The 121911-nt window shown below is 47.3% G+C and overlaps 3 protein-coding genes and 1 pseudogene across 8 annotated transcripts in view; 1 reads left to right on the top strand and 3 right to left on the bottom strand.

Annotated features, from left to right (window-relative positions):
* Positions 1-9978: 9978 nt before the first annotated feature.
* Positions 9979-61916, bottom strand: XYLB (xylulokinase). The gene is made up of 19 exons (XM_035724376.1): positions 61801-61916; positions 60423-60505; positions 49269-49338; positions 47562-47642; positions 44981-45067; positions 44272-44400; positions 43408-43485; positions 41871-41931; positions 39691-39809; positions 36354-36435; positions 33289-33329; positions 32596-32711; positions 31698-31813; positions 31029-31102; positions 29469-29565; positions 21874-21932; positions 20677-20764; positions 17969-18054; positions 9979-13025 (listed from the first exon to the last, which is right to left on the bottom strand). Exons 1-19 carry the CDS (start codon positions 61855-61857, stop codon positions 12948-12950), a joined length of 1602 nt encoding a protein of 533 aa, XP_035580269.1. The 5' UTR covers positions 61858-61916; the 3' UTR covers positions 9979-12947.
* A 22088-nt stretch (positions 61917-84004) lies between these two features.
* Positions 84005-111455, bottom strand: SLC22A14 (solute carrier family 22 member 14). 6 transcript variants are annotated; one of them, XM_027585771.2, is made up of 12 exons: positions 111323-111455; positions 111115-111202; positions 97022-97540; positions 96195-96298; positions 95837-95991; positions 94622-94790; positions 89299-89419; positions 88934-89031; positions 88461-88675; positions 86757-86865; positions 85941-86144; positions 84005-84369 (listed from the first exon to the last, which is right to left on the bottom strand). In XM_027585771.2, the coding sequence occupies exons 2-12, from the start codon at positions 111166-111168 to the stop codon at positions 84177-84179; spliced, it is 1941 nt and encodes a 646-aa protein (XP_027441572.2). In that variant the 5' UTR covers positions 111169-111202; positions 111323-111455; the 3' UTR covers positions 84005-84176. The 6 variants fall into 6 exon arrangements, with proteins under 6 accessions (XP_027441572.2, XP_027441573.2, XP_027441571.2 ...); XM_027585772.2 differs by having other exon boundaries at positions 111127-111202; XM_027585770.2 differs by lacking the exon at positions 111323-111455 and having other exon boundaries at positions 111115-111263.
* Positions 106810-108550, top strand: LOC113917522 (annotated as a pseudogene).
* An 8060-nt stretch (positions 111456-119515) lies between the features above and the next one.
* SLC22A13 (solute carrier family 22 member 13) overlaps positions 119516-121911 on the bottom strand; it is an 8339-nt gene continuing 5943 nt past the window's right edge. Inside the window, exons 4-10 of the mRNA XM_027587072.1 lie at positions 121774-121911; positions 121490-121610; positions 121307-121401; positions 120853-121067; positions 120551-120659; positions 119814-120029; positions 119516-119620 (exon numbers count right to left, since the gene is read on the bottom strand). The exon at positions 121774-121911 is cut by the window's right edge and continues 31 nt beyond it. Of these exons, the coding sequence (XP_027442873.1) occupies positions 119527-119620; positions 119814-120029; positions 120551-120659; positions 120853-121067; positions 121307-121401; positions 121490-121610; positions 121774-121911 (988 nt within the window). The 3' untranslated portion in view covers positions 119516-119526. The remainder of the gene's footprint in view (positions 119621-119813; positions 120030-120550; positions 120660-120852; positions 121068-121306; positions 121402-121489; positions 121611-121773) is intronic.

Here is a 121911-nt window from a genome sequence, read left to right as displayed (position 1 = left end):
GGGTACTATTCACCATATATAATGGGGGTGGATGCATAGTTTATTTGGGAATACAATTCCCCTCCAAACTTGGTAAGCTATCTATTTATTTCCAATCTATTCTGTGTACCATCGATGTTAAAAGTTATTTCCTAGACAATTCTCAAACTGTTTTATTTCTTTTCCTCCAGTCCTCATACTTCTCTTAACGCGCTCTCTCTTAACTTATGGTGGCCACCTTGAGGTCAACTAAATTAATTGGACTGGGTAGAAAGGTCTTTCAGATAGATTCGATTATGCTGTGGTAATGGGAAATCCTCAGATCTCAATGGCTTAAAACAACCAAATTTATTTTTCACTCATGCTACCTGTTCATTGTGAGTCACCAAGCAAGTTATACTCATTGTAATAACTCAGGGACACAAGCTAATGGAGGCTACATTTTGATACATTCTTCTACTATTACAGTGAAAGAGGGAAAGTAAATTATATTCAGGCTTTTAAAACTTCAACCAGATTCCAGGAAAGTGGTAGCTCGGTTGGTGGCTGCACAGTTTTTGAATTCTCCCAAAATCCTCACAGAGCAACTACATGAAAACAAAAACAAAAAACAGAAAATCCATGTACATTTACAAGAAAACTAGGTGACAAGATTTCGCCCAAAACACCAAAAATACAAGCAAATGGAGACAAACTACAAACTACCAACAGCAATAAAATTTACATGACCAGCATCTGTGCAAGGGGAACCTGAAGAACACAACAAGGTAGATAAGGTTCCTGAGAACAACAGAATCCCCAAACAGCTAAGAGACATTCACTGGAAAGCATGGCTCAATAACTTAAGAACAGTAGGTGAAACTGGGAGGGGCTTCCCCAATCCGACCACAAGTGAATACAAGGAGACTCTTGTAAGCATAGAAAGAGTTGGAACAGTTTGTCCCTGTGAACTTTTAGTGATTACGCCTGGGTGGCTCAGTTGGTTAAGCGACTGCCTTCGGCTCAGGTCGTGATCCTGGAGTCCCGGGATCGAGTCCCACATCGGGCTCCCTGCTCGGCGGGGAGTCTGCTTCTCCCTCTGACCCCCTTCCCTCTCATGCTTTCTATCTCTCATTCTCTCTCTCTCTCAAATAAATAAATAAAATCTTTAAAAAAAAAGTGATTAGCCAGGGATACCTAGGGTGGTTCAGTCAGTTAAGCATCTGTCTTCAGCTCAGGTCATGGTCCCAGAGTCCTGGGATCAAGTTCTGCATCAGGCTCCTTGTTCAGCAGGAAGCCTGATTCTCCCTCTGCCTGTTGCTCTCCCTGCTTATGCTCTGTCTCTCTCTCTCTCTCTCTCTGACAAACAAATAAGATCTTTAAAAAAAAAAAAAAAACCTGATTAGCCCGGCCTGTGTTTTAGATCAGATTCCTACATTGAGGAGAAACTGCTAGAGGTGGAATCAAAATTGAGCTGGATAAGTTTTTTTCTTCCAGCCATCACACAGGAACCGGAATCACATTTGCCCTCCTACCATAACAAGAAAAATGGACAAGCTATAGGAGGCAACTATTTTTGGACATTACACAAGCTGTAATCCCGGAGAGAGAGAGAAAAAAAAAAATGAAGGGAGCCTTATGATTGCCCCTGCTTTCTGCCTGGAGACAAATTCCAGTCCACAATGCAGGAAGCATATCCCAAGCAGAGCCTGGCAACCTTGCAGAGTTGAGAACAGAGAGTGAGACTGAAGATGGAGAAGGCTACAGCAAATTTAAGAGCAAATTTTACTCTGGCAGAGTACCAGAGAGGAGGGAATTACATAATGAAAGCTGGGCATCTGCAGAGGAGTCTCCTTGGGTCTTTTCCTGAATTCTGAATTGTACATACATACAATGAAACTCCATGGGGTGAGAGAAAGAAAGACAGAGGAGCTATAAGCTGAATAGTGCCAAGAACTCACACAGGAAAGGTAAGTTTTTATAGTTCTAGCCATCCAGAGTGGAAAGTCCTGATTAAACACCTAGGACCCTCACCTTTGGAAACACAAAGGGTCACTCCATAGTAGTGGAGGTAAACTAACCAAGAATAAAGGCTCCCCCTGTGAGCCCACAATATCAAGGCTTGAACTAATCCAGCTGATACATAAGTAACTTAAGTATTTACTAGACAAAAGTTTAACACTTTTAAAAGGAATTCAACAAATTCTGACACTGCAATAAAACATGAACAATGCCCAACATCTAATAACAATTTAATAGACATGAGAAAAAAAACAGGAAAATGTGACCCATTAGCAGGAGAAAAATCAGCCAATAGAAAAAGAAAAGAGAGATGATGGAATTATCAGTCAAGGATTTTTTTTTAAAGGCTGTTATAAATATACTGAAAGATTTAAGGGAAATATAAACATAATGAAGAGAGAATGAAAATATTTCAAAAATGGACTTCTAGAAATAAAAGAAATGTAGTATCTTTTTTAAAAAAGATTAACTGGATGAAATTGGCAGCAGATTAGACACTACAGAAAAGTAAGATCTATGAATTTGAAGACATAGCAATACGAACTAGTCAAATTAAGTATGGGGGAGAAAAAAAGACTGGAAAAAAAATTAACAGAAACTCTATGCCCTGTGGAACAATATCAAATTGTCTAACATGTCTAACTGAAATCCCAGAGAATACAGCAAAAATATTTGAAGAAATAATGGCTAAACTTTTTTCCAATTTTATGAAAACTAGAATCCCACAGATCCAAAAAGCTTAGTAAACCCCAAGGAGGATAAACACACACACACACACATACACACACACACACCCCACATCCTGCAGCAAACATGCAGTTTATCATAAAAAAAGAAAAGAAAAGAATATCATCTCTTAAGATCAGGAATAAGGCAAGGATGATTGCTCTTCCCACCTCTATTCAACATTATACTGGATGTTCTAGCCATTGGAACAAGGCAAGAAAAAGAAATAAATATTGAAATGGAAGAAGTAAGACAGTTTTTTTTTCACAAATGACATGACATATGTAGAAAATCCTACATATTCTACTAGTGCAAAATACTACCAGAACTAATAAGTGAATTTAGTAAGGTAGAAAATACAAGATCAAACAAAAATCCACTTCTATATGCTAGCAATTATACCACAGAGCATTTCTATAAGCCAGTAATAAACAATTAAAAAATGAAAAATCCTTACACTGGCCTCAGAAAATATTAAGTATATATGAATGGCCAATAAGAACATAAAGGTGCTTGACATCACTAGTCATTGGGGAAACACAAATCAAAACAATGAGATACCACTTCACACCCATTAAGATGGCTATTATCAAAACCAAAAACCAAAACAAAACAAAAACAGAAAAAACAAATGCTGACAAGGATGTGGAGAAATTGGAATCCTTGCGCATTGTTGGTGTGAATGTAAAATAGTGCAGCTGCTGTGGAAAACAGTATGGCAGTTCTTCAAACATTAAACACATGGGCCGCCTGGGTGGCTCAATGTCTTAAGCGTCTGCCTTCAGCTCAGGTCATGATCCCAGGGTCCTGGGATCGAGTCCTGCATCAGACTCCCTGCTCAGCAGGAAGTCTGCTTCTCCCTCTCCCACTCCCCCTGCTTGTGCTCTCACTCTCTCTCAAATAAATAAAATCTTTAAAAAAAAAAAAAAACACAGAATTACCATTTAATCCAACAATTCCACTTGCAAGTACATGCCCCAAAGAAATGAAAGCAGGGACTTAAACAGAAATTTGTACATCAACATTCACAGCAGCATTATTTACAATATCCAAAAGACAGAAACAACTCAAACATTGAGCAACCAATGAATGGATAAATGAAATGTGGAGTACACATAAAATTATTCAGCCTCGTTACATGAATGAACCTTGAAAACACTTTGCTAAGTGAAACAAACAAGACACATGATTGTTGTTGTCTGATTCTTGTTGTGGATTGTTGTATGTTTCCACTTACATGAGGTACCTAAAATAGGTAAATTCAGAGAAGCAGAAAGTAGAATAGTGGCTATCAAGAGCTGGGGGAAAGGGAATGGGAGTTGTAGTCTAATGCTAAAGAGTTTCAGTTTGGGATGATAAAAAAAGTTCTGGAGATGGACAGTGGTGATGGTGGCACAACACTGTGAATGTATTTAAGGGCCTTGAATTATATACATAAAAATAGTAAGTTGTATGTATATTTTAGCACAATTTGAAAAGCACTTAAATAACGATGAATTTAACAAAATACATATAAGACATGTACACTAAAAATTAGAAAACTTGGGGATGCCTGGGTGGCTTCGTCAGTTAGGCATCTAACTCTTGATTTCAGCTCAGGTCATGATCTCAGGGTGCTGAGACTGAGCCCCATGTTGGGCTCTGCATGGGGCGTGGATCCTCCTTAACATTCTCTGTCTCTCCTCCCTCTGCCACCTCTCATTTTCTCTCTCTCTCAAAAAAAAAAAGAATTAGAAAACTTCGCTGAGGGGAATTAAAGAAATAAATAGAAGGAAAGAAGTAAATAAAAATGCCCCATGTCTGTGGAACCAGTACATACAGATCTTCCTTATTCTTTTTTCTTGTGTACCATAATCCATTCAACTGGTCCTATGTTAATCAATATTTGCTTTTTTCCAAATATTTTGCTTTATTAATACTTTCACGCAGATTCTTACTGAAACTGTTAGATCACATTCATATTTGGTTTTGTTAATTGTACTGATACCAGCCTCACAGCCTTGGTAACGGAGAATTTTATCAAACCCTTGGATGTTTGTCAATTTTGTAGATGAGAAATGATATTATGGAGGAGGTTGAGCATTTAAAAAAAATGCTTAAAAAGTATTTGTATTTTTTCTGTCCATAGTTTGTTATTTGTTGCTGACCATTTTCTTTTTTCTTTTTTTTAAAGATTTTATTTTTTATTTGTCAGAAACAGAGAGAGCGAGAGCACAAGCAGAGGGAGAAGCAGACTCCCTGCTAAGCAGGGAGCCCGATGTGGGACTCAATCCCAGGACCCTGGGATCATAACCTGAGCTGAAGACAAACGCTTAACTGACAGAGCCACCCAGGCGTGCCTTGCTCATCTATTTTTACACCTATTTTATACCAGCTATTTTTATACCTCTATTTTAAGTATTTTAACTTTTTTTCTGCTGTTGTAAATGGGCTCTTGTCCTTCACGACATATAATTTTTATTGATTACATATGTAAACACTGCTTTTTTATATTAAAATTTTATGTTCTGCTACTTTACTGAATTTTCTTATTTGCATTCTTTTTAGCATTGATTCTCTTAAGTTTTATCTCTTCCTTTCCTATTCTTATGCCTTGGTTTTCTCTGGTCTAATTGCACCGGCTGCTACCTTTAATACACTATTAAATAGTAATGACGATGGTGGACTTCCTTGACTCATTCCTGATTCTAGGAGGAATGACTCTAGTGATTCCTCATTAAGTAGATGCTGGCTTTTACCAAGTTTTTTTTTTTTTTTTCTAATCAGAAATGAGTGTTAAGGGACACCTGAGTGGCTCAGTTGCTTAAGCGTCTGCCTTCAGCTCAGGTCATGATCCCAGGGTCCTGGGATGGAGTCCTGCATCAGGCTCCTTGCTCAGCAGGAAGCCTGCTTCTCCCTCTCCCACTCCCCCTGCTTGTGTTTCCTCTCTCACTCTCTTTGTCAAATAAATAAATAAAATCTTTTTTAAAAAAATCTGGAAGTGTTTCTTCTTTTCCAATGTTCTGGAATACATTATATAGCAAAGGGATTAACTGAACAATGAAGGTTTGGTAGAATCCTCCTGTGAAACCATCTGAACTAGAGCCTTTTTCATATTATAGCTCTTTGATAATATTTTCTATTTCCCTTATGAAAATTAGTCTGCTTAAACTTTCTCTATTGGAGTCATTTTATTTTTTTTAAAGATTTTGTTTATTTATTTATTTGATGGAGGGAGACACAGTGAGAGAGGGAACACAAGCAGGGGGAGTGTGGGAGAGGGAGAAGCAGGCTTCCCATGGAGCAGGGAGCCTGACGTGGGGCTCGATCCCAGGATCCTGGGATTATGACCTGAGCTAAAGGCAGATGCTTAACAACTGAGCCACCCAGGTGCCCCTACTGGAGTCATTTTAGTTCATTAGGTCATTACCATTTCATCTAGGTTTCCAAATTATTTGCAGAGTTGTACAAAATAGTCCTTAAAACTAAAAATTATTGTTTTAATCTTAATTTTCCACTATCATTTTTATTTTTAATATTTCTACTTCCTCCCCCTTTTACTTAAGTTAGCTAGTGGTTTGTCTCTTTTGTTTTTCTTTTTTAAGATTTTTTAAATTTATTTAAGAGAGAGAGAGAGTGTGACCAGGGGGAGGGGCAGAGGGAGAGGGATAAGCAGACTCAGTGCTGAGCACAGAGCCTCATGTGGGGCTCTATCTCACGACCTGAGATCATGACCTGAGCCAAAATCAGTGGGACACTTAACCGACTGAGCCACACAGGTGCCCCAATTGTTTTCAAATAATAAAAATATTCTTCATTAATTTTATTTTTTCCTGTTTTCCTAATGTGTGATTTTATCATTTCTTACACCCCTTCTTTTGTTCATTTTGTCCTTTTTCTTTGCTTTTGAGTTGTATTTTTATTTAAGTTTTATTCTTTCATCAATGTTACAGTATTTTAAAATTTTTATTTGAGTATAGTTGACATGTGTTATAGTATTTTAAAGCTGTATTTCACCTATCAATGCTTTAATTATTTCTCACAGATTTAATTTTCAATCTTTTTTTAAAAGCTCTGAAATTTTGGTTTATATTTCCCCTTTGCCCCAAGAGTAATTCATAGAAAGTCTTTCTCCAGGTGAAACTTAAAAAAATGTATTTTATTAATTCCTCATTTTATTGCATTGTGATTAAAGAAGATTGTATTATCTCTATTTTGTGGAAAGTATACGTTTTCTTTGTGAAATAATAAATGGCCAATTTCTGTGAGTGAGAATAATAGGTATATCCTCAATTATGTATTATTATTCCTTATTATAAGATGCAAAGTTCAATATATATTCAGAAGATATATAGATTCTGTTGGAATCTATAGGTGATATCAAAGAAAATAATTTAAAGTTGAAAAATGAAATAATTGAGGCTGTAACATTTGTACTAGTATACCTTCATTGTGAATTGTGACTTTTAGCATTACAGTGTCCTTCTTTGATTTGTCTAGTTGTCTCTTGAATTCTATCTTTGTCATATATCAATATTGTAATCTTGCTTTTTATGATTTGTATTTGACTGGTATATTTTTGCCCACCTAATTTTTAGCTTTTATGGGTCAATTATTTTATTTTTTTTTAAGATTTGTTTATTCATGAGAGACAGAGAGAGAGAGAGAAGCAAAGGCAGAGAGAGAAGCAGGCTCCCCATGGAGCAGGGAGCCCAATGAGGGACTTGATCACAGGACCCTGGGATCATGACCTGAGCCAAAGGCAGATGCTCAACCGACTGAGCCACCCAGGTGCCCAGATCATTTTGAATATGTCTCCCGTAAATAACAGATAGTAAGATGCTGGTTTGTGAGCCAATCTGAACTTTTTTAAAGTTTTTATTTAAATCCCATTTAAATAAAACATACATATAACATATGTGTGATTTAAATAAAACATACATATAACATACATATATGTATGTTAACTTATACATAACTAATATTAGTTTCAGGTGTACAATATAGTGACTCAACACTTCCATACATCACCCTGTGCTCATCACAAGTGTACTCCTTAATCCCTGTCACCTTTTTTCACTCATCCTCCCACCCACCTCCCCTCTGATAACCTCCAGTTTGTTCTCTATAGTTAAAGAGTCTGTTTCTTGAGGCACCTGGGTGGCTCAGTCAGTTAAGCATTCAACTTTTGATCTCAGCTCAGGTCTTGATCTCAGGGCTGTGAGTTCAAGCCCTGCATTGAGCTCCATGCTGGGTATGGAGCCTACTTTTAAAAAAAGAGAGAGAGGGCGCCTGGGTGGCTCAGTAGGTTAAGCGACTGCCTTCGGCTCAGGTCGTGATTCTGGAGTCCCGGGATCGAGTCCCACGTTGGGCTCCCTGCTCAGCAGGGAGTCTGCTTCTCCCTCTGACCCTCTTCCCTCTCGTGCTCTTTCTCTCTCTCTCAAATGAATAAATAAAATCTTTAAAAAAATAAAATAAAAAAATAAAAAAGAGAGAGAGAGTCCATTTCTTGGTTTGCCTTTCTTTTTTTTCCCCTTTGTTCATTTTTGAACTTTTTTTTAATAGATGAGTTGAGCCTTTTAGTTTATTAATTTGATTCTATGCTTTTTATTATATATTTACTGTGTATGATGCTACATTCACTGCATTTTTCACTGTGATTTATTGCTTTTATTATTGTTTCTTTGAGCATTGAGGGAGATTTCTATCTTCTAGTGATTATCGTTGTACCTTTATATAATTCTTTGTCTCTTTTTTTCCTTACTTAAGCCCCAACTATTTGGTTTGTCAACTTTAAATGATGCCCTTTGGGCGCCTGGGTGGATCAGTTGGTTGAGCGACTGCCTTCCACTCAGGTCATGATCCTGGAGTCCTAGGATCGAGTCCCGCATCGGGTTCCCTGCTCAGTGGGGAGTCTGCTTCTCCCTCTGACCCTCCCCCGCCATGTGCTTTCTCTCTCTCTCAAAAATAAATAAATAAATCTTTAAAAAAAAAGGAATGAGAACTTTCTCTAAAAAAAAATAAATGATGCCCTTTGCCTTGTAATACTGCCTTTGCAACAAAGCCCACTTTGTACTGTCCTCCCCCTCTCCCTCCTTTTTCACTTATTTCATTGTTACTTCTACCTTGTCAAAGAATATCATTTGATACTATTCTTTCACCCCAGCTCCTCTTTCATTTTGGTTTTAAATCTGAAACTAAAGATACTCAATGCTCACCACCAGTCCTTTTGCTGAAGTTCCCCAATTATCTCCTAGTTGGTTGAAGCTTTTTAGTAAGATCCTCAGGGATTATGAGTACAATATTTCCTGAGCTCTCACATGATTAAAACTTACATGTATCCTTGATAGTTAAAGGACAGCTTAGCTTGATACAAACACTTAGCTGAGTTCCTATTTTTTTTCTTTATACTTCTTGAAAATGTTGCTCCACCATTACTTGCTTTTTGAGAAGTCTGATGCCGACCTGACCTTTCCTTTGTAAGAGACTAGCTCTTTTGGTCTAGTCTTTTCCTCACCTTCAAAATTTAATAGTTTGCCAGGATATATCTCAGTTGATCATTCTGGGTCAACTTTTCTATGTAAGAAAGGGGCCCTTTCAAGATAAAGATTTAGGTCTTCTTTTTGCTTTTTCAGAAATTTCTCCTGGGGCAGTTTTGTTTTTTAAAGATTTTATTTATTTATTTGTCAGAGAGAGAGAGCACAAGGAGGGGGAGTGGCAGGCAGAGGGAGAAGCAGGCTCCCCGCTGAGCAGGAAGCCTGATACAGGACTTGATCTCAGGACCCTGGGATCATGACCTGAGCCAAAGGCAGACGCTTCACTGACTGAGTCACCCAGGTGTTCCTCTCCTGGAGCAGTTTTAAGTATTAAGCAATTCCACTGCCTTCTTTTTTGGTAGCTTCTGGGAGCTCCAATTTTGCCTGTGTTACTTCTTCTTTACCTATCATTTTCGTTCTGGACCTTTTCAGCTCTTCCTCTGTATTTTTTGCTGTCTTAGCTTTTGTCATTCCCAACTTCTATAATGCTTTACTGTACTTGTAGTCATCTCTATTTTTATTTGAATATGTTGTGATTTTGTCTTCATATCTATGATGATTTTAATTTTTTGTTCAAATTGTTTCCCAAACTTGGTCATTTCTCTTTTCACATATCCCTGTTGCTTTTTCATTTTTTTTTTAAGATTTTATTTATTTACTTGACACAGAGAGAAAGATAGCGAGAGAGGGAACACAAGCAAGGGGAGTGTGAGAGGGAGAAGCAGGCTTCCTGCAGAGCAGGGAGCCCGATGCAGGGCTCAATCCCAGGACCCCGGGATCATGACCTGAGCCGAAGGCAGATGCTTAACAACTGAGCCACCCAGGTGCCTCGCTTTTTCATTTTTATTCTGAGTTTTAAATTTTCTGAACTGTGGTATCTTTCATATCCACAATTGTTTCAAAATTTATTTTAGAGTTCATGTTGGAGGATTGTTACAGTTTACTCTCTTTTGTTCTCTTTATTTTGGAGTATTTCATCAGCTTGAAAAGTTATGATTCTCACTTTGTTTTCTTCCTGTATTTGTATACACAGTGAATTCCTTGTTCTATTTATGTTGACATGCTTGCAATAACAGGCAACCCTATGGGGGCAGAGGTAAAATGGGAAATGGATTGATTGAGTGGCTTTCACTGTTTCTTGGTCCAAGAGAATCTTTTTCTGTTGGTCGATGTTGTAAAATTTCTTTAATGAGTAATATCTAGGTAGTAGGGGTGGGAAAGTTGTCCATTTTCTTCTGAATCTTTGACTTGCCATTAATAAAATAGGCTGTTATCTTCAGCTTTCTGCTTTCTTTCTCTCCTTCAACCACCAAACCTGCTAGGGACACCACTTCCTTTCAAGATGACTTCATCTCTCTCAGAAGTGATGCTGCTGGTCCCACTCATTTTCTAAACCTCTTCCTTTGACGTCCCCCTCTCCACTGCCTTGATCGACCAGGTCCCAGACCTGGTTTGCAGCATTCTTCCACTCTGGATGGAAACCACAAGTAGTCTGGTTTAACTGAAGTTCCAATTTAGGCAAGGGCTTGCAGCAGAGGTAAAATTTGAGGGATTCTCAATTTGAGGGAAGCAGATCACGCAGGACTTTATCTGTAGGCTTTTGTGATACGTTGAGCAAGGAATAAAGGGATCCAAAGTAAAACGGGAGGGAAGGAGAGAAAGGAACTGCTTTAGGAGTTAGCAAAGGAATAACCAAACTCACTTGGTGACTGATCTGACATGGCAAAGGGGGAGGACATCTGAATTTGAGGTTTGGGTTCTTCAATGAATGGATGGATGAACAGTGGTGCCAGTTCACTGAAACAGGAACACGAGAGGAGGAGGTTTGGGGAAGGGCAAGGGAAGATAAGTGGAGTCTGAAGCACCCCCCTGAGACTTCTAATAGACTCCAAGGAAAGTTCTGGATGGAAGCATAGGTCTGGGTGTTCCTGGCACAGAAGCAGTGGTTGAAACCCAAGAAAAGACGAAATCATCCAACAAGAGAGGACAGAATGGGAGAGAAAGAGAGATGAGGATAAAAATTTGGGGACCAGCAATAATTAAGGACCACACAGAGCATTACTATCAGTAAAGAAGAAGGAAGGAAAGCTCAGGAAAGCAGGAGAAAAGTTGGAAAGAGTGACTATCAAAAAAGAAGACAAGGGCAGAAATAATTACTGTAATGGATTAAAATACATAAAATATATTAAATGTATGGTATTGACACTAAAAATAAAAACCTACTTGCTGTTAGAGGATGCTTGGGAATCAACCCATTATTTTGAAAACTGGTGAACAGAGGAAAGTATTTATCCAGCCTCTCCTAGCCCCTTTGGGTAATTGGACAGGGAATGTCTCTCACACAGAAGAATTCTGGGTAATAAATGAAGAGGAATAACAAAATTGTACCCCTAGTGAACTAATGGAGCTAGGCTTGAACATCCCCCAAATGAGATAAAACCAGACATATGTGCCTCCCAATGGAAGAACACAACACCATTTTATGAAATTGTCTGACATAAAAAGGGAAATCATCACACGTGCATCGGATCAAGACTCTAGGTCAGTGGTTATGAACCAGGGGCAATTTTGCCTTCCCATCCCCACCAGGAGATAATGTGGCAATGCCTGGAGACATTTTGGATTGTCATGACTTGGGGAGGGCGTGCTACTGGCATCTGGTGGGTCGAGGCCAGCGACCCTGCTGCCCCCCCACAACCAAAACTTACCCAGCCCCAAATGTCAATAGTACTGCAGTTGAGGAGCTCTGTATTAGATCCAATCACCAATTTATAGGAAATACAGAGGATAGAGAATATGTTAAATGACACCCCGGAAAAAGAATCAACAAAATCCAGAATTAGAGAAATGCTCCCTGAAGGAAGGGATGGAGGGAGGGAGGTGCTGCCCTGTACTACCTGGGAGAGGGCCCCTGCAAGTGGTCTGGTGTGCCAGGGAGTCAGGCAGCCTGTGGGCAGAGCTGATGGGAGGGGACAGGAAGCTTGGTCATCAGCCCTGTCAAGCTTCTTGGGTGGGAGGTAATGAGTTACAAAAGGTGGGCATGGGGAGGGAGGAGAGATCACGGAAGATGAGGGGACAGAAACTGGGAGGTGAGAAGGGCAAAAACTTGACGGAGGGGTTAGCACGGGGAAGACAAGAAAGGAAGACACTAGGAAGCCCTTCAGACACTGAAATGAGGAGGGAGGAAGCAGCTGAGGAGGTCATCGTTGGAGGAGGGAGGATGGACCACAGGGTCACAGTAGCGGGGGGGGTGGCAGGTGGCTGTGGGTTACAGTTTGAGGAGAAGTAGCCAAAGAGTCAGAGTTGGGGAAGAGGCTGCTAGGGTGGGGGTATGGGGGATAGCTTTGTCTCCCCTGTTCTGCTGATTAGGTCCCTATATTAGCTTTACTTCTGCATTTGAAAGGGGAAAAGTCACCAATTTTTACTGGACATATCCCAGACTCACAGTTTTATCTTGCCTCCCAAGATAAAGGACAGGAAAAGACAGATGCTTTCCTGCCCTGGGCACAAGGGCACAGAATCAGCCCATTTATGTTCAGGAAGATGTGCTAAGGTGGGCTTCAGGTGGTCCCGGGCAGGGCTGGAGCACCGCAAGGAGTCAGGTGGGCAGGCAGAGTCACTCAGGACAGGGAAGAGGGTCCCTGCTGTCCAGGAGGAGCACGGCGTCAAGTGGGACCAGTGAGCCTAGGCAGCCAGGGCTAATAGGGGTACCTGGGCCTGAGGAATTCACTCTGGAGGCCCCCGGGTCTGGGACAGGATTCTCTGCTCAAGCTTGGCATATTGCGGGAGAAGGGCCTCGTAGACCTGGAGGGGCAGAAAGAGCAGTTTAAGAATGGGGAGGCATCTCTTAGCAACTTGCAATTTTTAAAATATTAGCATCCCATTTACTTGCAATTTAAGTGTCTGTGCTGAGCAAAGGAAAGGAAGCATCAAGTCTCAAAAGAGGAAAAGCTAGTAGTTCTCAAACCTACAGTTTAAGATTTTTTAAAAATGCAAATTAGGACCAAAAAATTTGTTATCAAATCTACAAAATTTTTAAAAATTCTGGTGAAGGTACCTGGAAATGCTGGCTTATCGCACAGCTGGTGAAGTTGGTGGTACAACCCTTCTGGAAATCAACTTGACTGTACGTTGGTATTAAAGGGCTTGAAAATGCCCATAGCCTTCGACCCATTTATTCTACTTCTGCAAAGCTCTCCTAAGGAAACCATCCTAAATGTAGGGTGCCGCACCTGACTAACCGTCCAGTCTCCTAAGACTACCATGCGCCACACCCTGGCCCTCAACAGGACACACTGGAGAAACATACCTGTTGGCACAGTGGCTGCAGGTGCTTCTCTTCAATGAAAGACCGCATAGCGGTCCTTATAGCAGTTTGCACAAGTGTCCAGGAAACGGTCTCCCTGCGCCCCATGTTACAGCTCAGGTGCAAGGAGGTGAAATCCACATCATACAGATGCAAGAACCACCCTGGCTTTGAAACCTCATGCCCCACAGGAGTATCTCTTTTAACAACTCCATGAGACGTCACTGGACTCAGGGAAGCCCTAAGTATGACTTCCCATCAGGTATATATGGTTTTCCCACTCCAGATGCAGTGCCCTAATTAAAGGCCATTTTTACATAAGCAATGCTGTGTACCCATACTGTGACATTCCAAAGGAAACAGAGCTAGAAGTAACCGAAGTTCAAATTCTCATGCAGAACAGGAAATGGTTTTGTTAACCTTTTACCCACATAATTTTCAGTGCAGTAATTAAAAGAGTAGAGGGGCACCTGGGTGGCTCAGTTGGTTAAGTGTCTGCCTTCGGCTTAGGTCGTGGTCCCAGGGTCCTGGGATAGAGCCCTGCATCGGGCTCCCTGCTCAGTGGGGAGTCTGTTTCTCCCTCTGCTCCTCACATCTAGAGCGGCTCCTCACCCCGCTTGTGCTCTCTCTCTCTCTCTCAAGTAAATGGGTAAAATCTTTAAAAAAAAAAAATAATAAACTAGAAGCAACTGCTCTAAGACATATAAAACGCACAAGTAAATTATGGTTCATTAGCCAGAGAGAATATTATGCAGTCATTAAAAATAATATGCTCATTTTTAAGAATATAAATACTCATGTTGTACTGTAGTGTTTTTTTTTTTTTGAGTGGGCTACAAAATTATATATACAGTGTGCTGGGTAATCAACCAAAACCAAAAACCAATAAGGGAAAAAGGTTTTTAAAAAGATTTTATTTTTGAATAATCTCTACACCCAACGTGGGGCTCAAACTCAGAACTCCTAGATCAAGAGTCCCACGCTCCACCAACTGAGCCAGCCAGGCACCCTTCACAACCCCACATTCTTAAACTTCCTTCCCCACTCCTTTAAAAAAAACAAAACAAAACAAAACAAAACCTGTTTTCACTTGTGACTCTATAAGCCTTGCCTGAGAAATGTGGACACTTCAGGTGAGCACATGGTGTCTTGTAGACAAGGGACCCAGATGTCCTTGCGACTCACAAACACCACTACTAGTTCATTCCAATCCCACTCCTTCCTTTGGCTTAATTAGCTCCAAAGTCAAGTACTCTAGTAACTGATTTTGCACCCAGGGCCCACTCTTGGCGCATCTGGGGCCACTCGGTGAAGGTGACAGAGAACAGAGAACTCATGGGGAGCTTGGATCTTGTCTGTCAAGAGGAAACTGCAATATTCAGCTGAGCCGAGAGAAAACACTGGTACAGTTTTGAGTTTCTACTTGAGCACAACCACTACTGTACATGCCATAGAGAGAACACAGAGGATGCTCCCCTGCTCCCAAGTTTACAAACCAGTCCTCCAATAGCTCATTACACCAACAGTCATAGACTGTTGCTGCTTGCAACCTGGTGTTACGAAGGATTCTGAGGTTGCACTTGGGTTGACGGGTAGAGAGTTCCAGGAGCCTTTAGTGACTTTGGTCATGGGCGAGCCAGGGAAGGTGGGGGACACACACAGAGTGTTTGCTGCCTATAAGGAGACAGGTGCAGCTGCCCTAAAGCTTTCCCCAGCTACCTTCTCCCTCGTGGGCCTCCTTCTAGAGGACAAAGGAGCCAGAAACTACCCTAGCCTTTCTTACAACCAAGGGTGACCATATGACCAAGTAGCCGTCTGGTGGGGGAGTTGAGAGAAATAGACCAGGATTCTCTCCCTGATGAGCAAGAAGTGCGTGAGGAGGGGCTGCCCAACGCCACGCCCTCACTCCTGCCTATGGCTACAGTGGTGGGGGAGCGGGATGTTTGGAGAAGCGGCAGACATCCTGTGATCATCAGGAGCACATCTAGAGCGGCGCCACCCAACACCATAGCCATAAGTCATTCAAGCCTGGGGGCACTTGAACTGGGACTCGCGCTACAAGCCCAAAATGCACCTCGGATTTCAAAAGCTTCATACAAAACAGAGGAATGTAAAATAGCACATTGGCAATTTTTCTTTTCTTTTTTTTTTTAGATTTTTCTTTATTTATTTGAGAGAGAGAGAGAGCACATGAGAAGGGGGAGGGTCAGAGGGAGAAGCAGCCTCCCCACCCAGCAGGGAGCCCGACATTGGCAATTGTTCTTATTGATTACCTGTTGAAATAGCAATATTTCAGACATACTAGATTAGATAAAAAATGTCTTTAAAGTTAGTCATTTCTTTATTTTTACTTTTTTTTCTTTTTTAATGAGACTACTAGAAAATTGGAAATGACATAGGTGGTTCTCATGGTGCCATTGTCTGTTGCTGATCTGTAGAACTGCAGGGACTATGACCCAGAGCCCTGACATTGTGGAACCATGGAACCAGCGCCACAACTACCTTCAGACTTCTTGTTACATAATGAAGCCATTCTAGTCAGGGAGTCTTTTCAAACTTCACAAAGAGTGGGTTAAAAGTAGGCAGGACCAGATGTTGTCCCCACTTCACTGATGCAGAAACAGGCTCAGAGATGAGAAATGCTGTTCAAGGTCATATGACGGTCATATGCTGAAGGAAAGGCTGGATAAGAATGAAAACCCAAAGGCCCTTTCTATCAGTTTAGGGTCTTCCTACTGCATTGAGCTGGCTCTTAAAGGTAAGGACACATGACATAAGGACAAAGTAATAAAAGTTTGGGCACACCTACACGTGTGGGTTACGTAGTCACCTGGAAACTGGGAGCTTCTGCTCCCAGATATGTTGGGAGATAATTCTCCATGGTGTTTCTATGTGACTGGTGACAGCCTTTGTTGCAGACTATCTTCTCAATGTTTGTATGACAAATAGCATTGGAAGATAGAGATAGAGTCGTCCTCTGGGGCAGAAGGAAAATTTATTTGCTGATCAGGCTAGTACAGATAATGTCTCCCTCGAGGGCAAAGGTTGGGAAGATCTGCTTGCAGCTCCTTTATAAGTTGGGAGTTTCCTAAGCTTGGGTTCACTCAGTTTTGATGCAGACACAGCGTGTGCACAGTTATCCTCCTGGGCCCACTCCACATCATCCAATGGCACTTCAGGGCCAAGGAAATCTGGTGCAAGCATGAAGTTCATGCTGCCTGCTACATCAGTAATAATGCCCTCTGTCTGCGCAGCCCTGCCGCTGGGCTGCAAGAATCTTCTGGGAACAGGAACAGAGGTACGGTGGATGCTATGGCATACCACCCAGATTGCCCTTCAAGAATGAAGACCTTATTCTCCCAGCCCTCAGCTGACGGCCCCCTTTGGGGATGGCTTTGGCTAGAGAGTGCTGCCTTACCCCATCCTGGGGTGGCCTGCATATAGACACCGGCTGACATAAGGTATAACGGCCCGGCCCCCTTACCCCAGCTAGGTTAAAGTCCAAAGAGTCAGCCCAGCTTCAGGACTCCCTCTAGGACTGGCTGAGGGCTCCAGGGAGATTGCCCTGGGTTTCACCTCCTCCCTCTGCCCCATCCTGCCTCCTCATTTCCCCCTCCACAGATATAGATCCCAAGAGCACCCCCAATAAATGTCCTACACCCTAATTGGCATCTCAGGGTCTGCTTTCCAGAGAACCCAAGCTGTAACAAGCGGGGTCTGCCTTCCCAGGGATTTCCTGGCCTGGGGAACCGCACACCTGTCTTGGATCCAGAATTCAGATCTGAGAGCTAGAAACGTAGCACTTCTTACGCTTAAGTGACAGAATCTTTCTGTGGCTTCTGTAACCCGTGAAATGTAAGGGCCCATCCTGAAGGCATATGGAACACTGAAGATACACCCAGCAATCGAGCTGACCCCTGGGGCTATAAAATCAGCAGGATCTATAAATCTCAGTTGACAACCTGGCTCCCCTTTGCTCTGTTTCCTTGACAATTAAAAAACCAAAAAGTAGGATTTCCCCATTAGCTGAACACATCAACTTTAAGTGACAGAGCAAAACTTACCTTTTGGAAAAAAGAACCTACAGTTGACCTTGAACATCATGGGTTTGAACTGTGCAGGTCCAAGTACAGGTGGATTTTTTTCGATAGAGTAGATGGTAAATGCATTTTGCTTATTATTTTCTTTTCTCTAGTTTATTTCATTTTAATAATACAGTATATAACACATACAATATATAAAATATGTAGTAATTGACTATGTTATCAGTAAGGCTTCTGGTCAGCAGTGGGCTATTAGCAGTTTTGGGGGGAGTCAAAAGTTATACGTACATTTTCGTGTCTGCAAGGGGATTGGCACCCGTCACCCATGTTGTTCAAGAGTTAACTGTGGTTGGTTTTCACAATGCAAAGGCTATGACCAAATTCTGATGGTCTCTCACCTGAGCAGCTCCTGGGGTTGGGGTAGCAGCTAATCTGGGATTTGGGGCTAACTTCACAACCTCTGAAAAGGGCACGTCTGTTCCAGCTGCAAGGCCAAGCAGAGAAAGCTCATTTCACATCAGTGCATGTTGCAAATGAAGACATTAACTGAAAATAGCATCTTATCTCTGGGGTGATAAAATATTCTAAAACAGGATTATGGTGATGGTTGCACAACTCAGTAAATTTACTAAAAAAAAATCACTGAATTGTACACTTAAAATTGGGTGACGTTTATGCCATATAAATTGTGTCTCGGTAAAACTGTTCGAGAAAAAGAGAGAGAGAGAAGAGAGAAATTTGATGTGTAGACCTCTCCCCAGCAAGGCCTAGTTTGTCTTGCTCAGCGGGACAGCACCTGTCACAGCAGGGCAGCTAGCCCCTGGCACCTGACAGGAGAACTTACCTGCCTCTCGTCCCTCACCTGGCCCCACTCCCCATGGCTCAGTGCACCGAAGCCACCCCAGGCTTCTTACGATTCCTTCTACCTCAGCCTTTTCACTGTGTCGAGTGTCCCGGTCTCCTCTCTTCACAGACCTACACTCTTCTCAGACCAGCTGCTGCCCACAATGTCCCTTGTTCCGAGGCTCCCTAACCCTCTACCCCTAAGTACCATCTGCTGTCCTCAGAAACTTTGTACAATTTCTGGCCCCAGATTTAAGGTCCCTCCCTTGCTGAGCTCCCAAAGCTCTGTGAAGCCAGGGACTGGGTCTCCAGAAGAGCCCTGGGGCCTCGCACACCGCCTGCATACCCGAGGCACTCAATAAATACTCCCCAAGCAAATGAGCGCAGGGCTGGAGAGGAAGGGAGGCTGCTGTCGGGGGTCAGGAAAAGTGAGGAATTTCTAGGCGGGTTAGGGAGTACTATCAGATAGGCAGGGAAACACAGGACCACTTGGAGTGAGGCAGGGCCCGGGGAAGACACGAGGTTTCCAAGCAGATGTTGGGATATCTCGGCTCAGAGCTGTATGGGAACGGGGGGGGGGGGAGCAGAGAGACCAATCAAAAGACAATGGTCCCTTGGCCACTCATTCAGAGATCGCCTATGTGTGAGGTTCAGCCTGGATGCGGCTGGGGAGAAGAGATGTGAAGTGGCTGAGACACCTCAGGGTGAGGACCGGTGTGCTTGGATTTAGCCTGGGCTTCAGTTTTGGAGGGCAGAGTGGGCAGTACCCCAGATAACCTCTGGCAACGCAATAGGCACAGAAAAGGAAAAATAAAAAAGAAATGCAGTGCCACATAGTAGTGGAGTCCCTAAAGGGCAGTGCCTTTCCCGCTTTAGAAGGAGGAGTGAGACGTGGGCTCTGGGCTTCTCATGGGCAGCACTAAGGGCCAGAAGATTATGGAACAGTATTTTCAAGGTGCTGAGGGAAAGTATTTTGAAGTTAGAGTCCTTTGCCCAAACAAGGTAACATTCCTTTTTTTTCTTTTTAAGATTATTTATTTATTTATTTATTTGAAAGAGAGAGGGAGAGCACAAGTGGGGGGAGGAGCAGAGGGAGAGGATGAAGCAGACTCCCCACGAAGCAGGGAGCCCGACATGGGGCTCGATCCCAGGACACGGGGCTCGATCCCAGCCAAAGTCAGATGCTGAACCGACTGAGCCACCCAGGCACCCCACAAGGTAGCATTCTTTTGGAGGGTGAAACAAAGCCCACGCTGGACATGTAAGGCCTCTAAAGTTATCACCTACTGAATTCTCTCTTAAACTTACCGAGGTTGTAGAGTCCAACAAAACTATCATGGAAAAGAAAAAGGAGAAAGAAACTGCAGGGAATTAGGAAGAGAGAGAGAGGAATTCATAGGGAAGTGCAAACAAAAGCCAATATGATGTAAGTTTAATTAAAAACACAACCTGGAAATAAATTACCCAGTGATCTTGACACAGGAGGTGGCATGAGGTGGGGTGAGGAAGATAGGGTAGACAGGGAGGGGGGTAAAAGAGCAGGAGGTTAATTATTAAGAGAAGGATCTGGTCCCTGATTAATTCTCAATGTTGATAGAAACATGTAAGTTTAAATAGGTGTGTTAAAAAGTGAAGAGCAAATGCATGAAAAGAACTGCCAGAGGAAAGAGAGACCTTGAGGTAAATGGGCAGCTGGAGGAGCAGTCTGAGCAGGCAGGGGACAGGGCAAATTGACTAAATAGGCCCCTTGTGGGCATGGGCAGCTCCCAGGAGAACCTGCCTAGATGGGGGAGATCCGAGTTTCAGCGAGGCTGCCATCAGAGCGATGGGCCCCCATGGAGCTGTCCAGGGTACTGGACTGTTTGGCTCTGAAGCCTTCAGCTTTGTCTCCACTTCCTGCATTTGCTGAAACGATGGCCCTGGACTTCATCCACCTCTCCTGCCCGCCAGCTGTCCAGACCCACACCCATGTGCCCTCAAGCATGTCCTGCGTTCTTTCCCAATGTCCCTGTGCTGAGCCTGACCATGACCAAGTCTCATTCAGTTAGGAACCTACTTTTCTTTCCCCACTTTAAGTACAGAATAAAAGAACAGAAGGTTTGGGTTGGTTCTTGCCTGCTGAGAGGAGAAAAAATGAAACTAAAGCCCAAGACTCCAATGTCCCTGAAGGCTGGGAACATTCCAATCTCCCCTTGCTATCCTCCTCAGCCCCGCCAGTGCCCCAACTCTTCCAGAAGCCTCTGTTCCCCATCCTGCGACCTACCGTGGAAAGCTCGGTATGCAGAGCCCACACAGGCTGAGTTGGCAGTGTCTGTGACATGCACTGGGGCACCAAACACATCTGCAAGCACCTGGAAAGGAGGGAGCTTTATACTGTGGTAAGCCATTCCTCGGGGGGAACACGGACATTTGGCACACATGCTCTACGCTCTTTTTCCTCATGTGTCTTCTGATGCCTTCCATTCCACCTCTACTGCCTTAAAGGGAGTATACTCAGCCATGCCACCCTGATAATAATAGAGTCAGGATGACCTGGGGGAAGTCTCTAGTGGAGGGCCACAGCTCTCCAGATTGTCCCTGCACTATTTAACCATTTTATCAAAGACAAGGAGGAAGATTTAGGAAGTATATTTAGCAAATGGTTAAGGTGGAGATGGCTGGAGGTAGAGACTAATGTCAACAAGCTCAAACAAACCCAAACTAAGGGGGCATGTCTTATAGGGATAAGGATAAATTTTTCCATTTAGCTCCCCAAAATAAATTGCATAATTTTAAAATGGAGGACCTCTACTCAGTAGAGCTCACATGGAAAAGACTTGGGAGTCTTAGTTGACCGGAAATATTACAGTGGATGCCACTGATGCCCCACCTGGATTCCATTACTGGACTGGTGTGCATCTCTCCCCCAGATGCTGTGAGTATCGGCTGCTAATGGCTTACAGCTGCCCGTCCTCAAAGGTATTTCTCTTGGCTGAACAGAGGATGCCTCTCATAGGAGGTTATTCTCACCTCTCTCCAGGTTAGCCACTTGGCCCCCTTACCCAAGGTGGAACCAAGTCTGTGGTACAGTTCACGTTTCAGATCTTCCCTATGGGATGGAACCGAAGCTGAAATCACATTCTTGCTTATCATTTCCCTCGGCGCTACCTGCCCCCCTCACTCTCTTCTGGGAGCACCTTCTCAACAATCCACTTATAGAAGAATTCCCATCTCAGGCTCTTTTTTTAGAGAATCTTACCTAAGACAGGTATATTATAAGTCAATAGTTGATACAGCCTCAGGCTACATCCAAAAATGCTCAGTGTCCCAGTAAGACCCTGACAGCCCCATGATGTGATAGCTTGACTGTCAGACATCTATAGGAGTAGGAATAGAGGCAGGCCTTATTGGACAGTGTCAGGCTCTTAGAAGTAACAGACATGGAAGAGGCCCTACTGCTTGGCCTATCACCAACACATACCTGTAAGATGTCTCTGTTGCGAGATGCCCCTCCAGTGGCCAAAATCTTTGTCTTGGGCACTGCAAGGAAGAAGAAAACACTGATGGCTGTAACAATCTCCTCAAGACAAAAAAGACTTTTCTAGAGTCCTTCAGCCACAAAGGGCTTGTACTGGACCAATGCCTCTTGCTCATCACACAGGACTCAAGGAGAGCTCCAGAGCTGGCACTGTCCATGCAGGCTTGTCACAAGTAATTTGCTTGTGAGGCTGCTGCCCCACCGACCTCTTACTGTCTTCATTTTTTTTTAAATCATTAAAAAAAAAAAAAGAATCTGTCAACGAACCAGGAACAAAAGGGAACTTACTTAAATTAATAAAGGCCATCTATCCAAAATTTATAACAAACGTCATTCTTAACAGAAACACTTAGATGTATTTTCTTTAAGACTGGTGTGTCTCCCAGACCTCAAAAAAATGGCCTCCAAATGACCCTTGCCTCCAGATATGTTTATATTCATGTCGTTCCCTCTCACAGTCAATAGGGCTGACTCCTGTGACCAGTGGGATATTGTGTAAATGGTGGAGTGTGAGTTCCAAGAGTAGGTCATAAAGGACATTGAGGCTTCTATCCTGTTCTGTTGCACATCACTCTCTTGGTTCCCTCACTTTGGGGACTCCTGCCAACAGCCGTGTGAGCTGGCCACCTGGGAAGCAGATCCTGCAGCCTGAGTCAAGCCTTCAGATGACTGCAGCCCCAGATGACATACTGACTTCAACCTTAGAAGAGACCTCAGCCAGAACGACTGAGTTATGCTAATCCCAAATTCTTGACACACAGAAACCATGTAAGATAATAAATGTTCATTGTTGTTTTAAGCTGCTAAGTCTTGCAGTAATTTGTTACACAGCAATAGTTAATTAATAATAAGAACAAAACAAAGACTCATATTATCCAATACACTGTCACATAGTGCTAGTTTTACTAGCCACACCTATAAGGCAAGAAAAATAAATAAATATATAAGGATTGAAAGAAAATAAATAAAACTACCATTGTTATTTATGGACAATAAACTATCTACTTAGAAAAATTAAAAATAGGAAAACTAATTAAAGTTTAATAAGGTTGCCAGATATAAAAAAGTCAACTTACAATAATCAGTGGCATTTCTAGCAATAACCAATTACCAAATGTGATAGAAAATAAATTACCATTCACAATGGTAACCAGAAATATAATGTAGCTAGGAAATACCTTAGCAAAGAATTCAGAAGTCTCTATGAGGAAAAAAAAAAAAAAAGGAAACTGTTATTAAAGTACAAAAAGGAATATCTAAGTAAATTAAAAGATATTCCACGGTCTTGGGTGGATTTGAACTAACATTATAAAAGTGTCAATTTTTTCAAACTAATTTATAAATTCAATGCAACCTAAATAAAAATTCCAACTGGATTTTTTTTAAGGAACTGAATCAAGTTACTATAAAATATTTACGGAAAAATAAAGATCCATAAATGGCTAAGACAACACTGAAAAAAGAAAAGTGAGGGGGTGAATTGCTATATTAGACATTAAGACGTGTTTTGGGCTGAACTGTGTCCCCTCAAAATTTGTATGTTGAAGTTCTAACTCCTAGTACCTCAGAATGTGACTGTATTTGAAGATAAAGACAGATACATGTTTAAAAAGGTAGTTAACTGAAATGAGGCCATTAGGGTGGCTCTAATCCAATATGGCTGTTGTCCTTATAAGAACAGTCTATTAGGACACACAGAGGGAAAACCATGTGAAAACACAGTCAAGGGGAGAGGCCTCGGGAAAAAACAACCATGCTGACACCTTGATCTCAGACTTTTAGCCTCCAGAATTGTGAGAAAATTAATATCTGTTGTTTGATGCATCCAGTATGTGGTACTTTGTTATGCAGACCTGGCCAACTAATACATACTACAAAGCCATAATAATAGTTTGTCCCAAAAACAGACCAATAAACCAATGGAGTGGAAAAGGGGATGGGGAGAGAGACCCACATATATATAAAAACTTGATAAATGATAAAGAAGGCACTACAAGTACTGGAGGAAAAAAGAACTGGGTCACCATGCGGAAAAAAAATTAAACTGGATCCCGATTTATACCATTCACAAAAGTGAACTCCAGAAGGATCAGAGTCCTAAATGTGGAAGTTATACGAACAGTACAAAATGTAAAAAAAACAAAACAAAAAACATTTCTGTGGCATTGAAAGAGGGGAAAACCTCTTCAACAATATCTCAAGAGCATAAAATTTAAAATGAAATATTGGCAGGTTTAATTTAATCAAAATTCTGTTCAGTTGCCAACACTATAAATAAGGTTAACAGACAAATGATAGAAGACGCTTGTGACACAGAAGCTGACAAGGATCTAGTAATATTCGAGGTATCTGATAAACTCCTGCAAAATGTTAAGAAAAAGATGGGAAATCCAATATGGGGGAAATGGTAAAAGATACAAACCGCCAATTCACAGGGTAAAAAAAACCAAAGTTACAAAGAGCTGTTCAAAGTCATTATTAATGAAAAAAAATGCAAATGAAAGTAACACTGCGATACTAGTTTACATCCATCCCTCAGATTAGCAAAGGAGTCAAAGGTGCTTAATGCTAAGTGTTGGTGGGGATGCGGGAACGCTCATGCACTGACAGTAGACTGATGATTTCAAAAACCCCAGAGTCTGACCCCGTCTGTCTCTACCCACTTCCATTGAGCAGCAGCGGGGTCTGACCTCGAGCTAAAGAGCAGCTACCTGGGGAGGGTGCCTGGGAGGCTTGAGGGGAATCAGAACTTGCAGTACCACTGAGCTGCCTGGGCAGACGTGGAAAGGGACAGACATGCACCCATCAGAGAAATAAGCTGCATTCATCTTCCAACCAGAATAAAAACCTGTAGATTTTGGCATGTGGAGAGCCTTCGTAGGGAGGACTCCAGCTTTAACAGTGTACAGTGCTTGTACAGTGCTCACAAGTTTCAGCTTAAATCTGCCTGTTGTCACCCCATCTACTTCCCCAGCCTGGAAGGGGCAAGTGGGGCGGGGGTGGGGAGCACTGGGAGGAGGGACCTTGCTTGCTGTCTCCACTGAGAACCAGTTACTCATTCAGTACTACGAACCTGCAGCCAAGACAATTGAGAAAAATTAATGGTGTGAAATAGAAAGATCAATGTGAACAGACTACCTCAGAAGGAAAAGAACCCAGGGAACAAAGGGACAAATTTGAAAAAATTCCAATATTTTATCCTCTGGTGTATTTGAACGGGTATAAGTCCATAAAAAAGAATAAACCATTACGAAGAAGAACTGGGAAACAAGAAAGAGTTCTAAAAATTAAAAAAACGATATATGAGGGGCTCCTGGGTGGCTCAGTCGGTGAAGTGTCTGCCTTCAGCTCAGGTCATGATCTCAGTGTCCTGGGATCGATCCCCACGTCGGGCTCTCTGCTCAGCGGGGAGTCTGCTTCTCCCTCTGCCTCTGCCCGCCCCCCCTACTTGTGTTCACTCTCTCTTTCTCTCTCAAATAAATAAATTCTCAAAAAAAAAAAAGATAAATGATTACCAACATATTTAGGTGGAAAAACTAAACAGTAGACTAAACACGGCCATATCTAATGTAATAACCTGAAAGATACAATCCAGGAAATTCCCTATGATTTAAAGTGATAAGGAAAGAGAAAGAACAAAGTCAGAAGACACAGAATTCATTTATCATTTTAGAGTTATTCAGTCTACAGATACTTATTAGGGAGAGGCCAGTTACCACCTGGTAGTGGTTTAAGAAGTGGGAATAGATAGTTTAACAGGACAGATGAGATTCTTCCTCCCAGAGAGCTCATATTCTAGTTGAAGGAGGACAGACCAAAAACAGATAAATTTAAAAATAGAGCATGATAGTGACAAGTTCATTTTTTAAAAATTCTATTTACTTATTTATGTCATCTCTACACCCAACGTGGGGCTCGAACTCACGACCTCAAGATGAAGAGTCGTATGCTCTTCCGACTGAGCCAGGCAGGGGCCCCTGAGAGTGACAAGTTCTACAACAAAATAAAGCAAAGTGCAATTAGGGCCAGAGAGCCAACATCTGGTCTGCATAAGACAGGGTTTCTCAAGCTTGGCAAAGCTGACATTTGGGCTGGATAATCATTGGCTGTGGGGGCTTTGTTGCGCACACTGCAGAATGTGCAGTGGTATTCCGGGCCTCTGCCGGTGAGATGCCAGGAGCACTCCCCGTTTGTGACACCAAAAATGTTTCCAGATATCATCAAAAATCCTCAGGGGGGCAAAATCGCCTCTGTCGGAAACCACCGGCCCAATATGAATTCTAGTAAAAAGAACAGAGAAAATGAAGGGAAATGAATCATCGGAGAAATGATGTAATAAATTTTCCCAAGGTAGAAACAGTCAGATATATTCAGGCAAAAGGGGCCAGTGGGTGCTCGGCACAATGAAGGCATAAGGCCTATACCCAGACTTTAGTTGAGAAATTTCCAAATTCCTAAGAAAGAGGATTCTAGAAGATTCTGTAGAGGAAAAAAATACCATTCAGATGGGCTTCTCACTGGCAACGCTAAAAGTCAGAAGACAACAGAACATTATTTTCAAAGTTCTAAAATAATATGATCTTTGAATTCAGAATTCCACATATTATAAAAGTAGCATTTAAGTGTGAAGGCAAAATTAAACTATTTTCATACAGTCAGAGACCATTCCCCTTACCCCCATCTCTACATGAAAGAATTAGTCAATGATGTCCTGAAGCAAAGATGAAAGCCAAATACAAAACCACTTAGATGTGTGATATAATAAATAGTGGTAATCAAGGAAAGCCACCAAGTGTATAATTTAAATAATTATTGATGTGTAATGCACACTGAACAGTAACATCCTGGAAATGGAAAATGGGAGGTAAAGAAGAGAGAAGAGGGGGCGCCTGGGTGGCTCAGTCGGTTAAGCGGCTGCCTTCGGCTCAGGTCATGATCCCGGGGTCCTGGGATCGAGCCCCGTGTCAGGCTCCTGGGATCGAGCCCCGTGTCAGGCTCCCTGCTCGGCGGGAAGTCTGCTTCTTCCTCTGCCTGTAGCTCCCCCTGATTGTGCTCTCTCTCTCTGTCAAATAAATAAATAAATAAATGTGGACTGGGCTAGTGAATGGCAGCACCTGTGCTGACGTGGCGCCTGAGTGAGCAGACCCAGCCTAAAGGTATTTGATTAACAAAGTAAACATTATGCGAGCCAAACACGACAAGTTCCAGAAACATAATCCATACACTCAGGTTGTCAGTTTACTACCAATACGTGTTACACAGAAGAGAGGAAGCAAGGAAAAATCAGCCACAAGACTGTTCATAGCAGCACGGCTGGTAACACGTGCAAACGTACGTCACAGAACAATGGTAAACGGATCACGGTATAATCACGATGGAACCCCACAGCACCGTGAGAGCTGACAACTGGTAGCTACGCTAATTCACACCGGTGAATTCATGAACATAATGTCAAGTTAGAGAAGCAAGTCACCTAAGAACGCGGGTCAGTCCACATGGCAGCTGGGAGAATGATGCCTCACGTTTGTGCAGCCCTTCTTGGCTCCAAGCGTGTTCATTTATGTAATCTTATGAACCCAGCAGACCTAGCAAGACAGGTTTGATACTGCCTTTAAGTCTGCTAAGAGGATAAGTAACTTTATGCGGGTTTGCACAAAATTGCTTTAAAGGCTGGGAATGATGGCATGATTCCATCACTCCTCCAGTGCCCAGGAAGACTTCTCTGTTCTCACTGCCTCTTCCTGCACACTGTTGGGGCCAGCCCCCCGCAAAGTGCTGCCTTCTGCTGGCCAGAGAACCCTTCATGCTGGGCACTGGGTGCCGATGTCAGCACCATCCCTGCCCTGCTCACCGATCTCACTTTTCAGGGGATTCTGAAATCTTTGGAGACCTCTGGGGGAATGTCTTTCTTTTTTTTTCTTTTTAAGATTTTATTTATTTATATGAGAGAGAGTGGGAGAGAGAGCACGTGCAGGGGGAGGGGGAAAAGGGAGAGGGAAGAGCAGACTCCCCGCTGAGCAGGGAGCCCGACACAGGACTCCATCCCAGGACCCTGGGATCATGACCTGAGCCAAAGGCAGACACTTAACTGACTGAGCCACCCAGGCACCCCTGGGGAATTTCTTTCTACACTTTGAGTGATGGAATGGAGAGAAATGGAAATGTTTATCATGATCATTTTATTTGTTTTAAAATTTGCGGTGAACACATGTACACCCTGAAAAACATAGGTAACACCTCATAAGCTGACAGCTTGACAAATTTTCACAAACTCAAGACACCCATGTAACTCAGGAAAGAGAACACCACCAGCACCCGAGAGGCCCTCTTCCTCTGAAAGGTAGCTGTTCGCTGCCCTGGCTTCCAGTGACAGTCTGGTTTTAAATTTGATGTACACAGAATCTTGCCGCACACACTTTTGTGTCTGGCTTCTTTTGCTCTGAGTGACATCTGTGAGATTCATCCATTTTGTTGCCCGTGGTGGAGGCTGGTTTATTTTCATTTTGGTGTAGCATCACATTGCATGAATACCCCAGAATGCATGTCTCCTGTCTACTACCCATGGGCGCTGGGTTCCAGCACAGGGCTAGTAAGCACCGTGCCATGATGAATGCTCTCCTGTACGTCTTTAGAGACCATGTGTACACATTTCCGTTATGCATGCACAGAGAGGCGAGATTGCTGGGGAGGTGTGTGTGTGCAACTTCTCGGAAGGCTTACCTAATGCTGATTTCTAGAGTATGCTTGCAGTTGGTTGGTTCAAAGACAGAAAACACACTACACAGAGCTCAGATTGTCCATAAAAGTGTCATGAGGAGGCGCTCAAGCAAAGAGGCTTCAGGGGTTTTCTACCCTCTCTAGTGACAACAGCTGCTGCCCAGGGGGACAAATACATCTTAGAGACCTGGACTCCACCCTCCTGGCAGAAGCCCCTGCCCCAGACCATTCCAGGGCCAGCAGTAAGGGGAACTCACTGCCCTCCTAAAGCTGTCCGTTCCATAGCTCAAGTTCTTAGAAATCCCTTTCTCCCCGCGGGGGTCCCCCCCCCAACCTGCCCTGCCCTGCCTTTCCATTCCAGACCTCTCAAATTGCAAGTGGTTCTGCATCCCCACTCTTCCCCATCCAAGCCAAAGTGCTCAGACTGTGCCCCACAGGCAGATGGCCCCAGCCTAGACCTTTCCCACCTGCACTGCCCATGTCCTCAGGGTCTGGAGCTTGGGACACTGCATTTGCACGTTGGAGGTCCGGGTTACAGAAAGGTCTCTAAGTGCTACAGCTACTTGCCAGGAGATCAGGCTACTGGGGACAGAGCAGAGAAGCAGGAACAAGCTGCCTCCTAGTCCCTGCCTGCCCGCACGGGCCCGCTGACTCACCTCCCCAGCTACCCGTGGCCGGGCTCCATCTCCCTCCTGCCCTGGGAATGAAGCCTTAACAGACAGTGCCGTGCGAGGCCTGGCCTGAAGGCTGGGAAGCGTCTCAAGCACCTCAGGGTGTGAGGGTCCCTGCCCCAGAAGACAGCTCACCAGCAGCTCACTTACTGACTCGGTAGCCCAAGCCCTCAGCATGGATCCTCTTGGCCATGAACTGCCCTTCGATCAGTGCCCGGATCTCCACAGCCCTAGGGAATGCTGAGACCTGTCCCCAGGAGAAAGCAGGCACAGTGAAAACTCCTTGGTGTCCCTTCATTGTATGTGTGCGTGCATGTGTATGAGTGCATGCATGTGTGTACATGTGCATGTGTGTACGTGTGCGTGCATGCATGTGAGTGTGTGTGCGTGTGCATGTGTGCATGTGCATGCATGCGTGTGAGTGTGCGGGCGTGTGCGTGTGTGTTGTCTTTTTAAACAACAGCCCAGATTCAGAACTCATGACTCAGGCCTCCAGAGCAGCTCATACACAGCTGGGGCTCTTGACCCACTAAGCACCTGCCACACACGCTCACACGAACACATTGCTCACACATACATGACCCCAGCCTCAGGCATGCTCACTTCGGGGACACAGAGCATCAGAGAACTCAGTCTCAGGCCACCAAGGGTTCAGCACTGTGACCTCAAATAAGTTAAGTAAATCTTGCTGGGATTTTCATTTTCTTCCTTAACAAAACCGAGGTCATAGTGGTACCTGTTTCAGGGTGGGTATAATGATCAAATGAGACAACAGAGCCTGGTCTAGGTGTGTGATACTAAGTGAGAACCCACAGCTGAGGAGTGTCCATCAGGCTAATGCTGATAGGCGTCAATCCCAGCTTCGCCCATGCCTTAGCCCCTGAGACCAGTGACAGACCCTACCTTCTCCCTGACACACCCCGACAGGTTTGTGCAAAGGGGAACAGGCATACCTTCTCTGTATGAACAACAGAAACCAAACCGACCCTTCATCAGAAGACTCAGGTGAGCGACCCCCCCCCATAGTTTATATAAAACTTTCCACTTACAACCCAGTATGTCATGACTTCATCAGCCACAAATCTAATGGCAACTGTAACTGTAACAGTTACTAGACAGAGGGACTTAATCCCACGTGCACAGTGGAGGGGAGAGGAAACAGTGCTTCAGGACCAGGAGGACTGGGTGTGGAGGGCCCCCTGCACACCAGGCCCTGGTGACTTGGGCACATGATTTAGCGTCTCTGGACCTCAGGATGCTCTAAGCATTCAATGGGGGACGCAGGGAACCACCAGCACGGTGCTTGGAGCCAAACAGCATGCAATAAATGTTAGTGCTTCCTGTCCCAGAGGCTTTCAATCAGGAAGAAATACCCGATCTGGGGACAATGTGAGTCCTTGGGGGTGCAGGATTAAGTTTGCCAAGGGAACAGGCTCTATGGCTTTCAGTGGCAGTCAGTGTGGACACGGGTCAGCTCAGGGGAAAGCCCCGAGGTATTCTGCACTCCTCTTTGTGAGAGAGAATCGCATCTGTCTTAGATTCTGCGGATTCCCCAGCACTAAAATACACGCCGGCACATCAAAACGTTTGTGCGAGCAAGAGCGGAGTAAATGAATGAAGGCCCTCAAGTAGCAGAACTTGGGAGGCAGTTGTTAAATTCAATACTCGAAAATGGAGCCAATTTCTCTCCAATACCAATACCACACATACCTGTCGGTTTTCTGTACTAAACCGATGGCGCCCAATAATTTCAGGGGTAATCTCCATTACGTCAAAATAAAAACCTGAAACCAGACCAGGAAGAGAGTCACTGTCGGTAATCAAAAACAAAAGATAAGCCTCACAAAGACTTAGGACAGAATAGGGTAAAATGACCCCATATCTCTGTCCCCCAGAAGAGTCGGGAAAGACAGGAACTGGAAGGGCCTGGCCTAGATGCTCCTAGAGACAGTTCCGCCTACTCTTACCCGATAGCCCAGACCAGAGGCAGCTGCCCCACCAGCCCTGAAATACCAGGGCAGGTTTGATCAAGGGCAGCACATCCCCTCCCTGCTCAGAAGGCCTGGCCCAATGCTGGGCCCTCTTCCGAAGAGAAACCTGCATCTGGGGCAGAAAGCTATATACGTGCGCACACCAGGGTAGAGCAGGAGCCGTGGCTGCCCTCCCCGAGGCTGTCACCAGGGGCTCTGAGGGGGACAGAGCCCTCCACTCAAAGCATGGAGAATGGCCCTACCTCACCCAGATCATTGGGCCTCACACTAGTTTGGAAGGCCCACGGAACAGAAGGACAGACAGCTAGGGCTCCCCCTGGCTTGCTCCGTGGCCCTCCTGTCAGCAGCTACTGCCCTTCACAGGCCTGGGCAACACCAAACAGCCTACCCAGATTCCCGCCGTTGCCCATCTCCGTGGACCGCAGCGCCTCGGAGAAATCACTCCAGGAACAGGAAGCGGATTCATCACGGATCTTCTCTCTCATGAGGGAGCCGTTTTTAAAGCTGCAGAAGTGCACACAACCCTGAGGGGGGACCCACTGCTTGCTGACTGGACCCATGTGTTTTGGTGAAGAGTCCCAGGTCAAAGGGCTGCAGGTCAGGCTGGACCACAACCCCCAGGCAGTGGCTTGCAGAGATCTGAGGTTCTCCCTCAGGTATCAGGCCCAGCGAAGGTCCCCAGGAATCACTGGGGAAGGCTTGTCTTGGGCTCTGTTTACAGAGGTTGCCACAAAGGCACCCCAGGGAGAGACGGGGAGCTGTGGCTTCTACATGTTATACCACCTGGATGATGGAACAGAGCTGGCTAAATATACTAGACCTACATATCCTCCAATGGTTCCTGGGGCCTAGAGGCTCAGAAACTTCCCTGAATAGCCTCTGGCGGGTTTCCAAAGGCCTGTCATCAGGGTGCAGAGCACACCTCCTCCATGACAACTGTCAGGGGGCAGGATGTCCTTCCTACTTTTTATTGAAGGTCTACCACGTGCTAGGCATGTCCTGACAACACTATGAAGTAAACCTTTTATTCTTTGCATTTTATGAGCAAAGTGTGGCTCACATGTGCTATGGGGTCTGCCCCGGGCCACACAGGATATAGGTGTTGAGGATGGGATTGGAATCTGGGTTTGGGGAGGACTCCAGGTCCGGGGTTCCTCCCCACCCAGCTCTGCTGTCAGAAAAAAACCCAATGAGTCCCAGGGTCTCAGAGGCCACAGAGCCTGCTGAGCAGAAGAGCCTGAGGGCTCCACATGGTGTCAGATCTGCCCACTGCCCACCAAGCCTACCACAGGAGCGCCATGTAGTGCTGGACATCAACCGGGTTGCAGAAGACGTGCCCTTCCAGGGCGGGCATGGGCTCCTGGAGCCAGAGAAATAGGGTGTCGCTGGTGCCCAGGCTGACCTGGGAAGAAATGGGCAGAGATGAGGTGCCTCTCTGCCCAGCTCCGCCAGCCCTGACCGCCTTCACTTCACTCTTCAGGCTGCAGACCTCAGATTAAATGCCACTTCCACAGAGAAATCTCTTCTTCTAACCCTCCCACACTAGATGGGTCCAAAGTCAGCAACCAGATTTAGGTTCTCATGGAAACTGTGGGCCGATTTTCTAGAATTTACCACAATTGCATCTAACTAATGGTTTGGGTGACAACTGGTTCCCAAATGACCTTCCCACTAGACCCAGAAGGGCACAGGTTATGTTTTCTTTATTCACCCAGGGAGCTCACAGTCCTCCGGCCCAATGTCTCACCCTTCCACCACTGTACCCACCAAGACCGGCCATTGTCAAGGGGACCTGCCTACCTGGCAAAGGCCATAACCTTCTAAGAGCAGGTCCTGGGGCCTGGGTCTTCCTATCCCCTCCCTCAGCTGCCTTTTGGGACTGGCAGACCCTCTAAGAAGCAGGAAAGATGCTGCTGGGGCCCTCGTCCCCCAGGGCACAAAGAGCTGGCTGTGCCTGTGGATGTGAGAAGTCACCTTACCGCAATGTCACCCTCCTCCAGCCTCATGCCTGCCAGCGACGCTGAGAAGAGGAGGGGAGCCTCTGATTAGCTGGAGGTCACACAGAGCCACAAAGCAAACCACAAGTCACCCCCAGATGGGAGCCAGCCCCGAACCTCCCACCCCAAGCCACATGCTAGTAGAGGCAGGAACAGGGTGAGTTGAGGGCTCAGAATGGCCCAAGGGGAGGTCCCAGTGGGTCAAAGGGTAGAGTCCCTGAGGTCAGGGCCTCCGATCTGAGCTGGGAAGCCTCTTCCAAAAGGGTCCAAACTCCCCACCATCAGGTGCTGCCCAGAGTGCAGAGAAACAAGGGGGCCAAGTCAAGACACCAGAATACACACGGCAGAGAAAGACAGGGGTGAGGCAGGAGTGTAAAAGGGGCAGAATGTAAAGGGCAGTGTCTGTCCCCCTGAGACATGAGGCCCAGAACAGCAATCTGCATCGGCCTGGCTCACTGATGCACTCTGGAACTGAAAGAAGGTCTGACATGGACCTGGGCGGGGTGCTCACTAAATGTCGAGTGACTGACTGGGCGAGTGAAAAGAGAAACGTGGAAGGGACAGGTAAGGTAGTCCTCCACCATGAGTGTGTCAGAGCCTTGGATCCAGGAACCCTACCTCAGAGAACCTAGCCTTTAGGGATGAGGGAGAGGACAGGGTGTGCGCGTCAACACCGTTCGCATTGTCCGAGCACTGGAAGCCCCACTGACCTCCACCGTAAGGGCTAGGGAAAGAAATGTGGAGCAACTGGCCCTAGGCAACCGTTAACGTGATGCTGCACAAAAATATTGCCTGCGTTAGTTAAAACAAAATATGTGTACTTATGAGCACAGAAAGCAAGGTGGAAGGATAGCCATCAAAATTTTAACTGTGGTTATCTCTGGGTTAAGAGATCCTTCCTTTGGTTTGTCAGTATTTAACAATTTTTTTTTTTTTCTGCAGTGAAGAGGTATCCCTTGTGAGTAAGAAAAAGAGCGTGAGCCTTGGTTAGTCGGCTTGGTTGTTGTTGTTGTTGTTTTAATGAAGGAGCAATTAATGCATGACTTAACTCAAGGTCAGACTTAGGGAGGGACCAACTGAGGGCTACCTGCCTGGTATTGCCAACATTCAGCCGGAAACCAAGGTCCAAGAGGAAGGATTGGAAAGCTGCTTCTTTGTCATTCCTGCTCAAACATGCCCAGAAGCTCACTTTAGTGATTCAAAAGGCCCATTCTTCCCCCTGACACTCCTCTAGTTGATAGAGGAGGTACAAGATACATTGCCTAATAAGACTCAGTGAAGTTATTTTCATTCTGAAAGTGTCGAACTTTCCTAAGTTGGTGCTCCTACACCAACCGTTCTTCTCTGAGGGAGGCTGGACCTCCCCGCTTTTAGGGTGGGGGGGAACTGGGGCCTGCGTGTCCCCTGGGAGGGGCACCAGAACCCACACACTGCAGGCTGGAGCCGCCTCTCAACCCAGGGGACAGAGCTTGGGGCTTCATGCCTTGCCACTGTGGAAATCCGGCCACTGTCCACCAGCCCCTGCCTCCTCCCCACCTTTGGACCAGGAACACTGGGATCCCTTCCCCAAAACCTGCTTTGATTGGTTCTGTGCTTTGCCAACAGGGTTCCGTGTGCCCGTCTCCAGAAATTGCCCAGGGATAGGAAAGGCCCTTGTCTGGCTCCTGGAGTTCCCTCCAGATGCCAGAACCAAGCCTGTCCCAGGAGGGAGGGGTCACAGCCAGGACACTGATGCGGCCACAGGTGTGGGGACGTGCTCACTGTGCCCTCAGCTCCAGAGCAGACAGGCCGGAAGCGGACCGAGGAACACCATGAGCGTTAGCATTATTCTCAGTGATGGCTGTAATCATAGTAGCGACTTCAGTGTTTTTCCCGATAATCTAATAATAATACTGATAATGTCCCTATTGCTATTAAGGATTAATTTTAACAAGGACCACCCATGCTATTTCGAGGTATACAACTCTACTCCTAGACATATGCGTCTCTCTCTATTTATTTTGGATGCCCCCGTCCTGCTCGTCTACACAGCCAACAGAAGGAAAGTACAGAGAGGCTGGTGGGTGTTGAAATCAGGAGGAGCGCTGAAGGCAGAAAACAACTAAAAAGAAATGTGTTTCAAAGGACAGCAAAATAGAAGAAATAGAGAGCCACGCTCCCTGACCATAGAGAGAAGCAGGAGAGGCTCTAAGAAGGAAGTCAGCCTCCCTAGGACAGCAGACCCTGGCCCCACCCGGGCAGCAGCCCAGGTCCTCTGCCACGTACTTGACACCTCCTCAGAGCAGGAACTGAGGATGCTGATTTGGAGTAGAGTTGCCAGAAAAAATGGAGGACGCTCGGTTAAATTTGAATTTCAGAGAGATATACTTTGGCCCATACTTACACTAAAAAATCGATTGTTATGTGAAATTCAAATACTGCATGGGATGCACTTATCATACTAATTATTCATCATCCCTATGAAATTCAAGGCACACTGGGTGTCCTGTATCTATCTGTATTTGCATTTACCTGGCAACCCTAATTTGGTGGCTCTTTAGGAAAAGCGCCTCAGGGGTGGGGCTGAGGGTCCGCAGTCTGATGGCACAACGTGGCCACCTGGCCTTTCTTCACAGACCTGATGACACTTCCCGGAGTGGCTGGGGGAGGGACAAGGTGTTTGGATGAGGAATAATTCATACCCATAGATCAAATGACGGCAAGGAGACCCAAAACCATGTCCTAGAGGAAAGGCTGGGGGAACCGAGATGTTTAGCTTGGAACAGAAAAGTCAGTTAGGGAGGGGTGGGCATGACCACCTGCCTTAACCGCTGATCATTCTCACCGGGGGTGGGGGGTGGGGGCAGCCCTTAGCGGCTCCAGAAGGCAGAGTCAGAGCCAAGGCAGGGCAGGTACAAGGCATCAGATTTCAGGCCAGCAGCGTGGCAGGCGGCCAGGGAGGAAGGGGCCTGCCACAGAAGGGTTTCCAGAGGCTGGACTGGCATTCTCAAACGTCCAGCATGGACCAAGTCAGGCTACTTGGAGAGTGAAATCCTCCAGGTACTCACCAGGGTTGTCCCCAGTGAAGGCCACCACTTTGCATCCTGGAGGAAATCCGTAGCGCTGGATGTAGTAGGAAGAAATGGCTCCCTGAGGAGGAAAAGCAAGCATGCCCTACTGAGGCAAATCTGACCTACTCTGCACAGCCCTCCAAGCCTCAGGTCACAAGAGTGTTACAAGCTCCAGGTCACTGGGCCTGCACTCACATCAGTCCCTGTCCTAAACCAGGGATGTCCCTCCCGTTCACAAAAAGCCAGAGGAGCCCAGCACAGGCTTGGAACACAAAATTAGGTCAACCCACTGCCTTGAACACCACTGGATTTTGAGAGGCAGCTAGAACAAACCAATCCCCAACTTGTACTTGTTTTGCAATCTCCAAATTCTGGGATAGGATTAGTGGGAAATAAATAACAAGGGGGAGGGTGCCTGGGTGGCTCAGTCGGTTAAGCATCTGCCTCCGGCTCAGGTCATGATCCCAGGGTCTTGGGATCAAGCCCCGCATTGGGCTCCCTGCTCAGCGGGGGGGGTCTGCTTCTCCCTCTACCCCTCCCCCCTGCTTATGATCTCTCTCTCATGCTCTCTCAAATAAATAAACAAAATTAATTAAAACATTTTTAAAAAATAGATAACAAGAGGACACAGAGGAAGCAAATTCATGGAAGAAGATAATGCCCCACACCCTTGCTCTGTCGGCCCAGTAATCTGATTAACCAAACACGTAAGTGCACAGGTCAACATTCTAAAGAAAATAAACCAGAAATGGCAGTGTCGGGGAGGGAACACCCCTGGGGAAGCATGGCCCCAAGGGCTCCTCCCAGGGCAGCTGTGGGACCAGACAGCAGGGACCCCTCCGAACAGACCCATAGTCTTTAGAGAGCATAGCTATAAAGGAAAAACAGTTTTTCCCCTTTCCCTGACTTTATCTCAGTTCCAAAAGGTTAAAACAAATGATGGGCTGTCCAGGGGTCTGGAAAGAAAATTCTGCTCCTTCCAGAAAATTTCGGATTTACATCAGAATAAGCCATCTCCTGGGAGAGAAATGTCTTGGCCCAGTTTGCCTCAAGAAACAGAGGCTGAGTCAGGGTTTGTGTGCAGGTGGCTTATTTGGGGAAGCGATCCAGGAAACAAGAGGGGAACTGGGGAGGGAGGGGAGAGCCCACCCAAAGGTTAAACTGTCAAGCTGGTCCTCGCTGTGGCAATGTCCGAGGAGCTGTGTGAAGGATCTGGGGGCTGTCCACCTGGGGACGGGACAGGGAGCAGCTCTCCACAGGCCCCCACTAGTGAGGGGTGCCCCGTGGGGTGTTAACTCCGTGGACTTCCACGTTTGCAGGGCGCAAACATGGAGTCACAGAAGCCCTGGGCAGAAAGTGAGAGAAATGAGATAGAGCTGGGGCAGGGTGCTGCCAGGTGACACCTGCGTGAAGCCACAGCTGCTGGCAAAATAGGCGGGTTAGGAGACTGCAAGCCAGGGCTGGAGAAGCGTCCGATACCATATATCCCAAATACTTTCCTGCAGAAAATGAGTAAGCTATCTGGGCACTACCTGCAGGAGAAGGGATGATGGGAAACATGGAATCGGCTTGCTTCCCCCCGTCACATGGGTACATATGTTACAAAAAAAAATACCCTTTTCAGAATCGGTTCTTTTCTGTTCCTCAAGCTGCTAGTCTGTGCACGGGCTCCCTCCTGGAGGCATGCGTTCCTGGCATAAGGCGAACAAAGCCTGCTGCCATGGACCAAACACTGCTCTCCAGCTCACACAAAACCAGAAGCTGTGCATGGAATACCAATCCCAAAGGCTTGGCCGTTTAGTTTCCTGTTTGCCCTTCCTTATTCTTTCCGCTGGGCTTCAGCGGGCCTGGGTCCTGAACTGTCCCTCGAACTCCCCTCCAAGGCGGGCGACACCCCTCCCTAAGCTCTGTGCATCAGAGTTGATCTCCGAAAAGTGGCTGGGACTTGGAACGGGCAGCACAAGCAGGCCTCAGGGACCTTCTCCTTCCTTCCCACCACGCTCAGAACCACCTAGAATTCTCGCTCTTCTCAATGTCTGGCATGTGCTCCCACCAAAAGGCCCCTGAGGGCAGGGCCCAGGTCTCCCTCTATTCCATACTCCCCCACAGAACAGCCACGAACGTAGTTAACTAGGGGACACCGGTGTCTATTCTGAATGGGGGTGCCATGCTATTTTGCATCTTTTGCTATGGAGTTGAGGTTCTTTATTATATTTTGGATACTAACTCCTTGTCACATATATGATTTTTAAATATTTTCTCCCATTCCATAGGTTGCCTTTTTGTTTTATTGATGGTTTCTCTTGCTGTACAGAAGCTTTTAAATTTGATGAGGTTCCATTTGTTGATTTTTGCTTTTCTTGCCTTTGCTTGTGGTGTCAAGCCCAAAAAAATCATCACCAACACCTGTTTTCTTCTAGGAGTTTTATGGTTTCAGGTCTTACATTCAAGTCTTTAATCCATTTTCAGTTAATTTTTTCATATGGTGTAAGTTAGGGGTCCAATTTCATTCTTTTGCATGTGGCCTGCCCTAAATGTTTTTTAATGTTACCCTTGGGACCCACGCACTATCTTAAACAATTTTCTGTTTTTTATTCTTTAAAAAAAATTTTTTTAAAGGTTTTATTTTTAAGTAATCTCTACGGGGCTCGAACTTACAACCCCGAGATCAAGAGAGCATGCTCTACCGACTGAGCTAGGCAGGTGCCCCTAGCTTAAGCACTTTAAACGTCAACTCATTTCTTCTGCACAACGGCCTGATGACATAGAAAGTATCATTGTTCCCACTGTTTCGGGAAAGATGGAATGATGGGGAAACTGAGGCACAGATTAACGTTACAGAGTCAGTGAGTGGCTGAGGCAGGGTTCCAGCCCGGGCAACCTGGCCGCCAGAGCCTGTGCTCTCCCCAGCTCGTTCATATTTCCTTTCTGTTTTTCTCCAGACTGCCTGCTTCAAGCTTCAGAGGTGTTTCCTAGCCCTAGAATGTCAACATTCTGTGTATTTTTGTCTACAGTGGTGCAATCACCCACCACTTATATTTTCCACTTTTCTTCCTGTTCTAATAAATTTCTAGTGGAATTTTCCAAGGTCTCCCTTACCCTACACCTCACCGCCATGAGGCAGTCATCCGTGCATGCACCTGAGTACCTGCTAAATGCAAAGCATCTGGCTTCGATGTACGTCAAACACTTCTCACACTAGCCTGACAATCCCGTGTGTATACGCCTGTGTGTAAATAAATGAATGAGGGTGACTGTGTGTGTGTGTTCTGCACTGCCCGGCCCAGTAGCTGCCAGCGCTGAAATGAGCCGCGTCACCAGCAAGGGGACCTACCACCACGGAGCACGATGGTATGGGTGCGCCAAGCTTCTCCTCTAAATGAGGCGCACAGGCGCCAAGGCAAACCTGCGACCAGACTTTGTCCTGGATCTGCAACAAATTCATTCCAGAACCTAAGGAATGAAGGAAATAAGAAACAGAAATATCTCTGAAAAGGACCTGTTGTGGACATGCACCCATCTGGCAGAAAGCCGACTGATCTCTTGCAGCAAACTCAGACCTGGAGCTCTTTCCCAACGGAATGTATACAGTGTGCCTGGGTCATTATGTAACTAGAGAGCCAGAGAACCAGAGGTCAGCAGGGGCCCTTGTAAACACATGGCCCCATCACCTCCTCCAAATAGTCCTCACGTCAGCTTGGGAATCTGCAGTCCTAAGACCCGACACTACACTGAGGAGGAACTGTTCTTCGTGTCCCCTGGGGCTCAAGGGGTCTGCTCAGAGGCAGCCCCATGCCGATGTGGGTAGCCCTCAGGCTTCCCCAATCACATCCAACTTTCAAGGAAATCACTGAGATCAGCTCACTAAGCGTGTCTGAAAACAATCTACGTCTCCCAAGGCTTTCCTGAAGATGGCAAAGGGGAGAGAAGCCAGAGCACAGAGGAGGCTCTCCTCTCCTTCCCCGCTGGGCCCAGGTGGAGGCAGACAGCCGTCGGCTGAGATGCTGATGCGTCACGCACCCAAGTGAGGAGGTGAGATGGCTGGGAATCAGGGGGTGACTTCTCAGGTTTGTGAGGAGAGCGGAGTGGAGGGCCTAGCCGAGGCTGTAGAACTGGAACTTTGGAACGCCCGCAGGAGCGGGGCCATGACGCTTCCAGCAGCCCTTCACAGCCCCGGGGGTGGACACAGGCCGTTCCAGGCTTAGGGCTCTGCAGGCCTGACGTGTGTGGGAGCTACTTGTGGGAGTCCCTTCTTCTCCAGACTGTGAGTGAAGTTGGGAGGCCACCGCTTGGGCACCTTACTTTCTCTCCCTGAACGCTAGAATAATATGTGGCATACGACAGCACTCGGACAACTCCAGATGGATTCCCAGGAGGCTCTGAGCATTCCGAGACTCTTCTGAAGCCCCACGAATAGGTCCAGGCTCACGCTCTGCACTCGGCTCCCCTCTGCGCTTCACAGGCCTTCTAGCCTGGCCTCGTGCAAGAGTGCCTTCGGCAGCCTCCTCCCAGCTCTCCTTCCTCACTGGCATCGCTTACGTTAATTTTTGGCAAGGCGTTGACTCCAGAAACTCACCACTCCCTTGAGTTCCACAAATGTGAACACAACTTCAAGAAACAACTCCTTGTGGGAGCCAGGCTCCAAGATGGCTCATGCTCGTTGCCAAGCTCCGCTATTCACACCTAATGAGGTCCCTGCCTTCCTCTACCTGGGTAGGTCTGTGCGACCAGTAGGGTGGGCCAGAAGGGATGGCATGTCACTTCCAAGGTTAAGGTGTAAAAGATTCTGCAGCCTCTGCTTGGCCACCCTCTCCTCTCATCCACGCTGGGTGGAGGGGGATCCAGCTCCAGTGTCATTGGTGTCCTATGGAGGCCCACATGGTGAGGGGAGTGAGGCCTCTGGCTAAGAGGTCTGGGGCCCTGGAAGTGGATCCTCCAGCCCCAGTCGAGCCTTTCGATGGCTGGTCCTGGTTGCCAGCTTAGAATGCCACCTCATGAGAGCCCCTGAGACCAGCACCACCCAGCTCAGCTGCTCCCAGATTACAGACGTGCAGAAATTCTGTGAGATAATAAACACTTGTGGTCGGGGCACCTGGGTGGCTCAGTCAGTTAAGCGTCTACCTTCCGCTCAGGTCATGATCTTAGGATCCTGGGAACGAGCCCCACATCAAGCTCCCTGCTCAGTGGGGAGTCTGCCTTCTTCCCCCTGCCCCTCCCCTCACTCATGCTCTCCCTTCTCTCTCAAATAAATAAATAAAATATTTTAAAAATAAAGTTCCTACTCTGCTAAGCAATGCATTAGACAAAAAAAATTAAACAGTTGTGATCTTTAGCTGCTAAGCATTGGGGTCATTCGTTACACAGCAAAAGATAACTAACACACTCCCTTCATGGCAAAATATGAAAGGGCTATAAGTCTGGCACCCACCGGGGGGGATGAGGCCCACACCACCCACAGGCATGCACGTCCATGACTGACGAGGTGCACTACCCCCCAGGACTCTGAAGGCTTACCATCACTGTAGTCGATAGGGGCGTAAGACCCGAGGAAGAGGGAAGCAGCAAAACTACTGACCTAAAGAAATTCTCTGTGAAAGAGAGAAACACAGTGAGATAGGCCTCATTTCCATAAGCAACTGAATACTCTATACGCACCACCCGAGAAGAGTTTTAAACTGGGGAGGGAAGCGGAAACATTGAGTGAGATGCCCCAGTAATGGCAGTGACCGAGTATCCCGGATTCTAGAGCACTGGAGTATCTGGAATACCAAGAACTGAGTCTTTGGGAGAGGACACCTACCTCACTCTGCAGTTTCTGACAGGCCAGAAAACTATCAAGTCCACCAAAGAGAAAAGAGCAACAAGGCCTAGAAAAAGCCATGCTTATGGAAGTGCTTTTCTGCCCAGCTCCAGGAGCATGGTGCCTGATTTCCTTCCTCCGTTTCTGTGGTCTTTATAGCTAGTCCCAAGGGAAGTGGGATGTGTGGCCTAGAGGATTCAGAACAAAGATACTCTCGGGGGTTCAGAATAAATGAGTGAAAGTCGGCCCCTCAGAAGCACCAGAGCCCAGGCACGAGCTGGAGAAACTGATAACGGATTTCAAATGTCCCCCCGAGGGTCCGTGCTTCCACATGGGACTCAGGGGCCCTTGGACCACAGCAGAGAACGCCAGCACCTCTTGTACCCCCTCAGGCCACCTTTGTTCCACACAGAGTGAGGAGAGGGTTTTTCATCTCTGCCCTTACCCCGCCTCCGCGCCCCCCCCCCCCCGAAATCTACACGGCTAATGCTGCAGAGTAATCTGGAACCTTGAATCGTCACATAATAAATGGGATGTTGTTAACGCCCAAGATTAAAAAGGCACTCTGGGACCCTCTTCCCTCTCGTGCTCTCTATCTCTCATTCTCTCTCTCTCAAATAAATAAATAAAATCTTTAAAAAAAAAAAAAAAAAAAAAAAGGCACTCTGGTTTAACAAGCGCTGATCATTTTCTAATGATCCAGAGATGAAAATCACTAGCCAAGCTGTGGAGCTGCTTCCCAGGCGGCATTAAGAGCTGGCTTGCAGCACCTGTGGTGGAGGACCGAATCTGAGCTCCTGGACACAGGCTCTGGCTGAAGGCCACGGCTGGGGACACATGGGTCCAGCTTTCCCCATTTCCAAAGAAAACATCAAGCCCGTGCCAATCAAGAGCCTGGTAGCCATCCTGCACTAACCATGCAGGAAACTGAGGGGACAGACACTAGCAGGCACCCGGACCAACTACTCAGGTGGCCCCAGGAAGACACCAGTCCCCACAGCTCCCACCCTGCCCTTAACCTCTGCCCCTGACCTCCGCCCCGCCTGGTCAGGAGAGGCCCTGACTTCTCTTTCCCATGATTCCATTCTCTCCCTCCTCTTTGGAAATGGCTTGCCAGTGAGAAATAAGCAAACTGAATATATACCATTTCTAATGTCTGCTAATCGATGTTTTTGGCCAGTGCACACGAGATGTATTTATGCTAAAGGTATTATAAAAGAAATTCAACTGTGATTTAAATCAAATAGGAACGTTTTCACCAACCTCTGTCTGTGAGTAGGCCTCGGGATTCTGCTGGTAAATCTTTGCAATTTGGTTTCCTGTAAAACGCTGAAAAAAAACTGCAAATTCTTAAAAACCCAACTCCTACGTGCAATGATCATCTCTGGAACTTGAGGCTGGCATAGCATGCTCTATATATGTGTTAGTATCGTGAAAGCTTTACAAAGGCCTCAAATCTAGAAATGTTGGCTGAACACCCTTAGTGAATAAGCCTTGCTCCTCACCCGCACAGTGACCGTGCAGACCAAGGGCATCTGCGCAGAAGACGCAGGTACGTTCCCCACCCCTCCCTGTTGTTTTTTTTAAAGCCGGTGGCCCAAGAAGGGTCCACATGACCCGAGCTGGGCCAATTGCAGCCAGCCCTGGGAACGGTGGCCGAGGCCAGTGGGAAAGAGGCATTCTTTTTTTTTTTTTTTAACCTTTCCAGGAGCTGCACTAAGTGCCTTGCATACATTGACTCCTTTCAAAACTGCCCAAAGTGTAAGTGCTATTTGTATCCCAGGTTAGAGGCTGAGGTAGAGGTGACATCATGACCCCGCACAGCGCACAGTCACGGTCACACCTCAGCCCCCCGCTGGGCAACGGGAGGCCTGTCCTTGCTCATGGGTCGCAGAAGGAGGCAGGGACAGCCTTGAGCAGAACCAGGGGCCAGAAAGCCCAATCCTGGCTCTGCAGGGGCGACACCCACAGGGCCTCATGTGATCCCCACTGGGGCAGGTCACCAGCTGTGTCCTCCCAGACACCCAGGGACAAGGGACCCGAGCCAGCAACAGGACCTTCCTCCCGGGGCCAACCCCAGCCCCCAGCCCCCAGCCCCCAGCGGGCGCTGCACACCTCATAGGCACGGGAGCCGGTGAGGCCGCTGAGAGCCTGGGCCCCGCCCATGGCGGCCTCCAGCCCGCGGCACTGAGCTGTGGTGCTGGAGTCCATCCACACCGGGCTGTCCCTGATGGAGAAACAGGCCTGGAAAGGAGGAACGAAGGCACAGGTTTGAATTCTGCCTGCTGACTCTGGGAGCCGCCCTGGCTCTGGCAGTTCCACAGCCAATCACAGAAGGTGTGGGCACCTCCTCTCTGGATGTGACCTTGGAAGACCCGCCAAACCTCGGCTTGGCCCAGTGGTGTCTCTCCCCAGAGGGCTCAAGGGAGAAGGTTCTGATGAGGACACCTGAGTACCACAGGCAACACTGGGGGACGCACTGGGGAGGGCTAGAACTACAGCAAAGTGCAGTTTCTCAGGGACCTTTGCAGCCAGGAACCATGGAGAAGACAGAGCCTGCCTTCCCCGTACCACCAGGAGGCGTCATGCCCCAAGGGGAGATCTCTGAGGGGGAAACTAGCCAGAGCCATGCCTGGCAGAAAAGGCCCCGTGAGGAGGGCTATGCACCTGACCCTCTGTCCAGACACCAGCTATTTCCACCGGGAGGCAGGGCAGACCATGTTCACCACACTGCGGCTGAGCCAAGTTCCTATACCCTTGACAATGCACAAAAGCCCCAGACTTCTGGGCCTGCAGAGGCTTGGGCCCTTCTCCCCGCAGTTACCTGTAGCTGCTTATGTAACAGGAGGTCTGGTGACAGGCTTGTCAGCACCCGGCTGGCCCCAGCCTTCCAGTATACACTTCCATGTTGCTGTCAAGGGAAAACCCAAGCACACGTTCACATGGCCCACATACTGGGATCACCTCCTGGAGACACAGAAAGACTCCAGACCACACCCCAAAGAACTGGCTCCAAGCCTGCCCCTGCCACTTCTTACTCACAGAACTCATCCCCTTTCTGAGACTTGGTTTTCACCTCTAGAAAATGAGAACTCTGCCCTGTCCACCTCACAACTTATAGGAAGAGTTCAAGAAAGAATTAGTGGTTTGGACTTTGGTATCCTTGTAAAATTGTATTTAAATACATTGCTCATATTACCTGAAATTCATTCTTTTATTCAGTTACCCGTTCATTCATTCAACAAACATTTCCTGAGCACCTAGATCGTGCCAGGTGATGGGATAGATGAATAGAACAGTACTGTCCCTGTTCTCTACGATATTGTCTTTGAGTCAGGGAGAAAGACACAAACACACAATTACAAAACCCTATGGATGTGCAGTGGCAGGGCAGTGGGGACACAGAGGAGGGGCATTGAACGAGCTGGTAGAAAGGACATGATTAGCAGGAAAGGAGCTGGAGTGTGTGGGTGCCCCACGCGGAGAGCAAGCGCGGCTGAGAGAGCCTGGCAGGTGTGGAGAGCGGTGGCGCTCCACACAGTGGGCTGAGTCTCGGGTGGGAGGGAGGTGGTGGGGGCGGCATCCTGAGCACCAGGGCCTGGACATACATGCCCAGGAGGTGGGGGTTTATCTTGGAGGTGTGGCAACTCTAGATTAGCAGGGGAGTGACATGGCCAGGGCTGAATGTATGGAAGGGTTTGGAGGAGTCACAGAGAAGGTATGTGGGAGGCAGGGAGGCCTAAGCAGAGGACCAGTGAAAAACCGTAGATATTCAGCCTGGGGCAAAAGAGGAGGATTGGAGAAGAGGTGGTAGATTCAAGAGTCATGTAACCAATCAACAGGACACGGCTACCCCTTGGACGTGGGTTCGAGGATGACAGGTTGTGGCCCTGGGGAAAGACGGAGCACTCAGTCTAGCACATGGTAAGTTGGAGGTGTTCTTGGGACACCTGGCCATGGGGCTGGGGGACGCCCAGGAGGGAGAGAGTCTCCCAGCCTGGGGTTCAGATGAGAGAGGTGGACGGGATCCCCCAGGGAATCTGTTTCTGTTTAACAAGGACAGGAGCGTTAAATTCCTGTTAGGTTGGAGGGTAGAGGAAAAGAGGTGGCTTCAGAAAAATTAGTAAGCGCTCTCTCATGAGGATGTGAAAGCCGGCTAAGCCACCATGGAGCGAAGTGATTCAGATGGTAAGACTCAACTTGGGTCCTGACTCCTCCTCCAGGCAGCTGTGTGACCCTGGGTAAGTGACATCACCCCTCTGTGCCTCAGTGTCCCCATGTAAATGGCAATGATATTAAAGGCAGTAGCTAAAACTTAAATTAAGTTTTTATGCATTATGTATTTAACATTCACATCGACCCTAAGGCAGATGAGGGCACGGAGGCACCAGAAAGTTCGATGACATGCCCCAGTCACTGCTTTTAAATGGCGGGCCTGGGGACAGAGCCAGGCAGAAGACCCAGAGCTCCCGTGCTAACCGCACCCCGACACCACCCCATAAAATCACTGTAACGATCAGGTTAAATAGTATACATAAGAAGCACCTGGGTGGCTCAGTTCGTTAAGCAGCAGACTCTTGGTTTTGGGTCAGGTTGTGATCTCAAGGGTTGTGAGCCCTGCGTTGGGCTCCGCACAGGGCGCTGAGTCTGTTTGAGATTCTCTCTCCCTCTCCCTCTGCCCCTTCCCCTGTTCACACACACTATCTCTCTCTCTCTCTTTCTAAAAAGAAAAAAAACAGGGGCGCCTGGGTGACTCAGTTGGTTAAGCGGCTGCCTTTCAGCTCAGGTCATGATCCTGGAGTCCTAGGATCGAGTCCCGCATTGGGCTCCCTGCTCAGCAGGGAGTCTGCTTCTCCCTCTGACCCTCCCCCCTCTCATGTGCTCTCTCTCTCTCAAATAAATAAATAAAATCTTTAAAAAAAAAAAAAAGAAAGAAAGAAAAAAATAGTATACATAAAATGCTCGGCACTGCACCTGGCCTGTACTAAGTGCTCAGTCAGTGTTTTGTTATTATTTTTACTAATATGCTACTAAAAACTGCTATCATTAGGAGTATAATTTCTGACTTTGCCTCTACTTCCTGGAAACAGAAAAGCAATGCTAGTGCTCCCAGACAGGCATCATAAATGCACGTCAAATGCTTCTTCCACCCCGTTAGAGGACCTCTATCTGGTTCTTCCTCACCCAGCGTCCTGTTCTGTATAATGCTTCACAGTCCCAGCCGCCTCAGATCCTTCAGCAAGGAGGCAAGCTCTACATCCTCCAAGGTAGAAGAGCGGCAGGGGTCTTTACCAACAACAGAAAGCATGCAGCAGCTCTCAGGAAGCATAATTCCCTCCAGGGGAGCCCCACACCCCTGCCTGACGGCTGCCCCACACACCGCAGGGAGGCTGTCACAGACAAACCTGGCCCGCCCCAGATAGGGCGAGGACTTGAGAGAAGTCGAAGCCCGAAGCCTTCATCCTCTCCAAGATGATATCCAGAGCCTGAGAAGACAAACGGAGCTCACCGTGACTCTCCAGAACCATTGAGTCATGCAAACCCATGGGCCTCAGCACTGAAACCCAAGTGCTTGCCATTACCCCAGAGATGCAAAAGAGCTGATGGCTTGGGATAGATAAGCCCTGGAATAATTAATTAAAGTAGGCACCCATCAAATAAAAAGGTGAACCATGGTAAAAATAGCTTAAATAGATGGAATCAGAAACCACTGGTCCCTCAAATTCTGCTTCTCCAATTTGTGACTTCCAAGCACTCAGGAAGAACAAAAACAAGGTGGATCAAATTGTGGTTTCTTTTATTTGCATTTTCAACCCACTGGACTAGTGGTGTGACTTCACTGCAACAGAGAGGTGAAGAGCAAAGTAGACGGCCCCCATCAGAGAGGGGACCAGGCCTAGATTCCATGTGTCCAGGAGCACCAGGCTGGAAGGAGTAGGTAGAGACGGTGGCCACTTGTCCCGATCCCCATTCTACCCTCCACCATCTGGGTGTAATCTTCTTTCTTGCAAGACCCCAAGTGTGGGATAGATGGAGCTGCCTGCCCAGAGCTCCCCTAAGATTTCAGGGCAGGAATTAGAGAGTCACCCCAGGCTGCTGGAGCTTTGACCTGACACCAGCATCCCTGCCCTCTGCTGGGAGGGCTCCTCTTGAGGCCCTGGCTATGGATGCCAACTCCACCCTCCTGGCCAAACCTTGAGCATGGAGCAGGGCATGGCTGGAGTGGGGACTGGCAAAGCTAGAACAGGTCCAATCCTGGGGGGCTGCTCATAATTAGAAATCAGGTGGCCCCACCTCCACTGTGACTCTGACTCTCTATCCATGGTTCATCACTCCAAGTTAAGGACCCAAACTATTGAAACCCCTGACATTATCACTGGGACTTCTAGACACTGACTCTTGCCTGTCACCCCCACTGCCCCTTGGTCTGGCTCAGCCCTAAGAAGTCCATTCTAGCTGGGCTGTCGGGTGGAAAGCTGTCCTTTACCCCAGTCCTCCAGTATGAGTCAGGGTCAAGTTGATTAAAAAAAAAAAAAAAAAAGTTTTTTTAAATTACACTAGTTATCTTAACAGAAAGAATTTAGGAGAGGGAATTACGTAACCAGGTATTGGAGGACTGAACCAGCTTTGGCAGACACACTGAGCACTGCCTTTGGCTGGCTTCCAGTTTCAGTGTCTCGGGACCCCCGAGGCAGACCCAGCCCTATCATGCTGGTCTGTACAGGCCATGCCCCTGGTTCTGCAGCTCCATGGGTCACCCATGTTTAGCAACAGGCATCTTCCTTTCCTGTTGGTCCTGAGCAGGCAGGCCTGGCTTGGGGTCCATCTGAGCCTGAACACTAAGACGCCAGTACTGTGTCTGGATCTCAGGGTACAAGGGTGGCCAGAGGGCCTCCTGCAGAGTGTTTGGCAAAGTTTTGAGAAAATCGGTATTCTGAAGATGGCTACTTCCTGGCAGGGCCTGCAAGTGCTCTAGTAACAGACCTGCAAGCCCTCTCAGGCTCACGAGTACTGACACCAGCCAAGGCTGAGTCTAGCCTGAGGAGCCAGGCCGACTCCATTTCCCAATGAGGAGCTGGTCTCAACAGAGGGTCAGGGATCCCTGTGCTTACCTGGACCCACATCAGGACTGGAGAGGTCACTGTCAGCCCGTCCTCGTGAATGTGAACTCCACCCTGAGTCCTACAAGGAGAACAAGACAGAGTGCTGGATAGGGCCTTGGGTGGGGGCCCGGTGGGGACAGACCCTGGATCCCGCCAGTGGAAAAAGAAATGCCCCTCCCCCAACATCGGTGGGAACTCTAAACTGAACAAGACTGAACAGTGCTGGCAAGATGGAAAGAGAAGTCCTGGAAATTGCTCCAGGGGTGACAATTCTCAGAAAACACCAGCAAAAACAAGCCTTCTAAATATGAGGGGCTTGCCCTGGAAGGCAGGCATGGTGTCACTTGGCGCTGTGGCCATGAGGAAACTAGGGGGTGCAGGGTTGGATCAAAGCCCTCCCAAGCCCACCGGGTTTGGAGAGGTAGAAGGGATGCACTACACAGAGGTGCTGCGTCTGCAGGAAAAGTTCTTGGCTATCAGACCAGGGAGTCCTTGGATTGCAAGCCTGGAAAGTTGCCTGGACCCCTCTCCCTACCCTCATCTCCCCTATAAGGCCCTCATGGAAATAACTGATTTGACAAAATCCAACCCTTTCAATGATGAGTTTATCTTTATTTTTAAAGGTTTTATTTATTTATGTGAGAGAGAGAGAGCACAGAGGGAGAAGGAGAACCAGACTCCCTGCTGAGCAAGAAACCCGACGCGGGGCTGCATCCCAGGACCCTGAGATCATGACCTGAGCTGAAGACAGACGCTTAACCGACTGAGCCACCCAGGTGCTCTTCAATGATGAGTTTAAAACAACAACAACAGGGCGCCTGTCTCCAGAGTCAACTCAGGTGTCCCTAAGCAGGTGAAATGGATAAATTGTGGTGTGTGTGTGTGTGTGTGTGTGTGTGTGTGTGTGTGTGTGTGTGTGTGTGTGTGTGATGGAGTACTACACGATAATAATAATAAAAAAGTGAACTACTGATACACACACCAACAGTGATGAATCTCCAATGACCATGCTGAGTGAAGGAAGCCAGCCACAAGAGTCCATATTACATGATGCCACGTATATAACATGCTAGAAAGCGCAAATCCACCTGTGTGAAAAAGCAGATCAGTGGTTTCCCAAGTCCAGCGCAAGGAAAGGATGGAATGCAAAGGGGCACAAAGAATCTTCTGGGAGCGATGTAGACAGTTTGTATCTTAATTTTGGTGGTACTTTCCCAGCTACAGGTCTGCCTATAGATATTTATATTTATAGATATTTATATTTATATTCAGATGCACTGAATTGTACATTTTAATGGATGTCCTTTTTTTATACACAAATGATACTCAATAATAATGACATTTTTAAAAAGATACTATTAGGAAAAAAGTGAAAAAGAGCAGGAAACTTTCCCACAGACAATAAAAACCATCAGAAAAAAATGTTGCCTTTACAAAACACATAATTGCAACCAAACAGTCCATGTGTATTTAGCAACTTAAAATTGGCAATTCCTGCTAGGAGGGAAGACCGGCACTCCCCCACACCTGCCAAAGCACCAGGCCCAAATGGTTTCACACAACAATGCTCTGAAACCTTTAAAAAACAAGTATTTCTAATATTATTTACCTTGGAATTTTCCAATTCTTTTTATGAAAAAATATAAAATCAACACCAAAACCTAACAAATACTGTACCAAAGTACAAGCAACAGAAGAAAAAACTGATTAAATAGACAATCAAAATTTAAAACTTTTGTTTCAAAGGATCATGAAGAAAGTGAAAAGACAAGCACAGAAATGGGAAAAAAGTTTTGAAATCATATGTCTGATAAGAAACTTGTATCTAGACTATCTAAAGAACTTTTACAACTCAGTAATAAAAAGACAACGCAGTTGAAAAATGGGCAAAGGATCCAAGTGGACATTTCTCCAAAGAAGATACACAAATGGCCAAACATACTCAACATCACTGGTCATTAGAAAGACGCAAATCAACACCACAACGAGTTACGACCATTTCATGCCCACTAACATGGTTATAATCTATAATCAGAAGAATAGTAAAAAACAAATGTTAGCAAGAACATGGAGGAATTGCAACCCTCCTATACCACTCGTGGGAATATAAATGGTACCGTTGCTTTGGAAAAGTCTATCAGTTCCTCCAGATGTTGAACATAGAGTTACCATAGGACCCATTCATTCCACTCTTAGGTATATACCCAGTGGAAATGAGAACACATGGCCACACAAAAACTTGTACACTAGATTAGTCAGCTTGGGCTGCCATAACGAATACCACAGATGAAGTGGTTTAAACAACAGGCATTTATCTTGTCACAGTTCTGGAGGCAAGAAGCCCATGATCAAGGTGCTGGGAAATTTGGTTTCTGGTGAAAGCATTCTTCCCATGTGCAGATGGCTACCTTCTCACCGTGTCCTCTCATGGCCCTTTCCTCTGTGCATACCCGGGAGGAGGGGGGGGGGGGGGGGGGGGGGGAGGGGGAGGGGGGAGGGGGGAGGGGGGACCTTCTCACCGTGTCCTCTCATGGCCCTTTCCTCTGTGCATACCCGGGGGGGGGGGGGGGGGGGGGGGGGGGGGGGGGGGGGGGGGGGGGGGGGGGGGGGGGGGGGGGGGGGGGGGGGGGGGGGGGGGAGGGAGAGAGAGAGAGATCTTCCTCTTAAAGGACACCAGTCCTATTGGATTAGAGCCCACCCTTACGACCTCATTTAACCTTAATTACTTCCCTAAAGGCTCTATCTCCAAATACAGCCACATTGGAGTTAGGGCTTCAACACGCTTTTTCAGGGGGCGGGAGAAGGACACAATTTAGTCTATAACATCCATGAATGTTCAAGCACAGGATTATTCATAATAGCCAAAGAGTGGGATATCTGGCAACTGATGTATGGATAAACAAAATGTGGTACTATCCATACAATGGAACATTATTGAGTATATTATAGAAACGAATGAAGTACTGATATCATACAACATAAACTTGGGAAACGTTATGAAAGTGAAAGAAACTTGCCAAAAATGACCACATACTGCATACATTCATTTATAAGAAATGTTCAGAATAGGCAAATCCATCGAGACTGTGGTTGCCAGGGTTTGGAGGAGGGGCATAGGGCGTGTACTGCTAGTGGGTATGGGGTTCTTTTTGAGGAGATGAAAATGTTCTAAAAATTAAATAGTGGAGATTGTGACACAGTTCTATGAGTATATTAAAAACCACCGAACTGTACATTTTAAAAGAGTGAATTTTTTGGTACATGAATTCTATCTCAATAGAGCTTTAAAAAAAAAAGATACGATGGGGGGATGACCCTGTCTTAGTTAATTTCCATGCCTCGACACCGTTGAAGGTTAGTTCTCACTCACGTAAAGCATCATCAGTGGTGTGCTGGGGACCAGGAATGCGGAGTTGTCAGTGGGGGGGGCTCCGTTCCCTGCAGTTATTCAGGACCCAGGAGGACAGGGGGGGCCTTCTCATCTTCCAAGTGGTTTCCAAGGCTGCCCTGGACACTCGCATCCAGCCACAGGACCCAGGGAGACGCAGGGCAGAGGATCACAGTGGGGGTCGTATGGTCTCATAAAGAGGCCTGTTCACTTTCTCTCATGTTCTGCTGGTTAGGACTCAAGTTACACGGCTGAACAAAACTGCAAGGAAGGCAGGAGTATGCCCAGGAGGAGAAGGAAAGAAGTCTGGTAGATCGCTGGTCAATGGCTAAAAAGTCCCCATTTACATTAGTAAAAAGAGACACAGTCAGAAAGTTTAAAATGAATTATAGGTACCAGGTGGTTTTGCCCTGTTACAAACCACTTCACAGCTAAGTGACCTGAAACTACTAAGCTCATTTAGCTCACAATTCTGTGGGTCACTGGGCTGGGCTCAGCCAGGCTCCCTCTGTGTGTTGACTAACAGTAGCTAGAGGGCCGAAGGCTCTGCCTCTGGGGGCCAGCCGCTGCTTCTCTTTGCTGGGGATACAGGGGAACTTGGCCACGTGTCTCTCATTCTCCAGCAGGCTGGCCTGAGCTTGGTCACGTGGTGGCTGGGCAGGGTTCCAAGAATGAGAGCAGAAGTCAGCAAGGCCTTCTTGAGGCTTAGGTCTAGAACCGCACAATGTTATTTCCCTCACGTTCTACCAGTTAAAATCCACAGGTCGGGAAATGACTCCCATCTCTTGACTGAAGGAGCTACAGAGTCATACTGCAAAGGGCCTGGGTGTAGGGAGGGCTGGGGAAGAATGGGCCTTTCTGCAATATATCCCAATGTGCACGATCCATATTCAAACATATCAAAACCCATGTGAATATTCAAAAGAAGCCTTGAGGGAGGCCTGGTGGCTCAGTCAGTCGTTAAGTGTCTGCCTTCGGCTCAGGTCATGATCCCGGGTCCTGGGATCGAGCCCCGCATCGGGCTCCCTGCTCAGTGAGGAGCCTGCTTCTCCCTCTGCCTCTGCCTGTGCTCTCTCTCTCTGACAAATAAATAAATAAAATCTTAAAAAAAAAAAAGCCTTGAACAAATGGAAAGACAAAACATGTGCCTTGATAGGAAAACTCAATCTCATAAAGTTGCCAATTCTCTGCAAGTTAATTCATAAATGTAATATGATCTCAATAAAAATATTAACCATTTTGCTTTCTGGAACCTTAAAAGCTGATTCTATAGTACATATCAAAAAAGAACAAGAACGTCCACGGACACTGTAGAAGAGTCAGAGGGGACCAACAATTCCAGATATTAAATCATATTATAAAGCTGGAATAACTAAAACCACACATTACTGGCTCATGAACAGACCCCCCCCCCAACCAACAGAACAAAAGAAAACGCCCAGAAATTGGCCTAACCATACACAGAAATTAGCATATAAAGCTGGCATCTCAAATCAGTGAGGTAAAGATGGGCATCTAAAAATATGGTATTAAGACAACTGGAGAGTCATCGGGAAAAAATTGGAGCTGGATATAAATGTCATGCCATACACCTAAACTACAAACATTTTTATATAGGAATACTGAAACTTTATGAGAACTAGAAGAAAACGTAGGCAAATTCCCTCACAGTCTCCAAATGAGGAAGGCCTTTCAAACTGTGACTCCAAATCTGGAAGCAACAGGAAAGGCTGAGAAGTGCAGTAGCGCAGGAAACAAAACCCCGGGTCGTTTGCCACCGCCCACAAGCACGTCAAAAGCAAACTCAAAACTGAGAAACCTATTTGTAATTCATTTAACTACAAAGAGCTCATTCCTCTAATATACAAAGAGCACCTAGAAACAATCAATCCAACAGAAAAATGGGCAAAGGTCATAAAAAACAACTTCACAGGAAAAAAAAGTTCAAGTAGCCCTTCGACATTTGAAAAGATGCTCACCTTCATTCATAATAAGAGAAATACAAACTAGATCCACACAGACGTACCATTTTTCACCTCTCTCACTGGCAAAGAACGAAAGACTCTTTAACACCCACACTGCATTGCAGTGCAGTGGGAAACAGGCACTCACACGCATTGCTGGTGGGGCGTAAATCAATACAATCCCTATGGGAGGCGATCTGCCCAGATCTCCCAAAATTATAAATCTATCTGCTCTTTGATCTAGCAATCCTAATTCCAAACTTTTTTTAAAAAGATTTATTCATTGGGACGCCAGGTGGCTCAGTGGGTTAAGCGTCTGCCTTCGGCTCAGGTCATGATCCCTGGGGGATCCTGGGATCAAGCCCCACATCGGGCTGCCTGCACGGTGGGGAGCCTGCTCTTCCCTCTCCTGCTCCCCCTGCTTGTGCTCTCTCTCTGTCAGATAAATAAATAAAATCTTTTAATAAATAAATAAATAAATAAAAGATTTATTTATCTGAGAGAGAGCACACACATATTCACACATGTGCAAAGTGGGGGGGGAGGGGCAGAGGGAGAGACTCTTCAAGCAGACTCCCTGCTGAGCACGGAGGGAGCGTGCCTTGGGGCTCGACCCCATGACCCATGAGATCATAACCTGAGCCAAAACCAAGAGTCGGATGCCCAACTGACTGAGCCACCCAGGCATCCCACTATTTCCCAAACTTCTACCTTACAGATAAACCGGCACATGTCTGTCATGGCATATGTATGGTAACTCACACATCATTTTTCACTGCAAAAAACCCAGCGTCCTTCAATTTCATCTACACAGTGGACTACTATGCATCCTATAAAAAGAACACAGAGGGTGCCTGGCTGGCTCAGTCCATTAAACAACTGACTCTTGGTTTCAGCTCAGGGCATGATCTCAGGGTCGTGAGATCCAGCCCTGCATCAGGCTCTGTGCTCAGCAGGGAGCCTGCTTATGATTCTCTCTCTCCCTGCCCCCCAACTCCCCCCGCAACTCGAGATCACACACGCTCTCTCCCTCAAAAAAAAAAAAAAAAAAAAAAAAAGAACACAGAAGCTCTATGTACTGATGTGGAAACACAGCCTAATTATTGTGAAATGAATAAAACAAAGTACACAATAGTGTGTACAGTAAACTTTCTGATATGTAAGTAAGGGAGAAAATAAAAATAGTCACATCCGCTTATACTTTGATATAAAACACTGGAAGGATACACAAAGAACTAATGAAAGGTCTCTGTTGAGGAGGGCAGGAGGGCAGAAATGAGACCACGGAGGGATTAGGACTTTTCACTACATGCCTTTTGTTTCTCTCAAACTATGTACCAAGTACATGCAAAGCCTATTAACAAAATAGCTGTATTTAAAAAACCACTTTGGAAAAGAATATGGCAGTTTTTTAGAAACCTAGCATACAACTTAACCATTCCTGAGTGTTTCATTTCCAAGACAAATGAAAACTTAGGTTGATACTAAGACACCAAGTTTCATAGCCTCTTTATTTATAATAATAAAAAACTGGAAACAATCCAAATATCCCTCATCAGATGAATGGATAAACCAATTGTGGTCCATTCATACAATGGAATACTACTGAGATACAAAAAGAACAAATTATTGACACATGTAACAAAACAGATGAATCTCAAAATGATTATACTGAGTTAAAAGTCAGATAAAAAAGAATATATAATGATGATTCCCTTTATATAAAATTCTAGAAAGTGTAAACTAATCTATAGTAATAGAAAACAGACCAGTGGTTGCCAGGGGGCTTGGGGTAGGGAAGAGGAATAAACTCAAAGGGGCATGAGAAAACCTTTGGGGTATGGAAATGTTCATTATCTTGATCCTGGTGATAGTCTCATGGAGGAGCATCTATGTCAAAACTTACAAAGCTGGGGCGCCTGGGTGGCTCAGTCAGTTAATGTCTGCCTTCGGCTCAGGTCATGATCCCGGGGTCCTGGGATCAAGCCCTACATGGGGCTCCCTGCTCTGCGGGGAGTCTGCTTCTCCCTCTCCCACTCCCTCTCCCCCCCCCCCAGCTCACGCTCGCGCACGCTCTCTCTCTCTCTCAAACAATAAATAAAATCTTTTTAAAAAAACTTACAAAGCTGTACATATTTTATATGTTCAGTTTAATGTACATCAATTGTATCTCAGTAAAATTATAAAAAAAAAACAGTGCAGGGGGAATGAACTAGATCTTAAAAATGTAACTGGGTAAAAAAGCAATACTAAGCAATACTGTATTTTGGGTAGGGATATCTTTTTTTTTTTTTCTAATGGAGAGGACTGATAGACTCATTGAGTCAAAAGAGAAAGTGAGATAGAATTTAAAAATTTAAAAGAACAGAAATCACATGAAGTGTGTTTTCATACTATAATATGGAATTAAAGCAAAAATCCAGAACAGAAAGATCACTGGAAGATCTGGAGATTAAGCTATATCCTTCTTTTTTTTTTTTTAAGATTTTATTTATTTATTTGACAGAGAGGCACAGCAAGAGAGGGAACACAAGCAGGGGGAGTGGGAGAGGGAGAAGCAGACTCCCCACTGAGCAGGGAGCCCCATGCGGGGCTCGATCCCAGGACCCTCGGATCATGACCTGAGCCGAAGGCAGATGCTTAACCGACTGAGCCACCCAGGCGCCCCTAAGCTATATCCTTCTAAATAACACATGAGTCAAAGAAGTATCAAGAGAAACTAAAAAAGTATTTTGAACCCCCCAAAAATGAAAATATGACATCAAAATCTGTAGGATACAGCAAAAGCAGTGCTTAGAGGGAAATCTACAGCATTAAAATGCACATATTAGAAAGAAGAGCTAAAATTAAAAAAAAAATCTAAGCTTCCACTCCAGGAAAGTAGAGAAGAGCAATGCAAGCTTAAAGCAAGCAGAAGAAAAGAAATACTAAAAATGAGAACACAGATCAATGAGAAATGAAAAGAGGAAAACAGTAGAGAAAATCAACAAAACCAAAAGCTGACTTTTCAAAAAGATCATTAAATTGATAAACCTCTAGCCAGGCTAACCAAGACAATAAGCGAGAAGACACAAATAATCAGTATCAGAAATGATAGAAGGGTCATCACTACTGAACCCACAGACACCGAAGGAAAGTAAAGGAGTATTATGAACAACACTAGCCACAAATTTAATAGCTTAGATGAAACGGACCAATTCCTTGAAAGATACAAACTACCAAAACTCAAACACACATGACCTGCAGTAATACAAACTACAAATGCAAGATGGCTTCCAACCTCAACTTAAAGGAGGCATATGACATGAGCAGCAGTGGGGGTACACAGAGTCATCAGGGAAGTGATATTTTTTTTCTTTTTTTAGAGATTTTATTTTATTTTTAAGTAATCTCCACACCCAACAAGGGCTAGAACTCACAACACCGAGATCAAGAGTTGCACACTCTACGGACTGAGCCAGCCAGGCGCCCTGGAAGTGATATCTAAAACAGTCGTGGAGGGACACTTCCACCGGGGCCTCTCAGAGCCACCTGAGAATCAACAAGTCCACAGCTGTATGGACTGAATTATATTCCCCCCAAATTAACATATTGAAGTCCTAATCCCTAGTACCTCAGAATGTGACTGTTTTTGGAGAAAGAGCCTTGAAAAAGGCAATTAACTTACAATGAAGTCATCAGGGTGGGTCCTAATCCTGTATGACTGGTGTCCTTATAAAAGTAGGCTGGGACACAAATAACACAGTGGAGGCACCAGGGATGCAGGGGCAGAAGATGACCGTGTGACAGGCAGCAAGAAGGCAGCCATGTGCAAACCAACGACAGAGGCCTCAGAGGAAACCGACCCTGCCAGCACCTTGACCTAGGACTTCCAGGCTCCAGAACTACAGGAAAATAAATTCCTGTTGTTTAAGACACCCTGTCTGTGGTATTTTTTTTTTCTTCTGGCAGCCCTCCCAAACTAATACAACAGCTAAACTCATGATCTTTCTCCCCAAAACCAACTCTCTTCAGTCTACCATCCATCCAGAAGGCCAGCCAGAAACCTCATCTTCGCATCTCACATTCAGTTCTGCCCCAGGCCCTGTCAATTTCGCCACCCAGCTCTCTCCTCCAAGACTATTATTTCCCATCTAGATGATCTTGAAAAACCTCCATGGTCTCCCAACCTGCATTCTGACCAACCCCCAAATGGTCTCCCACTGCACCCAGAGATCTTTTCAAAACACAGATACAACCGTGTCACACCTTACCCCCATCCCTATGGTCCTTCAGTGGCTGTCCATAGGTATTAGGATATAGACAAACTGTGTACCAAGGCCTATGTGACCCAGCCCAGCCTCCACCTCCCTCTCTGCTCCCCAGCCACACTGACCTTCTTCAATTCACTGAATAAGCAGTGTTCTTTCTTGCCACAGGGCCTTTGCACACACTGATCCTTCTGCCTAGAATGCTCTCTCCCTTCCATCACCTGGCGAACCCCACTCACTCAGACCTTGGCTAAAGCACTACTTCCTTAGGGACCCTTCCTGACCACCCCCCAAGTCTGGGTCCCATTCCTTTATAATAAATATTTGGAGAAGGGAGTTCCTTTCCTTCAACGGCCTTCTCTGAGTCTATAATCAAATATTTTTTTGTGAGATTCCTTGATTGATACCAGTCTCCCCTACTCAAAAGGAAGTTCTGGGAGAGTAAGGACCACATCTCTGGTTCACCATCAAATCCCAGGACCCAGCATGTGCCTGACACAAAGTGAGTCTCAACTGATACCTATTGCATGTATGAATGAATGCATGCATAGAATTGGGAAGGAATGGAGAACACATTCAGGGCACAGGAAAAAAGGATGCTGAGAGGTCTACCAAGACCCCACCATGCCTGCAGTTTGATCAAGCCAGATCTACAGGTATCAGCTCTTAGGTTCTTGGATGCAATTCCAATGTGGTGGGGGACAGGAGGGGATAGTGGTTCCCTACACACAACACCAAGCAATTCTCGGACACAAGCAGACGGTGACATTATCTACCCAGAGACAACATCAAATTCCACAGGTTAAGGGGTCAGTCCTACAAGACTGCCCTCCCCACCCACTTCAGATGCCTGGCGCAAGCCCTAGGCTGTTGCCTGTGCTTCTGACCAACCAGTCACAGATTGTTGGTTCCAATGCCCTTAGGTTCTTTTAATTTGCTTGAGCAGCTCACAGAACTCAGGGAAACTCGTGCTTAGGTTTACCAATTTATTAAAGGACGTGAAAGGACAGGAATCCACAGCCAGATGAAGAGATACCTAGGGTCAGGTATGGGGAAAGTGCAAGGCACTTCCATATTCTTTCCAGGGACACCACTCTGCCCAATCTCCACATGTTCACCAACCCAGAAGCTCTCTAAACCCAGCCCTTTTGAGCTCTTATGAGGGCCTCATTACATAGTCAGGACTGACTAAGCCACTGGCCATTGGCCTTTTCAACCTCCAGCTGAAAATCCCAACCCTCTAATCATGTGGTTGGTCTTCTTGGCAACCAGCCCCTACCCCCAGGTGGGGTCCAAAAGTCATCTCCGTTAACATAACAAAAGACACCTTTATGACTCTCAACACTTTAGGAAGTTCCAAGGGTTTGGGGAGCTGTGAGCCAGGAACTGTGGATGAAGACCAAATACATGTGAGAAATATATTTTGGCCATCTGAATGACCAAATATGTATTTCTTGTAAATCACAATATAACACCGGAATAGTGTGGTTTATAAATGTAAAAGGCTGAGGGAGGACCCCAAAACCAACCCCTCCCACACACACATACACTAGGTACATACCCAAATTCTGGAAGGTCTCTGTCAAAATTCACACTGTCCTCATAGAACACATTCAGCTCTGCATCAACAGCAACAACTTTCACCTGGAAGGCATTTTAAAAAATGGTGTATAGAAATTTCCTCAGCTTCTACACTGGCCCAGGGGTAGGAACATCACCAGGTGAAGCCCAGCACCCTAGTGGGTGGCTCAGCCTGGAGACCTCCCAGAAGCTTGGGGTACATCACTGTAACCACGGCAATGGAGGCCCCCTCTGGGAACATACCCAAAGAGTAGGTAAAATGAAGAGGCTGAGGCAAAGTCGAAACACCTACACTGCTCAAGGAATCTTTGGTCCCTCTAAACAACCAAAGCCGAGAACCAGATGTTCATAGAACCAGATGTTCATAGAAGAGCTGATTCCAGAACGTGGCAGAGAGGCCTGCGTTAAGTCCTCCAGGGGAAGGAATGAGAAGCAGCATTTGGAGATGCCTCTCGGGACCCCGTGTGCAGGGACCTGAGAGACCGGACAAGGTCCCTGGGCTGTTCCCATAGGCTGTGATCATGGTCCAGAGACATACAGGTCCGGAAGGGAGCAGACCTCCAAACTCAGGGGTACAGCTCCTCACAGCTCCTCTCGGACAGATGGGCACTGAGACCCAGCAAGGAACCTGACTGCAGAGTCCCACAGGACTTTCTGATCAGGGATTGGTCTAAGCCTGCCTCCCTGACCCGTCGCGGAGACCCAGGGATTTGACTGCACCTGTGCTGATTTCCCAAGTTAAAGAAAGGGAGGCCCTTGGTACCCCACACCCAGGTTGAAGGCATTTTGACTCTGCTCGCCTGTCTGCAGAGCTCCGGGAGCAGCACGGCCCGTCCTGGGGCCAGCAGTGCCGGGTACGTTGACCCGGGCATGCTGGTGCCAACCAGGGGTGGAACAAAGTTCATGCGTATATCGTGCCCATTCCACGTAAAAAAAGTTCCAAGCAGTGATCTGGTTCCAGGTCACTGGTTATGCCTGTGTGCATGTCTACCCGTCTGTCTGTCTGTTCCCGAGTCTTGCGGCCGAGCTCCTTCGGGTCCCTGTCACTCAGCGCCCACGACGGGCGAAGGCTTGGGGACCCCGGCCGCTCGAGGCACTTCCCGCTACGTGCCCGCGGGATCCGCCGGGGCTGGGGGCGGGGGCGCCCACCGTTTCCGGGAGGGCCCGAGTCCAGGCCGGGTCGCGGCCGAATCTGGCGGGGTCGCCGGCGTCCCCCACCCCACCCCCAGGAAGCCCGGGAGGGAGGCGCGCCCGCGCGCGGCTCGGCCCAGGGTTCCCCGCGCCCGGGTCCCACCAGCCCGCCCGGCGTCGCGGAGGAGGTGGCCCGCCCCGCCCGGACTCGGGGCCCGCGACTGTACCTGCTGCGTGCTGAAGTCCCAGCCCAGGCAGCAGGGGCGAGCGGCGCGCTCGGCCATGGCCGCGGAGGGTCCGGCGGCGCGTCTGTCCGTCCTTCCCGCGCCGGCAGTGTCGCCGCGCCCCAACGCCCAGAGACGCCGGGCCCGCCCCTCGCCCCGCCCGGCCGGACTCCGGGACCCGTGTCACCCGCGGGCTTGCGCTCTGGCGCCGCCTGCCGGGCGACGGGGCGGGGACACGCGTCCGGCCAGGCCCTCGCGCTTCGCACCTGTGCAACAGGACAGGTACCCCCTGCGCAGCTCTCTCTCCCCACCCCTCCCCTGCCCTCCAATCCATCCACATGTGCTCCCTGCACAGGTCTTGCCCTAACGCGGCCTGGCTACCCGCGGAGGACATCTGGGCCAGAGGTTCCACCTTTAACCTGTCTCTGGTGGCCCTAAGCCTGGAGACTTCCATGGCTATCTCTCGGGTACTAATACAGCTGTTCACTCATGCTGGTGACACAGAGGTCACAGACAAATGTACCCTGGGGCTGCAGGCACTGGGCTCCAACAGGCCCTGTCAGGTCCCAGCAAATCTGAATGGTTACCCAGCTCTGACATGTGCCACATCCCACCTCTGTATTTAAAATCAGAGCTCCTGGTGTTCTGGACAGAGAGGCTCATTCATTCCTGGGATCAGCTGGTATTGGCAGTCTAATGTGTGCCAGACATGGCGAAGGGGCCATGAGAAACAAAATCAGACCTACTCCCTCTCCTCCTGGAAGGGAGGACACCTTCTCTTCCCCACATTCCCGCTGGCTATGTCATCCTTGTCCCTAGGACTGACTTCTTTCCAGAAGCTCTCACAGGTGAGATGCTCCTCCCAGGGCCTTCCCAGCCCATGGGAGCCCCTCTCATACTTTTGCAATGGTCTGATTACCTGGCTGTCTCTCTTGCTGAACTTGAGCTGCTTGGAGCCCAGATGCTCCTCTCAGCCCGAGGTCTCTAGATCAGTGACAGAACTGGGCCCGCACGCCAGTAAATTTGCCTCCAGAATCTGCATGTTTAACCACTAAAGGAGACAATTTTCTGGGTAGTCTTATGAGAAGGCCTGTGGCAAAACACAAATGTCTCTGAAGGCCAAGGCCGCTGGCTCTTTCTCAAGTTATCCCACAGGGAGGCCCTATTTTGTTCAGGGGTGCCTTTTTCTGTGGGCTGTGGCACCTACCCCATTCTGGTGATTCACCCTTTCTTTTGGAGGTCTGAGAGCCCGTTTGCCTACATAGGGAAGCTGCCCACCCACGACTTAACCCATTAGCAACGAATGAAGACAGAAAGTGTAATTCCAAGTTGTCGATGACTCTCAGGTTGTCCTCTCTGTTGATGCCCTCAAAAAGCACACCCAGCAGTAAAGGTGGTTCCGGGGGACCCTGAGGAAGCGCTGCCATGGCCTGAGTGAGGCCAGTCTTTTGCTTATTTTGCTCCAAGCTTGAACCTGGCTCCCTGCGCAGAACCAAAGAGCCCCTGCACTGACTTGGGAACAAAGCAGAAACTGCCCCGGAGGTGTCTCTTTGCAGTGACCAGGATACCCACGGTCCCCAGCGAGCGTCCTTCCCTCATCCGGGGCCCTGGTACCCCAGCCTGAGGGCATAGCCAACCCCCAGAAAAGAAGTCACGTGATCAGATTTGAATAATAGGAAGTTGCTGTGTGGAGAATAGGGGCAAAAGACAGAAAGGAGAAATGTGTTAAAATGGGGCTGCAGGAGGCCCTGAGGTAAGGCAGAGGTGCCAAGGATGGAGACAGTGAATGGAGTCGCGAGATATTCGGGAAGCTCTGGGAACCACGTGGACTGAGAGGGGGAGGAGTCAAAGGCAATGTCTGGTTTCTAGTTTAGGCGACCTGGTTGGTTAACTGCGTAACAAAGCACCCTCAAACTTGGTGCCTTAGAACAATAATCTTGTAGTGTTCCTCACTTGTTGGCAGCTCAGCACGGGGCGGGGCAGAGGTGTCAGCTGATCTAGGCTAGACTCCGGTGGAGTGGCTCTGCTCCACATGTCTCTCGGCCTTCTCTTCCTGGGACCAGCGGAGTACCCCAGCCATGCTCTTCTCATGGAAGCTGGGGAGCAGAAGAGGGCAAGGGCAAACACGTGAGTGAGGCCTCTGAAGGCCTAGGTTCGGAACCGTCCTGTTACACTTCCTCCTCTGTGCCACCAGCCAAAGTCTCGTGGGCCACCCGAAGCCAAGTGGTGGGGATGAGGCCTGGGCAAGGGTGTGGATGCAGGGAAGGTGAAGAACTGGGGCCACTGATGCAATCTGCCACAGGCCACGACAAGGTGGAGAGGGGTTCCATTCTCTGAGTTAGGAAACATGGGAGAAGCAGCTGGGGGAGTGGGGAAGATGGGGAGATTAGTCAGGACGTGGTAGGTCTCAGGTGCCTGTGGATGTCTGAGTGGAGACACTGAACAGGCAGTTGGATATGTGGCCCCCAGCTCAGGGAAGAGCTCTGGGCCAAAGACAATGAGTTGTGAGTTATTAGGTCCCAATAGGAGTGGGCTAGCTTGTGCAGAAAGGGCTCAGAGTGGGACAGATGGAGACCACCGAAGGGAACGGCGAAGGACAAGTCAAAGACAAGGAAGAGGGGCACCTGAGTGGCTCAGTTGTTAATCGTCTGCCTTCGGCTCAGGTCATGATCCCAGGGTCCTGGGATCGAGCCCCACATCGGGGGCTCCCTGCTCTGCGGGAAGACTGCTTCTCCCTCTCCCACTCCCCCTGCTTGTGTTCCCTCTCTCGCTGTGTCTCTCTCTGTCAAATAAATAAATAAAATCTTAAAAAAAAAAAAAAGACGAGGAAGAGATCATGAGAGGGGGGATTGGTGGAAGCCAATGGAAGAACATTTCTGGAAGTGGAGGGACTCAACAGGGCCAAATGCTGTATGGGAGCCTGTTCCCTGGTTTAGCGGTAAGGTCATTGAAACCTCAGCAAGAATAGACTGAGTGGAGCCCCTTAGGCCTTAGTTTTCTGGTACTTTTTTTTTTTTAATTTGGCACTGTTTTTATGGTTTCTTCATACTGCTATAGGTATACCTAATTCTGTGGTTCCCAAACGGTGCCATGTGAACTGCTAATTTGAGGTAGTCCACAGCTGCAACATTAGATTGTGCTATGTTCCTTTCTATGATATAATGTCATATATCTTTGCAGGGCTGTGCCTTCAGCAGTTGTGGTGAGAAGCAGGTACTACAGGGAAATCAGGGTGAAACGGAGAGTAAGGACAGTAGTGTCCAATCCGATGCCAACATTTGAGAAGTTGGGCAGTGCCCAACAGGCACACACATCCTCTTAGTAAGTTCTTCTGGTTATTTAAGAATGAAATGAAATACTATTTTCTCCTCCAAATTATGTGCATTGTTTTCCTCAGATACCACCAAGTTGTTAGAACATAAATGTGTATTCAGCTGTTTGGACCTAACTACTTAATACACAGAATTCTTAGCCATTGCTTTTGGACTAGGAGTTCCAAGGAAAATTGTTGAGATTCTAAGGATGCTGTGATGTGAGAACATTTGGGAACCCCTGATTTAGTTGTTTGCTTCTAGCTGCTTCATCGTACTCAGTAGTAGGCCAACCCCATATTTTACTGTCCAGGCTCCGCATGAGTGACACCTGGGTGGACTCTAGCTCCCCATTAATGCAAACAGCACTGCACAGAACGTCCCCGTCCGTGTCCCTTATGGACCCGTGTGAGGGAATTTTTCAGGGTTATATATCCAAGAGTAGGATTTATACTAGGTGTGCATAACTAGTTTGATTGGAGTGCCGGATTACTCCTAATGTTAGCTATGCCAGTGTACACTCTCAGCTAGAATGTACAAAGGCATCTCTATCCCCACATCTTTCATAAAGTCCTCAGCATTTTCACTGTGAAAATTGGTAAAAGGAAACTTCATTTCGAATACGGAGCAGAGGCCAGCAGGGGGAGCTCTCACACCCCACCACTTGTCAATTGCGGCCACTAGGAAAACAAGGACCCTACCCTTGGCTACTACTTTAGCTACTTTACTATCCCAGCAGGACGAAGGAAGGCCTCTTCATCCCCACCCCCCCATCAAGAGCCCAGCCAATGAGAGACAGTCACAACTCAGCCAATCAAAAGCCACCATACTTCAAACTCCCAGTTTCCTCCAATGGACCTTTTGTTTATAACATCGGCCCCACTCCCCCATTTCCTCTATAAAAGAGGTGGTCCTGCCCTGTGTTTTGCAAACTTGCCTACGGTTTTGTGGTAGCATGGTTGTACCTGATTACAGGTCTCTGCTATTCCCAAATAAACCCATTTTTGGTGATTAAGTAGTTGGTACTTTTATTTTTTTAAGGTTAACATCATCCTTCTAATATTTCCCAATCTAGTAAGTGAGGAGTGAGTTCTCATTGTTTTAATTTTCATTGCCCTCCTTACTGATGAATTTGAGCATCTCCTCATATATACTCATTAGACATTTGGGATTTACCATTCAGTGGCTTCCTGCTTATGTCCTTTGCCCATTTTTCAGTTGGGCAAAAGACAAAGACATTTTTGTCTTTATCTTGTGGATTTGCAGGAGTGTCTGACATTTCAGGGTATAAATCCCCAGTTTTAGATGTTGCAAATCTTTTCTCCCAATATGTCATTTATCTTCTGACTTTGTCCATCTTGCCTTTTGTTGACTGGAAATCTTTAACTTAAAATATAATAAAATCCATTGGTTTTTGAGCTCTTTGATCTTGTTTAAGCAGTATTACTCTCAGACCAAAGAGCTATTATCTGACATTTTCTACAAAGATATCAGCCTACGTTTTCTTCTATTAGTAAGGTCTTTGATTTTTGAATCGAGTTTTCTTTGAATCTAGGTGTGTGTCAGCTGAATAAATTACACCATAATACAGAAATCAGTGCAAACTTATCAGTCTGAGGTAAGCACTAGATACAAATGTTTCAGAGAATGAAAATAACTTTTCATTTAGTACATATAATAATGAAATTCACTGTAATATAGGAAAATGGAGACAAACCTAAATTCAAATCTGGTCTCCAATGAAACACCACCAGAATATCTATTCATTCTTTGAAGTTGGCAGCCACAGCACAGATTTTTCTCAAAGTAAACATGGATTTTTCTCAAAATAAGCCTTTTTTTCTTTAGAAAAGTCCTGAAGAAAATATGCTTTCTTTCTAAAGATGCAAGTGTGTATAAATTCCAATATGTTTTATTTTGTTCATGTAAAAATAGCAAACTAGTTGTTTTTATCCCCCTCAGCTTAAATCTGTGTTCATTAGTACTGAACTATTAAAATTATCCAGGCTTATATATTTTTTTCTAAATAAGTAGTATGAAGAGTGAAAAGTTAGGAGTAATTGGTAGCTTTAATTCCTATCCCTTTCACTTCTAAGACAAAGATAAAAATCACCAAATGAAAAATAATCAGGGGGTGCCTAGGTGGCTCAGTCAGTTAAGCATCTGCCTTCAGCTGAGGTCATGATCCCAGAGTCCTGGGATGGAGCCCTGTGTCCTGGGATCCAGCCGAGCCCCGAGTTGGGCTCCCTCTGCAGCGGGGAGTCTACTTTCCCTCTCTCTTTTGCCCCTCCCCCTGCTTGTGTGCACTCCCTGCCCCCGTCAAATAAATAAATAAAATCTTTAAAAAAATAATCAGAAATTAGGGAATGAAATAGACAATCAATTATAATTCAGGTTCACTAATTTATTATATCTGTCTGAAATTTTATAGATTTCAACTTGGGATATGTTACAAAATAAATAATTCGGTCTATTCTATATCAAAGGTAGTGCAAATTCTTTGTAAGATGAGTGGGAAGCTGTTATGAGGGAAAAGAAATATTTTGAACTATAGCCCCTAACAGGGCACGTGTCACAGAGATTTGTTTGTCTAAGTCTGAGGGTAAGGAGTGGTCCTGCCTCCAGTTAAATAAGTAACTCATTTAGCTGAGGTTAAGATTTTTTAAAGCTGATTTTTTGTTTATATCTAGATAAAAGTTTGATGGACTTTGATGTTTAAGCAAACAGAGTCTCAAGAGCCCTGAGGAGAAAAGTGCTTATTTTCACCAGAGTATGGATACACCTCCTGTTTATGTATTTGTACTCCCCTCAGAAGCAAATTTGATTTAGGAAAATTAAAAGTTGGTGTGGGTATCTTCCATTTTTCTGGTCTTATTGCGTTTGTGCCTTGGTATCTGCCTTTCCTCCCTCCATGAGCATTTGAGGCAGATAATGAAACATGTATACATGAAAGAAAGGTCTGGAAAGATTAACTCCAAGTAATTAACAATTATCTGTGTGAATGGGACTTAGAAACTGGTGGTTAGCACGTGACTTTAGCATTTTAATTAACTTGGTAGTGGGTTTTTTTGGGGGGGGTTGATAAATTATGGAACTTTCAACTTTCAGACTAAAAGAACTTTTTTAAAGATTTTATTTATTTATTTATTTATTTATTTATTTATTTATTTATTTGACAGAAAGAGAAAGCATGAGCAGGGGGGAGGCGCAAGGGGAGAGGGAGAAGCACACTCTTCACTGAGCAGGGAGCCCAACATGGGGCTCGATCCCAGGACCCTGGGATCATGACCCGAGCTGAAGGCAGACACTTAACTGACTGAAACACCCAGGCGCCCTAAAAGAATTTTTTTAAAAAAGAAAACAAGCAAACAAAACAGCAATAATGGGATATCTCAAGGTGCTTAGGACTTTTAACTCATTCTGTTAAATAATTATGGGTCAAAAAGAAAATCAAAATCTAACACACTATCTAGAAAGCAAGAAAATAAAAACATCTTTAGCAGAATCTTTGGGATTGACTCACAGGTGAGTCATATTCTTGAATGCATATTCTTGAGTGTTTTCATTAAAGAGTGAAAAGAAATTATGTAGTAAGTATGATTGTGTGCCCCCCAAAATACAGTTCAAGTTCTAACTCATAGTACCTGCGAGTGTGACCTTACTTGGAAATAAGGTCTTTGCAGATGTAATCAAGTTAAGATGATGTCATACTGGATTAGGGTGGATCTGAGTCCAATGACTGGTGTTTTTACAAGAGGAAGGAAATTTAGACATGGACACACGCAGGGAAGGATGCCACGTGAAGACCGGCAGAGATTGGAGTGAGGCATCTCCAAGTCACAAAGCCCCAAAGATTGCCAGCAACCACCAGAAGCTAGAAGAGGCAAGGAAGGATTCCTCCCTAGATCCTCTGGAAGGAGCGTGGCCCTGCCAAAATTTCAATTTCAGATTTCTAGCCTACAAAACTGTGAAAGATAGTTTCCATTTCAGCCACCTAGTTTATGGTTTTTGTTTTTGTTTTTGTTTTTGTTTTAGCGGCCTTAGGAAACTAATACACCCCATAATTCAGGAGGTTAGGGAAAAAAAGAAGAAAACATGAGCCTGTAAGAAAACAGAAAAAAGGCAAACAAGGCAAAAACAATAAGAAAATAGCACAAACACAAAAGAGATAAAGAATCCAAGAGATAGTCTTTGACCCCAGAGAAAAAGACCAACCTCTTAAAAAAAAGAAAATCAGAAACATGAAAAAAGCAACTTCATAAAGAACTAAAAACCACAATGTCGAGCCAGGCCCTGCTGTCACAGCACTCAGGCCTGGTCACCAGCTCAGTCTTCAGAGGGGACAGGAAAGCAGCTGGCCTCCAGCCTAAAGGGAGGCCGACCTCAGGCATCTGGGATCCAGCTCCCTGGCCCTGAAGAAACTAGGGGCAGGGTCGCTCCCAAGGGCGTTCCCCACTGGACCCTGGGCCCAGTGCCCTGTGAGGATCTTTCCCTCTTCATCCAGCTGGATAAGGGAGATGAACAGCAGAGCTGGTGGCCTTTCCTCAGCAGCGAGTCAGTGGCTGAGGACAACTAGAAGCCACTGGAAGGCAGGAGCAGGGGAATGACATGGTCAGGGTGTGCTTCTTTTTAAACTGGGGACTCATTTTGAAATATAAAATTGAAATTGTGAAAATATGTTAATTTTGTGACATTGACAATATAGAATCATATGTATATGTGAATGAAATGTCAATTTGCTGGCATAACCTTTTGACAAACGGTAGACTAGAAAGCACTTTACATTTTAAGTATTTGCACACGCTTAAAAAGAGGGTTTGGTAAAAAATATTCATGTTTTCCCAAGGAATGCTTAATCTTACTCAAACCAATTTCTCTTTCTTATCTCATTAAAATTTTAAAGGCTTTTAGGGGCGCCTGGGTGGCTCGCTCACTCATTAGGCATCTGCCTTCGGCTCAGGTCATGATCCCAGGGTCCTGGGATTGAGCCCCGCATCAGGCTCCCTGCTCGGCGGGAAGCCCGCTTCTCCCTCTCCCACTCCCCCTGCTCGTGTTCCTCTCTCACTGTGTCTCTCTCTGTCAAATAAATAAAATCCTTAAAAAAAATTTTTTTAAGTCTTTTTAATGGAGACCTTTGAAAATCCATGAAAGTAGATAGAATGGTATAATGAATCCCTCTGGACCCATCACGCAGCACCCAAATCATCCACCCATGGCCCATCCTGCCCACCCAACCTGGCCCATCCACACTCCCCCAGCCATCATTTCCCCTACGTTATTATTATTTTGAAGCAATCCCAGATGCTACTGATCATTTCATCAGTATGTAATTATATTTTTTAAAAAACAACCTTTTTATTTATTTAAAGATTTTTATTTATTTATTTTTTGAGAGAGAGAGAGAGTGGAGGAAGGGGCAGAGGGAGAGGGACAAGCAGACTCCTCACTGAGCGCAGAGCCCGACACGGGGCTCAATCCCACAACCCTGAGATCATGACCTGAGCTGAAACCAAGAGTTGGACATTCAACTGCCTGAGCCACCCAGGTGCCCCCAAAACACAACCTTTTTAAAAAACAACCACAATCCCGTTATGAAACCTAAAGGAAAACTTTAAAAAAAATTTCTTAGTATTGTCAATATTCAAATTTCCAATTGCCTTGTGAATGCCATAAGTACTTGTTTGAATCTGGACCCCAAAACGCACACACACTGTGATCGGCTCATTGTCCTTTTACATCTCCCTCCGTCGGCATGTTCTCCTTCCATCTTTTTTTTTTTTTCTTGCAGATGATTCGTTGCAGAAGATGGGTTGTTTGTTCCATAGGGTTTCTCATGATGTAGATTTTGTTGAAGGCACCCTGGGGTGTCATTTACAATGTTCTCTTGCTCACTGTTTTCCTGTAAGTTGATAATTTTTTTCCTAGAGGCTTGACCACACGGAGGCAGCAACAAGAATGGAAGAACAGGTCAGAGCCCAGTGATATTGTTGGGGGGATGAGTCCGAGGGTCTTGGAGACTGAAGTGGAAACATGAGGGCAGGGAAGATGTTAAACTGAGCTTCACTTACCCCCCCTCCCACCCCCACTTAATGTCAGGGGTAAGGCTGTCCTGTGCTTCAGAGATGCTCCACCAAAGATCTCTCCTGTCTTTTCAAAAACTTTATGTAATGTTGAGCTTTTAACACCTCTTAATGAAGTTCTGTAACTGTTCCTAAGGTCACTGTCTTGGTGAAATTTGAAGTTTGAAGCCCTCTTCTCATACTCCACGATCTTCCAGAAGTTCCTTAATAAGGACACTGCTTGGTGCTGTCCTCTGGTGACCAGCCAGCTCCTCTTTCTGGGTACCCCTCTGGGCCTGGACTTGGAAAGGGGGCTTGCTCCTTGGCTATCATGCTCCCAACATCTTCACAGGCGGTGTGTGGATTCGGACTGGAGACCTGCGTGGGGACCAGCTACCTGTGTCTTTCATCTCATTTATTCATAGAGTTTTATTTTATTTTTATTATTTTTTAAAGATTTTATTTATTTATTGCTCAGAGAGAGAGAGAGAGAGAGAGAGAGAGAGAGCGAGCGCACGGGAGCCCGATGCGGGATTTGATCCCAGGACCCTGGGATCATGACCTGAGCCGAAGGCAGACGCTTAACGACTGAGCCACCCAGGCGCCCCTCATTTATTCACAGAGTTTTAAACTTTTCCTGCAGGGATTCTCATAACCTCTGCAACTGTGATGATGACATTTTAACATGTGCGCCCCCCCCCCGCCCCCATTACTTGTCTCTGGCTTGGATGTCAAGTAGCTGCAGAATAGGAGTGAGAGCACAGGTGTGCCTGACCTCAAAGAAAACACTTTCAACATTTTACTGCCAAGTATAGTCTCCACTGCACCGGGTTATATAGACACTGTATCATTCAGGTTTCTCCAGAGAAACAGAACCAATAGGATGTGTAGAGAGCCGGACTGGAGATTTATTGCAGGACTCGGCTCCTATGGCTATGGAGGCCAGGAAGCCCCACCGTCAGCCGCCTGCAAGCTGGAAAACCAGGAAAGCCGGTGGTTGGTATAATTCAGTCCAGTCTGAAGGCTGGAAGCCTGGAGGGCTGAGGAGTATGTAAATCCCGATGTGCGTCCAAAGACCAGAGAACACAGAGTGCCCATGTCAGAGGGCTCATTGGATTGGAGGGTGCCCGCCCTCTGCTTCACTTGTTCACATGCTAATCTCATCTGGAAACTCCTTCACAGACACACCCAGAAATAATGTTTTCAGCAGCTCTCTGGGCGTCCCTTAGCGCAGGCAAGTTGACACAGAACATTATCACAGATGCCCTTTATTAGGTTAAAGAAATTCAAATTTTTGAGTTTATGCTAAGAGGGTTTTTTTTTTAAATTAATGTATGTTAGATTTGTAAATGATAGTTTTTAATTCTATTAATGTTGTCAAATATATTCATCTACTTTTTAAAAAAGATTTATTTATTTGAGAGAGAGAGCAGGGGGAGGGGCAGAGGGAGAGGGAGAAGCAGACTCCCTGCTGAGTGTGGAGTCCAATGTGGGGTTCCATGCCAGGACCCTGGGATCATGACCTGAACTGAAATCAAGTCAGCCACTTATCCAACTGAGCCACCTAGGCACCCCAAATACATTAACCTATTTTATAAGGTTAAGCCAATCTTGAATTTTCAGGAATAAATTCAACCTGGTCAAAATGTATTTTTATTTTCTTTTATATTTTGCTGGATTTTGTTTGTAATCTATTTTTTTAAAGATTTTATTTATTTATTTATTTGACAGAGAGAGAGAGAGCACAAGTAGGCAGAGTGGCAGGCAGATGGAGAGGGAGAAATAAATAAATAAAAAATCTCCCTAAGATGGGAGCAGCCAATTATATAAGGCAATTAATAACAAAAGCAAAGAAACACATTGACAACAATACAATAATAGTGGGGGACTTTAACACCCCCCTAACTGAAATGGACAGATCATCTAAGCAAAAGATCAACAAGGAAATAAAGACTTTAAATGAAACACTGGACCAAATGGACTTTACAGACATATTCAGAACATTCCATCCCAAAGCAACAGAATACACATTCTTCTCTAGTCCCCATGGAACATTCTCCAGAATTGATCACATCCTAGGTCACAAATCAGGTCTCAACTGGTATGAAAAGATTGGGATCATTCCCTGCATATTTTCAGACCACAATGCTTTGAAACTAGAACTCAGTCACAAGAGGAAAGTCGGAAAGAACTCAAATACGTGGAGGCTAAAGAGCATCCTACTAAAGAATGAATGGGTCAACCAGAAAATTAAAGAAGAATTTAAAAAATTCATGGAAACCAATGAAAATGAAAACACAACTGTTCAAAATCTTTGGGATACAGCAAAGGCGGTCCTGAGAGGAAAGTATATAGCAATACAAGCCTTTCTCAAGAAACAAGAAAGGTCTCAAATACACAACCTAACCCTACACCTAAGGAGCTAGAGAAAAAACAGCAAATAAAGCCTAAACCCAGCAGGAGAAGAGAAATAATAAAGGTCAGAGCAGAAATCAATGAAATAGAAACCAAAAGAACAGTAGAACAGATCAACGAAACTAGGAGCTGGTTCTTTGAAAGAATCAACAAGATTGATAAACCCCTGGCCAGACTTATCAAAAAGAAAAGAGAAAGGACCCAAATCAACAAAATCATGAATGAAAGAGGAGAGATCACAACCAACACCAAAGAAATACAAACAATTATAAGAACATATTATGAGCAACTCTATGCCAGCAAATTAGATAACCTGGAAGAAATGGGTGCATTCCTAGAGATGTATCAACTACCAAAATTGAACCAGGAAGAAATAGAAAACCTGAACAGACCTATAACCACTAAGGAAATTGAAGAAGTCATCAAAAATCTCCCAAGAAACAAAAGCCCAGGGCCAGATGGCTTCCCAGGGGAATTCTATCAGACATTTAAAGAAGAATTAATACCTATTCTCCTGAAACTGTTCCAAAAAATAGAAATGGAAGGAAAACTTCCAAACTCGTTTTATGAGGCCACCATTACCTTGATCCCAAAACCACACAAAGACCCCATCAAAAAGGAGAATTACAGACCAATATCCTTGATGAACATGGATGCAAAAATTCTCACCAAAATACTAGCCAATAGGATCCAACAGTACATTAAAAGGATTATTCACCATGACCAGGTGGGAATTATCCCTGGGCTGCAAGGCTGGTTCAACATCCACAAATCAATCAACGTGATACAATACATTAACAAAAGAAAGAACAAGAATCATATGATCCTCTCAATAGATGCAGAAAAAGCATTTGACAAAGTACAGCATCCTTTCTTGATCAAAACTCTTCAGAGTATAGGGATAGAGGGTACATAGCTCAATATCATAAAAGCCATCTATGAAAAACCTACAGCGAATATCATTCTCAATGGGGAAAAGCTGAGAGCTTTTCCCCTAAGGTCAGGAACACGGCAGGGATGTCCACTCTCACCACTGCTATTCAACACAGTATTAGAAGTCCTAGCCACAGCAATCAGACAACAAAAAGAAATCAAAGGCATCCAAATCGGCAAAGAGGAAGTCAAACTCTCACTCTTTGCAGATGATATGATACTGTATGTGGAAACCCCAAAAGACTCCACCCCAAAACTGCTAGAACTCATACAAGAATTCAGTAAAGTAGCAGGATATAAAATCAGTGCACAGAAATTAGTGGCATTCCTATACACCAACAACAAGACAGAAGAGAGACAAATCAAGGAGTCGATCCCATTCACAATTGCACCCAAAACCATAAGATACCTAGGAATAAATTTAACCAAAGAGGCAAAGGATCTGTACTCAGAAAACTATAAAATACTCATGAAAGAAATTGAAGAAGACGCAAAGAAATGGAAAAATGTTCCATGCTCATGGATTGGAAGAACAAACATTGTGAAGATGTCAATGCTGCCTAGAGCAATCTACACATTCAATGCAATCCCCATCAAAATACCATCCACCTTTTTCAAAGAAATGGAACAAATAATCCTAAAATTTGTATGGAACCAGAAGAGACACCGAATAGCCAGAGGAATCTTGAAAAAGAAAAGCAAAGCTGGCGGCATCACAATTCCGGACTTCCAGCTCTATTACAAAGCTGTCATCATCAAGACAGTATGGTACTGGCACAAAAACAGACACATAGATCAATGGAACAGAATAGAGAGCCCAGAAATGGACCCTCAACTCTATGGTCAACTCATCTTTGACAAAGCAGGAAAGAATGTCCAATGGCAAAAAGACAGTCTCTTCAACAAATGGTGTTCGGAAAATTGGACAGCCACATGCAGAAGAATGAAACTGGGCCATTTCCTTACACCACACACAAAAATAGACTCCAAATGGTTGAAAGACCTAAACGTGAGATAGGAGTCCATCAAAATCCTAAAGGAGAACACAGGCAGCAACCTCTTCGACCTCAGCCGCAGCAACTTCTTCCTAGAAACATCACCAAAGGCAAGGGAAGCCAGGGCAAAAATGAACTATTGGGATTTCATCAAGATAAAAAGCTTTTGCACAGCAAAAGAAACAGTCCACAAAACCAAAAGACAACCGACAGAATGGGAGAAAGTATTTGCAAATGACATATCAGATAAAGGGCTAGTATCCAAAATCTATAAAGAACTTATCAAACTCAACACCCAAAGAACAAATAATCCAATCAAGAAATGGGCAGAAGACAGGAACAGACATTTTTTCCAAAGAAGACATCCAAATAGGCAACAGACACATGAAAAAGCGCTCGGCATCAGGGAAATCCAAATCAAAACCTCAATGAGATACCACCTCACACCAGTCAGAATGGCTAAAATTAACAAGTCAGGAAACGACAGATGTTGGTGGGGATGTGGAGAAAGGGGAACCCTCCTACACTGTTGGTGGGAATGCAAGCTGGTGCAGCCCCTCTGGAAAACAGCATGGAGGTTCCTCAAACAGTTGAAAATAGAGCTACCATACGATCCAGCAATTGCACTACTGGGTATTTACCACAAAGTTACAAATGTAGGGATCCAAAGGGGTACGTGCACCCCAATGTTTATAGCAGCAATGTCCACAATAGCCAAACTGTGGAAAGAGCCAAGATGTCCATCGACAGATGAATGGATAAAGAAGAAGTGGTATATATACACAATGGAATATTTGCAGCCATCAAAAGGAATGAGATCTTGCCATTTGCAACGACGTGGATGGAACTGGAGGGTGTTATGCTGAGTGAAATAAGTCAATCAGAGAAAGACATGTAACATATGACCTCACAGATATGAGGAATTCTTAATCTCAGGAAACAAACTGAGGGTTGCTGGAGTGGTGGGGGGTGGGAGGGATGGGGTGGCTGGGTGATAGACATTGGGGAGGGTATGTGCTATGGTGAGCACTGTGAATTGTACAAGACTGATGAATCACGGATCTGTACTTCTGAAACAAATAATGCAATATATGTTAAGAAAAAAAAGAAGAAGAAGATAGCAGGAGGGGAAGAATGAAAGGGGAGTAAGTTGGAGGGGGAGACGAACCATTAGAGACGACGGACTCTGAAAAACAAACTCTGGGTTCTAGAGGGGAGGGGCGTGGGGGGATGGGTTAGCCTGGTGATGGGTATTAAAGAGGGCACGTTCTGCGTGGAGCACTGGGTGTTATGCACAAACAATGAATCATGGAACACTACATCAAAAACTAATGATGTAATGAATGGTGATTAACATAATAATAAAAAATTATTTAAAAAATGCATCCATGTCGGGTGCCTGGGTGGCTCAGTCGGTTACGTGTCTGCCTTTGGCTCAGGTCTTGATCCCAGGGTCCTGGGATCGAGCCCCACATCGGGCTCTTTGCTCAGCAGGGAGCCTGCTTCTCCCTCTGCCTGAGCAGAGGGAACACAAGCAAGGGGAGTGGGAGAGGGAGAAGCAGGCTTCCCACTGAGCAGGGAGCCCCATGTGGGGCTCGATCCCAGGACCCTGGGATCATGACCTGAGCCGAAGGCAGACACTTAAGGACTGAGCCGCCCAGGCGCCCCTACTTTCCCTTTTAATTCTTAATATTCTTTATTTTTCCATTCTCTCTCTCTTTCTTTTTAAAGAATTCTTATTGGCAGAGGTTTTTCCATTTGTTTCCATAATTAATTTTCTCAAATAACAAACTTTCAGCCTTCTTTGCTTTTGTATTTCATTAATCTCTGCTCTTTATCATTTCATTATATATTTGATGGGCATGTTTATCCTATTTCTAACTTCTTACATTGAAATACTTAACTCATTCATTTTCGGTCTTTCCTTTTTCTTGAAAAGAAAAGCGCTAAGACTCTAGCCACATCTGGCTAGTGGCTATTGTGTTGAACAGCACACATATAGAACACTGCCCAGAAACTTCTACTAAACTGGTCTGGTTGAAAGGGTCTAGGAGGCACAGCCTTAAATCTTTCAAAGTCTTAATAAAGGTTGCGCTTTTGACTTGCTCTTGACCCGATGGCCCCGGAATCTGTATTTTAACAAGTGTATTAGGTACACTTGCTGAGCTAGGTCCGCTGACCTGTGTAGAAGCCGCACATCCGAGCCTCATCCTGTTGGATCAAGTTACACCTCGGCCCCCTGACTCTTGTGTCCCCTTGCCAACCTCCCCACAGCAGCCAGAGTGACCTCTGAGGAAGGCAAAGCTGATTCGGACATCCCCCTGTTTACAACCCATAAGAGAGGCTCCTCACTGTCCTCAGGATAAAAACACAGGCAGTACCTGGCCAACAGTCCTGCCCGCAGCCCTGGTCATGCCAAGGGGTAAAGGGCGGTTTGCTTGTAGTCTCCCCCTCGAGGTCCTCAGCTCCTGAGGGCAGGCAGGGCCCTGTCCCCAGCACTAAGGGTGCTGGGCACAGAGCGGGGCGCCGTGTCTGTGGACCGAATGCACCGCACAGGCTGCGGGGGCCGGGCCGGCTCAGTCTGGGCTGGCCCCGCAGGCTGCGTGTGGGCAGGAGCCGAGCTGGGGCCTTGCCGGGCAGTGGGGGCCGCGGAGGGAAGGACGACGGAGCTCCAGGTGGGGAAGCCGCCGCTGGCCTTCGGCAGCCTCAGGTGACAGGCTTGTTCACATCTGCTCAGGTGAACGTGTCCTTCTCGCTGTCCCTGGAGCTGCTCTCCTATCAGAGGCTCCCGGCTGACCAGATGCTGCCCGGAGTGGACATCCGGCAGCGCGCCAGTGGGGAGAAAGAGATGGTGTTTACTCAGAACCTGCTCCTGGAGTACGCCAACCAGACCACTCAGGTGAGTCCCAGGCCTGCCCCATGTCGGAGAGGGCAGAAACGGGCCAGACTCTGTTCCCGTGGGTCAGAGGAGGGCAGACCCCGACCCGGCCTTCCGCCTTCCGAAATCAGAGGAGCCCCAGGCCTCGCCCTGAGGGCCCGGTCTGCCCTGGAAGAGGCCTGTCCCTGAGGACACACGTGGAGAAATGAGGGTCATCCTTCCTTACCCAGCTCAGCTCAGAACCAGGTGAGGGGCCGTGGGGTGGGAAATAGGGAAGGCTTCCTGGAGGAGGTGCGCGCGGCAGGTGAAGCCTCCCAGCTGGAAGGTACAGGTGAGGAACAGAAAGGAATAGCCTAAGGGCTGGATTCCAGGGAGGCCGGAAGGAAGAATCCGTTTGTGACCAGGCAGGCCCTCCAGCTTGGTCCTTGGGCGGCTGCTGGGGCCCAGGGGCGGGAAGGCTGAGCTGATGAGGTGTGTATGGCGGTGCCTGAGGCTGTTGTGGGGGGACCGCCAGGAGCGAGGACGGGTCAGCACACAGGTGGGGCCTGAGGCCAAGGGAAGAGGTGAGATGGCCCAGAGCCCAGGAGGGGCAGAGGGCTGGGCCTTGGGACCCCAGGGGCTGGGGGAGGAGGGGGAGGGCAGCCTGACCAGGGAGCAGAAACCACCGAGCTTGATCAGGGCAGGGGGAGGGGCGGCGGAGGGAGAGCAGATGGCGTCTTTGGGAGCCTTTACCGGCGCAGACCCCCACCGGCCGTGGTTTTAGAGGCCGGCGCCAGCCCCCTACCACTCGCTGTGGTGCTGCCCATGTGTTCCTCCGAAGCTTCGGGACTTGGGGTCAGCAGGAGGGCACGAGGGCCCCACACTGCAGGCTCTGTGCCCCTAGGTGGTGCCCCTGAGGGCCACGGTGGCCGTGCCCGAGCTGCAGCTCTCCACCAGCTGGGTGGACTTCGGGACCTGCTTTGTGAACCAGGGACAGGTCCGGGAGGTCTACCTCATGAACCTGAGCGGCTGTCGGAGCTACTGGGCTGTGCTGATGGGTAGGTGGTACCTGCGCACCACTTCCCCCGCAGGCCGGCACCACCTGGGGGTTGCCGCAGATGGCCGGTTCCCAAATCCCATGTGACCCCAGGGTGCCTCGCCCCGTGGCACCGGGCCGGACCAGAGGTGCGCACCTGAGCGGCGGGGCGGGGACTCGCCGGGGCGGCGCACGGGGCTGCCTATGCTCGAGCGTGCTCCCTTCCCTCGGTGCAGGCCAGCAGGAGCCGGACAAGGACCCTGTGGCCTTCAGGGTATCTCCAAACAGAGGGCTGCTGGATGCAGGACCGGTCAATGTGCCCCCAAATACCATCACCCTCCGGGTCCAGACCCCCTTCCTAACCTCAGCCTCCCACTCCCTCCAGGAGCAGTGAGCTATAGGAGTCCAGGCTGGTGGTGGAAGGTGTGCTCGGTGAGAAGGCCTGCACCCTGCAGCTCTAGGGCCAAAGCTCCAGCAGCTCCGAGGCTCTGCTCATACCCCAGCCCTGGGCTCCCAGTGGTAAAAATCAAACACTGACCAGAGCTAAGAAGTAGGTCTGCTGGACAGGCGGCTGGACTTAGACCACAAACTGGGGAATGGATGAGGTGGCACCTACTCTGAACAGCTCCCAGGATGCAGAAGTGCCTTTCCAAAAGGGCAATATTTGATAAAATTTAAGATCCAGAGGAGGGAAAAAAGAAAAAAACCCAACTTCTAGAAAAAGAAAAAGAGTAAGTCACTTCCTTAATCTGATTAAGGCTACCTACAATAAATTAACAACAAACATCCTACTTAATGTTAAAATGTTTGTTGAATGTCTTCTCTGAAATCAGGAGTAAGACAAGGATGCCTGCTCATACCACTTCTGTTCCATTTCATACTGGAGGAACCAGCTAGAGTCTAGTAAGGCGAGAAAAAGAAATATAAAACATAAACATTGGAAAGGAAGAGACAATTTCTTTAACAAGACTGTGGATATAAAGCTACTATACAAAAGTTGATGGCCTTTCCATCTACCAGCAACTAATGGAAAATGAAATTAAAAACAAAAGCCAAAGGTACTATTTATGATAGCTTAAAAAAATCAAGTACCCAAGGAAAAATAAAAAGCCTACAGGGCCCAATAAAGAAAACCATAAAACTATAAAACTTTGCTGAAGAGCTTTAAAGAAGGCCTATATAAATGGATGATCTAGGATGTTCTTGGATTGGAAGACTCAATATTGTAAATTGTTCTATAGATAGCCCCAATCCCAGTCCAAACCCCAACAGGTGTTTTTCATTTTTGTTGTGCAACTTAATGAGCTGACTCTAGGGTCTATTTGGAAGTGCAGAGGGCAGAGAAAAGCCTAGACCCTTTTAAGGAAAAATAATGTTGGATGCCCTGAATATTAAGACTTTAATACACCACAGCACCCAAGGAAAGACGGTATTGACACAAGAATGACAAACAGGGCAATGAAACAGAGAACCCAGGCTCAAACTCACATTTATGGTCACTTGATTTATGATGGCACTGAGGACAGTGAGGGAAATCTTTTCAACAAGAGATCCTGGAAAAATTAGGCACCCGTATTTTTAAAAAAAGGAACTATAAAAATTTTTTGAGTGAAATGGAAAATGAAAGTGGGAGAAGATATTTGCAACACATATAACTGACAACAGACTCATCGAGAACACATAAAGTCCTCCTGCAAATCTATATGAAGAACAGACAGCCTAATACAAAAATGGGCAAAATACTTGACTAGGTATTTCACAAAACAGGGAATCCAAGTGGCCAATACATTTATCAAGAGGCACTCAACCTCCTTAGGAATGAGAGAAATGTAAGCTTAAATCAAAGAGATATCATTACATGGCCACAAGATTGGGTAAAATTTCAAGTCTGAAAATGTCAAGTATTATCAAAGAGGTGACACAGAGGACATCTTCTACCTTGCCTTTAAAAAGTGTAAATTGAAGCAACTACTTTGGATGATGAATGGTTTGACAGGCCAGAGTTGAAGTGATGTATACCCTACAACCCTGCAATCTCACTCCCAAGTAGAGCCTAGAGAAATGTGTTTCTGTGCTCCAGGACATAGTTACAAGGAAATCCACAGAAGCTGTCCTAGTCTGTTTGGACCACTATAACAACATGCCATAGACCAGGTGGCTTATGAAAAACAGAAATTTATTTCTCACAGTGCCAGGGGCTGGGATGTCCGAGATCATGGCACCAGCAGATTCAGTATCTGGGGAGGGACCCTCTCCAGGTTGCAGAGGACGATCTTCTCACCATGCCCCCACATGGTGGAAGGGACAAGCTAGCCCTCAGGGACCCCTTTTAGAAGGGCGTGAATCTCATTCATTTGTGCTCTGCTCTCACAACCCAATCACCTCCCAAAGGCCCTACCTCCTAATACCATCACTTGGGCATTAAGTTTCCAACATATTATTCTGGGGGGACACAGTCAGACCATAGCAGAAGCATTATTCATCGCAGCATATTTCTCCCTTTTGGAAACAACCAAAATGTTTGTCACGACTAGAGTGGATGAATACATTGTAGTACATTCATAATACCGGAATTCGCTACAGCATAAAAACAAAGTTCTTACACTGCATCAGAGGAATCTCCGAGTTGAAAGAAGCCAGACACAAGAATTTGAACTGCGGCTCCTCCTACTGTTCAAAACCCTGCAGAAGTAACCTATGTTGTCAGAAGGTGAGTAGTTTCCTTGGACGAAGAGAAGGTGGTGAATGGGAGAGTCAGGAGGGAAACTTGAGGTGCTATTAATCTTCTCTGCCATGTGGGTGATGGATACCAAGTGGTGCAATTAATTTTAATATTTTATCCACTCCATTTATCTAAAATCTTATCATTTTTACACATGACCAATATAAAAATGCTGATGAGTATTTGTGCTAAATTTTCCAAATCGTTTTTTACACTCACAGCATTATCTTAATTGTGACTATCCACATTCCAAGCCCTCCACAGCCATGTCTGGCTAGTGGCTATTGGGTGAGACAGCATGGGTCTAGTCGGTTAAAATACATAATGTCAAACTCTGAGTCACATGAGCCATTGAGATGGCTATAATAAACGAGATAGGTTTATCTGGAACTGACGGACAAATCCTGGCAACCCGCGGGAGACCTAAGTCACTTAGGAGTACGCTGGGTCTTGCCCACAGCCACACCTGAGGCCACCAGCTCCATCACACCAGCACTGCCTGTCCCTTCTGTCCTGACCCAGCTCCTCCTCCTGTTCCCTGAAGCACTGGCTGAATCCTCCCAGCAAAGTCATTTCTGCATCTCTCAGCTGCTCGGCCATTTCTCCCACTGCCCAGGCAGCGACCTATACATGGGACCCAGCCTCTTACACTGTCAGCCTCTAACCCCAACCCCACAGGGATGCTGCTCGAAATGTACAGAGTGCCCGCAAGCCGAAAGCAGGGTGGAAGCAGCTCAGAAGGGGGCTCAGGTGCTGGCCTCAGGGGGAGACCTGGCCCCATGGATACCAGCCCCAAGTCTCAAATGCCGCCCCCCCAGAAAGAGCAGGGGAGGCCTTTAAAACATCCTGTTGTCCCATAAGCAGATAACTTGTGAGACCCCTTTTTCTGGGAACTTCAAACCCCACTTGGGAGGCAATCGTGGGAAATTCGGTAAGAAACCGAGGGACAGGGAAAATGATCTGGGCAGGAGAAGGCGTGGGCACCAGCTTCTTGCTGTGCCGAAGCTTGGGAACACTCCCCCAGAGCAGTGTGCTCAGACCAGGTGCTAGGAGCTGTCACTGTGCACTGCCCTCCAACCCTGTCCACGAGAGCAGCCCTTGCTGCCCTTGCTCCATGAGGCTGGGCACTCTTTTCTGTCCTTTTCTCCAAAGCTCCAGGGAGTTAGCTCCTCCCTGCAAGCTGATGATCTTCCAAGAAACTGAGCAGAGAAAGAGAAGGACCAGGCTCTGCCCTCAGGGCCCTGCACTCCCCTGGAGAGAGGATGTGGGACCCAGGGCCTGACCTAAAGTTTTCTGGGTCTGGCTAATTGTTGAGGAACCCTGGATCCTATTTGGGCAAGGCCCCACAACAGGGTAGTGGGAACTGTGAGCTGGATGTAGGGACTTATCCTCAGGGTGGTGGAGGTCAGAGGTGAGCCAGGCTGGAGCCATCAGGGAAGGAACCCGAAAGATGAGGCTGAGATGGGTAATCCCCAAGGCCATGCTTATTTGTGAGTGTCAAAGGGAAAAGTGAGTGAGAAAGCTCTGTGCAATGGTACAAGTGGGAAAAGTCGTCATTACTCCTTTACATTCCACCCTTGACAGGTGCATATGGCGGGGCTGAAGTCTATGTCAGCTTGCACATGAGCTGGAAGCCCACCCGTGCTAGCAGATGCCTGGGCTAGAGGATGTGGGTGGTGCGGGCACAGTCCTGCCCTTGCTCACTCCCAGCCCTCACAGACACAGCCATCCCCCTGTCCCCCACCCAGAGAGCCCCTTGCTGTGCCCAAGGTTAGCTAAGGACCGAAAGGACTCTAGGGAGCCTGTTCGACCCAACCTCCTCTGGGCCTGGGTCTTTGGGCTCTCCACACACAGCCAATTTTGACCATCTCAAGTCCAACATGGTGCCTTTATTAGAATGAATCACACCCTAGCTCGCCCAGGAGGGGCCATTTTTGGATCTCGAGGGCTGGCCTTGGAGCAGGACTGACCTACCCCCAAGCTGGATTGGGCCTGGAATTCGTGGCCTGGAGTGCACAGCCCCACACCCAGCCACTCAGCTCCCACCGAGATCATCTGGGGGCCTGGGGCTCAGTCATTCCGTGGGTCTCTTTCCTTTCCCTTGCCATGCAAAGATGCGTTCTGCCAAGACGAATGTCCAAGTCCGATTTCAGCATCGTGGAATTGAGAATGGTGTTCTTCATCACTTCCGCAGTCCCATCACCAGATACTACCTCCTCAGTGAACGGGTCCTCAGCCATGTTCCTGAAGAAGCCATTGGAGAACAAGTCATGAGCTGCATCTTGAGGAGCTAAGAAAAGCAGTACCTCTGAGGCAGCTTTAGCCAAGCCTGGCTCTGCAGTCCTGAGAGATGGGGCTTTGTCACGCACCCATAAGGGACCCTCACCTCCAGGACCGGATGTGTGCCATCTCCCAACTGTACCCAGACCCTTCACGCTCCTGCATCTTTGGGGGTCCGTTTCTAGCATTTACTGAGCACTTGCCGCATGCCAGACTCTGCGCCATGTGCGTTATGTGGGCTTAATCCTGCCCAAAGCCCCATGACAGAGAAAGGCTAGGCTACATGTCTCTGCTTCTCTACGCCTCAGTTTCTTCAACTGTAAAATGGGGGTAGTGACAGGACCTATCTTGTACGTGGCTGTTGTTAGGACAACGTATGAAAAGGCACGTATGGAGCAGGACTTGACACACGGTAAAGGTTCAGTAAATGTTAGCTATTTTTATAACTCTGTTATCATTCCATTTTGCAAATGAAGCAACTGAGTCTCTGAGGCATTAGGTAACTCCCCTGGGCACATGGTAGGAAGTGGTAGCAGAGACAGAAGTGCAGGCCCTCTGGCTCCAGAGTCCGTGTTCTTAGCGATTCTGCTGCATTGCATTCCCCCTCCCTACGATGGGGCAAATGCTTCTTCATCCTTCAAAGCCCTCCCCCAATGTCACTTCCTCTATGAAGCCTGCCCCAACTCCCCAAACTAAAGTTCCTCCCTCCAGGGCCTTCTGTAGGTCCCGTGCATCCCTCCCTCAGAGCCCATTAAGGGAAAACTGTCGGCATGTCTTTCTCCCCATAAACTATCACTGAAGACTGGAGACCTGCCAGTCCAGCCCTGGTACAATGCCTAGCACAGATGGTGTCAGAGTTTGAGGAGGGAGGGAAAGAGGAGAAGGGTGGTGGGGAGGAGGGCAGGGGATGGCCGGAGGCAGCCACCCTGTGCTATGAGCACAGGGCACTGGAGGACATCCAGTGCCAGGTAGCCTCTGCCTCTCACTGGTGCTCGGGTCCCCTCGGGTCTAGGGAGAGAGCGAGGGGCCATGTTGGACCAAACCCCAGAAGGCACGGTTCTGCCAATCATGAGGCCAGAAGTGCCTATACGGGGCGGAGCCCAGTTCCCAAACGGGGCACTGGGCTGCTGGAGCCTTGAGGTCAGAGCCTTGAATCAAGACTGGGTCCTCTTTGAGAAGCTAAGAGTTCGGCTAGGAAAGGAGTGGTACTCGGAGAGCTGGTCCCCAGCCAGACCCTGTGCCCTGGGAGGGAGAGAGCCCAGGCCATCTCCAGGGGCAGCACCCAGGCCAGACAAGCAGCCAGAGGGGGAGGAAAGGAGAACGCCTGGCCCAGGCTGGTCAGGAGAGCCGAAAGGACTGAAGCTGGCGGAGGCCGGGCAGCAGGGCGGGGGTAGGTGGTGACATCCAGGAGAGCTGGGGAGACTGCTGTAGACACAGAGTGGCCCTGGTGTCACAGGCCCCTCTGGCCAACAGGCAGAGGTGGACGGTGCCCGACAGACTCTCAGGGGCCAGGGCCAGGGGCCTCGCCCACCTACCTTGTCTGCAGGAAGCAGTGCTCCGGGTTATCAGGGAGAGCCTGATCTTGTGTTTCCGGTAGCAGGGAGCAGAGGAACAAGGCCAGGGTGGCCGAGATGCAGCAGAGAAATATGGGTAGGAGGGTGAGTTTCTGGTGGCTGACCGCCAGGGATGAGATGGCTCCACCTGCCCAGGCCAGAGACACCAGGCCCAGACCTGTCGCCCTGGAAGGGGAGGTGAGAGCTCATCTAGGAGGCCTCCTGGGCCCAGAGGCTGGGCAGAGGTGGGGTAGAAGCAGCAGCTCCCCAAACCTCACATGCTCCAGTCTCCAGCCTGTCCCAACTCACCAAGCGCCCACGGAGCATTTGGCTCCCCCCTGATCCAGGGCGGGCGGTTATTTCTTGGGGGCCTGCTCCATGGATCAGGAGCAGGAGAAGTGAAAGCCAGGGCGCGGGTGGGTGCATGGGAGAAGACAGGGCAGTGGAGCTGGGCGGGGAGGGGGAGCCGCCACCCTGACCACGGGCTTCCCCGCCTTCCCCCTGCCCCAACGAAGCTACAGCCGAGCCTCAGAGCAGCCCAGACACATTCAGGCCCGCGCAGTGCAAGGCCGAGACCATGCTCAGACTGCCCGGTTCTGCCAACTGCGGTCGGGCCTCCACCTGACTCTGTTGTCTGAGATAGGGCTAACCACGAAGTTTGGGGGGGGGAATGGGGTGATCCAGGGAAACCACTCAGCGCGTGCCTGTCACCAGGTGCTTGGCCACTCTCACTGCCGGGAGCGTCTGGGTCCTGCGCCCTTGCCAAGCCCCCACGGCCTGGCCTGCCAGCCTGCCTACCTGAGGACAGTGGGCAGGAGCTCCGCGGTGTAGATGAAGAACACGGAGACCGAGGCCGCCAGGCTGAACTCTCCAAGCACGACCATCAAGATTATCATGGATTTCAACTCTGTGGCCAGACAACGTGGCCCCCTGAGTCTGGGGTGGGGGATGGGGGGCCACCCATCTGCTCTCCTTCCATCCCTCCTGGAAGGCATCTGAGCAGTTCCCCCCCCACCCCACCCCCACTCTCGTCCTCGGACCTGGTCAGCTGGTCAGCAGACTCAGGCCCAGCCAGGCCAGAAGTTAATATAACTGCAGTGGGAGAGTTGCTCACCCCATGGCCTCTCAGCCCCCACACCTCTGCCTCCAGGCTCATTCTTGTCTTCCACATCCTCACCTGAGGCGGCTTCCCCTACCCCGCGGCTTGCTCAGGGCCCTCCCACCTTCCCTCCCATCCCCCCCACCCCGCCCCCGCAAGGTGGAGGAATCAGGGAACTGCGCACGGGGGCTCGGGAGTGTTCGGTCCCTAGAGCCAGGATCCCCAACGCTGGGCAGCCAGACGTGCGCATTGAGGGAGGAAGAGGAGGAAGAAAAGATCCAGGAAAGCCCATTCCTCCGGCTTGGTGCTCACTGCCCGGGAGCTGGCCTCTTGCAGCTCTTCCTCCATGAGCCTCTGCCGGGCCCGCCGCTGCCCCACTCCCCACTCTGACCCCAGCTTCTCTTGGCTCTGGGATGAAACTGGAGATCTAGCTTTATCTGTTGGGGATTCTACTAGTTTCTCTCACACATTTGAGAGTTTTAAACATTTCTGTTTGACTCTGTATAGGCCCACTTTTTACAAAAGCTACCAAGCAACAGCAATTTAAGAATGCGTTTGTTGCCCCATTTTGTTTTAGCCGGTCCACACGGCCAGCATCTGGGAGAGGAAGGGTCCCAGGCAAGACACACATAATTCTAGCCCCCAGAGAACAGGAGGGCTCCCCTGGAGGCAGACCCCGGACATGGCTTCCCTGCCCTGGCCCCAGCAGCTGAGGGGGCTCTCGTGGTTAGCAGTTCTGACGGGGAGAGCACTGACATCTTGATGTCCACATCCTCAGCCGGCCACTCTCTAGCCCTGTGACCTGGGGCATACTCATCATCCCAGGGATCTTTGCAATTTTGAAAATATTGCTGCGCCTTCACACCCCCACCCCCAGTTGGCTTGTCTAGTTCTGAGCTGACGGGTACTGCGCCCTCCTGCGAAGGGAGGCCTCCCTGTAAGAATGTTCCTGAGAGCTTAGCCCCCTGTTACACTCAGGTTATTTTTTCCTGCTGAAGGTCCAGATAACAGGCATTTCCCAGTCAGAGGCTATCAATGAGAGGCAGGGCCTGGGGTACCAGTTGAAGGACTATCTGTGGGCATCTGTTCACATTCAACCATCAGATCTGACATGGGCTGGAAGAAGGCCACCCACTCCCCCCGCCACACAAGGAGGATTCCTCGGGACAGCACCCCCTCCTCTACCGGGTTTCTGAGAGCTTCCAGCACCCGGTCTTGGGACTCTCCCTTGAGGAGGGCAGTGTTCCAGTGACTGGCACCAGCTCAGGAGGGCAGGAGGGCCATGGGTGCCCCGGCTGACTCCCAGGGTGTCTTACTGGCCAAACAGGGCAGGAGGAAGGGGTCTGAGGAAGCAGGAAGGCCGGGGGCGGGGGTAGTGGCGCCGAGGGGAGGGTGAGGCGTACCTGAGGGGAGGATAAGAACGAGCAAGCACATAAGGGAGCCTTGGAAGAGAGTCGCAATCAGGCTCCACTTCCTCCCCATCTGCTCAAGGAAAAAGATGCAGCAGAGGCAGGCGGGCACCTCCATGATGCCAGGAATCACTTGTGTGAAGTGGAGGTCCACACCCAAATTCTTCAACTTGAGGCTCAGCGTGAAATAGCTGTAACCCACAGTAAAGCTGAAATGAAGCCAGGAGAGAGACACTCAGAGAGAGAGGGCAGGGGGGCAGAGATACAGCATACAGGGCAGGAATAAAGGCAGAGGCAGAGACAAGCAGAGCAGGGTGGCGATGGGAGACAGAAATAAGCACAGAGCTCTGGACCTGTAGCCAAGCCAGCGTCCTTAGGCCTTGCCCCCCTGCAGCCTGCCCATTCTCTCACCAGAGCTTCTGGCAGGTTCCGCTTGCAGTCCCTGCCGGCCAGTCCCCGGTACTCACCACACACAACCCATCACCAAGGTCACCTTGAGGAAGTGCTTATTGTTATAGTAGTCCAGGACAGAGGCCTTAGTCACCTTCTTTCCAGGCAGCTGCAGCTGCAGGACAAGCAGGACCAGCCAGAGGCCAGACTGAGACCCCAACTTGCTCCCCACCCCAACAGGACCTCAAACCGCCCCCCCCCCGCCCCGCCCCTCCCAGGGCCAGCTTGTTCTCTGGCCTTCTGCTGGCAGGGTTCGATTTTGCTGTCACCATTCTCTTCGAGCGGTGGACTGGGGACAGCCTCTGGGCAGAGGTCCCCCGAGGAAGGAAGAGACTCCTCCACAGCCCCTGCCCGGGCCCCGCTCCAGGCCGAGGCCTCTTACCTTGTCCAGCAGACTTAAGGGAATGACCTTCTTGTTCACACTGGCCGCATAGCACAGCACCTGCTTGGCGTCCTCTAGCTTCCCTTTCATCAGCAGCCACCGCGGGGACTCCGGCACGATCCTGCATGGCCCACCCGCTCTTAGCCATCCTTCTAAGATGCCCCAGAGACCGCCAACGTGAGGGGATGTGGATGTTGGAGGCCTTGAATGTGACCCTCCACCTCAAGGTGCCTCTGCCCCTTGCTGGTGGTCAGCCCTTCCCCAGGCCACACACAGCTCCCACTGCTGCTCAGGGTCACCCCAGGCCCTAGCTGCCTCTGCCCTACAGCTTCTCCCCCTCCACTACCTCCACACACTCTCTACCTTTCTGTCTCAGGGCTCGGCCCCACCTGCCCAGCCACGCTGAGGGCACCAATGCCCACACCCTCTGTTAGGGCCCCATTCTCATGGTTGGCATTTCTCCTGGTCCCTCTCTGTCTCCTAAGAGCCTGGAGGATATGGGGGCCCCCAGGGCCTGGCCCCTGCCTGGGTGAATAGACGTCCCCTCTGTCCCACCTTCTCCCCTGCCACATTGCCCACTGCCTTTGACCTTGGAATAACTCTGGTCCCTCTGTTCTTCCTGATCTTCCCAGGCTGCCAGAATCCACACAGGTGAATATTTGAAGCCCTTATGAGGTGCCTGGGAATGTGCTTGGTGCTCTTACACATAAATCAACCAGTTTAATCCCTGCCCAACCCTGGACCTAGTATGATTATCCCCATTTTATTCCCAGCCTCAGGGGGTAAGGGCTTGCCCAAGGTCACAGAGGCAGAGCTGGTATGGACCTCAGGGCCCTGATTAGGCACTCTTTACAAACTATGCCATCAGCCCTGCTGACTTCTTGCCCCCCTCCACCCCGATCCTGGCCCCGGCCCGAACTCCATGGCCAGCCGTGTAAACACATGCCCTTGACATTAGGGGCCACTTCATTCTCTCTGCCTGCCCCAGCTCCTGCCCTCCACTAGTGGCCATCAGACAGTCCCCCTGCCATCCTTCTCCACAGCAAGGCTGGGGAACTCTCCTAAAGAAAGTCACCCAACTGGGACTTCTTCAAAAAGATGGGAGATTGAGCACGTGCCCACTCTAAACTAGAGGAAAGAAAAAGGATCTCAACAAAGAGAGTGGGAGAGAGGACGGGTGGAAGAAAGATTTAACAAACATACACATAGCCCGGAAGTGGATGGAGCCAGGCCGGTGGCCACGCGGCAAGGCCCGACATGTAGCAAGGGGACCCTGAACACCCTAGTCCTCAGATACGGGACTCCAGTTTCCTCTGAGGTTTGCACCCAGAGCCTAGAGCAGGCTGAGGACAAACACAGGCGAACGGAGTGGAAGTCCCCGTGATGGTGACAAGAGTTCCCGCTCCCAGCCCACTGGGGAACAAGGCAACTGAGCCAGGCAACGCCCTGACTTTGGGATCCCTCAAAAAAAAGGCACCTGCCATTTGGTCACCCAGTGGTAGTGGTTCTCGAAGTGTGGTCAGCAGACCAGCAGCATCAGCATCTCCTGGGAGCTTGTTAGAAATGCAGATTCTTGGGCCCCACCCCAGTCCTGCTGATTGAGACGCTCTGGGGGCAGGGCCCGGTCACTGATGTTTTAACGAGCCCCCATGTGATTGACTCTGCTGTTCGTAGAAATTTGAGAGGCATTGCCCTACAAGATTGCCAGGCAATAAGCTTCTGTTCGCCGTTTCCCATTAACATCTAAGTAACTTACTCTTAATGATGAAGGGATGACCAAAAATCACCAAATGTTGAAAAAAAAAAAAAAAACAACCTCTCAATAAAAAAGGGGCCAAAACAACCAAGCAGGAAAAAAAAAAAATTACCCCAGAGGACAAAGGTAATGTAGGAAGCAGGAGGGAAAAAAAGAAAATTCTAACTTGTATCCCAAAAAGATTTGAGAATGTTTTGCAATTCTATTTCCATAATACAAGTTTCAAATGCTATTGAGAAAATAATAAAATCAGAGAATGAGGAAGAGCAGTGTAACTGAACATGACATGGAAACTTTTGTCTTAGAATTTCAGCTGATGTCCCAAGGCCATTAAACAATGACTGATAACCTCACATTGTAAAGAGAGGTGTTACCACATTCAGGACAGGATTCACTAAAAATAATAATAAGGGGCGCCTGGGTGGCTCAGTCGGTTAAACGTCTGCCTTCGGCTCAGGTCATGATCCCAGGGTCCTGGGATCGAGCCTCCACGTCGGGCTCCCTGCTCAGCAGGGAGCCTGCTTCTCCCTCTCCCTCTGCTGCTCCTCTGCTTGTGCTCTCTCTCAAATAAATAAATAAATAAATAAATAAATAAATAAATAAATAAATAAAATCTTTAAAATAATAATAATAAAAATACAAAACAGCCCAGCAGCCACCTCCCCCAGCCACCGAGAGAGGCTGGAAATTTCCAGTTCGTGGCAGTGAGACTCTCTTCCCTTCCCCAGGTTGCTTTCATCTATTCAAGCCTGGTGAAGGGGACCACCTTTGAGTAAGGGAGTCTGCCCTCTCACTCTTTGCCTGGAGCTTACTGATTCAGAAATGAGGGGGCTACCTTGTACTGCAGGCAGTCATTTACAAGGAGAGTTCATTCACATGCCCTCAAGTTGGAGGGCCTATGCAAACCCAGAGATGGGGGACCCCCCTTCACCTGGATATGATCAGACAGGAAGTTGGTGGGAGAAAGGCACAATGGCAGGCTGGGGAATGGGGATGGTGAGAGTCTTTTTGGCCAAGTGGACCTTGCTATCTTGAAGTCACCCCATGTGCTAGGGCAAGGAGACCTCTGCAGAAAGAGGCTATGGGTGAATTGCCAGAGACAGAATGTTAATCGAACTCATAAAGACAGTGCCTGGAGCATTAGGAAACACCAGTGGACCCCTGAAGACCCACACATGGGCCCCGAAGGCACCTGCCTCCGAACATCTGCCCTACAGAGGACACTGACCACCGATAACAGCCCCTGTTGCACACTTGTCTCTTTTCTCTGGTGCTCTATCCCCTGCCTAGGACCTGGAAGATCAGAGCAGGTAGACAAAGGAGGAAGGGCAAAGGTCAGAACACTAGCCTGAGCAGGTTAGCCACCAGGGAGAACCTGTGAACTAGATGTAAGATCAAGTTTTAAATTGAACTAGACTGGATTTTTTAATGCCTCAAAGTGAGTCTGAGTGACTAAAATGAGATTTTTTTCTTACAATTAAGAATGACTGTAAAGAGGGGGCGCCTCTGCATGGAGCACTGGATGTTATACACAAACAATGAATCATGGAACACTACATCAAAACTAATGATGTAATGTATGGAGATTAACATAACAATAAAGAATTAAAAAAAAAAGAGGGGGCGCCTGACTGGCTCAGTCAGTTAAGCATCCAACTCTTGATTTCAGTTCAGGTCATGATCTTGGGGTCCTGGGATCAAACCCTGCGTTGGGGGTGCCTGGGTGGCTCAGTCGTTAAGCGTCTGCCTTCGGCTCAGGTCATGATCCCAGGGTCCTGGGATCGAGCCCCGTATCGGGCTCCCTGCTCAGCAGGAAGCCTGCTTCTCCCTCTGCCTCTCCCCCTGCTTGTGTTCCCTCTCTCGCTGTCTCTTTCTCTCTCTCTGTCAAATAAATAAATAAAATATTTAAAAAAAAAACAAAAAAAAAACAAACCCTGCGTTGGGCTCAGCACAGACTCGCTTGAGATTCTCTCTCCCCTCTGCCCCTCCCCCCCACTCGCTTGCTCTCTCTTTCTAAAGTAAGTAAAATCTTTTTTTAAACTTTATTTTTTTTTAAAGATTTTATTATTTGTCAGAGTGAGAGAGCGAGCATAAGCAGGGGGATGGGTAGGGAGAGGGAGAAACAGGTTCCCTGCCGAGCTAGGAGCCCGACGAGGGACTTGATCCCAGGACCCTGAGATCATGACCTGAGCAGAAGGCAGACGCTTAACCAACCTGAGCCACCCAGGCGCCCCAATAAATAAAATTTTTGAAAAAAAAAGAAAAACGAATTGACTGTGAAGAGATGGAACCTGCCCAAGCTATTGTCAAGTGTCAGGGAAGAAACAGCTGACAGGACATGTCTGAAGAAAAATGTGCCCCATTCAAGGAGCCGTCTACTCACAGAACATAGAACTATGCAGGCATCTACCAGAAGAAAGAGCTAAGAGGCCACAGGGTGACAGCTTCTGGGGAAGGAACTGGGGGAGCTGAGGGGAGCTGAAATTTTTGACTTATTTTTCACCACAAACCTTTTGGTATTACTTAGTCTTTAACCACATGCATCTATTGCTTTTCAAAAATGTTTTAATATCAAGTCATGAAACACTATTTCCTAGCTCCCAGGAGAGAGTCATGCCACCTGGCATCAGCTGGCCCCAGTACACACTTGGGAATGTCAATGACTGCCAAAGATGGTCGCCAACTTTGGAATTTAGAAGGTCTCCAAGCCACCTACATGCCCTCCCTCTTAACTGGTAACTCCACCTCTTAAATCCGTATTGTGTATGGTGCAGTGGGTAAAATTCAGAGCCACAGAGGCTGAGTCAAATCCCAGGTCTGCCACTTTGTAGCTGTGTGGCCTTGGGCAAGTTCTTTTGATCCTCTGAAGCTTCAGTTCTCCTCTCACCCCGACCCCTTCAGCCCCCAGGACATGAGACTCACATCCTTCCTTCAGAGTTGAAAAGATTAAACATGATGATGTCAAGGTGAAACCTGATCCTTTCTCCACACCGTAACCAGGTGATTTCTGTCTCTTCCTCTCTCTATCTGCCTTCTCTTCCCTCCCTCTCTCATCACACGTGTCTCTTCCTAGCTTGGGGGTCTCGGGTTCCTGTCTTTGACTCCCCACCGTTCAGAACACCACATACCCTTCCCTGGCTGTCTTGGCTGCCCAACCACTTCATCACTTTCCCCCTCAGCCCAGCACTGTGGCAAGAGTCGTCTCCTGGAAGGCTCCATTTTTCAGCCCCTTCTCCTTCTTCAAACCCCTGCCACTCCACTGAAGCCACCTCCAAGGTCCCCAAGGCCAGGGGACTCTTCCCCAGCATCACCTTTCTTGCCTTCAACCCTGCCTTTCAACACTTTGCCTTCTGATTTTTCTGACTACTTCTCTGACATCTCTTTGAGCGTCTCCTCTGATGGGGATTAATGTTAGGGTTCCAGAGGCTCTGCCCTAGGCTCTTTCTCATTTCATCCACATGCATTTTCTCCAAGACAAAATTCCACCCACTCCACCCCTTCAAGGACCCTCCAACCCTCAACTTCCAGCCCATCAGAGCTGTCACTGCGCACGTCCTGTTTGCTCACCAGATGTAGGAGATGAGGAGGAACACAGGTGCCCCACCCACCAGAAACAGCAACCGCCAGTGGGGAAGGCTGTAGGCAAGCCCGGTCAGAAACAGGATTCCCACAGAGAAAAAGCAGTGTTCCAGGATGATGGCGTGGGCCCGGTGCTGGCCCATTAGCCACTCAGTGGCTGTGCAGAGGCCAAGAGGACAAAATCATGGTCAGCTCAGGATCCCTGGGGCTATCCCGGCACCCAACCTTCTGAGATGCTCCAGCCCTGCTTGGGACAGTTCAACCTGGGTGAAGTTTCAACAGTACTTCAAAGCCAAGCAGGGTGCCTCTGTGTCCCCAGGACACACCCTAGGTCCCTTGCCTGAACTTCCAATCGCACATAGAGCCTCCAGTCCCTTCTCGGCCTAACTGCTCCCTCTCAACACCTCCTGCCTGACCACGCGTCTCTCTCGAAGAGATGGCCCATTTCTGCGCACAACTCCTCACAGGTGGCCTGACAGGTGGTGAGGCAAGGAGTCTGTGTCCTTATCTCTGTTCTTAGTGCCTCAGGGCTTTGGCCACCTAGGCCTAGGGCTGTGTGAAGAAGCCAGTCCCTCGGACAAGCTCCAAGGAGAAGAGGTCTCTTGCCAGGGAACCCTGAGCTCACCAGGCCATGGCAGCTGTAAGCTGAATGAGTGTATGGGCACTTGGGGCTTTCGTGTCCCACAGGCCTGGGATGAAATCCCAACTCCTCCATGTAACTGTTGTGTGGCCCTGAGCAAATTGGTTAACCTCCTGAGGCTCAAGTATCCTTCTCTGCTAAAGGGATAATAGAAGAGTACGTCACGATGAAATGACATAGTACATGTAAAGGGTTTAGCAGCTGGCCCGGGCCTTCTGAAGGTCTCAGTAAATATAAGCCATGTGCGGGGGAAGCCAGAGGTATGACGGGGATATCTGCGGGGTACGAGGGGGCTAGGATGGAGGATGAGGGTGGAAGGGGTCTGAGCACAGACTCTCCGGCATCTCCAGGACAATCCGAGGGGAAGCTCCCTCCAATTCCAGCCTCGATTGGGCCGCAACCTTATGAGTCCTGCTGGCTCCCCGTAGGTACGCGCCAGCCCCGCCCCCACGCTCGCCCCGCCCCCGCGGTGCACCCCGAGGCCCCGCCCCCCGAGCGCCTCCGGCCCCGCCCGCGCCACGCCTCCCGCCTCCCCCACCCCGCTCCCGGGGACTGGGCTTCACCTAAACACAGGCTGCTGATGGCGTAGCCCACCAAGGCCTGGGACACGCCGAAGCGGAAGAACAGGTACTGGTGAAAGCTGTTGACGAAGGCTGCCCCGAAGCCGAAGATGGCCAGCCCCAGCAGCGACATCAGGATGGTGGGGTAGCGGCCCAGCCTGCGGGCGTCCAAGGCAGGCTGCGCCAAGCCCGCGGACCTCAGTGGCTGGCCCGGCCCGACACTCGGGGCCGGTCCTGAGCCGTGCGTAGGCCTCCAGAGTGCCCCTACCCTCGCCTCCCCCAGCTTGAGACTCTAGTTCTGAATGCCCACGAGGAGGAGTCAGGGGCTTCCAGGGACCAGAGGGATCTCCGGGACACTCACTTGTCACTTACGAACCCAAAGATGAGGGACGCTATTAGGAGGCCAGCCGTGAGCATGGTCTGCACGCCTTCCGTGTCCCGGTCCTTGCCACACACCAAGTCAAACTGGGGGTTTTACGCAGGATTGGCTACACGCCTCTACCCAGGGTCAGCCTTCTGGGTCCAGGGACTGAGCCTACACCCCTCCACCACTACCACCACCCCCTACCCAGGGTGGACCTTTAGGCAGAAGGGGCCTGGGACAGGGACAGGCAGCTGTGCGTGTGCCCATCCTGCGTCTGGCAGACCCTGGGAGTGAGGTCTGGAGAGAGGGGACCAGAGGCCCAGGCCAAAATGGGGAATAGGTGAAAATGTAACTGAGCAAAGTCTGGAATCACTGAAGACCCTTTCCCAAATACAGATATCGGGCCCCAGCCTAGAGATTCAAATTGGGCAGGTCTGTGTGGTGAAGGGCCCAGGTTACAGCCCTGGCTGAGAAACCCTGTAAGAGGTACCTGATCAAAGCTGCTTCTTTCCCCAGTTCTCTATCCTGTGTGAGTTCAGAGAGCAGAGCGACAGCTACGGAGCAATTCCCTAGACAGATGGCAAAGCCTGCCTGCTGACATTTGCCTCAACACTCAAGTCAACTCTAGCTTCCTGGCTAAGACAGGTGAGGCCAGGCCTAGACAACTGGGATCCTACATTTCTGCCATGGCTCTGCCTCTGCAAGGTCACCTTGGACCAGTTGCTTCACCTCCCTGAGCCTCAGTTTCCCCACCTGTTCAGTGAGGGTGAGGGCACGTCTCTGGGGCTGTGGGGTAGCTATAGACAACTCAGGGGAAGGCACACCTCATTGACCAGCGATCGCTTCTTCGTCTCAGGATAGATCCACCCATCTTGGCATGACTCTGTGTAGTTGAGGCCAAACTGGATAATAGATTCCAGATCCCAGGCCACAGGCAAGTACATGAGGCATGTCTGGAAACTGCCATTGGGTTCTCGGGGCAGGGTCAGATTCAACTGCTGAGCCTCTGACAGGTTGGGGTCCACTGCCAGTATCCAGCTGGTATTGCAGTAAGGCTTCTGGGCTGTGAACACGAAGATGTCAGCAAACATGAAGAAGGCCAACAGGATGTTGGGGATGAAGGTGAGGGCCACCAGCCTCTTCTGGAATGTGCCAAACTCCCCCACCACATCCAGGATGTTGGCAAACTTGTCATCCTGCTGGGCTTCCGTGGCCCTCAACCTGCGTAACAGCATCTCCAGAGACGGGGACTGGGTGTGTTCTGGTGCCTCAAGCTGGTTCAACTTTGTGGATGGATAGTGGGATCTGCGCTTTACTTTGCCCCCGTTGCTTTCTGTTGCCACCTGTTCAAAGAAAGGATGCAGCTCAGTCTCTGCTGACACCACTTCTCAGACATCAGAGACTGGCCTGGGAGCCACTAACCAGAGGTTTGGATTCCAGCCTTGATGTTCTCTGTAGTTCCCTCCTTTGCTTCTGAAGTTTCTTACTTAACATAATTTATTCCCCATGGGCCCCACCCACCCCTGATTTTCAGGGCATTTAGGATTTTGTAAATGTTTTAGAAAATGCTATGCTTCCGGTGTCATGAATAAGTTCCAAGGAGCTTTCTCTCCCACAGCTTCCCCACAACTGAAACTTTGGTTATACAGACAGGCAGGCGCTGCTAGTCTTGCAAAAGGTTGGAGAGATCTCCAGGGGAAATTCTTCAAAAAAACAAACAATGCGCCCCCCCCCCCCCCGAATATCTGGATCAGGAGTAGCCAGGTGACCACAGAAGTCGGGAGCCAGGCCTGGGGCACCAAAATGGTAGAGTGGCATAGAGCATCATAGAGCTTAACTGGAAAGGCCGGTAAAGGGGAGGTGGGGAAGGACATAGCAATACTGACTAGAAGGATATTAAGCAGATCAAGCAAAGAGTTCAAAATGAAAGGTTCTGAAAGTTGTGAGAAGGCAATCCATTCTGAGTCAACAGAAACAAGAACCAACAGCTCCTGACTGCAGGTGTTGGAACTGTCCGATGCAGAGTTTCTAGAACCACTATCATACAAACTTTTCAAAGACCCGAAAGTCGTAATTACATGATGAACTAATGACAAGAAGGGGCAAAAAGACATTTTTGGAGGGAAGATACTGAACTTCTAGAAGAAATGGAAACACTAATAGGAAAAAAAGCTGAGTCAGATTTGATACAGAGAATTAGCACACTGGAACACACAGCCGAAATGTGAGAGAAAGGCAAAGAGACTCAGAAGATAAAAGGTTTACCATGCATCCAGTTGGAGACCCAGGGGGAGAAGTGGAGAAGCGAGATTTAAAGAGATAAAAGCAATGCATTTTCTAAAAACTTGGAAAACATGAATCCGTAGACTCAGGAAGCAGCATATCCTAAGCAAGATCCATAAAAAAGAAACCCACGACTATACACATTGTAATAAAGCTGCAGATCATCCGTGACAAAGGTCTTCAAAAACATCTAGAGAGAAGACAGATCACTGACAAATGAGAGGTGTTCACAGTCTTCTGTTAAGAAACAAGAGTTGATAAGCAACAAGGAAACCAGAAGAGAGTGAAAATCTTCAGAAAAAAAGAAAATGAGGGTGCCTGGGTGGCTCAGTTGGTTAAGCAACTGCCTTCGGCTCAGGTCATGATCCTGGAGTCCCGGGATCAAGTCCCACATCGGGCTCCCTGCTCAGCAGGGAGTCTGCTTCTCCCTCTGACCCTCCTCCCTCTCATGCTCTCTGTCTCTCATTCTCTCTCTTGCAAATAAATAAAATCTTAATAAATAAATAAATAAATAAATAAATAAATAAATAAATAAATAAATAAAATTGAGGAAAAAAGGAAAAAAAGAAAATGAGAGCTGATCTAGAATTGTTGACTCAGCAGAATTATCTGTCAAGAACTAGGGTAAAATACAGACAGTTATAGCTAGTCAGAAGTTGAGGGAGCATTCTTGTAAGAGACCTGATTTAATGGAGTTTCTAAAAAATAAGGAGGAGGGGGGCGCGTAGGTGGCTCAGTCATTAAGTGTCTGCCTTCGGCTCAGGTCATGATCCCAGGGTCGTGGGATCGAGCCCCGCATCGGGCTCCCTGCTCTGTGGCTCCCTCTCCCACCCTGCCTGCTCGTGTTCCTGCTCTCGCTATCTCTCTCTTGGTCAAATAAATAAATAAAATCTTAAAAAAAAAGAAGGAGGAAAATTATCTCAGGAGGACAGCCTCAGAGGCCAACAATGAGCAATCAAACATGGTAAACATGTAAGCAAATCCAACCATTGATTGTATTAAATAATAAAAATCCTGTCCATTTGTGGGGGGGAGAAAAGATTAATGATGGGCAACAATAATGTGTGTCAGGAGGGGGACAATCTGAGCCAAAGTATCCTACAACCTTTCTATTGTTTAAGGTGTAGGACAGAAAAACCAAGAGTTCAAAGGTACATTTGCATGATAAAATTTCAAGGACAACCATTCCAGTGATATACCTAGAGAACAGTAGTGGGAAAAGGTACATTGAAGGGAAAAACAAATAGAAACCCTCAATCCAAAAGAAGTCAAGGAAGGAAAAAAAACAAAAGGCGGATGACAATAATTGAGATTAGAGAAATGAGACACGGTACACTGATTATCATTAGTTAAAAGAGATGGTTGGATTGAGCCTTTTAATGATTGATTGATTGATTTATAGAGCAGGGGGAGGGGCAGAGGGAGAGGGAGAATCTCAAGCAGATTCCCTGCTGAGTGTGGAGCCGGACGTGGGGCTCCATCTCACGAACCTGAGATCATGACCTGAGCTGAAATCACGAGTTGGACATCTAACCGACTGAGCCACCCAGGTGCCCCATGGATTAAGCCTTTTAAAAGTTAAATTCTTATGCTGTTTTTACAGAGGATAGCCAGTAATTTCCAGTTCTCCCAACACACCCAGTTCACGTCCCTTGTGCTGGTGTAATGAACCATGGTGTCCCCTTACCCTCTCATAAGAGTTTTGATTTGCATGACAATTTGGTCACCCTGTAAGAAGGCACATTTAAAGCAGAAGCGAGAAAGGCTGATGGTAGGATGGAAAAAGTTCTATTAGGCAAGGTGCCTGGGTGGCTCAGTGGGTTAAGCGTCTGCCTTCGGCTCAGGTCATGATCTCAGGGTCCTGGGGTTGAGTCCCGCATCAGGCTCCCTGCTCAGCAGGGAGTCTGGGCTTCTCCCTCTGCCCCTCTCCCTGCTTGTGCTCTCTCTGTCTCTCTCAATTAAATAAGTAAAATCGTTTTTAAAAAAAGTTCTGTTAGGAAAACAGTCATCAAAAGAAAGCTGATTTAGCCATATTACTACCAGACAAAAAGATAAAGTATCATTTGGAATAGAGAAATTCATTATCTAGAGATAAAAGTTCAGTACATCACAAATGTTAATTTTAAATATATATGAACCTGACAAATGTCTTCAAATATATAAAATAATAATGGGTATACACCTCTGATATTATAATGAGAAATTTCAGTGCATCTCTTCCAAGGAGTCAAAAATACAAAAACTTAGCAAAGATCAAGATTATTTGAATAACACAATTAATGAGCTTTTTCTAATGGCCATTTGTAAAATTCGGCATCTAACCACTAGAGAATACACATTTTTCTCATGCCACTTAGAGCATTTATAAAACTTTATTATGTACCAGGCAAGACACCAAGACTCAGCAAATTTCAAAGAAGAGTCAGAAATTGTCTTTTGACTACCACGCAACTAAATTAGAAGTCTCTAACAAACAGCTTAATAGCTTAATTTAGATTTAATTGTGTATGTCTCATACATTTGTGGTACAGTTGTAGTTATTTGTCAGTCTGCCTTCCATCCCGGGATCCCTTGGTCTCCTAAATGTTTTTTTAAAAATTTGTATATGTTAAGGTTCACTCTTTGCTCTCTAAGATCCTATGGGTTTTGACAAATGCATAGGGTCATGTATCCACTAGGACATCACAGAGTACCATACAGGAATTTCACTGCCCTAAAAAAATTTTCTGTGTTCCACCTATTAAACCCTTCTCCCTCCTCTCGCACCCCTGGCAACCACTGGCCTTTTTACTGTATAGCTTGCCCTTTCCAGAATGTTATATAGCTGGAATCATACAGTATATAGCTTTTCAGATTGGCTCCTTTCACATAGCAATATGCACTTTAGGGGTCTTCCATAATTTTTGATGGCTTGATAGCTCTTTTTTTAATCTCCGAATAATATTCTACTGTATTCACTTACCACAGTTTATTCATTCACCTATTGAAGAACATTTTGGTTGTTTCTAGTGTTTGGCAATTGTGATTAAAGCTGCTGAACATTTGCATGCAGGTTTTTGTGTGAACATAGTTTTCAAATCAGTTGGGTAAATACCTAGGAACATGGGTGCTGGATCATATGGTAAAACTATGTTTAACTTTGTAAGAAACTGCCAAACTTTCTTCCAAAGTGGCTCTACCATTTTCCACTCCCACCAGCAATGAGTGAAAATGTTTGTCTGCATCCTTATCAAGAAATGCTGTTGTCAGTTTATTGGGTTTTAGTTATTTTATTTTATTTTATTTATTTTTGAAAATTTATTTATTTGACAGAGAGAGAGAGAGAGAGCAGAAGTAGGCAGAATGGGAGGGAGAAGCAGGCTCCCTGCTGAGCAGAGAGCTCGATGATCCCAGGACCATGGGATCATGACCTGAGCCAAAGGCAGACACTTAACCCACTGAGCCACCCAGGCGTCCCGGATTTTAGTCCTTTTAATAGATATGTGGTGTTAGCTCATTTTTTCATTCTTTTAAACTGTGATTCCCTAACGACAAATAATGTTGAGCATCTTTTCATATGTTTATTTGTCTCTGGTGCATTATCTCTTTGGATCTTTTGCCCATTTTTAATTTGGGATGTTTGTTTTCTTATTGTTGAGGTTTGAGTTCTTTGTATATTTTGGATACAAGTCTTTTTATTAGATACATGTTTTGCAAATATTTTCTTCAGCCTGTGGCTTGCCTTTTTAGTCTCTTAACAGCACCTTTTGCAGAGAGGAAGTTTTTGATGTTAATAAAGTCTAACTTAACAGTTTTTTCTTTTATTTCATAGATTCTGTTTTCAGTGTTGTATCTAAAAATTCATTGACAAACCCAAGGTCACATAGATTTTCTCCTATGTTTTCTTCTCAAAGATGTATAGTTTTGTGTTTTACATTTAGGCCTATGATCCACTTTGAATTCATTTTTGTAAAGGGTGTAAAATCTATGTTTAGATTAACTTTTTTTGCCTATGGACATTCAACGATTACAGTACATTCAATCATTACAGAAAAGACTGTCCTTTCTCCATTGAATTGCCTTTGCATATTTGATCAGTTGACTGTATGTGGGTCTACTTCTGGGCTCTATCTGTTCCATGGCTTTATGTGCTATTCTATTGCCAATACCATGCCATTTTGATTATGGTAACTTTATATAGTAAGTCTCTAAATCAGGTAGTGTGAGTCCTCCAACTTTGTTTTTCTTCACTATTGTGCTGATTCTCCTAGGTCTTTTGTTTTTCCATATGAACTTTAGAATCAGCTTGTTGATATCTACAAAATAGGAGTTTATATATTTTTTTAAGATTTTATTTTTAGTAATCTCTACACCCAACATGGGGCTTGAACATACAACCCCAAGATCAAGAGTCACATGCTCCACTGACAGAGCCAACCAGGTGCCCCTAGCTTGCTGGTTTTTTTTTTTTTTTAAGATTTATTTATTTATTTTACGGGGGGAGTGCAAGCAAGGGGAGGGGCAGAGGGAAAGAGAGAGGAAGAAAATCTCAAGCAGATTCTCTGCTGAGCACAGAGCCAGACACGGAGCTCAATCTCATGACCCCGAGATCATGACCTGAGCCGAAATCAAGAGATGGACACTCAACTGACTGAGCCACCGAGGTACCCTTCTAACTTGCTTTATTTTTTATGAGATTTGTATTGGACCTATAGGTCAGGTTGAGAAGAACTGACATCTTAATAATAATACTGGGTCTTCTGATCCATGAAGATGGAATATATATATATATTTATATTTTTAAGTCTTATAAATATGTACACATAAGATTTAAAAAATTTGTGAATAGCCCAGAAGTCGAAAAAGAGATAATAATGGAAATTTTAATATATTTATAAATGAGTCATAATGAGTGATAACATATTAAAACTTGTGGGTGATATAAAAGGTGGTGCTCTGTGGGAAACTTATAGCTTTAACTACTTTATAATAGAAAATCAGACAGAGTGAAAATAAATAAGATGCCCATGACAAAAAGTGGGAAAAATAGTAGAATAAACCCAAATAAGTAAAGGAAGGAGATAATAAAGTTAAGACAGAAATAAATAGAAATCAAAAATATAATAAGAGAATCAACAAAGTCCAAAATTGGTTCTTTAAGCAGATGAGTAAGTTAGACACACCCCTGGTGAAATTAAATAAAACATTTAAAAACAAAGTACAATGAAGTCTTTTATATATGCAAAAAGGAATATAAAGACACAAGAAGATTAAAAATATTAACTAAATGCTAACATCAACTTTATGTCAATGAATTTGAAACTTAGATGAATTAAATTCCTAAAACAAAATTAATCCAATGAACTCAAGAATAAATAGAAAGCCTTACAAGTTCCACAGTGATGAAAGAAATGAAAGCAGGGGCGCCTGGGTAGCTCAGTCAGTTAGGTGTCTGACTCCTGATTTCAGTTCAGGGCATGATCTCAGAGTCTTGGGATGGAGCCCCACATCAGGCTCTGTGCTCAATGAAGAGTCTGCTTGAGATTCTCTCTCTCCCTCCCCCTCTGCACAGCGCCCTCATCTCTCTCTTTCTAAATAATAATAACATAAAATAAAATAAAAATAAATTTAAAAGAAGTAGGAAATGAAAGCAGAAATTAAGAACCTTTTCACAAAGAAAACACCAGACCCAAAATATTCTATAGGATGTCTACCAAACTTTTATGTAACAGATGATCCCAGTGTATACAATTGTTTTTCAGGGAATAAGAAGGGAGAGAAACTTCCTAATCATTCTAACTTCAATAACAAAACTAGAGAACTATAGTACAACAATGGAAATTATAGATCCATTTAATTCATAAAAATAGATGTAAATGCTCTAAATACAGTGTTAGTAAATCAAATTTGATACTGTATGAAGAGGAAAAATATACCACAGTCAAGTCAGTTTTAAACTAGGAATGCAAAGATGATTTTACTATTAGAAAATACAGGGGCGCCTGCGTGGCTCAGTCGTTAAGCGTCTGCCTTCGGCTCAGGTCATGATCCCGGGGTCCTGGGATCAAGCCCTGCATCGGGCTCCCTGCTCCGTGGGAAGCCTGCTTCTCCTTCTCCCACTCCCCCTGCTTGTGTTCCCTCTCTCTGTCAAATAAATAAATAAAATCTTAAAGAAAAACAGAAAATACATAAATCCTTATATAAGTAGAGAAAAGCCATATGACCATGTTTAGAGATGCAGAAAATGCATTTGATAAATTCAACACTGATTCATGGTTTTTTGTAAATCCTCGAAAAAAATTACAATTTCTTTGATCCAACAAAGGGAATCTACCCCCCCAAAGATCCTAAAATGGGGGAAAATTAGAATTATTCCCTTTGAAAATGAGAAGACAAAAGTGTCCACAATCACCTACTCAACATTGTACTAGCAGCCCTAGGCAGTGCCATGAGATAAAGGGAAATTAAAAGCATAAAGATTGGAAAGAAGAAAATAAAACCCCAAAGAATCTACAAATAATTAGACACAAAAGGAGAAATTAGCAAACTAGCTGAGTATAATGTGAATATATGAAAGTCAATTACATGCCTGAAAACCTAAAGCCATTCAATTTATAAAAATAAACCATTTTAATGGGAAAATGTTCAAGTTTACTTGAAATTAGAGAAATGCAAATTACAACAATACTAAGAACATTTTTTACCTATCAGATTGGCAAAAATTAAAAACTATGACAACACAATTTGTTAGTGAGACCGTGAAGAAACAAATTCCCATTGTTGATGGGAATGCAAATTGGTACAAACCTTCTGTACAATTTAGCAATACCTAATATGCAGGAGAGTTAATCCAGCTGCCCTGAATTGCTTAATCCTTGCACATTCTCATAGGTCTTCAGCTGGTTTCTGGGAATGGAGCCCTGTGCTACAAACCGGTAAGAGTATTTTGCATGCTTGGAACTTTGAACCACGTTGTACTGGCCTATCCATGTGGTTTGTGCCTGATGGGGAACATCTCCTTCTTTCCTGAGGTCTGAAATTGAGCCATGAAGTTACAGTAACTGCAGTTAATCAGGAAGGTACTTTGTGCCTATGTAACCAACCCCTGTCCCCCGCCCCCGGGGGCATTAAAAACCCTCAACTCAGGCTCAGGGAAGTTTCCCTGGCAGAAAAAAACTTGACTTAATGTTGCTACTGTTCATCGCTGGGAGAGTAAGGGTGTGCTGTGTAATTCTGCTGGAAGAGTACTATTGGAAGCTGGTGCCTGGTTCCCCTAGACTCCACCCCAAAGCATCTTTCTCCTTTATTGACCTTGCTTTGTATCCTTCCGCTGTAATAAATTTTAGTGGTGAGTATAACAATTTCTGAGGCCTGTGAGTGCATTTAGTGAATCCCAGAACTGGGGGTGGTCTTTGAGACCACTGACACACTTGACAGAATTACATATGCACTAACTTTTTGGCTCAGCAATCCCACTTCTAGGAATTTACCCTGAAGATACACTTTCATCAATAAGAAAATACAAAGGCACAAGATTATTCACTGCAGCATTGATGGTATTGCAAAATATTAGGAACAATCTAAATGTCCATACATAGGAGAGTGGTTGAATAAAAAAGATGGTGCATCTGCCCAATGGAATATCATGCAGCTGTAAAAAAAAAAAAAAAAAAAAAGGAAGAGGAAAATTTCTATGAACTGATATGGAATGACTTCCAGGCCACATTGGTGAGTGAGAAAAGCAATATGTTCAAGAATATATATAGTATGCTACCTTTCATATAATAAAGGGAGCTATAAGGTATATGCTCATTTGTGGGGAAAAAAATACAGGACAGGTAAGTCATAGGCTAATGAGATTGGTTATCTATGAGAGGGAGCGGGTGCAAACAGGTGATGGGGGTAAAGGAATGAGGGGGAGGGATGGAAGTAGAGCTTCTCTAAGTATAGCTTTTTGTATTCTGACCCTTAGAACCATAGCATGTTTCACATACGCCCCCTCCTCCAATAAATAATTGAAATTAATCAGGACAAGGCAAAAATCCAAATGGCAAACCTGTGTATTATAAATAAACGTCATAACCACCTTAAAGGGGACAGAGAAGAAAAGAACTAGCCTAAGTAACTTTGGAAAATAATATGTTGATGATATAAAGCTGAAGATAAGAATTGTACAAAAATGTATTCTAGTTAGTGCATTTGTTTGTCATGGGGATAATGAACTTGCAATTCTGAAACTTTATGTACATGCTGGAGTTAAGCAAATAACTATATTGTAGGTAATAAGAGCTAGCTTTCTGTTAGAGAGAAGAGTTACAACCAAGCACAGGGGAAGACTAGGATGAAGACCATGGCGTTGGATTGGAATCAAAGGTACCAGTATGAACTCATGACTTCAGACACATATGGGGAGATAGAGAGAGGCTGGATATGTATTTTCTAGTCCTGCACACTGAGATGGCCCACAAGCAGTGAACCTCATAGCAATGATCACACCTAGTACTCAGATCTTGGTTTCTAAGTAAAAGAATGAGGGTTCTTTGGAGAAGTGGTTGATCCCAGGACTGGAGCAGGGAAAGTGCAAGATTCGGGGGAGGGGGAGAGATGTTTTGTGCTGCCATAAAGTAAGGAAGTGGCCCCAAAAATGACAGGGGCATGTCAGAAGGACATAGAAGCTAACCAGAAGAAGTCCCCCAAAACCAAACCTGGGGCAATTTTAGCAACAAAATAAATAATGATAGTAATAGATTATAACCCATAAACTAAATATACTTGAGTCCATGCTGATACAGTAGTTAACAGGAGAAAAGGGACGGCTCTTCCTTACTGTAGAATTCTACACTAATAATATAGAAGGAATGATGGAAATAGAAAATCACCATTTGGCAAGCACCAGAGTTGTAATCATTGCAGGCAAGAATCATTGATGGTGGCTCAGTTGGTTAAGCGACTGCCTTGGGCTCAGGTCATGATCCTGGAGTCCGAGGATCGAGTCCCGCATTGGGCTCCCTGCTCGTCAGGGAGTCTGCTTCTCCCTCTGACCCTCCCCACTCTCGTGCTCTCTCACTCTCTCTCTCTCAAATTAAAAAAAAAAAAGACTCATTGATGGATATATAAAACTAGACAATGAACATATGAGAAACAGGTATTTGCAGAGTCTCAAAGTATCTCCCCATATGATACTTACCAATTACAAAGGGGAAAACAATAACTTTATAATGAAGAAACTTGGCAGACACCACTTAAACAAGTGATCAAAGTTAAAATCACCAGTAATGGGACATGTTGACATCGGGTACCCCTTGATACCATGCACTAAGAAGGGTATATCAGGACACCTGGGTGGCTCAGTCAGTTAAGCGTCTGCCTTTGGCTCAGGTCATGACACCAGGGTCCTGGGATCAAGTCCCACATTAGGCCCCCTGCTCTGCCTACTTGTGCTCTTTCTCTGTCAAATAAATAAATAAAATCTTCAAAAAAAAAGTCAAATTTTGAGTTTAAAAAAAAAAGAAGGGTATATCATCACTTCTTGCCAAAAATGCATAATGTTGATACAATCATGAGAAAACACCAAACAAATTTAGGAACATTTTACAAAATAACTAGCTAGTACTTTCCAAAAGTGTCAAAGCATGAAAGATGAAGCTGATTTTTTCCAGGTTGGAGGAGACTAGGAAGAGAACTGAATGCAGTGGGGGACCAGCCGTGACTCCGGGGAAGGAGCCAGGAGCAACCCAGTCGCTTGCTGCCTCCCAGTGAGCAACTCCCCTGCCTGGAGGTTAGGGGGTGATGGGTGCCAATGGCTCTATCGATTACAGCCTTAAAAAGGCCTAGAATGAAGCCACCAACTTTTACTGTGTCGGGATCCTTGTCACTTTGGGCTCTTCATGTGCACCAAAAGGAATAAAAAGAAAATTATGAGGGTATCCAGTGTGCCATCTATAACAGAAACTTCATTAGAGCCCAAATTTTATGACACGATAAGCAAAATTCATTCACGATAGCAACTGGAAATGTATTCCATTTCCAGGAAGTCTGGCTATCAGCAGCCATTAAACCAAGCTAACAATATGTGGCTCTCGTTGGAATGAAATCTCAGAAAATGACCAATATAAGTAATTGTTGTTAAACAACATGGTAGCAAACTCTTAATTCTACTAAATCATGAATAGCATTTTTAAAAAACTCTGTCTCCATAGAATCATTTATTTGTGACCTTTCCCTAATTTGTGTCTGTGTGTGTGTGTGTGTGTGTGTGTGTTTCATTTTAATTTTTAAAATTGCATGTCAGTGGTGCTTGGCTGGCTCAGTTGATACAGCATGCAACTCTTGATCTTGGGTCGTGAGCTCAAACCCCACATTGCCCATAGAGCTTACTCTAAAAAAAATAACAATAAAAATAAATAAATTTCATCTCCTACTCATTTGTTACACAAATTTAAAAAATGGCTTAAGAAGCCTGAACACATGGGGGTGCCTGGGTGACTCAGTCAGTTAAGCGTCCCACCCTTGATTTCAGCTCAGGTCATGACCTCAGGGTTGTGAGATCCAGCCCTGCATTGAGCTCCACACTGGGCATGGAGCCTGCTTAAGATTCTCTCTCTCACTCTCCCTCTGCCCCTTCCTGCCCCCCTTAAAAAAAAAAAAACTTACAGAAATATGTTGAGAAAGCAAAATACGTGGAGAGATATCTAATGGCCATGAATAAAAATCGTCCACTCTTTCCCATATTGATCTCTAGGTTCAGTAGAATTCCAGTCAAAATCCAAAAGGTACTTTTTGTGAAATTTCTCAAGATGAATGCAAAATATGGAAAAATAAAGGGCATGAATACCTAACACAATTCTGAAGAATCATAGAGAGGAATGATTTGTCCTGCCAGATATCAAAATTTATTATAAAGTTACATTCATTAAAGACACAGTGGTAACAGTTCATGAATAGCTAAATAGAAAGCCCAGAAATAGATCTATGCAAACAAAAGTTTGGAAGGAAAAAGAGAACAGCATGACTGATCAGAAATGGAAGAAAAATGCCTCACATCATAAACAAAAATTCTAGCCCTCTTAAGGACTTAAATTTCAAGAAGAACAAAACTTTTAGTAGAAAGTATAAGGAATATATGTTTTACTTTAATAGAAATATATTTCTATTTAGTAGATAATATAAGGAATATATGTTTTACTGAATTTTTTAAAGATTTTATTTATTTGTCAGAGAGAGAGAGAGAGAGAGAGCCCAAGCAGGGGGGAGGGGCAGAGGGAGAAGCAGGCTCCCTACTGAACAAAGAGCCCAATGCGGGACTCGATCCCGGGACCCTGGAATCATGGCCTGAGTTGAAGGCAGACCCTTAACCGACTGAGCCACCTAGGTGTCCCTTGGGTGAGGATTTCTTAATCAAGACACAAAAGCTATGCTATTTTATGTTAACCATAGAGTTGTTAAATGATAAATTGACTACTTGCAGATGAAAATTTTTAAATTAAAAAAAAAAAAAAGCCACAACTGGGAGAATAAGTTTGCAAACACATATTACTGGGGGAAAAAATGAGAATCAAGAATAAAGAACTTTACAAATCAATAATAAAAAGACAATAGAAAACTGGGTGAGAGATATGAATGGGCATTTCAAGAACAGAAAATTCCCGTGACACACAAACATATGAACAAATGTTCGGCTTCTTTAATAATGAGGGAAATGCAAATCAGGACCATAATGAGATATTTACACTCATTTGCCTGACGAGATTAGGAAGTCTGACAATACCAAGTCATCGTTTCTGGCAGGATTATTCCTAGTTCCACTTGGAAAACCAATCTGGCATTGCCTTATACAGTTGAATATTTGCATACCTTATGACTCAGCAATTCTACTTCTAGGTATATACCTTGGGGAAACATTTTTACATACGATCCAGAAATGGACAGCAAAATGTTCATGATAACACACATCAAATATGAAAAAAAAGCACAAATGCCCATTAACAGAACAATGGATAAAGTGTAGTATATTTAAATAATGGAATACAATACAACAATGAAAATAAATACACTTTAGCTACATCCATTAGGACTTGCCCATCGCCGGCTTTAAGGATGGAGGGGATCAGCAGCCAAGCAAAGTGGGCAGCCCGTAGAAGCTGGAAAAGGTAAGAAAATGAATTCTCCTCTAGAGCCTCCAGAAGGGAATGCAGCCCTACTGACAGTTTGATTTTAGCCTAGTAAGACCCATTTTGGACTTCTGACCTCCAGAACTAGAAGGTAACAGATTTGTGGGAAGTGACTGTGTTTGTAGTAACTTGCTGTAGCAGCAATCAGGAACCAATACAGTGTGTATGCGTGGAAGGCTGGAGGGGGTGGCGGTAGATAGAGACCTCCCAGATAGGGAACTTCACTCTCCTCGCAGAGTTGGCTTTCAGGCCTGGAGCCAGCTGAACTAGCCTTCTCCTGCCGGGTCCCCTTCAGTGTGCCCCTCATGGGGCCCTGCCCGTCTGCAAGGCTCTGGAGAATTTGTTTCCTCTGCTGACCCCAACGGTCCCCTGCCAGGTGGGCAGGCCCCAGGCAGTTGGTTCTGTGTACAAAAGAGGCCCAGGAAAGGGAGGTAAAGCTGGGAGCAGCACTTTATCTGAGGGCAGGAAATGGCCAAATACCATACCTGAGAACTCACATTTCCTGTGAGGGCAGCCTGCTCCTTCCACAGCCTTCGCATAGCTGAACAGGCCCCAGCAGGCTCCTGTCCACATCTGTGCTGAGAACACAGGCCCACAATTGCCAGGTGTCATCATAATTGCCACCTTCCACACACCCCCCCCCCCCAGTCCCTCCTCCCTGGAGATGGACCGCACGCCAAAGCCAGGGCCCACCTGACCACAATCCAGGCCCAGCCAGACCCTTGGAAGCAGAACTCTTGGGTTCCATCAGTGGCCGGGGAATAATGTCACAATGGGGCAGGGAGGTCCTCGGGGTGGGGAGGGATGGTGAGGAGCAGCATTCTACTCCATTCCACTCCAGCCACAGACCATAGAGACAAAATGGGGCAAGGTGGGCTGGGAAAATCTCCACATGAGGGCAGATGGTTCTGGCACCTGGAGCACCTGCCGTCCCCATAAGCCCCACTGAGGGAAACTCTCCTACCCTTCCGGACACAACTTGCCCATCGTGGGTCCCCCTGCCCAGGGCGGGGGAGGGGGAGGAGAGTCAGAGGCGCTCGGTTGCCTTCAGACCCAAGAACAGAGGTGGAAGCAGAGTTGAGGCCTGAGGCAGTGTAGGTTTAAGATTTGGTGGTGGGAAGTTTAGGGAGCTGCCATAGGATGGTTTCTCCTTTCCCAGAAAGGAGGGAAGGTCTATGTTAGAATGGAAGTAGGAGGAAGGGAGCTATGCAGATGGAGGATGGAAATGGCCACTGGTGAAGGTTGGAAGCTGACTAGAAAAGGCTGGTAGGAAGGCTGGACGCTATTAAGCCCAGTGGAGGCTGGTGACTGGGAATTCACGGGCTAGGCCCGCCGGGCATGTGACTCTGTCAGCTATCTGGGGTGCAGGGAGAGCGAAGGCCGACAATGGGGGTTCACTCGCTGCTGTGGTTTTGCTAGCTGGGCACAACCAGAGTGGAAGGGGTAAGGAGTAGGCTTCTGGCAACAGGGAGAAATGGTGTCTGTCTCCCGGTAGACTTGAAAACCATGGCGGACACCCTCTAATCTGAGCAGAGAGGACCCAGGTGGGGAGAAAGTACCCAAGTCAGTAGCCCAGGGGGCCTGGTGAGGCTAAGGATGGTGTTATGGACTGAATGTTTGTGTCCCCCAAATGTAAAGGTTGAAGCCCTAGCCCCCGGTGCGTGATGGTCTTTGGAGATGGGTCTTGGGAAGGCGATTCCATTTAGGTCAGGTCATGAGAGTGGGGCCCTCGGGTGAGAGTTGTGGTGAGAAGGTGGCCGTGTCTGCAAGCCAGGAAGAGCCCTCACCAGAACGGGCACTGCCAGCACCTGGCCTCCGGAAATGTGACAAAACACATTTGTGTGTTTCAGCCACCAGCCTATGGCACTTTGTCATGGCAGTGTGGGCAGACACAGGCAAAGAGGGACAACGGAGCAAGCGGGCCGGGAGGAGGGGGCCGCGGGCAGAGGACGGGCTGTCTGAATCAGAGGGTCCTCCATTTCTTGACGTATATGCCAGCAATTGTTGGGACTTTGGAGATGGACGTGTATTTTCCCAAGAGGACAGCAGGAGCTGGGGTGGGAGGGACAGCGGTGAACCAGGGAGTTTTAGGGGAATGAGCTAGAAGTCAGGACTCGGAGGTTTCTGCCAGAGGGAAGCCACAGAGCAGCCACAGCGAGGAGCAGGAGGTTCTTGGCCCAGCTCCCCAGCCCCGAGGGCACAGGACCCCGGCCCCGAGGCCCCAGTGCCCAGAGGAAGAGGCAGGAGACCGGTATCCTGTAGGAGGGCTTGAGGACACCGGGGCTTCTTTTGGATTTGTGGCAGTAATTTCCAGAGACACGGGGTTGAGAGCACGGGTATGGAGTCAGATCAGGGGGACACAGCGTCGAAGTAGAGGAGTTGGCCGGAGAAGAGCAGGACTCCCGAGGCTTTGGACATTCATGTGGGGACACAAGCTATGCAGGTCGGTGGTCAAGCTGAGCTGTGAGCCCACGGCGCAGGCCGGCGGTGGCAGGGGGGCGGTGGGGGGACACCAATCAGGTGTTCGCCTCCTGGTCCCTGCAGTCCACGGCCATCACCCCCATTTAATCATCAGATAAGATGAGGTGGTAAATGTGTGCAACTGAGTTCATTGTAATGATGCCCTACCTCGTTGCTCTGCCCCTGCTTTTGCCCTCTTCCAACACGTTCTTCAGATAGGGAGAGTTTTATAATACAGATCTGCTCAGGCCACTCCAAGAGAAAAAGACCATCAGTGCCTTTTATTGCTCTCAGAATAAAGTTTGAAATTAAACATGTGTGGTCTTCTAAGCCCCACCTGAGTGTGCCTTCTCAAGCTCCCAGAACTCCTTCCAGCATCACACGTGCCTATTCCTGGTCTCCTCCCCAATGCCCTTCTGCACCTCCTGCCTGCCTGCTCTTCATCTGGCCTGCACTTCCTTCTCCTCCTAGATGCCCGTCCTTGGGGGGCCTTCCAGGCCCCGCACCTGCATCAGCTGCCTTGTGTAACCCCACTGTATCTTCTCCTCATCCACAGCATTCTCCCAAGGCACCGGGGAGGGGGATGCAGGGGCGCGGTTCAATAGCTGCAGATGAATTGTGCATTTCTGGGTCCAGCATGCTCCCCAAGACAGAGCACTGGGTGAGTGGGTTTGCCAGTGAGGCAAGCCCAGGGTGTGTAAGTCAGGGCCATGCTCCAAGACTCAGTCCTGAGACCCAGGGATGCGGGGGTGGGGTGGGGGGCTGGCACTCCTTTCCTATCTCCTTGGACCTCGGCGGTAGACACACAGAGCCCTCTGCCTTTCACACTCAAGATTAGAATCCTTGAGAATTTGTGTAAAGGGACCTATGAAATCATCCACTCTACAATGGGAAGCCTAAGTAGCAGGCTCCTGTCACCAAGGCCTGAGAGCTGAGCTGTGTCATCGCCTCCATACAGCTAACCGTAAGGGCTCATTGCTAGTGTGTCTCCCAAATCTGGGCTTTTCTCTGATCAGCACAGTCTAGGGAGAACCGCCATGGTCCAGCCTGTACTGGAAGCTTCCTCGTCCCATCAGGCCCCCTTTCTCTCATGCTCCTCAGGATAGAGTTAAGATTGGCCAGCATATCTTCTCACCTGAGGCCCCAGGGTCTCAGCTGCTGACCTCCTGTCAGCAACTGCTAAAAGACAAACATTTCCCATTTACATAGGACAAATCACAGGGCGCTTTTTTTTTTTTTAAGATTTTATTTATTCATGAGAGAGAGAGAGAGAGGCAGATGGAGAAGCAGGCTCCCAAGGAGCAGGGAGCCCAATGCAGGACTCGATCCCAGGACCCTGGGATCATGACCTGAGCCAAAGGCAGACGCTTAACCATCTGAGCCACCCAGGCGCCCCACAGGGCGCTTTTTAATACATACAAAGAAAAGTCTTTCCGGGGCGCCTGGGTGGCTCAGTCAGTTAAGCGTCTGCCTTCGGCTCAGGTCATGAGCCCAGGGTCCTGGAATCAAGTCCCGCTTTGGGCTCCCTGCTTGATGGGGAGCCTGCTTCTCCCTCTGCCTGCCACTCCCCTGCTTGGGCTCTCTCTCTCTGTGTCAGATAAAGAAATAAAATCTTAAAGAGAGAAAAAAAAAAAGAAGAAAAATATTTCCCCCAACACCCTACAATCCCTAAAAGAAAAAAAGAGAGAGAAAAAGAAAAAGAAAAAGAATGTGCTCAAAGACCTGCCCAAAGGCAATAGGTGAATCTTTGCATTGATGCTTATGTCCTAAAGGATCTGTTCAAGTCTCTTTCCAGGAACAGAGATCATTCTGCTTCAAAAGAATGCGAGTGTCCACATTATAGAGAAAACTGCCTCTGGCTTTGAACTGGCCACTTTCCAAATCCCATGCAGGTTTTCCCAGCCAGGCAGGTTTAGCCTGGGTGCCACACTGTGCCACGAAAGACGTTCAAGTGTCCCCAGTGGGTGACTTTAGCTTGGGATTCCATGATTGGGTACGTAGCAGGAAGCTAAAAATTTTTCCCGTCACTTCAAAGCCAAGTCTGTGAGTAAAAAATATCCGTGTATTCAAAAGAGGTGCTGGACACCTTCCATGCCAGATTCACAAGATGGGGAAACTAGCCCAGCACCTACCACCCCCTCCAGCCTCTATAGGAGAAGGTGAGTGGGAGAGGGGGAGAGAGGTTCTGAAGGAACCCTCCTTCTTCAGGCGGGGGGCTGCCTGTGAGGAGGAGACGCTGAACCTCACTGTCTGCTGGGAGGCTAGCTGGGGTTACCTGGGAGGCAGGGCAAGTGGGGGCCGAGGCCAGGAAAGCGTTTTTCCACCGTTTGCTGGTGCAAAGATGTATGGTGCTCTCGTGGGCCGGGTAGTTGCTGGGGAAGACAGCCTGGCCTGCGGTCACTTGATGGGACCCCACCCAGGAGGGCTGTCAGGTATGCTGGCAGCAAGACAGACTATGTGGGGAGCAGTCCCGGGGGCCAGGAGCTGAAGAGGGGCCCAAGAGGTCACCTGGGAGTACGCTGCTCAGATGCAGGAACAGGCAGGGGTCCTGGGAGCACCGCTGAGAAATCCCAGCAAGATGTCCCCGTGGAAGAGCCGGGAAAGAGCTATGGCCAGCAGCAGCTAAGGAGCAAGACCGTTACCCTTTCCCCTCGCCCTGTAAGAGCCTTCCCCACAGGAGCCAGAGGGGGCAGAAGGGGAAAGGGAGGAGGAAGGCAAGGAGAGGCACACCCAGCCTCCTCTCTTGCCCCACCGCTGGTTCCCGGGCCGCCCTGTTAGGTGTGAGCCGAACGTGGGGCAGGGGATCGAGGATCTTTGAAGAGAATGCAAGCCTGAAGCTTTGATTTGGAGCAGACATAGAGTCCTCTCTCAGCTCTTGGGTGGGGAAGCGGGTTCCTGTCTTCCTCCCTCTCTGGAAAGGAGGACAGTCTCCCTTCTAACGTCCTTTTTTCTTGCAGACAAGACATGGCCCTGGTGGAGAGCCTTTGTTTGGACATTCTTGGCTCCAATGTCCGATTTGGCCACACCTGTAGCACGGGGTCTTACCTTGTCCTGTGTCTGATACTGACTTTTTCTTTGGCAGTTGGTGGGTCTGGTGTTGTGGGGAATCCGCAATAGTGCCAGTCAATATTTGAGCCTGTATTTTACCCTGCAATTTAGCTCTCTGGTCCTTTTCCTGCTATAAAGCCATATCTCTATTATTGAAGACTCTAGTAGCTACCTCTAATACTCGCCAGGTGGGGGCTTAAGGACCTAAAGCCATTTTGGTCACTTTTTGGCTGATGTCAGGTGCCGACTGACTTATAAAATGGTTAGGGTTAGGGTTAGGGTAGTTGTTCCCTCGGGTGAGATTGGGTCCAGATTTGATGGATGGCTTCCATCAAGTGACCCTGAAACAGAGCTGGATTTTCATCGGCTCCTTGAGTAACTTCCCAAATTTTATCAACGTTTACTGGTTTAGAGAATCCTTTCTTCATTTCTTCTATTAACAGGTGATTGTATGGTCTCCTCCTTCCCTTCCCTATCTTCTTGGTAATTCCAGTGAGGTTCAGGATTGGGAACAACAGTGCCTCCTACTGGATAACGATCTCTATCTCTGGCTGCTAGTTCATCAGGAAATTCTTGAGCCCCTGCCCAGATAACGGTTCTTTTCCTCAGGGGTGCAACAGTGAGTTAATATGATGGCTATATCCTGCCAAGTCAAATCAAACATAATAGACAATTGTTGGAAGCCCCCAATACATTGAGAAGGGTTTTCAGAATATCGTCCTAATAGTTGTTTTATCTGAGTCAAGTCTGCCATGGAGAATGGGACATGGACTCTAATTGTGCCTGTTTCTCCATTAGCAACCTCCCTAAAATGATGCAATCCAGTCCTGGAAGATAAGGAGTTCTGCTCCTGGTAAGTCCAGCTGGGCTGGGAGCAGAGGGATCTTGAGGTTTATAAGGAGGAAGGATAGTAACAGAGCTGGTGTCCTCTTTGTTTGGATTGGTCAGTTGATTCCTCTAGTAGCCCAGGTTTATTAGGAGGAATGGGCCTACTTAGACAATCATCATCCAGTTTGTCTCGAGGGGGGTTATAAAAGTGATTGGTGGTTAGGTACATTCTGCAAGAGGCCCTTAGGTCCAGATCCTGATTCAGGACCATGAAGGCCTGGGCATAGGGTACCCCAGTCCATTTTCCCTGTTTTCTTCAGAAGAGATCTAACTGAGAGATAGTATTGAAGCTTAATGTCCCATTAAAAGGCCATTTTCCCTCATCTCCTAGAGAGTACTGAAGTCACTTGATGTTATAGAAGATCAGTTTTCTCTTTCTTAAATCTTGTAATCCAAATTGATTCCAGTGGATTAAAAGTCATCCCAAAGGAGAATCCTTGGGGACTAAAGAAGATCCCATGTTCCTAGAAAAGTACCAAAGGTCCACTATCAAAAACTCCTCCCTATCTCCCAGGTGGCATCCCACACAGGAAATGTCAGAGGTTCCTGGTGTCAAAGTGACCAGAGGCGTCCCTCTAAGGAGTCACTACGAACAACACCTTGCCTTGTAGGAGGGATGCCAGTTTCCCCATTGCATCCTACACTACAAATGGGTGCTGATGAATGGAACCGAAATGCCATGCCATGAAGAACCTACCATTTTTAACCCATGGAAAACATTAGAAAAAGTTTTATAAGGAGGAAATTACCCAATTTTGTAATTTAAATAGTTAGTAGGGAACACTGGCAGGAAACAATAAAGAGAGAAATCCACCATGATCTAAGCGCCATTCCAATAGGTGTGGTCCTTACAGCCGGCTTCCCTAGGAAATGGTCCCCAGCTGAGTTTTAATCCAATCGGGTACAAGTTTCAGCTGGCTCTGCGCAAATGTCTCATGACCAAAAGAAGCTAGACCAGAGACATGAAGGGGATCACATTAGACCAATGAGGAGGAAACCTCACACAAGAGTCTTACGATTGGCAGCCGTCCTAGTGACTGAGGTGGCTGTTCCCTGCCCAAGACAACTTTGTATAAGGACAGAAACGAAGAGAGGGCATCAAGTTTCTGGGTCTTATTACCATCCCGACCAGGGTGCGAACTTCCAGCCAAAAGGCAATCTTTCTCCTCCCCATTGAGTAGCCACGGACTAGAGGATTGCAGCCTGAGCAATGGACATGAAAGTGTTCCAATAAGACCATACTCCTTGAGGGCGCCTGGGTGGCTCAGTTGGTTAAGCAACTGCCTTCGGCTCAGGTCATGATCCTGGAGTCCCTGGATTGAGTCCCACATCGGGCTCCCCTTCTCCCTCTGACCCTCCCCCCTCTCATGTGCTCTCTCTCTCTCATTCTCTCTGTCTCAAATAAATAAATAAAATCTTAAAAAAAAAAAAAAAGACCATACTCCTTGAGAAGCCCCTGTGATGAAAGGGAGTTCCAGAAGAGGAAGTATTCACCAAGTTTGCACCAAGTCTCGAAGTCCAGATGAGATGGCTCGAGCCCCACACTGGGCACCAACATGATATCATTTGGAGTTTGGGTCTGAGAGTGAATGGTCAAGAAAGAATTCTTGAGACTTTTTCAGTGCAAAAAAAAAAAGGTGATTTTATTAAAGCACCGTGACAGGACCCCTTGGACAGAAAAGGATGCATTCTATGTGTGAGGAGTGATTGATTATATAGGGGTTTTTTTTATCCTATGGAGGGGGTAGGTGATGTTAGGGCTCCAGGAAATTGAGTCTATAGGTTTCTGGAGGTCTGACTACTCTCAAGATTGTGCTTTTCTTGTAAAAACTGTGATCTTTATCAGGTGACCATTTGCTTTTTCCTTCCTTCATCTTGGGCAGTCAGGAGTGCCTGAGAAATGTCACACGTATCCCCCTCACATCTTGGGGGGAGGGGAGATGTAAGAGGGTCAGTTTGGTTTTTGCCCTCCACTTGCCTTTTATTTTCTCATCAGCCCCACCAGAGCTAGCGGGGCCTGGCTCAGCCACTAGAAGGAAATACAACCTTCTCCTCATCCACAGCCTTTTCTCCGACTGGCCTGGAGAGAGGTCACAGCTTCAAACTCTCTCTCCTCCTACTGCCACATCCTTGGAAAGGCCATAAGCATCTGCTCTGTTCTGAGCTTAACTGTTTCCAGGGCTAGGGGGATCCCAGATTGAGGGGACCGGAGGAGCCATACTCCCACAAGATTGACAGAGAACAAGTGAAGCCCAAGATACACCTAAGACCCTACCCCAGCACGGGGTCTGGGAGGGTGCTGGGGTGAGAAAGCTGACGAGAAGCAACGAGAAGAGGGAGGCCCACCCGGGTGCTTCGGGACTAGGCAGCCAGAGGCCGGCATGGGGGCCAGGCCAGGGTGTGCTGCCCCCATCTGTGAGGCAGGGCTCGAGGGCAGGTCCAGCCTTTTCCAGGGAGTGTTCAGGCAGCTCCCTGCTGCCGCTTGGGCTCCAGAGACACAATCAGAGGTACGTACTGCTCACAAAAGTCACCCCTGGGCTGGAAGTTCTTCCTGAGGCCTCTGTCTCCTTTCCTGAAGGTACTGATTCTGGAGGCCTGGAGCGAACAGGAGGCCATCACTGACTGGCCAAGAATTAGTCCCATGACCGTGTCCCTCACCACCCCTCCCCTGGCCCAAAGTCAGTCAGTCAGATGTCTGTGGCTCCTGAGGGCCCCCTACTGGGCTCTAAGCAACAGTGCACACATGGTGAGGAAGAGGTCTGGGCTTCAGAGAAAGCAAGCAGCTCACCGAGGGTACGGCCCCTGCTCCAGGTCCTTGATGGTGTCCTTCAGGGGCTGGCCACGCGTCTCCGGCAGCAGGGCACAGAGTAAGCCTGCCCCAACGGGGAGGCTGCCATAGACGAGCATGGGGAGGGCTGCCTGGTACTCGCCCAGCAGGATCACAAGAGGGGTGAGGATACCCCCAGTCCTCGAGAAGATGCCCATCAGCCCCATGGCCGTCTGCCTGGGGGAAGGCCAGTACAAGCTGAGCAGACCCAGCCACAACTCCAGGCCACAGCTCCACCCCAGCTCTACCTTGGGCGAGCCCAGGCCCTCCTTATGGCCCCACCGGCTCCCTTGGCTCGCCCGGCCCTGCCAGCCTTTTGTCTCCACTTCCCCACACTGCTTGTTGTCCAGCCGGGTGCCATGCTTCTCCCACCTCTAGGCCTGCCTACTTGCTGCCCTCCTGCTCACCCGCCAAATCTCAGATCAAAGACTGTGCCTCCTGCCTGACCCCCCAGCCACCAGCTGAGTCCTCCTTCTCAGCCATTCATTCTTAGACTTCCTCCATCCCAGTCTTGACAAGGCCAGGGCATGGCCTACTTCTGTATCTGTCCTCCACTGCCTAGGATACCATGGGGACCAGACTGTCGCGGCCCCCAGCAGTGCTGCCCGAGCCAGCCTCATAAGCGGTCTGTGGAACAGTGGTGAGGGCAGAGAGGCATGGCCAAGGTCAGGGTATCGGAGCAGAGGAGCAGCCCTTACCGGATGACGGTGGGGAAGAGCTCAGCAGTGTACACGTACGAGATGGTGAAGCCGGCGGCCGTGGCAAACTTGCCCACCACAGCCAGCACAGTGACCACCACCGGCAGATCTAGTGGAGGACGCTGGTCAGCCACGTGCCGGGAGACAGCCCCACACCCTGGGCCCTGCCCCTGCCCAGCCCTCCCAGACTCCCGTCTGCACCTGGACCCCAGGGGAGCCCTTGCTCCTGGAAGGGAGGCAATGGGCTTCTGGTAGCTGGGGTGGCAGGGGGGACAAGGATGTGGGAGAGCCAGCCCTGGTACCTGCTGGGACAAAGACGATGGCAATACACATGAGGCCACCCAGAACCAGAGTCAACATCTGGCTCCACTTGCGGCCCAACCACTGCATCATGAATATGCTGGAGTAGCGGGCAGGCACCTCAATTGCTCCGAAGACTAGCTGCGTCAGGTAGATGTCCAGGCCAAAGTCACCGACTTGGAGGCTCAGGCCAAAGTAGCCCAGGCTGTCCACAAACCTACAAAGTGTCCAGGAATCCCTGTGACTGCTGGGTGATGAGAAACCATCACTCTCAGGGGGAGCCTGCCGGAGAGGGAGTCCCGGCAGGAGACAGGAGCACAGCCAAGGAGAAACCAGTAATGCCACACAGCCCATCCCTGACAGACAGACAGTCACCATCCCCCAGCTGTCTCAGGGCTTTGGACGTGAGCCTGGGGGGATGGGGCGCGGGGGGCTGCTGGGCCCTGGTGTACTCACCAGACACAGAAGAGGATCAGGGTCACCTTCCAGAGCTGGGGGTGCCTGAACAGATCCCGGGCATTCCCTGAGGGGCCTGTCTTCTCTGGGACGAGCTGGTAGGGAGATGCACAGTGAGGGGCCAGGCAGAAAGGCCTGTGCAGGCCAGGGGCAGAGGCAGGGCTGGGCTCAGCCTGTAAGTACCTGGCTCAGGAGCTCTGGGGAGACTCTCTGCTTGTTGACCGAGGCTGCCTTCTGGATCACTTGTTTAGCCTCCTCTACCCTCCCCCGGGTCAGAAGCCACCGTGCTGACTCTGGCAGAGCCCTGCAGGTCCAGAATGGCTGTGACCGCAGAGCCCCCCACTCCCCCAGGGGCTCCAGGGCATACAGAACCCCACACCCCTTGCACTTTGGAGACTATTATGCTCCAACCACACCTCTGCACAACTAGCCCGGGGGTGGCCTGCTCCTGGGAAGTACCTCCTCACCAGAAGTAGAAGAAGAGCAGCAAGATCGGTGCCGTGCCAGCTATTTGGAAAAGCCTCCAGTTCCGGATGCCATAGGCGAGTCCTGCTAGCGCCATTTGCCCCATGGAGAAGGCGCACTGGGCCAGGACCACGGCCTGA

This window comes from Zalophus californianus, chromosome 1 (assembly GCF_009762305.2).
Source record: "Zalophus californianus isolate mZalCal1 chromosome 1, mZalCal1.pri.v2, whole genome shotgun sequence".
NCBI lineage: Eukaryota > Metazoa > Chordata > Mammalia > Carnivora > Otariidae > Zalophus > Zalophus californianus.
This window is presented reverse-complemented; position numbering and strand designations above follow the sequence as displayed.

Coding starts and splice junctions, on each gene's coding strand:
- XYLB (XM_035724376.1), bottom strand. CDS start 61,857: ATGGCCGAGCGCGCCGCTCGCCCCTGCTGCCTGGGCTGGGACTTCAGC. Junction 47,643..49,268: donor CAGTCCTGATGTGGGTCCAG/GTAAGCACAGGG, acceptor TTGTCTTCTCAG/GCTCTGGATATCATCTTGGA. Junction 21,933..29,468: donor GGGCTTGGGCTACCGAGTCA/GTAAGTGAGCTG, acceptor TCTTCCTTGCAG/TGCCCAAGACAAAGATTTTG.
- SLC22A14 (XM_027585771.2), bottom strand. CDS start 111,168: ATGCGAAGGCTGTGGAAGGAGCAGGCTGCCCTCACAGGAAATGTGAGT. Junction 88,676..88,933: donor TTGGTGATGGGTTGTGTGTG/GTGAGTACCGGG, acceptor GCTTCATTTCAG/CTTTACTGTGGGTTACAGCT. Junction 86,145..86,756: donor CTCCTGCCCACTGTCCTCAG/GTAGGCAGGCTG, acceptor CTCCCCTTCCAG/GGCGACAGGTCTGGGCCTGG.